This window comes from Mauremys reevesii, linkage group 24, assembly GCF_016161935.1.
Source record: "Mauremys reevesii isolate NIE-2019 linkage group 24, ASM1616193v1, whole genome shotgun sequence".
Classification (NCBI taxonomy): Eukaryota; Metazoa; Chordata; order Testudines; family Geoemydidae; genus Mauremys; species Mauremys reevesii.
In genome coordinates this window covers 8,312,172-8,453,598 of record NC_052646.1, presented here as the reverse complement: position 1 = coordinate 8,453,598, position 141,427 = coordinate 8,312,172, and the positions used below count along the sequence as shown (strand labels likewise).

The 141,427-nt window shown below is 51.5% G+C and overlaps 3 protein-coding genes across 9 annotated transcripts in view; 1 reads left to right on the top strand and 2 right to left on the bottom strand.

Moving 5' to 3' along the window:
• The window catches only part of ZNF687 (zinc finger protein 687), a 48,851-nt gene extending 15,779 nt beyond the window's left edge, over positions 1-33,072 (top strand). Inside the window, exons 1-9 of one of the 2 annotated variants that reach the window (XM_039512555.1) lie at positions 8,190-8,300; positions 10,674-12,937; positions 21,603-21,781; positions 23,672-23,848; positions 26,342-26,504; positions 27,300-27,599; positions 27,995-28,107; positions 28,594-28,735; positions 29,437-33,072. In XM_039512555.1, the coding sequence (XP_039368489.1) occupies positions 10,694-12,937; positions 21,603-21,781; positions 23,672-23,848; positions 26,342-26,504; positions 27,300-27,599; positions 27,995-28,107; positions 28,594-28,735; positions 29,437-29,910 (3,792 nt within the window). In that variant the 5' untranslated portion in view covers positions 8,190-8,300; positions 10,674-10,693 and the 3' untranslated portion in view covers positions 29,911-33,072. Of the gene's footprint in view, positions 1-8,189; positions 8,301-10,673; positions 12,938-21,602; positions 21,782-23,671; positions 23,849-26,341; positions 26,505-27,299; positions 27,600-27,994; positions 28,108-28,593; positions 28,736-29,436 lie in introns of those variants that run through there. The other variant, XM_039512554.1, reaches the window with a different exon arrangement.
• A 70-nt stretch (positions 33,073-33,142) lies between these two features.
• Positions 33,143-68,293, bottom strand: LOC120390172 (unconventional myosin-Ie-like). 3 transcript variants are annotated; one of them, XM_039512557.1, is made up of 28 exons: positions 67,995-68,293; positions 57,203-57,340; positions 55,490-55,579; positions 51,941-52,035; positions 51,066-51,153; positions 50,839-50,928; positions 49,850-49,981; positions 49,621-49,755; positions 49,104-49,236; positions 48,157-48,353; positions 47,856-47,936; positions 47,359-47,445; positions 46,713-46,799; positions 46,027-46,194; positions 45,110-45,195; positions 44,503-44,584; positions 43,037-43,143; positions 42,630-42,728; positions 41,926-42,070; positions 41,565-41,679; positions 40,025-40,194; positions 39,468-39,613; positions 39,033-39,179; positions 38,125-38,282; positions 37,795-37,875; positions 37,103-37,298; positions 36,320-36,501; positions 33,143-35,146 (listed from the first exon to the last, which is right to left on the bottom strand). In XM_039512557.1, the coding sequence occupies exons 1-28, from the start codon at positions 67,995-67,997 to the stop codon at positions 35,070-35,072; spliced, it is 3,315 nt and encodes a 1,104-aa protein (XP_039368491.1). In that variant the 5' UTR covers positions 67,998-68,293; the 3' UTR covers positions 33,143-35,069. The 3 variants fall into 3 exon arrangements, with proteins under 3 accessions (XP_039368491.1, XP_039368492.1, XP_039368493.1); XM_039512558.1 differs by lacking the exon at positions 67,995-68,293 and adding an exon at positions 67,623-67,730; XM_039512559.1 differs by lacking the exon at positions 67,995-68,293 and adding an exon at positions 58,935-58,953.
• A 6,480-nt stretch (positions 68,294-74,773) lies between these two features.
• On the bottom strand, positions 74,774-131,199 carry PI4KB (phosphatidylinositol 4-kinase beta). Of its 4 annotated transcripts, XM_039512653.1 has the most exons (14): positions 131,047-131,199; positions 128,090-128,212; positions 116,070-117,040; positions 95,114-95,158; positions 89,077-89,304; positions 87,236-87,463; positions 86,126-86,235; positions 85,008-85,112; positions 84,133-84,256; positions 83,772-84,037; positions 82,892-83,024; positions 82,219-82,339; positions 81,212-81,286; positions 74,774-78,406 (listed from the first exon to the last, which is right to left on the bottom strand). In XM_039512653.1, exons 3-14 carry the CDS (start codon positions 117,009-117,011, stop codon positions 78,225-78,227), a joined length of 2,559 nt encoding a protein of 852 aa, XP_039368587.1. In that variant the 5' UTR covers positions 117,012-117,040; positions 128,090-128,212; positions 131,047-131,199; the 3' UTR covers positions 74,774-78,224. The 4 variants fall into 4 exon arrangements, with proteins under 4 accessions (XP_039368587.1, XP_039368589.1, XP_039368588.1 ...); XM_039512655.1 differs by lacking the exon at positions 81,212-81,286 and having other exon boundaries at positions 131,047-131,196; XM_039512654.1 differs by lacking the exon at positions 95,114-95,158 and having other exon boundaries at positions 131,047-131,196.
• Positions 131,200-141,427: the final 10,228 nt, after the last annotated feature.

Genomic DNA, 141,427 nt, shown 5'->3' with positions numbered 1-141,427 from the left:
GGGGGGGGGCTGTCTCCTGGAATGGAGTGACACTGAAAAGCACTTGGGGGTTGGGGTAGATCACCCCTGAACCTGAGCTCAGAGTGCAGTACTGGAGCTAAGTGGGCAGATCTGATTCTTTGCTGTATAAACTGGGGAATATCAAGTGGAAGTAGGGAAGTGGTGTTATTGCGGGGGTGGGCAAACAGCTCGCCCACTGTTTTAAGCTGGTCCTCGAGCTCCCGCTGGGGAGCAGAGTCAGGGGCCGCTCCACCCGGAAGTCGCGGCATGGCCCTGCTCCAGCTGGGGAGCAGGGTCGGGGCCGCTCCACGCTGTTTCTGGAAGCAGCGGCATGACCCTGTTCTGGCTCCTATGTGTAGGGGGCAGCCAGGGGGCTCTGCTCTGCACGCTGCCCCCCTAGCTCCCATTGGCCGGGAACTGTGGCAAATGAGAGCTGCAGGGGCGGTGCCTGCGGACGGGGCAGTGCGCAGAGTCGCCTGATTGTGGCTCCGCGTAGGAGCTCGGGGGGGGGACAACGGGGATATGGCTGCTGCTTCCGGGAGCTGTTTGAGGTAAGTGCTGCCTGGAGCCTGCACCCCTGAGCCCCAACCTCCTCCCCCAGCCTTGATCCCCCTCCCGCCCTCCAAACCCCTTGGTCCCAGCCCGGAGAACCGTCCTACACCTCAAACTCCTCATCCCCAGAGCCTGCACCCCACCCCTCTGCTCCAGCCCTGATCCCCCTCCCACCCTCTGAACCCTTCAGTCCCAGCACCTACACCCCAAAATGTTTGCCCGCCCCTGCATTAGTAAGACTGTGTCCAGTTCTAGTGTGCACTTAAGCACTTAAATAAGGATGTTAACAAGTTGGGAAGGGTTCAGAAAAGAGCTACAAGAAGATTCATGGCCTGGAAAACCTGCCTCATAGAGGAAGACTAAAGAAGCTCAGGGCTTGTTTACGCTTAAAATGCTAAAGCAGACAGCTGTCGGGCTGTAGCACTTCAGTGTAGAATTCAGAATTCTTCCCGTCAGCATAGGTCACCCGCCTCCCCACGAGGTGGTACTTAGGTCAACAGAAGAATCCTTCCATGTAGGCAGTGCTGGGTCAATGGGAGAATTCTTCCCTTGACCAAGCACTGTCTACACGGGGACTTAGGTTGGTTTAACTGCACTGCTCAAGGGTGTGGATTTTTCACACCCCAACCAACATGGTTAAACAGATTTTGTTTTCTTGTGTAGACCAGGCCTCAGCCTGTTTAGTTTAGTTTATCCAAGAGGAGTTGTAGACCGCGAACAAGTCACTCCTTCAAGTACCTACATGGGAAGATTTCCGAGAGAGAGCTCTTTAATCTAGTAGAAAAAAGGAAAGCAAGATCCAGTGGCTAGAAGCTGAGTTGAGACACATTCAACAGTTTCAACAGGGAGGATAATTAACCATTGGAACAATTTACTTCGGGAAGTGGTGGATTTTTCATTGCTTTGGGAGTCTTTAAATTGAAGAGATCTGCTGTAGCTCAAGCAAAGGTTAGCAGCTTGATGCGGTAATTTTGGGGAGACAGTCTCTGGCCTTCAAATCTCTGAAGCTCTACTTAGCCTGTGGGGGAGTTGGGTTTACACCACTGTGCAGAGACACAGGGACTTTTGTCTCTTAATGACATAGAAGACTCAGGATCCCAGGACATCCCTGAGGCAGGCATGCAGCTTTCACTTCCCCAACCACCCCAATCCCCTCCCCACCCCACCCATTTTGGGCTGTGGTGGTTACACCCCACCCGTGCCTGAAGAGAGATGTCCCAGAGCTTGGCGTTAGGAGGTGCTGCAAGGTAGGAAGCGCTGTTTGATCTCAAACTCTATATAGTCTGGGTTTGAGAACTGAAGCTACAGCTTCTCTAGAAACACTGCAGCCGATCAATGTAGACGCTCGCTAAAGCAACCGGAGAGGTTCTCCCATCGCTGTAGTTAATCCCTCTCCCCGAGAGGCAGTAACTAGGTCACGGGAAGAATTCTTCAGTTGACCTAGCGCCATCTACACCAGGGTTCAGGTCAGCTTCACTACATCGCTCAGCAGTGTGGGTTTTTCACCTCATCCCTGAGCGACGTCGCTGGGTCCACCTCACTTTTTTGTGTGGACCTGGCTGTAGTTTCTCTACCTTTTTGCCCCTCTGCCATTGGGTTGGCCTCTAATCGGACAAACTTTTCCAGCTCTGCAATTAGCAGAGAGCAGCAGCCCATGATCTGGTTTGTCTCCCTGTTGCACTGTGCCCTTTGCACACAGGCCATCCTTAGACAAGTCATGGGTTTCTGTGAACAGGCTTGGGGGAGGGGGAAGGGTATTCGGGTGGGGGGTGAGGATAAAACTTGATTCTCCTTACAGAGCAACTTACAGAAGCTGCTTCCTCCTTCTGCAAGGAGGCCCCTTGCAGCACGGCCTTTGCATTTCAGCCAGTGACTATTCTACTCACCGACAGTCTGGTCTGCCTTTAATAAGCCTGTTGGGCTGATTACTGCAGTTGTTACATAATCCTGTATCCCGTTGAGTGCCCCCTGTAGGACTGAACAGTAGTTACATGGTCGAGTTGCAATGAAAACGCCCCTGTAACGGCAATACTGTGCGTGCTGCGTATCCAGCCAGAAATGGACGTGACGGGCTCACGGTTAATGTGTGTGTGGACTAACCAGAAACCATATCCTTTGGCTTAAAATTGAAAGCACAAATGTTCCCTTAGATTATCAGCATGGCTCACCATTGAGGGTTCCTCATTTTTGCGAGACCCTGACGACAGTTGCCCACGGCTGTGTTGCTTTTGAGTTCCAGACTATCCAAACCAAGAAACCGGCACTGGGGACAGAGGCTACGTATTCACTGGAAGAAGAGGTGCATCTTTACACTGAGCTCATCTCCATTTAAAAACCCATCATCTTGTCCCAGACGTAGCCAGAACGAACTGGTCTCTGGTGGTTCTGTATCCTGTGCTCTTTGGTGGATGGGTGGTGGTTTGATAACAGAACCGTGAGCTTTTAGATTTGAAATCTTACATTGATCTCAAAGGCAGGGTTGGGGTGGCCTTGATCTGGGTTCTAATCCTGGTTCGGCCTCTAGGTCACTCCACAACTTCCCTACTCTGTGTCTGTTTTCCAGTCTGTCAAATGAGAGTGACTCTATACCAGGGGTAGTCGATAGGTGGACGCCGGCCAAATCGGGACCGCCAGACTCTTTTGAACGGACCGCAAAAATCTTCTTGCCTCGTCATTCTAAACTTATCACCCTCATTGTTATAATGTTTGTATGATTTTCCCTGCAGTCTGGACCTTGACTATACCTTGACCAAGAAATGTGGATCTTAATTGATTAACCCCCCTTATCTGCAGATATCTAAGTGCTCGATTAAATGGTACAGTAAGGAACGGTTCCTGAGTCACGCTGTAGCCTGGGTAGAATGTCTTTCAGGACCATCAGTAACCAAACTGTGTGGCAGTGCAGTGCCCTCCGAACAATCAGCCTTGTACAGGTGTATTTTTTTAGGCTCATGTTTAGCTAACTCTGCTAGAGTCCTGGAGAAGACCAGGCAGTTTGTCGTGTTCCCATGAGTTAGCAGGTCACAGTAAGCTGTAGGCTGTCCCATGGCAGTTTGAGATAAAGACGGGGAGAGCCTACAGCTCGCCGTGATCTGCTAACTCATGTGGAAACGACAAACTGCCCTGTCTTCGCCGGGATTTTACCATGCATGTGTGAGCTCGAGTTAAGAACACTGCCTGTTTTCCTAGTGAAGACACAGGCACAGTTGCTGTGGTGCAGATGGGATCTCCGTGGAATAGTGACTTCTAAGAACACACAAAACCCCCCTGTGGGGGTGGAGGGGAATTTGCCATTGACACTAAACCACGAGGAAACGCTAATGTAATCAGCCCTGTGCAGAGTCAACGATCTTCCCTCAAGAGCAATTTTTTCAGGGAGCGATCGGCTGACGAGTGTCTCTGGGAGCATGGAAGCTACGAACGGTTTGTAAATGCCTCTTACTTTCTGTTTTTAAACCGGTGAGGTTTTCAAAGACAACGGGGGGTCTGGTCTCCTACCGTGGTGGGCTGGGTGTATTTAAAAAAAAAAAAAAAGTGGGGGGGTGGACTTAATCAGAAGGGGTGCAGGAGAAACTAATCTATGGAAACACCGGGATGACAAGGGGCAGGATTTGACTTACCCCTGTATTTGAGAAATGAAATGTCTGGGTTGTTTTTTCCCTAGTGGAGGTCACGTGTCTCTGCTTGTACAAAGACATAAATGCAAATTGTTTATAGTAGAATAAGTGGAAGTAAACTGCAACAACGGATGTTAGGGCAGATGTTGAATAATTAGTCTGATGCATAAATAAAAAGCAGCACGCAGGTTGCGTGTGACACCAGGCCACATAATAACGGTGCTTGTCTCAGCAGCGTAAAAGCCTACGTTCAGTGTTTCATGAGCATTCTTTAAAATATTCCTTTTGGATTGAGAATTCACTGCGGGTGAGAAGTGACAGCCCTGGAGACTGGTGTGTCTAGTATACCAGAACCGGTGTTTCATGGGCAGTGCTCGTTCCCAAGCTAGTTTCAGTCTCTGGTTCCGCCAGGTCTTGGGCATTTCTACGGAGGTGAACGATTCTGTTCTGTCGGGGCTCTTATCCTGTCTTCGTCACCGGAGTGTCGGAGTGCCTTCCAGTTGTGGATTGTGATGTGCCCATCAGCTCGTTCCCGCTCTCCTCTCAAGGGCGAATGTTATGTGCAGTGGAGTGTTTTGTTTTGGTAGGGTTTTGTTTTCAAATGTTACACGCTGCGTTGTGTTTATGTCAGGGAAGACGGGTTGAAGAAGTGCACCTGGCACTTGTAGCTGGAGGTGGGGAGGTCTGGGATGGGCCGTAGTTCCCATGGGAGATTGGTCCACAGCTGAAGGAAGCTCTGTCTGATGCCAGCCGAGCTGTACCCTGGGGGTGGAAAGTTCCTCTGGGCCTGAGGAACAGAGCTGCCAACTGAACTTCCTTAGGAACGTGCTTCCCGCTGTCGGCAGCGACACGCTCGCTCTGCTTGAGCTACCAGCACCCTGACAGGAGCGGCGTAGCTGGCGTAACGCAGACGGTGGCTCAGGTTAGCTGCCCGAGTACGTATCCTGGGTGTGTTTGCACTCAGCTAGTCCAAACTGCCGCCCATGTGATCCTGGCGACTCTAGCTCAAGCACAGCTGCTGCCTGTCTGCCCGGGCTGGGAAGCATGCTCCCAGCTGCAGTGTAGACGTCTTCTTCAATCTGCTGGGCCTGGGCCATTGAGCACTTTGAAGATCTGGACAAAGTCGAGTTTTACTGCTCGAAAGTGAGGTTATTTTGGTTACTGAAGCCGTGTCCAATGCTGCTTCTCAAAATTGTGGTTGAGCTGCTTAAGAGGACGTCTTTCTCCTTCCCCGATGTCCAAGTTGGCATTCAGAAAATCCCTCTTGGTTGTCTCTTCTCCATGCCCACGTGCGGATGAACCTATTCCTAGTAAGAGGGAAGCTGTGCGTAGAGGGGAGAATCCTTTGCACTGGCCATAACCTCCATGGTAGTATTGGAGGCAGTGTGCACAGGTAAACTAGAAATCCAGGGAGCATGTTCAATCTGTTCTAAAGGGGAGAATTTCCCTAAACAAATCCTTGCTTTGCTGGCGTAGGCCAACTGTTGGCTTTTTCCGGGACGTCTTTGTGTGCAGCAACCTGCTTGTCTCCTCTCTTGTCTGTAAATGGTCGTACTCTGCCAAACCGGGATGAGAAAAATCATTATTTGAAAAACAAACTTCCCTGCAGAATCGTGTGTGAGGCTAAGCGGGCCAATGTGCTGGGAAAACAGATGGCAAATGATGGAGCTGAGCGTAACATACAGAGATCCTCTGTCCCGGCTCTTTGAAATCCCACTTCTTTTCAACATATCCCTTCTGCTGAGAGGTCTAATGGAGCCTCTCCTCCCACATCACTTATGACATCTCTGCATTGTCCCTAGTCATGGCTGGAGGAACATCATGTGGTCTCTTTGAAACTTGTTTGCGTAGGATGGGGTTTAATCATAGAGGAGGTCTCTGCTAATAAAATCCCCTCTGTTCCTACTCGGGTGTCCAGCACAGGATCAATCCCTCCAGTATCTTCTAGTGGCTCTTCTATCAAATCTGCCTTTAAATGTCTCAGCAGACAGGGTTCCTCTTCCCCGGGGAGATGACGCCAGAGCCTTAATAGGTCTCAGTGTCGCTTAAATTTTCCCTTTTGTAATTTCAGCCCATTCTCGGTATCACTTATCCTCTTGTGCCTCCCAGCCGTTTCCTTTCCTCCTATCGAACCCCTTCCCAATCTGGTAGACAATGTTTTGCGCACTCTCCCGTTTCAAATGTAGCGAGGACTCTGGACAAATTCTGTTTGCCACACTAGCCTCCCTTCTAGCGGATGTCTGCAGTGCAATTATATACACATGGCTGACCCGTGCCAGCTGGCTTGGGCGAAGGAACTGTTTAAATGCTTCATTGTAGCCATTTGGGCTTGGGCTGTGGGATGGTGAGAGGGTCCCAGAGCTCACGTCTACACCTACATCACCACCCCTTAGCCCGGGGTGGACAAACATTTTTGGCCCGAGGGCCACATTGGGGTTGCAAAACTGTATGGAGGGCCAGGTAGGGAAGTCTGTGCCTCTCCAAACAGCCTGGTCCCTGCCCCTGACTGTCCCCCCTCAGAACCCTCGACCCATCCAACCCCCCCCCCGCGCTCCTTGTCCCCTGACCGCCCTCTCCCAGGACCCACCCCCCCAATTGTCCTTGGGATCCCCACCTGTATCCAACCGCCCCCCCCGCTCCCAGTCCCCTGACTGCTCTGACCCCTATCCACACCCCTGCCCCCTGACAGCCTCCCCCCCCCGGGACTCCCACACTTATCCAACACCCCCAGCCGCCCCCCCAGAACCTCTGCCCCATACAACCACCCCTGTCCCCTGACTGCCCCCCGGGACCCTCCGCCCCTTATCCAACCCCCCAGCCCCCTTACCATGCCACTCAGAGCAGCATGTCTGGCAGCCGTGCCGCCCGGCCAGAGCCAGCCATGCTGCTTGGCAGGAGCGCGCAACCCCGCCGCCCAGAGCGCTGCCCGCCCGGCGGCATGGCTTCAGGGGAGGGGCCAGGAGCTAGCCTCCCTGGCCAGGAGCTCAAGGGCCAGGCAGGACGGTCCCGCGGGCCGTCGTTTGCCCACCTCTGCCATAGCCTGATCCCCGTGAGCCCGTGTGGGCTGGCACAGACCCTCCAGGGGCGTCTAATTGCAGTGTCGACACACTTAGTGTCTGTTTTGCAGGGCAGAGCTATTTGGCTGGGCGTTGGAAGAGTCCCACTGAGAAGTTCACCCGCATGGTCCGATAGATGACATTGGTGCAGCGGGGGATGTCTCTGGTGGTCAATCGACTGAACAGAGATCCCCTTGGAATGACCTATGGTGAGGGGTAAAAATATAACTAGACTAAACCTACCTACTAAGCTGTCTACAGTGACTTTCCTAGTGGTCTTTAAACCCCTGCTTAAGCTCAGTCATAGTGAAACAGGTTTCTAATGAGGTCTCGAGGACACGAATGAGACCAAACCATGTATAAAAACAGCTTTAGCCAAGACTCAGAACCAGGTTTCTTAGCCCGGTTTGTCCCCATATGTGCTGGCCGCCTGAACCATGTGAAAACATTTACTTCTACGTCGTTCTTAATCGTGGTCTTAGAGCACTGCAGGTCAATGTGGCTGCAGCTATGGAAAGGCCCGTGGAAATGCCTTATGCTAGTGCCGAGACAGTGACCTGCTACAGTTAGCCACGTGCCTTCACCATAAAGACCATGTCTTTGGTTTGGTGCCATCACACTGGACCGTTTGCGGTGCCTTTCTACATCAGTGGCTCTCAACCTTCCCAGGTGACTGTACCCCTTTGAGGAGTCTGATTTGTCTCGTCTAGCCCCAAGTTTCACCTCACTTAAAAACGACTTGCTTACAAAATCAGACTGAAAAATATAAGTGTCACAGCCGCACTGTTACTGAACAATCACTGACTTTCTCATTGTTACCACAGAATTATAAAATCGATCGGAACATAAATATCGTACTTACATGTCAGCGTATGGTGTATAGAGCAGTATAAACGAGTCATTGTCTGTATGAAATTGTAGTTTGTACTGACTTCGCTGGTGCTTTTTAGGTAGCCTGGTGGAAAACTAGGCAAATATTGAGATGAGTTAATGTACCCTCTGGAAGACCTCTGAGTAACCCCGGTTGAGAACCACTGTTCTACAAAAGTTTGGAACGGCTGCAGCCTTAATCTAGGTTAGTATCATTCCACAATCTGTTTTGTGCAGAGCCACAATAACAGAACCAGACCAGGCTAGGGGGTGTGCGCGCTGTAGCTCCGTTCTTTGCATGATGTGACTTTGCTATCTGTGAAAACATGCTGTCATTTCTTATTTTGGACGCTTTTCCTTGGTGTGCTTTGAGAGCCCGCTCCCTCACTGATCCCCTCTGCCACAGAGGAGCTGTTGCTTCTCACCGGTCGTGCAGACCACATGCACGTGTGCGCCAATTTTTAAAACAGAACATCAGTATTCAGCCCAACAAGGGCTCTTCTGAGAAACTTGTCCTGGCCTTCCCCAAATAAACCTAGCGAGACAGAATGGTTTTGCTCACGTATGTGTTTGTGGGGACTCAGAACAACGTGCTGCTTACAGATAGTCAGAGGGCTTGTCTGCACTTGGAAACGCTGTAGCAGCACAGTTGTAGCGCTGCAGTGTAGACATTTTCTGTGTTGATGGGAGCATCCCATCAGTATAGGCAATCCACCTCTCCGAGAGGCCAGTCGCTCAGTCAGTGGTCTTCCATTGACCTAGTGCTGCTACAGGAGGATTTAGGTCGGCTTAACACCCCTCGGGGTGTGGATTTGTCACGCCCCTGAGTGAGGTAGCTGTGTTAACCTGACACTTCCATGTCGCTAAAGAAGCCTGCGAGTTAAAGTACCAACTCCTGGAAGCGTCACAGTTAAGCTGAGGGGTGAAAAGCCCAGTTACTCTTACAAGGTTGTGAACAAGCATTAATGAGGCAGGGGAAATACAGCTGCTGAAATATTGGCCAAATCATGGAAGATCTTTCATATGTCATCTTAGAATTGGGGTTTTTAAGTGTTTTGAGATTTGCCAGATATTTTGCCAGTTATTCATACAAGTCGATAACATCAAAGGGGCAGTTCTTCTAGTAAACTTAATCATGTATGTTTCTGAAGCTTAGAGTGACCAGACAGCAAGTGTGAAAAATCGGGTAATAGGAGCCTATATAAGAAAAAGACCCAAAAATCAGGACTGTCCCTATAAAATCGGGACATCTGGTCGCCCTGCTGAAGCTCCTGATGGAGCGAAGGGGTTAGATGTGGTTTATAGCACAATATTCCAGTGGGTTATCTGAAGGTTACTGCTAGAAGTTGGCCTATGTATGTGTTTCGGATAATCCACTCTTTGGGGCGTAAATTGGATCCTTTCCTACTGTCAGGCTTTCTGCAGGTTTCAGAATCCTAAGTCGCATTCAGATCTGGTGTAAGCAGTGCAATGCCATTCACGTCCATGGAACTCCACCCACAGAGCCGGGATGGCCCCTTTTTGATGGAGAGAGATGGGCAGATTTTGTTTTATTCTGATCTTTTGGGCAGGTTGAAAATTTTACATCAAAATTGTTTTTTCAATAGAAAAATTGGGGTTTTGACTGAACAAAGTTTTCCCCGGCTGGCCACAGAGAACTTTGGCTGTGTTCCAAGAGTCAGTGAAGAATTTTTTAGATCCCTTGGGCATTCCGACGGGCACGTCTTAGTAGGATCCAAGCGCCCGACGTGACCCTAGACTGGTGAAGAGTGGGATAATGGTGTTTTTGGAGACGTATCCTTGGTGCCACCGTGTGCATTTTGAGCTCTATGAATCCTGTTCTCACAGCAAACAAACCCTTGTGACTCCCGTGTGAGGTGCTTATTCCCATTTTACAGAAAAAGATGCAGTAAACAGCAGCAGGGAGGGGCAAAGTGATGTATGCCCAAGGGGGCCAGAGCTGGGACTAGACAGCAAGGATGGCCTAGGGGTTAGAGCGCTGGCCTGGGACTTGGGAGAACCCGGTTCAATTCCCCACCTTGCCACAGGCCTCCTGTATCACCTCGGCTGAGTCAAAAAGCTTACGTCTCTATGGCAGCCCTAGGGTGTGACTGCAGCTCGTGCAGACGTACCCAAGCTGGTTAGATTGAAGCTAGCTCGGGTCCCGGAGTAGCGAAGCCCTGGCGGCGTGGGCTTTGGCGAGGAATGTACTCGCCTGGAACCCTGGGTAATTACTCACAATTACACAGCTTCACTGCTGCGTGACCCAAGTTAGCTAGGTTAAGGCTGGCGTGTGTGTGTATGTGAGCTGCAGTGGAGACGTGCCCTAAGTGTGTCTGTGCCTCAGTTTCCCCTTCTGTACAGTGTAACAGCCCTGCTGCCCAGGGGTCGTGAGGATAAATACGCTAAGGCCCGTATGGTGACGGACCAGAACCTGAGATAGACACAGCTGGGGTTACAATGTCCTAGCTTCTGGTCCTGTGTGTGGCCTGCTGCTCTGTGATGCCAGCATGGTCTGTGTCGGTCCAGGAAGGTTCCCTGCCCTGTGATATTAAATCCTCTGTCTTCCTTTTCTTAGACTCTGCCAGATTCTTCACCATGGGTGACATGAAGACCCCGGATTTTGATGACCTCTTGGCAGCTTTCGATATTCCGGACATCGACACCAACGAGGCCATCCATTCTGGCCACGAGGAGGCTGAGGCTCACATCAAGCAGGTCCCCGGGGAGCCCGTGGCCCCTGAACACGTCCTCCCCCACGCGGACATCACTGCCGTCAGCGTGATAGTGAAGAACACCGTCTGCCCCGAGCAGCTCGACCCCTTGGACGGCCGCGGCAAAGAAGGGCACGGCCTTGGGCCCCGCCTGCTGCAGAATGGCTTTGGTGCCCCAGAGATGCCCAGGTCCCCCACCTCCAGGCCAGGGGAAGTGGTGGCGTCGTCCAACGGAGAGTGCTGGGCATCCAAGGAGAAAGGGGCAAAACCCATGGACATCTTTTCCCACTTCAGCCCCGATCCCCACGAGGAGAACTCTGCCGATCTGATTGACAGGCCCCGGGAGGGCAAACAGAAAGAGAGAGCCCTCTCTGTGCCCTCTCTCTCCCCGTCCCCCACCCCGTCCCCTGCCCCATCGCCAGACTGCAAAGAGCCAGCTGGAGAGAGCACCGACAGCCTCCCGCCGGCTTTCCCGCAGCCCTTTGAAACCAGCCAAGCGGGGGGCGTGAACGGCTCCCCTGCCATCATCCCCATGATCAAGAAAGAGGAGTCCGACTCGGAGGAGCTGGACCATGGGGCCAGCCCCAAGGGTTTGGCTGCAGCCCTGCATGACAGCCCCTTGGGGCACCTGAAATCGGTCACCGTCCGCTACTCCACGGATGATTCCCCCGTCACGTCCTGGCCCAGCTCAGATCCAAACCTTGACAGCAGCACCAGCAACCTCCCCGAAGTGAAACACTCGCCCACCAGCCCTCAGGAGCCGGTCTTCAAACCTTCCCCACTGCCGGAGGGGAGCCCCGGACCCCTTGGCTCCCCCAAGCCGCTGGGGAGCATCCCTCTCAAGGAAGAGCAGGAGGCTCTAGAGAAACCCCCACGGAGCATGTCAAGCGGTGAGGAGGAAGAGGAGGAGGATGAAGACGGCAGCAATGACTCCCCCTCTTCCAGTTCCTCGCGGCCTCTCAAAGTGCGGATTAAAACCATCAAGACGTCTTCCGGCAGCATCACCCGGACGGTGACCAGAGTCTCCTCCGATTCGGAGCCGGGAGCTGCCAAGCTGCCTTCGGAGCCAGGTTCTCAGGAGGCCGCCACAGAGGACTCCGTGCTCCCGGCTGCAGTGGTGAAAGAGGAGAGCGTGCTGGAGGTGCCCAAAAAGAAAATGGAGCTCTCCAGTCCCCTCAAAGTCATAGAAGGACCCAAAATTGTCAGTGTCCAGCTGGGCAATGGCACCAAAATCAAAGGGACTGTTCTGCCGGTCACCACCATCCAGAACGCCAGCAGCGCCATGCTGATCGCCGCCAGCGTAGCCCAGCAGAAATCCGTGGTGCTGCCGGGCAAGGCCGTGACGAAGAACATTATCAACCTGGTGCCGCAGACCCTCCCCAAAGCCGACACCAGGACCAACGTCAGCACGGTGACCCAGACCACCACCGTCACCACCACGGCCAACCAGAAGGTCAACGGCACTACGGTGGTGATGGTGCAGCCGCAGAAGCCTTCGCCCACCATTGCCGGGACGGTCATTTCCAGGAGCCAGTCCAGCCTGGTGGAGGCTTTCAACAAGATCCTGAACAGTAAAAACCTCTTGCCAACCTACAAACCCAACCTGAATCCTCCGGCGGACTCCAGCCTGACTCTCCCGCCCTTCGGGTATCGCTGCTTGGAGTGTGGGGACTCCTTCGCCCTGGAGAAGAGCCTGGCTCGGCACTACGACCGGCGCAGCATGCGCATCGAAGTGACCTGCAACCACTGCACCAAGCGCCTGGTCTTCTTCAACAAGTGCAGCTTGCTCCTGCACGCCCGGGAGCACAAGGACAAAGGCCTGGTGATGCAGTGCTCCCACTTGGTCATGAGACCTATTGCTCTGGATCAAATGATTGGCCAGCCGGACATCACCCCCATCGTGTCAGTGACCTCCCTCGCGGCTGGCAAAGTGGCTGGGGTGCCTCCGGATGCCATGGCGACCGCTAACGGGGCTCAGGACCAACCCATCCTGCCCCTGAGCGGCAGCTCGGAGCAAACGAGCTATAACTGCTTCCGGTGTCTGGAGTGCAAGGAGCAGTGCAAGGACAAAGCCGGGCTCGCTGCGCACTTCCAGCAGGCTGTGACCGCGGGAACAATCACCAGCACGGTAGGTAGAACAGCTTCGACCCCCTCTTATTGCAGAGCTACCGGGTGTCCTAGCGCTTTCCTGAGGGAGGCAGCGTGTCTAATGGCGAGACAGGGAGCAGAGCGGGCAGGAGACCTGGCTTCTACTCCCAGCTTTGCTATGGGTTCACTGTGTGACCTCAGGCAAGTCCTTTCCCCTCTGTTTCAGATTCTCCCTCTGCAGAATGAGGCTATTTACCCACAGGTACAGGCATTCAAGAGCCTGAGATGAAAGGCCTTGGGTATATGCACTGTTATGTTAGCAGCTCTCTATACTGCCTTGTACCTGATTTATTTCCTGTATCATGCGGCTGCTATTTGCAAAATTTCTATTCACAGAGGCAGCGTCTGTTGCAGGAAACCAGTCCCTTGTAGAGCAGCGGCTCAGGACCTGTTTGTGAACCTTGGTGGCCTGTTGTGACCCAGTAAATAGCTTCAGTGCAAAAAAATCTAGTTCATGAAATATCTTACCCACAATATTGAATAGACACGTCAATGTAGTAAGCACACCGTGCATACCGTAGCGGCAGCTACTGCAGCTCCCGTACTACGCGTCTGGCTGGGCTCGGCTTCCCGCCACCTCTGGTGTCGCATCACCACTCTGGTTTGGCCTGCCTCCCCTGGCGGGTCGGCCAGGCCAAATTTGTGGCAGTGGTGTGGCAACCTGTTGTCATGGAGTCACAGTGCTCCTGTTGCCCCTGTTGTCATGGAGCCGAGCCTGGCCAGCCGCATGGGACTGGAGCCAAGGGTGCTGACTCCCGTATGACTCGTTGACACATTCTGGTAGCCCAATTTTGGGTTGAATAAACTTATGGTAAAGGAGAAGGAATTGACCTGGGAGACGAAATGTGCTGCACGTAGTGAAATATGGGATGTAAGCATGTGCAAAGCTTGAAGACTGCAAGGAGCAGAGGGTGAGGAAGATTGCCGAGAGCGGTGCAGGAAAGGTAATCTCAGACACCCGGATCTGTTAGCCTGGGGGAGAGTCTCCAAGGAAAGCAGGGAAGCCTACAACTGAACTGGAGAAACCTTGAAATGGAATGATCTTAAATTGACTGGGAGTCTCTCTACCCTGTCACTACAGTTCAGGGTCTGCTGACTCTGTACATAGATAGGCAGTTTCCAAAAGAGTTAGTGCTCCCAGTATCCGTCTTGTTAGAGAAGAGCATAAAATCGCACATTCAGTTCTATGTAACCCGCTTACACCTGGTCTCTTTCAATCCATGTGTATATTTCAGAGATACAGGACAATTTCCCCAGGGTCTGTCACTTTCATGGATTGTTAGCAATTAGCAAATAATTAATCCTCTGTTGCACTTTTAAAAAACACGTTTCTTTGTATTATCACTTGGAAAGTGGGGAATTTCTTGGAAGCACCAGACCTAAGGTTTGATTCTGTGGTGTTCCAAGTGGGGTGGATTCTCCGTCGCTGGCAATTTTTAAATCATGGTTGGATGGTTAATCAAAAAGATCTCTAGTTCAAAGAGGATTGAATTCAGGGAAGTTCTGTAGCCTGCATTATACAGGAGGGCTGAAGTGCTGTGGCCTGCGTTGTGCAGCAGGTCAGACTAGATGATCATAATAGTCCCTTCTGACCTTAAAGTCCGAGTCTGAGATGATCAGAGTGGTCTCTTCTGGCCTTAGGCCTATGAATGGCTCTGTGGCATTCCCCTGTAGCATTAATTATGTGCTAAGGCACCCAGGGCCTTGTAATAGGCATCTGTGTATTATTGAAGTCTGAGGGGCGGGGCAGAATTAAATAAAGATGCTAATAAAAGATTAGGATTCTTGCTAGAGTCTTGATCCGGTTGCTGCTTCCTGGTTTGTTGGCGCTAATCATCAAGTTAAGTCGGTGGAGAAGCCTGGATGTATTAGCTCCCTGCTGGAGAGCTAGGCCGGAGATCCCGTCTACTTCCTGTTTGCTGCGAACACATCCTGGTTCGCTCGGCATGATGACATCCAGCCTCTCTCAGTATTAAAGCGGAGTACGGATTGATCTTTAAAAGGCGGAATGAGCCCGAATACAGTCTATTCCTACCTTGGTATCCAGAGTCCCATAGGGAACCTACAAATTCTGTCCCCCTTAACATTGTCCTTTTAAATTATTAAGCTCATTGGCTTCTTTCCTGTGAACGGAATTTACTGTTCCACCTTCACTGTTTTGTTTACTTCCGAGCACTGTTACAGCCAAACGATGGTTTAAATTCACATATCGCCGTGCTGTAGTTAAGGATGAGCATTACTCTCTGTTTAAAGGTTGGCTGTTGGCTCTAAAATCCTCCTGCTCACTGAAATTGGCTTGGAACTCGCCGTGTTTCATGAGGATGCAGAGTGGGGATAGTGGTCCAAATTTCGGGCTATTTGAATAAGGGGTTCCTGAGATACAGCCTTCTTACAAACAGCCTGGTACTAATCCAGCTGGTTCTTGTAACACTTGTTTGCACATGTCTGGGTATCTTAGTGTGTCTGTCACTCGGCATTTACTTTACCCATCACCCTATTGGGACACAATATTGAGAAAGTTATTGACCTGAGAATTTGGACTTGGAGAACAGATCCAAACTGATGTGTGCATATGTGGGGATTAGGGGGAGGATGTGGAAATGTGCGTGAGGGTGAATAAGCATGGGGGGAGGGATAGCTCAGTGGTTTGAGCACTGGCCTGCTAAACGCAGGGTTGTGAGTTCAATCCTTGAGGGGGCTGTTTAGGGATCTGGGGTAAAAAAAAAAAAAAAAGGGATGGTACTTGGTCCTGCTGTGAAGGCAGGGGACTGGATCTGATGACCTTTCAAGGTCCCTTCCAGTTCTGTGAGATAAGTATATCTCCATATTAGCTGATGGCAGAGTCCCAGAGTAGCTCAGGGGGGTGTGCTGTAGTCAGTGACCCCCCTCATCAACCAGGGGTTTGAGCTAATTCTGCCTGTTAGAATGGGATTCTTTTACACTGCTTGGAAAGTAGCCTCTAGTATCCCAGCGAAGTTAGAAGGCTCTGTTAGGCCTGGGCTACACTAGCGGGGGGGGTTCGAACTAAGATACGCAACTTCAGCTACGCTATTGTATCTTAGTTCGACTTACCTGTCCGTCCTCACGGCGGCGAGTCGACTGCCGCAGCTCCCCCGTCTACTCCGCTTACTCCTCCTGCCGAGGTGGAGTATGGGCATCAATTTGGGGATCGATTTATCGATCCCCGATACATCGAATGCTACCTGCCAATCCGGCGGGTAGTATAGATGTACCCTTAATGTCTTGAACGTACTGCTGCTCTGCATATTGCAATGCTGTGAAAGATGCCCATGCACAGCTCACGCAAAGTGTACTGCAGGGAATCCCGCAAGCCAGGGTCGACCCACACGGACTCGCCTCCGGAGGGACCCAGACAGGCGCTGGGGAGGCATGTGTGAAAGTGTATCTGACGTCAGTCACGGAGTGGCTCCGGGCGACGTGCTCCAGTGCTTCAACCCCAGTTGTACTCCCAGACCGCGAGGTCGAGTCTTGCCCTCAGCAGGCCTTTGAGAACGAATGCTGGGCTAGGTCTGGCTTGGGTGGCACCGCTTTCTCAGCTGATACAATTTCCCGCACGGTGCCTCAATGTGACTCGTGCAGAGTGTTCTGCGGGGAGGCGATCGCGGACCTGGAGAACAGGTTCTGCGCTGAAGTGCTGATGCAGCACGCGCTCGCACAGCTGGAGTTACGGATAGCGTGCGGAACGTGGGTAAGGCTGGGCTTTCGGGGCCTCGCTACGTTACAAAGGCTGACGGAGAGATTCCCAAAGGGTCTGGAAAGCTCCTTGGAGCACAGTGGGTGTTAGCGAGGAGTAGCTGGATGCGGCGCCTTTGGAGAACAGGTGGTGGCTCTTGGGGGATGTGGATACTGCAACCGGAGGTGGAATTGCCAGCTTGGGTCGAGCTGTGATTAAGCTAACGTTAAATAGCAGCGGGAGGGGCTTGTCGTGCAAGGACTTGGTGTCCATCTGCCCCAGGAGGGAGCGAGGTCTTTTCAAGGCTAAACTCAGCTAGAGTAGCAGTGTGCAAACTCCCCCCCCTTACCATTAACAGCATCTGTCTGTGCCCCCCCCCATTATGCACAACCAAGGCAGTGCCGGCACTAGACATAAGCAGAGTAAGCAATTGTGTAGGGTCTGAGAAGCCCAAGGGGGCCCCCTAGTTGCTTTTTGTTGTTGTTATGGCTCCAGTTGGTCACTGATCCCATGATTTTATGTGATCTCTGCACCTTCACCAGCTTGGGCTGGTGGGGGGCTCAAGCTGTCAGCCCCAGCTGGTGGGGGGCTTGGGCTGTCAGTGTGGGGGGTGGGAGGAGACGTGTGCTTGCTTAGGACCCCCAATGTTGTAGCACTGCCTCTGGGTTGGGGTGGAGGTGGCACTCCTTCCCTGCCCTCTGTAGAGGCCCTGGCACGGGCCGCCTGGTGTCGCCGCTTGCCTCTCCCCCCAAAAAACAATCCGCCAGAGCGCGCCCCCCCGGTTTGGCATCGGTGTCTGCCAAGATGTGGGGCCCTATTCTTGGGGCGTCTGTCGGGGCTGCGGCGAGCAGATTCCTCTTCCAGGCTGTTGGGCTGAGGTGCCCTTTGAAAGCCTCTGCGAAGAGGCGAATGGGCGAGTGCCGCTAGCAGCCATGGGAGGGATGGCGCGTGCCCCCGGCTTCTAGAGCTGCTGAGTGGACGCTGGGCATGTCACCGATTGGATGGTCACGCTCCTTAGCCAGCTAGGGCACCGCCTACGACCAGATCTGCTTTAAGCTGAAGGTGGAGGGGTAGATAAAGGAGCAAAGGGGAGAGGGAAAATATGCTCTGGGGAGGGAGGGGCCGAGACAGGGAGCTGCACACCAGCCTCCCCACAAACGCTTAGTTACGGTAACCCACGTGGAATGAAACTTTCAACCCCTTGTGAAATAACCCATCCCTGTGCTTTCTCTCCCTGCCCTGTCAGCAACCGCACCCTCCAGACACTTCCCTGCAGGGCCGTGCTCACCACTGCGCTACAACAAAATGCACAGGAGGGGGAAGGACCCTTTTGAGAATCACACAGTAGCCTTTGCCTAGCACGGCAGCACCTTACCTTCAAACCACCCGATAATCACGCCTCCCTCCACTAACCCGTCTCCTGCACAGAACAGCTCTTTCTGGTTCAGAAAAAGAATTCACTGCCGAGAAGCGTCGGTCCCACAGAGTTAAGGGTGCCTGGTGGCACCTTGTGCCTTTCCAGGACATCGAGTTCAGCTCAACTCAAATTTCTGAAAAGCAGGAACTAGAGTTAAGGGAGATGCCAACTGCACCACGCAATCGTAATTCTGTCCTCTTTGCGTGATGGCCAACACGCATCCTAGCCCTGTGCCTTGCAGAGTGTACACAACACTTGGAGCATGGGAGCAGCATCTAACACCTGCGGGCATATCTGGACTCTGGCCTAGCCCCATCAGCCTGCACCGATAGAAGGGTTTTTCTGACAGCCTGGGAACCCCACCACCCCGCTGCGGTGACAGAAGTGCTCTTCTGCATCTACATGGGTGGGAGGTTGTTTGCCAGCGTAGTGGCGTTGGGCAGAACCGTTGGCTTTCTCACACCCCTGGCTGGCACAGCTGTGACTATATCATGCTTCAGTGTAAACCAGGCCTAAAGCAAAACATGTTCCGATCTGGTGTGCACCAAGTCCACTCCAGAGGTGCAAGGCACAATGGTTGAACTGTATAAGGCCGTAACCCCCTCTTACGCCCTCTTCAGCTTTACCCTCCTTAACCCCACAGACCACGTCTGCCAGTCACCATGGCAGGAAAGCGCCATGTATTGCTGCTGACACGACCTACAAAACTTCCTCGTGTCCCCTTATTACTGTGTCACCCTTACCGAAGGATTTCCAGAGGCAATTGCCAGCCCCCAGGGGGCAGAGTTAAGGTGATGTTGCGGGGATGGCATGTACCTTACCTTTTTATTTCCTGGCTTTCGGAAGTTTAGCTGAATTCAAATGTTCTGGAAGGGCACAAGATAGCATCAGGCAACCTTAACTCTGCACTGACAAAGTGAATTAACAAGAGGCCATTAGAATTACAAGGCTACTATATTGTCCTTCTTTGCCTGTGTTATGTCCTTGATGTCTGATCTCAGATGCCCAGATCTGGTTATGACTGGCGCTGTCTCCCACCCCACCCCCTCCTGTTTGCTTTTCCTTTGTTGTTTAAATCTCTTGTGCTGCCTGAATTTGTCAGCAGAGTTTTCTCTGCTTCAGTAACTCCTAGGATTGGACAGAGCTGGCGTGAATACACACATGGCTCTGGAAGCTTGATCTAATTGCAGCCTTGGTTGCCAAATCTAAATAAGGGCACTCCTCAGACACGCGTGCCTCCCCACCCCTTCTCTTTTAGGAAAAGCCAGGGCTGGTGTGTCCTGCAAAGTGCTCTCCCAAGCATGCGAGCCTGGACTCGGCGATGGAGTGCTGATCTGGGCCCCCTGAGTTCTGAGCGTCTGTCCTAGCTACGGGGTATTCAATCCCTATCCTCCATTGTTGAGAGACTCGCCAGCCAGCCTACAACAAACAGCTCCGCACCCATAACTCCTAGGCTGCTTGGAACGAGCCTTGGCTGCTTTCTCTTGTCCAGTCCATTGCTCCCTGGTAATTTCTCGCTGCTAAGCTGTACTCGAAGGACTCCTCCTGGTCCGTTGGCCCCAAGCCTGAGTAATTATAGGGCGAGGTACCTGGGGGAAGCCATGCCAGGAGCCCAGAGAGGAGAGAAAGGAGGTATATGGCAGCCGGCTCTAGGCTGTGCATTTATGCAGCACCCTTTAAATTCCAGATGCGTCCAAAGCGCTTTACAGAGTCACGGGGAGCCGTTAGCGTTGAAAGGGTTAATTGAAGCTTTTTCTGTCCTTCTCAGACTTCTGCACGCGCCCCTCACTCCTCCTTTCTTCTTCCATCCACTGGCTCCAGCTGGCGACCTTGGCTTCTCCTCCCACGGCTCCTTCCTGTGGCCCCCTCGGCCTCCTGAAATCCTCATCCAGGCTTCTGCTTCCCTCTTAACGACTGCAGCCCCCCTAAGCTTGGCCTTCTGCACATGCCGACCAACCGCGGCTCTTGCACGTACAAAGACCTGCAGCTCTGCCGCCAGGATCCAGTTCCAAGCTGCCCTCTGGTTTTATGGATTCACACAGACCTGGGGTGGGGGTGTCTCGCTCTCACCTTTGGCTTCTCTGGCCGCCTGCTGTGGCTTCCTGAATCCGTTTCCCCTCAGCTCCTGCCTTTCGGTATCTCACTGCCTCCTTGAACCTCTTCTAAGCTCAGCTGGAAATAGCCCCTTCCCCTCCCTTGTCTGTACCTCTTAATGTCTCTCTCCCCCTCTAATTGACTCTAGTACAATGGCAGAAGGGGATGGGGGAATCTGGAACCAGTTTGGATGGAAGATGCGCGGCAGAGCGAAATTCCTAACGGACGCTCTGGCTTGCGTCGAACCGGCATCTTCCACCTGTTTGTGTTTATTTAGACCTTTGAGAAGCAGAAAAAGGCGCTTTTCTTCCACGCTTTGTGTTCTCCTGGCAGCCATCGGGAAGCGAGTCAGTACAAGCAGCCGCCGCCCACGGGATACAAGTCACTGAACCAGTGCTGCAGCAATCGACATACCCAGCCCTCGCTAAGCGTTTCCCTCCAAGCAGCCTGGCCGGGGGGGCTGGCTTTGGGCTGTTCTGCTTCGCACTGACTGTGGCGTATTAATGTATATTGCACACAAGGGTTCTTCTCCTGGCTCTGTTGAGCAACCATGGACAAGTCTCCGTGCCTCGGTTTCCCCTCCTGCCCTGTGTCTCTTTTCCGTTTAGCTCAGACGCGCTTTGGGGCATGGACTCTGTTACCATGGCTTGGGTACAAAGCTGTAGAGGCACCGAGTGGCAGTAACACGCAGGGCCTTTTCTCAGTCCGACCGTATGAGTTTAGACGGCACCTTGTGCCATGGGGCCCTGATCTCAGCTGGCCTCTAGGCCAGGGGTGGCCAACCTGTGGCTCCGGAGCCACGTGCGGCTCTTCAGAAGTTAATATGCGGCTTCTTGTACAGGCACCGACTCCGGGGCTGGAGCTACAGGCGCCAACTTTCCAGTGGGTCAGGGGGGTGCTCACTGCTCAACCCCCTCCTCTGCCACAGGCCCTGCCCCCATTCCCATGCCCTCCCCCTCCCCCCAGCCTCCTGCACACCACGAAACAGCTGGGGAGGGAGAGGGAAGCGCTGATCAGGTGGGTGGGAGGCGCTGGGAAGGGGGGGGGGCTGCTGACATATTACTGTGGCTCTTTAGCAATGTACATTGGTAAATTTTAGCTGCTTCTCAGAGCAGGGGTGGCCACCCCTGCTCTAGGCGCTACCATGATACTAACCCTTGCCTGCCTGCCTGGGCTGGGTTGGAAAACAGTTTAAAAACAGCCCCCCACTTTGCAAAATCAAAACTTGCGTCAGGCCAAGTTCAGCCACGCACCCACCACTTTATACCGTCCGCTGGGCTTGGCGAGACATTCCCAGGCTTTCCCGGGGCTCCGAATAGAGCCGGGAGGGAAGGGGACGCGTGGCCAGTCCGTTGCTCTTGCACGACCTAGTGAAGTCGGTGGCGGCCGGAGGTGCCGCGCGATGGATGTTCACGTTACCTGTGCTTGCTTCCCCCCCAGGTGTGCACGACCTGCCCCATGATGATGCCCAATCCCTGCAGCTTTAACGCTCATCAACGGATGCACAAAAACCGACCTCCCCACGTGTGCCCCGAGTGTGGCGGGAACTTCCTCTTGGCGAACTTCGAGGCCCACCTGAAGGAGGCCTGCCTGCATTTCTCCAGGAGGGTGGGATACAGGTACGACGCTGCAGCTCTGCGGTGCTTCGGGGGCTTGTGACCCCCCTGGCCTTCCCACAGGACTCGGGGTGGGTCCTGGGTCCGTCCCAGCTAGAGAGGAGTAGCCTGGAGGGGTCCCAGTCAGGTGAAGTTGAGAAGCACTGGGCTAGCCCTGTGGCACAGGCTTTGGGTTGCAGATGCCGCAGGGAAAGGTTTCCGGGCAAATTCTTCCTGCTTAGCTCAGTCACTGGTGCAAAGTGGAGGATGAACTGTCAGCTTTGCTTCCTCCTTCTGGCTGTCGTCATTTCAACTGCTGACAGAGAATTTTCCTGTTGCTATAAGAAGAGGCAGGAGCCCCTAGGTCAGCAGTTCAAATCCAACACGGGTTGGTTGTGACTGAGCCGTGGGATGGCTGGTGGCCGTATGAAATAGGGGGCGAGGTTCATTCCAGTTCCTTCTGGGCAGATGTCCCCACCGTCACAACTGGGATTGTCAGTCTCAGCAGAGGCCAAGAAGTGAATGGTGGCGGAGCCTGGCCCTTCTGGTAGGAATCTGACTCTCCCCGTGGTGCACCTGGCTTGTTAATAAAGAGGCCACCTGGATCCAGGATTGCCAGCCGGTCTCCTGTTGCCAGCAGCTAGGAGAGGAAGGATGCTCCAGCTGTTAGGACTCTAGCCCTAGACATGGGAGACCCAGTTTCAGTTCCCTGTTCTGCCACAAAACTCCTTGTGTGACCTTGGCCAAGTCACTTTGCCTCTGTGGCCCATCTGTACAGTATGGTGAATAGCCCTGCCCTGCCCTGCCTCACAGGGGTGTTGTGAGCGTAGACAGCATGTTTAAAACAAACCTAAGGAAGAACATCTTCACACAATGCACGGTTAACCTGTGGAACTCATTGCAGGGGGATGTTGTGAAGGCAAAAATATGACTGGGTTCAAAAAAGAACTAGACAAGTTCCTGGAGGATAGGTCCATCAATGGCTGTTAGCCAAGATGGTCAGGGCTGCAACCCCCTGCCCTGGGTGTCCCTAAACCTTCAAGTGCCAGAAGCTGGGACTGGATGACGGGATGGATCACTTGATAATTGCCCTGTTCTGTTCATTGCCTTTGAAGCATCTGGCACTGGCCACTGTTGGAGACAGGATACTGGGCTAGATGGACCTTTGGTCTGACCCAGTATGGATGTTCTTAAAAACACATTACAGATTGTGAAGTGGTTTGACGTAAGCGCTGTCTGAGAAATAGGTGGTGGTATTCCAGTCACATGAATTATCTTCAGCAGAACTCAGGACTGGTGCTGTTCCCTGCTCTCTCCCTCTTTGAACAGCTTCCTGTACCGTGTAGGAAGGATCCAAAACATCTATAGTGAGTCAGCCCGTTCCTGGGCAATAATGCAGGCTCTGTGGGGCAGAGATCTCCCAGCGGAGAAGTGCAGCTGACTACGGACAAGCAGCTTGTGGGAACGTCCCTGTATTCATCCCATCGTTTCCAAGTAGAAATCTGTTTGACTGCTTTGACTTTAAAGTCTCTCTAGGCCTGTAGGGCCACGTTTGTCATTCCTGGCAGGGCTGATTTTGATCCCCGGCGTTACCTCTCGAAAGCACGGTGATCAGATGGGAGTGCATTAGCTGACTGTACTGCAGTAGCTGTCTCCCATGCTCAGCAATTGATCTTACTCTGTTAACCATTAGACAGTGACCCTCACCAAAGGGCTAAAATCCCAGGTGGGAGATCCAAAGAGCAGCAGATGCGCTTGCCTCTCGAAAGGGGCAGAGGAATTCCAGCGGGGCACAGGTCACTAAGCCTGCTTTGAACTCTGCATTTGCTCACTGGTTACCGGCACTGGGGGAAATCCCCCGACCTAACCCTGCCCCTCTGAAATAGCCACCTTACCATGTGTTCTTGCTTCCAGGTGCCCCAGTTGCGCCGTGGTGTTCGGAGGGGTGAATTCCATAAAGTCCCACATCCAGACCTCGCACTGCGAGGTTTTCCACAAGTGCCCCATCTGCCCCATGGCGTTCAAGTCGGCCCCCAGCGCCCACGCTCATATCTACACGCAGCACCCGGGGTTCAGCAATCAGCAGTCCAAGTAAGTAACCTCAGCCGGGTACCACCGCGGGCTGGGACCTGGGGAGCAGACCCAGGGCCCCACCCGGTCACTAGCTGGAGGGGGAGACCTCTGAGGAAAGCTCTCTGGTGCTCCGGGAGGGGGAGGAGGAAAGACCATGCCTCAGTAAGCATAGTAGTTAGGGAGCGCTGTGCCGTTCAGGCGGCTGTCTGGGAGGGAAAACCAGAGGCCCTGACAACTTGTCGTTAAAGAGCCCACGATGTGTTTTGCAAGACTAGACTGTGCTCAGCCTGATCTGGAGAGCGGTGGCGGCTCTTGAGAACCTCCTGGGTTCTGATTCTACCCCTGAGATCAGGTCACACTCAACAGTTAGGTCAAGCCAGCTACAGTGCTCAGGGGTGTGAAAAAATCCACATTACTGAGCTCTGTAGTTAAGCTGACCTGACCCCCGTGTAGACAGCGGGAGGGTGATGGAAGAATTCTTCCGTTCACCCAGCTACCACCTCTCCGGGATGCAGATTAACTACAGCGACAGAAGGACCCCTCCTATTGCCGTAGGGAGGGTCTACACTGAAGCACAGCGACTCCTCACTTAACGTTGTAGCTATGTTCCTGAAAAATGCGACTTTAAGCGAAACGATGTTAAGCGAATCCAATTTTCCCATAAGAATTAATGTAAATAGAGGGGGTTAGGTTCCAGGGAAATGTTTTTCACCAGACAAAAAACTTATATACACACACTCTGTGTGTGTGTGTGTATGTATATATATGTATGTGTATATATAATATATACATACATACGCGGGCGCGCACACACACAGTATACATTTTAAACAATTAATTTAATACTGTTCACAGCTATGATGATTGTGAAGCTCGGTTGAGGTGGTGAAGTTAGAGGGTGGGATATTTCCCTGGGAAAGCCTTGCTGCTAAATCAGTGGTTCTCAAACTTTTGTACTGGTGACCCCTTTCACATAGCAAGCCTCTGAGTGTGACCCCCCCCCCCCCCCCATAAATCAAAAATACTTTTAAATATATTTAACACCATTATAAATGCTGGAGGCAAAGCAGGATTTGGGGTGGAGGCTGACACCTCGCGACCCCCCGCCCATGTAATAACCTCATGACCCCCCGAGGGGTCTCGACCCCCAGTTTGAGAACCCCTGGGCTAAATGGGTTGAGCCCTCAAGGGTTAATACATTGTTGTTAATTTAGCCTCACACTCTACAAGGCAGCAGGAATGGAGGGGAGGGGAGAGAGCATAGCAGACAGAGACAGACACCTTGTGGGCGGGGGAGAAATGCACACTGCCCCTTTAAGGAAGCTGACCCACTCTTAAGTGCATTGTCTCTTTAAGTGGATCAGGAAGTTGAGAGAGCAGCTGCTGCCCCCAGGCGCTGTGTGTGTCTGTGTCCCCACCCTGCTCTATATGGAGAAAAAAGGGTAAGCGGGGTGTAGGAGCAGGGGGGAGGGGGACACCCTGACATTAGCAAGCAGGAGGCTCGGGGAGCAGCTCCAAGGCAGAGGGCAGGAGCAGCACATGGCAGTGGGGGGAGGGACAGCTGCAATTGGGAGCCTGCTGGGCAGCTGCTGCGCAGGGCACTTAAGGGAGCTGATAGAGGGCCTGCCGGTACACTCCGGTTCCAAGCCCCCACCAGCCAGCTCCAACCGGCTGCTCTTCCCGCAAGCTGTGGACAAAGCAGGCGGCTGCCAAACGAGTTAGAAGGGAGCATGGCGCAACTTTAAACCAGCGTGTTCCCTGATCGATCATGTTCCCTAAAACTGATCAGCAACAAAACAACTTTAACCGGGACGACTTTAAGTGAGGAGTTACTGTGCTGCTTCCAGTGTAGACAAGCCCCAAGTCACTTGCGGGTGGCCCAAGGCAGCCACTCGACTTTCTTTTTTTGTGGCTCTGTCTGTAAAATGGGTCTAAATATGCCTGGGCTTGGGGGTTGAGTGGTAACGAGAGGAAAGTGCTTTGAGATCCTTGGATGAAAGGTTCTGGATAAGAGCTCTTAGAGAGTCTCTCTCCCTACCCAGCACTCTGCTGCCCCCCATTGGAGAAGCTAAAAATAATGGAACACTTTTCTCATGGTAGCTCAGTTGAATCTATGCTTCCCTTTGGAAGCACACGGTGTCCTCCCGTGTGCCCCTCCGATGAGGGAAGAAACTCAAGAGATTGAATTATGCTGAATCAGCAGCGTTGCCTAGTGGGCAGGACGTTGGCCCCGAACGTGGAGACCTGAGTTCTATTCCCAGCTCTGCCGCTGAGCAGCTGGGTGATCTTGGGCAAGTCACTTCCCCTCTGACTCTGTCTTCAATTGTCAGCTCTTTGGGACAGGCACTGTCTGTCCAGCACAGAGCGTTACGGGGCCCTGATCTCAGCTGGCCCCGGTGTATAAATATTCCTTGGGGGCTTTTCCATGTTTGAACCAAATCCGGGGAAACATTGATTATTTCTAACCTGCCCCTCCTCTTCTCTCTCCCCTCCTCCGCTCCCAATGTTCAGGATGATTTACAAATGTGCAATGTGTGACACAGTCTTTACCCACAAGCCCCTGCTCTCCTCTCATTTTGACCAACACCTGCTCAACCAGAGGGTCAGCGTTTTTAAGTGTCCCGACTGCCCGCTGCTCTTCGCCCAGAAACGCACCATGCTGGAGCATCTAAAGGTAAGTCGGGCACCAGCCCCCCATTTACTAGAGGTGGGTGAGATCTAAGTAGGAACCCCCTGAGTGCTAATCCCTGCCTCCCCGTGTCCTTGAGCAAGTCACGCCCTTCCCTGTGCCTCAGTTTCCCCACCTGTAACATGGGGATGATCCTAACTATGTTGCGGAGCTGTCACAGTGCTGCTCTTCACTAAAGCCCCAGCTTTCCACAGGCCTCGCCTGGACGTTCTCCGGCAGCGGTCTGGCAGGGCAGCGTATCAGTGCCCAGATGTGTTCAGCTCTCTTCTGTGTGACGCTACCTGCGCTGGGATTGGCCTGTGAACCAACCAGGCCTGTGTGCCGGTCCCTAGAAGCCTGTGTAACTGATTTTAGTATTTGTCGGGCCAGCCCCTTCCAGTATATCCATAGATGATTAGTTCTTTGGGACAAGGACTTTCCCTTCACTGTCTGTACAGCACCTAGCACATGGGTGCCCTGATCAGGGCCACTGAGTGCCACTGCCATTTCCTGCGGTGCTAGGAACACACACACACACACTCTCTCTCTCTCCTGCCTTTCCCCGGTCCGGAGCATAGCGACACCTTTGCCGGCTGTGCGGGGCGAATGGGAGCTCAGGTTTCCGGATGCAAGCTGATGACCTCAGAGGGGACAGACAGGTTTTTCCCCCTTCTCCTCCAGCATGGCAGGGTTGGGGGAACACTGGCGAGCCTTCCCCCCGGGATCGCTGCCTGGCGTGGGCTGCCGCTGGAACCCGGATCCGAGCCTTGGCAGGCTGACACCCCCGTCTGTGTTTTTCAGAACACTCACCAGCCGCAGAAACCCAAGGAGGACGTCACCAAGAAGCCAGTCGCTCTGCTCACCCCCAAGGAGGAGCCCGTGGAGGCCCCCGTCTCCAAGATATCCTCGTCGTCCTCCTCCTCCTCCTCGGAAGACGAGCCGCCCAGCTCCCCAGAGCCGCGCAAGGCAAAGCGGACCCGCTTTCAGCGCAAGACGGATGCGAGCAAGTCGAAAAGTAGTGGCTGGACGTGCGGGATGTGTCACTCCTGGTTCCCGGAGAGGGACGAGTACGTGTCCCACATGAAGAAGGATCACGGGAAGGTGAGAGGGAATCCCCGGGCGGTTGCTGGCCCAATGGGAGGAGAGCTGGTGGCATTTATCCACTGGGAACCTGGCCCTGCTGAAACACCGAGGGGGTGGGGAAGGCAGCGTTTTGTTTATTGCACAGAGCAGGGGCCTGTGGATCGGGATTCCTGGGATCCATTCCCAGCTGGGGCAGGGTGTGTGCTCTAATGGTTACACCAGGAGAGTTGGGTCTCCTGGTTCTGTTCCTGACTCGCTGTGTCACCCTGACAAGTGACCCCTTCTCTGTGCCTCAGTTTCCCCATCCAATAAAAGCCCCGTGCAACGGGAGAAGGGGCTTTCCGGTACACCTTGAGAATGGGCTGATGCAGTGGCAGGGCGTGTGGTATGACCTGTTCTCTTGCTTCTTCCAGTCGGTGAAGAAGTTCCCGTGCCGTCTGTGCGAGCGTTCGTTTTGCTCCGCCCCCAGCCTCCGGAGACACGTGCGAGTGAACCACGAGGGGATCAAGCGAGTCTATCCCTGCCGGTACCGAGCAGCCACCTCCTCCTTCTGGTTTCGGGGGGCAAAAGGGATCTAGCTCACCCCTCCCTTCCATCCGAAGCTCGGGGTGGGACGTGTCCATGCAGTCCGCAAGGCTGTCAGAGCCGAGGGAGGCTGGGAGCTTGGACTCCTGGGATGTAAATCTAGTGGTCAGACCAGGGCCACTGGGTGGGTCAGACTCCTGAGTTCCCTGCCCTGCTGTTGGGGAGAGTGTGCTGTAGTGGTTAGAACAGGGGACTAGGAGTTGGGACTCCTGGGTTCTCGCCCTGGTTCTGCCACTGCCTTACTGTGTGACCTCTGGGTAGGTAACATCCCCTCTCCAAGCCAGTTTCCCCAGGGGAGGTGGGCTTGACGCCTGCCGAGCGCTTTGAGATGGAAGCAGTAGACCAGGTCTAGGGGTCATCTGTTCACCTCCAGTGGGCGAGGTGTCCAAGGGAGCCTCATTACGTGCCTGGCTCTGGTCCCTCCCAGGTATTGCACCGAAGGCAAACGCACCTTCAGCAGCCGGCTGATCCTGGAGAAGCACATTCAGGTGCGGCACGGGATAAAGGTGACCGACCAGACCAAGAGCCAAGAGGTCGTCATTGCCCGGATGGCACCCGGAAGTTTGCAGGTAGGGGGCCGATGGCTGCAAGGATGGACGCTCGGAACTATGAGAGAATGGGGGCAGAGGGGTTAAAATAACTTCCAAACAATGCAGCCACCTCTTGGGGGGAACATGGCTGCCGTTAGAACAACCCACAGTAACATAGTGTAATAGGTCCGGGCAGGAAGCAAAGAATCTCGTTTGCAGGGGGGTTTATGGAGGTAGAGCATCACTGAGCTGGGACGTGCAGTGAGCACTAGCAGGATAGCTATGGGGCTCCTCCCTCAGCACCGTTCCCACTAGTGCGTTCATCCTGGCCGGGCCCCATCTGAATCGCTTCGTGCGGCTCCCTGGCTTTTGGCTGGTGGTCTCCTGTCTGACTAGTTGGCTTGAGAGGCTGGCTGCGGCAGGGAATACAGAGCAGCGGAGGCTGTGGAGTGAGTGTATTGAGGCCAAGGAGCAGATGAGGGCGGGGCTGAGTCTGCTGCCAGGGCTGGCTGATCATGTGTTGGGATGTTCATCCAGCCAGAGATCTTACGGCTGGAAGGGAGCCAAAGGATCATCTTGTCTGTGCTCCTTGGAGCTGCGCCTGTCCCACGCCGCGAGGCACGGGAGGGACGTGCTCATTGCGTGGGGCAGGCCTTTGTCTGGCACAGCCAGTTTAAGCACACAGGGCCCAAGCCCTGCCCGGCATTCGGGGTCAAGCCTCTCCAAACTCCTCCCCACAGGTGTCCAGCAGGAAGCGGAAACTCTCCTCGGACGAGGGCGATTCGTGTAGCGAGGAGCCGGACAGCACCACGCCGCCCTCCAAGAACCCCAAGGCGGACCGCAAAGCCCCCTTCCGCTGCCGCAAGTGCGGCTACGTGGCCTGCAGCGCGGCCGAGTTCCAGGAGCACATCCCCCAGCACAGGACAGACGAGAGCTCCCACCAGTGCCGGGAGTGCGGCCTTTGCTTCACCTCCCAGGTCTCCCTCAACCGCCACCGCTTCATCACCCACAAGAAGAAGAAGGGGGCGGGGGAGGTGGAGGAGCCCAGCCCCCGCAGCGGCCACGAGGGAGGGGCCCAGCGCTCGGCCGACGGGAAGCTCGCGTGCAAGGTGTGCGGGAAGGGCTTCGACACCCAGCTCAACCTGAAGACGCACTTCCGCACCCATGGCATGGCCTTCATCAGAGCCAGGCAGAACGTGAGCCCCGAGAACTAGGGGCGAGGGAGAGGGCAGCGCGTGTACATAATCTCTGCACAGAGCTCGTTGGCCGGCTCCCAGCTGGGCCCCCCCGCTCTGTGCACCGTTTCAGTACGTAGGTTGGATATGTAAAGCTGTGAAGAGAAACAAGATCCTTATTTATAAACCTGGAGGAACGTCGGAAGGATCCGCTCTCTGGCTTCTCTCGGTCGGTGGCCCGGCTGAGGCCGACGCGGGGCGGGGAATTGGGCTGGTTTACAGTGTAGGAAGCAGGAGCTCAGCGAGGGCAGGAGTCGGAGGTAGCCTAGCTCTGAGACTACACGGGCAAGCAAACGGTTCGTACGCTGCTCTGAATGATAACGAGGGACGCGGCCCGCTCTGTTTGCGAGCGCGGGTTCGGATTGTCGTGGGCGGTGGCTTCCCTTCATTGGAATAGGGCAGTTAGTCGTCCCTCCCCAGCGTTGTCTGTAGCCCAGGGAGCTGTCTCCCAGCTCGAGGGCAGCGCTCCGGTGCCAGGATGTCGTTTGCAGGCTCAGCTGCTTAACGGTCCCCTTGCCTGAGCCCTATTTCTGCTCTTTCTGATGGGCACTTCCCCTGCTTACTGGGAGTCTGCCTCTCCCACGTTCAGACTTGTCCGAAGGGAGTCCTTTCTCTCCGTGAGCGCTGATGTGAGGACAGGTGGGGGAAGCCCCCAGCTGCTTCCTGGGACAGGGAGCCAGCTGGGAATTTAAGTTACTGTGTTGATAAGATGTTCACAGCAGGATCCAACTTTTTATTTTTTTTGGTAATGTTGCTTATTTTGTATTTTCATCTGGAGCTCCGGGAAGCAATGTTAGCCTGACTCTGTTAGTTGCCTGGTATCTTAACTGACAGCGTCGATCCAAGTTTTCATGGTTTGTTCACTAACTATATTCACCCACTGAATGCATGTGTTATGAATCCTCTTCACAGGTTCACCTGCACTAACTTAACGCGATTCTGGGTTTTGTACTAACTGAAATCTATGTAGAGGGTTGATGGCTGCACATGGCCTGGATTTAAAAGGAAACATTTGGCTACTAAGCTGCAGGTGACAAGCAGGGGTGTGTGTGTGTGTCTTGAAAATGAAAGCAATAACCTCGGGAAGTGAGGTCTGGCAGGGAAATGGACTGCGAGCCAGGGCAGTGCAGTTAACCCTGCATGTACTATATAAAGGGTGTCTGAAAAGCCAGAAACAGCTTAGTTTGATCCTTGCCTACCTCCCAAGGCAATCCCTCGAAATCACCGAGGGGTGATTAGTCCTGATTAAGTTTTCCTCCACCCCCTTGCTAGCGTTTGTAACAGTCTCTGCTTGTGAGCTCTTCTCTTTACCAAAAAATGAGCCAAGTTATTAGCAAATACTAAATCTCTTTACAGCCGCGAGGGTCAAAGATCAGCTGATCAAAAACAGATATTTTGTTGCGGGTGGGGATTTTATTTTTGGGTGTGGGGTGGGGAAAGAGGGGGATCAGCACCCAAAAGGATGCACCCGAAGCCCCCTTCCCCCAGATGTTATTGGTTGAGGGCTGGGCTTATCTGTGGGACGAGGTGGGCCCTGATCTGTGCTGCTGCTGCTTGGAAATGCTGGTTACCCTGGCTGAGTAGTGAGGTAACAGAAGAGGGTAGCGACCCCATATCCTTGCTTGGGGCTGCCGAGAGAACTTGGATCTTGAATCCAAGGGAGTTGAGACTAGTCTGTTCAAAGCACCTGCCACGGTTTTCCAACCTACCACGTCCTTAAAGTCCCAGCTGGTTGTAAATAACCGGGGTAATTTAGAGCGTAAGAGAACGTGCTTTGTTAGAAGCAGAAAGGGAAACTAAACCCTCTTTAAAAAAAAAATTATGCAGAATTCAGTTCTTAGACTGACGTAGATGCTTTCATTCCCCACCCAGACACACCTACAGGCCCATTGGACCGACACACACTTACATCATGGCAGCTGGCCTTGCAAACTCTGCAGGGTCTCGATCCAAGACCCGCAGGAAAAACCCCACCCCAGGCCACGTCCATTGATCACTGCCCTGAAACTCCCCCCTTTGGTTCAGCTTTCATCTCCCCCTCCGCTTCGGGTTCTGAGTCCCTCATTTGCCACTGCAGCACTTGCCACCTCACTGACAGCGCATTCCTATGCCACGTGACCCAGCTCACCGCCAAGTTATGGACTCGGAAGCATTTTAATAGCAGTTTTGGACCGTCAGTATTGCAGCAGCATCCACAAGAATTTTCAAACCTGTGCAAATGGCTGCGTCCCTAAATCACGTTTGGAAAAACGATTTCGACTTGTTTCGTTTGTTGCTTTGGCTTGTGTGCTCCAGTTAGGCTGTTGTGTGAGTCATTCTTATTTTGGTAACTTAACTTTGGGTTTTGTTTTTTTTTAATGGTGAATAACTCTTAAACTGTGTGTAAAAAGTTCTGTAACATACACTAAAAAAAAAAAAAGCTACTGTTGTGATTTATTTTTTCTTGTTTTAGAAAAAGGATTTGCTGTTTTTAAGTTCAACGGGATAACTCTCTTCCCCCTCCGAAGATGGTTTGGTTGAAAGGAACAAATGCGGTGGTTGGTTTTTTTTAATTCATAGTAAACCATTTTTTTTGATCCAATTGAATGTTTATGCAGCAGCATTTGAGGTTTAAAAAAAAAAAAAAAACCCAGACCTTTTCTTGTATAAAACTGCAATCAAATATTCCCAATGCTTGTTGTTACAACCTGCCTTCCCACAGGGTCAGCAGCTGCAGTGGAGTGGTAACTATATTTTTAAGCCATGTAGTCCCACTAGCAAGAGTAACCAAGCTGAAATGAAGGTAACTACGTATTTTAAATTTCCTCCCGGTTTTTTTCCTTTGTCTTAACTGTCTCTTCTCCCACCCCAAAAAACCTACACTTTTAAAAAATGTATTCGCTTGGAGCTGTGGAAGTGTAAATGCTGTTCAATAATATAGACGAACCTAAAGTTTCTACTGTTTTAGAGAGGAAGAAAAACAAATTGCTTTGTAATCTTTGGTGATCTTATTTCCCATGCACTTCAGTGCCTTTAGATTGACTTCTGTTTAAAAAAAAAAAAAAAGTGACTCTGCATTTTGTTTTTAGAGGGGGTTTGTGAACTGATGATTATGCTACATTAAAAATATGGGCACTGCAAAAGGCTCTCAGGTATTCTTTATTCTTGTAGTAATAATGCAATTAAAACTTTTAGTGGTTTAACTTCTGCTGTACATTGTGTTAATTAAAATGGTTGCCACGGTTTTAACTAGTCCCGTTCAATGCAGTTGGTTTTGGGGCCTGGTTCTGAAGCCGGTTCCAAATGTGGTTCTACCCCTGTCAGTCTGGCGTGTGTCACTTGGCCTGGGTACCAACTGGTTCACTGCCAAAGTGGCTTGGTTTGTGTTGTATTAAGGCATAGAGTGGGGGGCAGTCTTACCTCTTAACTCGCTCTGTAAGAACCTGGAGGGATGGTACCTGATGGGAACACGGTAATCCTGCAAAGACCAGATTTGCCTGGCAATAAGGGTTTAAAAATTGCATCTTTTTTGCATAGGCTGCAGGATCTTCCGGGAAGCAGCAGTACAATAAAAGGAGGGATGAACTTTGGCTACAGGAAAGTAGAAGTGTGTTGTTTTTTTTAAGGGCTAGCAAAGAGCTCACTACACAGGCCAGCATTCTGCTACTACTGTTGATCTAGTTAAAATTGGATTTGAACTACTGGTGCGTAGCCAGCTGCGGAGCAATTAGGCTGACTTTCGTCACCAGGGCAGGGCTCAGCTGAGCTGTTAAAGACTCTCTACTTACAGGGTTTTTTGGAAACTTTCCCCCTTTAACCCAGGTATGTGGCATTTGCACTGTCTACATGTGAGTTTTGTGAGAATATCCAAAACTAGAGGATTTATGCTGTCTGGGACTGAGCTAAGGAAGAGGCTCGTTAAAATCTCTCTGACAAGCAACGGGGTAGGAAACGAACTGTTCTTTTAAGACAATGGATTTTCATTCTGGATTGCAGTCCGGTGCCTAGACACGTCAAAGCAGACACTTAGAATGAAAGCTCCCTGCAGTCTCAATGCAGAGGAAATAATGTGATAATGCTGCCTTTTAAAAATGAATGAAATCTGCCGCAGCTGGAGCAGTGTCCATCTCCCCTGACACGGGCTTCAGCGCAGGCACTTTTAGCGTTGGGGACTCATGTAGCTTTTCTGTTACTGAACCGGCCCAGTTCTGCCATCCACTTGCAGTTGCCTTTTGTTTGAAGGGAAAACTCACTCCACTATTTACCTAGGGTTTTAGGAGCATCTGAGTCTTCCAACTATTCCATAGCTACCTGGGACTGGAGGAGACACCTCCCTGCAGGGTCAGGTAAAAAAGCACAACACATCAGCTGAACTTAACCCCAGGAAACCTGCTCTTCGGTCATTCCACTGATGAGTTTCCTGTGTCCTGCTCTGCCTGCCAAAATGGCGCATTTGATTATGTGGCAGTTTTGATTACATGGTGCAATTGATTAGATGGCAGTTTTCCTTTAGTAGTAACTATTACCGAAGAGGAATTGGAGGCTTTCAAGGAAATCTCTCTAAGGTAGCCGGGCAGCCTTCTACTGCCCGCTGGCCTTGTCCAATAACACCTGAGAAGGTCCGGCTCCCCAGTTCCAAATGGGAGCTGATGGAAACACGGACTCAGCTTCCACCAGGCTGGAGGTGTGCTCGCTTTGTCGGTACAGAGTTGAGTTAAAAAGCTACAGCTGTTTTTGAAAGCGGAGCAGAGGTTAGTGTAGAAAATAAACCATCAATTTATTCTTTTTATACAGTTGTGGAGGAAGGAGACTTTTTTTTTTTTTTTTTTTACCCTGCACAACAAGACCGAGCAGCTGGTCTTGTCCCGGTGAGTCCAAGCAGTAGGTGCTGGTTCCTGAGAAGGGAGACCCAATGCCTGCTGAGTTGCTCCTCGGTGAGGAGGACAGACAAGCTAACCTGCATCCTCCCCAGAGCAGAAGACCTCAGAGGAAGAAGACTCTCAACATGATCCTCCTGCTCAATTGCCTTAAATTAGTGGCCTTAATCAAGCCCTGCAGCAATGTATAATCCAGGAGCAAGGCTGAGTGGATCCTGCAGACACGTCTCTTCCCTCCTAGATTCCAGGGTCAGCATCGGAGCAATGAAGCTGGCACGTCCATCAGAGTTTTTCCACGTAGTTCCCGGGGAACAGCCCTTCTTTCCCTCGTATCCTGCCCTGCCACCAGCCTGAGGGGTCTGAAAAGGGAAAGCGGGCAGGCAGCAGTCACCACCGGCTGAACCGAGAGCTTGATCAACCCTGACAAGAGCTGGTCTCAAGTGTGATGGGGCAGCAGCCACCTCCAGGTCATACCAAGAACTGGTGCTTCCCCGGTGCTTGGTGCAGTGCAAAGTACGGATAAAGTGCTACCCAGCCAGCCTGGGAGTGATTTACACTCAGGGCCAGTGGTCAGGCTGCAGGTCCAGACTGGGGAGAGATTTCTGATACTAGGCACCTCTAACCCTGCAGCAAAAGGCAGGAGGGGAGAGCCAGCAGCTGGAAGCTGGGTAAAATCCGACTGGAACTAAGCTGCCCACTTTGAACCGTGAGTGAACTAGAGCGTCGTTTTTAGTTCCAAGAGGAATTTGGGCCTAGCATGACGTGAGTTGTGTTGCACAGGAGCTCAGCCTAGATTATCCTAATCCCGTGCAGCTTTAAGAGCTGCACCCCGCACTGAGTGCGGGAGGGCAGGCCCCCAAGGATGAGTTGATAGCCCAGATCGTTAGTGGCTCTGATGTTTTTCAAAGCTGCAGCGTAACACCATAGGCACAGGCGTATCCACCAGCCACTACTCCGCGCCCTAAGAAGCTGGAGCAGGGGAGGCCTCTCTCATCAGCAGGGCCTGAGCCCATAGCCATGCCAGGGCACAGCAGAGCACCTGTCAGCTGCAGGAGAAGGTTTGCAGCTGAAGTTCCTGAGTGCCCAAGTTGGGGCCGTCAGCCAGGAGCACCAGGCCAGCTGCTTGGGCATGCAAACCCCTCTCCTCAGCACGGCATTGCTGGGGGGCTGGCGTCTGCCCGTCCCTTCCTCAGCTTGCCCCATGCAGCGGAGGGGGAGCGGGTTCAGAGGTTGCGGTGCCCAGGGCGCTAAGCGACACGTGCTCTGTGATGGGCAAAGTTCTCACTGGGGTGGTTTTTAACCTCATGGGGCAGCATCTCTTTGCACTGACAAGTGGAGGGGGCCCAACGCCCTAAGCCGGGTGGGGGAGTTGGAGGTCTGCTCCCAAGCTCCAGTGAAGCGGGAGCAAAGCTGGGAATGGAAGCCAGGAGTCCTGGCTCCCAATCCCCTTTGTGCCTCCTCACCCCCCCCTCCCTTGGAGGAGTACAGCCCAGTGCTGGAGGAGGAGGGGCAGGCGGGGGGAGTCCACTTACCTTCTCTAATGAGTTCAATGTATTCGTCGGCGTTGAAGCTGAGCTCGTCTGTGTCCTGGGCATCGTAGGCGTAGAGGGCGCGGCACTGGGGCAGGCGCGGCTGGGGCTTGGGCTTCGGCTTGGGTTTGGCTCGGCCGCCTCCAGGGACGGGCTTGGCTTCTTTCGAGAGCCTCCGCTGCCAGCTAAGGAGAAGGGAGGAGGAGGTCAGCCTGCTGCATTCCTCCAGCTGCGGGGGCTTTCGGCAGCCTGCAGGGGCAGGCCTGGGCTATCAGTCCTAGAGCGCTGGTACTTTAAACCCCCAGGTGCTCCGGCCGAGCAATCCTGCAGCAGAGCCCTTAGGAACCAGGGCTCGCTCCTGGGGCAGGATCGGGACCTCCCAGGCAGAGACAGGGCTGCCCCATGCTGAGCACCCCTGCCTGGCACCAGCCAGGGGAACGGCAGCGCCTCTCCTGTCCCTGCTGGACTAGCCAGGCTCTGTGGGGCTGCCATCTAGCGGGTGCTGGGGGAAGCCAAACGCAGCAGCTCAGGAAAAGGCAGCTGGGGAGGGCAGCAGAGACACCCAGGCCACAGCTGGGCCAGGCAGGGCTACTGCTCCCTGCTGCTGAGCTGAGGCGGCTGGCTTGGCCGGAGGAAGGGGGAGCAGGAGGCATTTGGTGCTGGAATCTCCCTATATCGCTGGTTTCTGCTGCCAGGGTGGGGCCTGGGGCCGGCTCCTGCTGGGCCAGGGTTAACCCTCAGCCAGCCAGAGCCCCACGACCCGACCCAGCAGCCTGGGGCACTTACCCGGCCGCGCCCTGGTCCGGCACGTTCATGAAGTCCAGGTTGAGCTGGGCAGGGAAGGCCTTGGCCCTGGTGCTGGCTCCATGCCTGGGCAGGGTGGGCTGCTCCATGCTGCCCTGCCGGGCGAGGGAGAGACGGTGCTGGAGAGAGGCGCGGGACCCAGGGCCGCCGCGCCGGCTGGCGTCGCTCCGCTCTCTGCCTGGAACAGAAGGGGGGAGAGTCACTTGGAGCTGGAGGAACCCAGGCATCCTGCACTGGGAACACAGGAGCCAGCCTGGAACCCTGCCTGGTCCATGGGGTGTGTGAGAGCAAGAGAGAATTAACCCTTTCATTGCCAGGCACATCCTGGGGCCTCCTCTGCACACCTGCTACTGACCCCAAAGGCAAGAGGGTAGCCCCGACCTGCGACCTCCCAACCTCTATTAACCCTTTCTGTGCTGTACAACCAGGCAGCGCTGACCAAGGGGCGGATGTTCCCTGCTAGCCTTGAATGCATGGCCCTGGCCAGAGTCCAGCTGCTGGGGGTTGGGGCTTGGGTGGGGTGTCTGTAGGCCCCCTTGGTGAGGAAGGCACCCGGTGGCCATATCGCCTCCCCCCCCCCCCCGGGGGGGTGACAGGCTGCTTTGGACTCATCTGCCCCAGCGATCCCCCACTGCCCCCCAGCCCGCCCCCTCGCTGCAAGAGGAGCCTTGTACCTGCCGCAGGGGGGTGGTTCCGGCCGGGGATGCTGCTGCTGTTCAGGTACCTGCTCTTCCTGGTGTCCCGCCGCGTGGGCCCTGCAGCAGGAACGACCACGATTAGCCCTCCTGTGTGCTCTTCCCCTTAGCCCTCCCTCAGCTCCCTCCCCCCACCCCCAGGGCAGGGCTGTCCCCTGAGGCGGTGTGTCCAGGGCTCTGCCCGCTGGAGATCAGGTCCCATCCGCAGCAGGACTCTGCCCCCTCCAGGGCCGCTGGAGAAAGCCAGCAGCTAGGGCTTGCTCCTTGCAGCCTGTTCCCTGCCGCTCGCTCGCAGATGCAGACACTCACGGGCGTTCCTGGGCAGCCCGGGCCCGATGCTGACGATCAGCACCTTCCCGTTGTTCCGGAGCAGCGCCACGTCGCCCTGGCAGATCTGGAACTGGATCTGGCGGGAGCCCGCTGCCCCCCAGGGGCCCCAGCCGTCCTTCTTGACCTTGAACTCCAGCCTGGGGGAGGAGGGGGAGAGAACAGGAGTGAAATCAGGCTGAGAGAAGCAGGCGGGAAAGCACTGGGCTCAGCAGGAGCCTGAGCACGGGGAGGGGCACATGGAGCCAGGCACCAGCTCGAGGAAGTTTTGGAGCAGCACGTTGCAAAGGTGAGTTGGGAGATCATGTGAGACCCAGCCCCCACCTCAAACCAGGGGCCCGCACACAGGGGCAGGAATAGAACCCCAGAGTCCTGACTCCAACCCCCTGCTTTAACCATAACACCCCCACTCCCCTCCCAGAGGTGGGGATAGAACCCAGGACTCCTGGCTCCCAGCCCTCCCTGCTCTAACCCTTAGTCCCCACTCCCCTGCTAGAGCTGGGGATAGAACCCAGGAGTCCTGAAACTCCTCCACTATCTCCCCCACTTTAATTAGACCCCATTTTTAGACGGTAAGCTCCTTGGGGTAGAGGCTGTCTCTTTGCTCTGTTTGTACAGCACCTAGCGCCGTAGTCCATGGCTGGGGCTGCAAGGCGCTATGGGTAGATAGTTAATAGGAATAGTTCCCCTCCTAGGGCTGAGAATGTAACCCAGGAGGCTGGACTCGCAGCCACCCCTGCTCTAAGCACCCCTTGTTCCAGGGCAGGGAGAAGAACCCAGGAGTCCGGGTTCTCCCGGCCCCTTCCCCCCTCAACTGGTTAGTAACCAAACGCTGCTGCTGGGCCAGCTCTGCCCAGCGGGGCCCCCTGCTGGCGGCAGCGTGGACTCACTGGTTGCTGAACTTCACGGACAGCTGCTGGCGGGTCCTCTCCTCGTAGCGTTTACACAGCAGGCTCAGCAGCTCCGTCTTGAAGACGGACTCCAGGACGCTGTCGTACTGTTGCTCGTGGACGATGAGGAAGTCGTCCTGCAAGGTGCTGCCGAGGGTGGGGGAAGCAGAGGCTGCATCAGCCGTGGGCACCCTCCCCACGTGCTCTCCGAGGCCGGAGCCAGCTGGGGGCGGTGCCCCCGGGATGCTCAGGGCACCGGCCCTGCCCGGGGCAGAGGAGATGCACAAAGCCGCTTGAGCGGTGGCTCTGGCTGAGCCTGGCTCGGGAAGCAGCCTGGTGCTTGGCCCCCCCAGCCCCCACTGCAGCTGGGACAGGGCTGCGCTAAACCAGACCCTGGGGGCACCGGGCCGGCCAGGGCGGCCAACAGGCTCCTACCTCAGAGACACCGACTGGATCCTCTCCAGCTCCACCTGCCGCTTCAGCACCTCCTTGATCGTCCCCTTCTCAGGGCCCTGCTTCACCTTCTCCCGCCCGATGAGGTACAGGAACCGGGGCGTCAGGATCAGGTCCCGCTTCACCCTCTGCGTGGGGGGGAGAGGGGCTGAGCGGGGGGCCCATGGAGGGAGGCAGGAGCATGGGGGGAGCCGAGGGGGGCAGGGTGTAAGCACGGGGGGGAGGGAGGTGGGGCAGGGAACCAGAGCCTGGGGGGAGCCAGGGGAGCAGAGCCTGTCTCTGAGGCGGGGGGGGGGGAAGGGAGAAGGGGGGAGAGCAGAGCCCGGCCCTGGGGCAGGAGGAGGAGGAGGAGGGAGCCAGGGGAGCAGAGCCCGGCCCTGAGGCGGGGGGAGAGCAGAGCCCGGCCCTGGGGCAGGAGGAGGACAGATCTGGGGGGAGCAGAGCCGGACCCTGGCGCCGAGGGAGCGGGAGAAGAGCAGAGCCCAGTCCTGCCGTGGGCGAAGGCAGCAGAGGGGGCAGCCGGGGGGCCCCGCGCTCACCTTGAAGCGCCGGTCGTACTTGGTGACGGTGTCGGCGAAGTCCACGCGGTCACGCCGGCCCACGAAGCGCCGCAGCTCGGGCCGGCTCTCCAGCCCAATGTAGTCGCCCACGAAGTTGCGGTTGAGGCTGTTGCGCCGGCGCTCCTTCTTGTTCAGCAGGATGTTGGAGGCTTTGGGAGGGGGAGACACGGGGGGGACTCAGACCTTCTTAAACCTTGGCGAGCGGGGTGGGTGCGTATCCCCTCCCCCCACCCCGACTCTGACTCAGGCCTCGTCCACACGGGGACGGATTCTGGAGCAAGCCTGGGCCTGGGTTCCAAGTGCTGGACTCGGGTCCCAGATGGGACCATTGTGACCAGCCAATCCGACCCCCTGGGCACCACCGACCAGAGCCCTGCCCCCAGCTAACTGCCAGAGCAGAGCAACGGCCGATCTGGACTGAAAAATTGTCAGCGAGACCGAATCCCCTGGACGCTGGGGAAACTGAGCCCAGGGGTCATTCCTCTCACTGCTAAAAACCTCCGTGTCCTTTCCTGTGTCTCGCTCCCGCTTCCAGCCCCTGGAGCGTGTTTGACGTTTCTCTGCTAGGCTGAAGAGCCCATTATTAAAGACTTGTTCCCCACGTAGGTAATTAGCAACTGGGCTCCAGTCGCCCCATATCCCTCTGGGTTAAGCTAAATCGATCTTGCTCCGTGAGTCTCTCACTCTAATCCTTTAATCCTCCTCGCGGCTCTTCTCTGGCCCCTCTCCAATTTACTAACCTCCTTCTCGAGGGGTGGGCACCAGAACTGGACTCTGGAGTCCTGCCTGGTCCAGCTGCTGTCCCGAGGGGGCAAATTTTAGTCCACAATCACTGATCGAGGCAGCAATAGCGTGGGGGGGGGGTGATGGGGTATTACGGGAGCCACTTTCAATTTACACCCACTGCCACACATACACCTAAAGGTTACCAGGGGGGCGCAGTTTCCCAGGGTGGACAAGCCCTCAGGCCTTTGTCCCATGCATGGGCACTCTCACTTCACCTGGAGTCCATCCCTTACCAACAGGAGTCACCTCTGGCCGAGCCTCAGAGCATGAGGGTCATGCCGGCTTACCCGGGCCGGTGTACGTGTGTGCACCCCCCCCATGCACAGCGATCAATGGAGGGGATGGCTGCATCGCTCAATGGGGAAACCTCAGGATCGCTGCCACCCCCAGGAGCCGAAGGAAGGAGGGACGAGTTTGGGGGACGACCCTGGGCAGGTCACTGCAGCTCCAGGCCTCAGTTTCCCCAACCGAAAAGTGAGGGCAATTCTCCGTCCTTTCTCTCAGCCTGGGTCTATTCGGTGCGTGAGTGCCAAGCTGCAGGAACCGTCTCCTGCCCTGTGTCCGTGCAGCACCTGGCACATCCGGGTCCTGCTCTCCATGCAGGCCTGTAAGCACTACCGTAATGCACCTGATATCTGAGCAGCGGCTGGAGGTGGCCAGGCCCAATTCTGCTTTCCCCAGGGCTGGGCAATCGGAGGGTGTGGGGGGGGAGGGGGTGGTGCACGGGACCCACCTTCCTCCCTCATGCGGATGTACTTGCGCACGGCCACGTGCTTGCGCCAGGCCTTCTGGATGACCCGGGCGTATCCGTCGTAACGCCGCTCCCGCATCTCCTCCAGCAGGAACAGCTGTGGGGGCAGGGAGCACCGGCTTAGGGGGGCTGCCAGGTGATTTCCCCCCCCACCCCCAAAAATGCACGCCAGGCCCAGCCTCCCTAATCCCCAACTGGGAGCCAGCCCCCTGCTCTGCAGGGTGACAGTCCCGCTCCCCCACTCAGCAACTTCAGGGCCTGGTCCCTCCAGGGACTGCCTCCCGCCCGCATTGGCCTCTCCCTGCCCGCCCCGGAGGTCAGCCCCCCCTCCCCACCCACTCACAGACTCTGGGGCCTTGATGAAGACCTTGCCCTGGCCCAGCTGGTACTGGTCTGGGTCCATGTTGACGGAGCGCAGCAGGTGCACCACACCCTGCTTCTCGTCCCCGCGCCAGGCCGGCCATGTCTCGGGGGTGAGGATGGCGTACCTGGGGAGGGAGAGGGGGGGTGGCAGGTTGTCCTAGGGGCTCAGTAAGAGAGTGGGGCTGGGGGGGGGGGGGGCGCTGCAGAGGGACGTCTCCCAGAGGCAGCCCCCGGCACTCTGCCCTCCAGGGGCAGCCCCCGGGTATCCAGCGAGCCGGGGTGCGATGCAGGGAAACCCTGGCCTTGCCCCCAGCACGTTCCCTGGACCAGAGCCTCCCTGCTGAGCCCACGTGGCATCACACGAGCCATGAGAGCAGCCACCACCCTCACGGGCTGGCCCCCGGCGCTGGGATCGAACCGGGGGCCTCCGGAGCCCACAGCACAAGCCTCTGCGCTGAGGGGCTCCAGACTCAGCCGCCTCTGACACGGAGCAGCCACAGGGGGCAGAGGTGACCCCCATGGAGAGGACCCCTGCGTCAGCATGGCTCATACTTGCCTCCCTCCCAGTTCCCTATTGGGGGGACCCCGTCTCCTCTGCCCGGTGCCCCTTCCTATAGCGCCAGCGGCAACAGGCCGAGGCTTGTGCCCCGTCTCCTCCCCTGCCCATGGGACGGCAGCTCCTACCTCTGCAGGAACTTCTGGAAGACCCGCCGGTAGGCGTAGCCAGCCCGGCGCACCCGGATGTTCTCCCGCAGGCCCAGGTATTCCACCTGGTGCTTCACCCTGGAGGAAGCCAGCGACAGGGCTGAGCAAGGGACGGGTAACCAGACACCCTGCTCCCCAACCCGTCTCCCCCTGGCTGGGCAGCAGAGCCCCTCCATGTAGGGAGATGGGGGCCCAGCCGCCCCCAGAGCCGGGAGCTGGAGGCACTCGGAGACGCCGACCGGCCCTGCAGAGCAGGGAACAGTCTGGAAAGGAATGAAGGGGAAACGCCCCAGGGGCCGAAGGCTGGGAGTGAGGGGATTGGGGGGGCAGGGACAACAGCTGCCCAAGGGGGAAGGGCGGAGCAGCCCCCAGCTCGTGGCCCCCACCTGCTCTCCTCCCAGTCGCGGGGTCTCTTGGTCTCGTTGGGTTTGATGCAGCGGATGTAGTGGGGGGTGCACTTCGTCAGGGTGCCCACCAGGTCGTTCGCTTGTTTCTTCAAAGGAACAAACCAACTTAAGCCCCAAAAGATGGAGAGTTTCTATGGTAACCAGCCCCCCCCACACACCCGCACTTCCCACCTCCATCCACCCCATTCCCCCCTTCATCCTTTAAATGGGGTCGCAGCTAATATGGCTGCCGAGCTAGGCACTCAGATACCAGGGTGATGGGCGGCCGTATTACCCCTATGATGACAGAGACATCCCACTGCTACAGGGGAGTCGCGTCTTACGCGGGGGTTAGGGTCTAAAGTCAGCGCGTAAGGCGAAAATCGCGTATAGTCAAAATGACCATCGAGGGGAATGGCGGGTGGAATCGCCTGCACTACAGGTATGGTATTTACATTGTCATTTTTCTCTTTTTTTTTTTTTGCCGAGCTCGTAGAGTTAAAATAGTGTAAGTTGAATTCACGTATGACACGACTCCTCTGTACTATAATCAGGGCCAGTGCAGGGATGTTTCATGCCCTAGGCGAAACTGCCACCTTGCGCCCTCCCCCCTGCGCCCCCGCCCTGAGCCCCCCTGCAGCAGCTCCCCACCCTCTGCCCCCCTGCCCCAGCTCACCCCTGCCCCGCCTCCTCCCTGAGCACGCCGTGGCTGCTTCACTTCTCCCGCCTCCCAGGCTTGCGGCATCAATCAGCTTAGGTGCGGCAGGCCTGGAAGGCAGGAGAAGTGAAGCAGCCACGGCGTGCTCAGGGAGGAGGTGGGGCAGGGGTGAGCTGGGGCGGGGAGTTCCCCTGCGTGCCGCCCCCCCCACTTACTTGCAGCAGGCGGCCCTCCCCGCACCCCCCTGCCCCAGCTCCCTCCACCTAAATGCCGGCAGCGACCAGGGCGGCTGAAGATCCGGCCACCGCGGTCGCTGCCGAAGAAAATGGCGCCCCCCAAATCCTAGCACCCTAGGCGACCACCTAGGTCGCCGAAATGGTTGCACCAGCCCTGACTATAATAAAGCTCAGATCTACTGTCCCGTGTTTCGATAGCACCTCCCCCAATCTCTCAAACCCCGCCCCCTTACTAAAAGGCCCAGCCAGGGATCACTGAAATGCAGCTAGCTCTGGGGTGGGGCGCGGCCGCTGTCTGGCAGCGCTAGGCATCCTGTGTCCAATGGAAACTGTAGCAGGGTTGCGGGGGGCAGTGGGGGATAAGACAGCTGAGCATCATTAGCCAAAAACCAGCCGAGTGGTGAGTGGGGGAATCTGCTGAGTGGTGCTCCCGGAGCTGCCCCAGCCCGAGCATAGGAGCCAGAATAATCCCCCGACGGCTCCAACTGGCCTGGGGGAGGCCCAGAGATGCAGCAGGGAGATCTCCGTGCTGGGCAGAGATGGGGCTGCTCCCCTCAGCCTCCCTCAGGTACCTTGATCTTGCTCCCAGCTGTGGTGGGGCGCCCTTTCTTCTCCGCGTTGATGTTCTCGGGAAAGAGGTCTCGGATGAAGGGGCTAAGGTGGGGAGGGAGGGAAATGATGTCAGTGCCTTGTGGGGCAGGGAGGTTTGGGGAGGGACTGGCTGGGATACGGAGCCTTTTGCCCTCTCCATCACCAGCTGGAGGCCAGCCCAGGAGCAACCCAGCATGGGACGAGTTTGTTGGGCCTCAGCTCAGGTCCCAGGGGTCAGGCGTCCACAGCACAAAACCCACTCTGCCGTTCAGCCGTCTCCTCAGCAGCGGGGCCAGGGACTGCCCTACCACCCCCCACCCCCAAAGGCCGCCCCCAGGGCAGGGTTATTGTACTGGATACATAAGCCCGAGCAATGAAAATATTCAGCTCTTATCGGCGTTACGTCCTAAAGCAGCAGAGCTGGGGATAGAACCCAGGCGTCCTGGCTCCCGACCCCGACACTCGAACCACTAGACCCCACTGCCCTCCCAGAGCTGGGAACGGAACCCAGGAGTCCTGACTCCCAGGCCCCCCCTGCTCTAACCACTGGCCGGCACTGCCCTCCTGGCCCGGGGCAGTGGCACTCACAGCTCACTGCTCTGCATCAGCTCGATGAGGTCGATGAAGAGCACGTCGCGGTTTCGCTCACAGAATCCCTCCACGTCGTAGGAGACCTAAGGGACGGAGAGCCGGGGTCTCAGCCGGGGAACGGCCTGGAGCCGGCGTGCTGGGGGGGCTCCCTCACACAGCCTCCCCAAGGGGAATGAGCCCCTCCCCATCACAGAGCCCAGGTCCGCCATCCCCCCAGGGGGGCCCAGCCTGGAGCCAGCCCAGCCACGGCCAGGGAGCGCCAGACTGGGGCACGCGCAGGGGGACGGGACACACCAAAGGCCTAGAATACGCAGCTACTGAGGCAAAGCACCAGGTGCCCCCCCAGTCCAAGCCCTCTCCCTAACTATGACAGCCCCCCCCAACCCTGACCCCCTTTGCCCTCCAACCCAGCCTCCCCTTCCACCGGAATCAACCTCTCCCCCAGCTTCCCCCTCCACCCTAACTTACCCCCCAGCACCCCCACATCCATCTCCCCCAGCCTCCCCTTCCCCCAGCCCCCCCACATACCCCTCCCCCTCCACCCTAACTTACCCCTCCAGCACCCCCACATCCATCTCCCCCAGCCTCCCCTTCCCCCAGCCCCCCCACATACCCCTCCCCCTCCACCCTAACTTACCCCTCCAGCACCCCACATCCATCTCCCCAGCCTCCCTTCCCCAGCCCCACATACCCCACCCTCCACCCTAACTTACCCTCCAGCACCCCACATCCATCTCCCCAGCACCCCATCTACCCCTCCTCAGCCACCCTCACCCCTAATCTACCCTCTCCCTCACCCCCTCTATAGTAATTGTACCATGTCCCCAGCACCCCCCCACCGTTTCCCCTCTACCCTCATTTATCCCGTCCCGCCCACGCCCCTTTACCCAGCCCCCAGCCCTCCCCACGCTGACCTTGCCGGCGTAGTGGTGGATGATGAAGCCCTTGTTCCAGCTGTTGAAGTGCTGGTGGGTGCCCACGGCCATCTGCAGCTTCTGCAGCAGGCTCTGGTCGGCGCCCTCGCCCTTGGCGTGCATGGTGGCGCACACGTCGTCCAGGATGCTCATGAGCCCCGGCGGGTTCTGGGCGGGGGGGAGACACCGGACCGCTCAGCCAGGAGGGGGCGCCACTCCCCAGCCCCTGCGCTCCCAGCGCTGGCCAGCAGGAGAGCCAGCGCCCCCTCCTGGGCAGCTCTGGCGCTGCAATGAGGCAGGGTTTGGGGTTCCCCCTCAGCACTGAACAGACCCCGATTAAGGGAGAGGAACTGGGGGTACCCTTGGCTCCGGGGAGATCCCAATTAAGGGGAAGCTGGGGGGTCCCCCACATTGCGAGGAGACCCTGATTAAGAAGGGGACTAGGAAAGGTCGGCAGGGAGACCCCAGGTCACAAGGGAGACCCCGATTAAAGGGGAGACTGGGGGGCAGAGCCCCCCACCAAGCTCAGACGGATGTAGGAGGGGGGCAGTTATGGGGATCCAGGTTCCGTGGAGACCAGAGACTCAAGGCGGCAGCGGTCCCAGGCTTGGGGGAGGGGTCACACAGGTTGTCTTCCCCCAAGGCCTGAGGTATTTGGAAGGGGGGGGGCCCGGCCGCTCGCTCACCACTTTGCTCTCGATCAGATCGCAGACGATCTTGTTGTTGAAATAATCGATGGGGCTCCAGCGAATCCCTTCCTGGACGTACTCCTCCTGGGGGGGGGGAGGGACGATTGTGAGGGGGTGCTGGGATCGGGGCAGCCCCAGATCTTGTGGGAGAGTGGGGGTTGGGCTCTGCCCATGTCCGAACTCCGGGGGGCACCCCCAGCGGCGAGTCAGTCTCAGGTGGTGGCAGTTGCAGGTGCCGGCCACCAGAGGCAGACACGAGTGCTTAGACTGCACAGCCCACAGAGACTCCAGCTGGGCCGAGGGCTGCACTGTGCCAGGCGCTGTACAAACACCAAAAGGCCCACTAGGCAACAGGCAGGAAGGGAAACTGAGGCACAAAGAGGGGCAGGATCTTGCCCAGGGTCAATGGCAGACCTGGGAACAGCACCCAGGGTCCTGGGCCCCAGCTCACTGCCTTGTCCACTGGTCCACGCTGCCTCGCAAACCCATTGGCTGACCCCACCCACCCATTCCCACCCCACACCAGCCCCTCCCCCACCCCCTCCTCCCCCTCATCTGCCCCTCCCCACCTGTCCCCTCCCACCCCACCACCTGCTCCTCCCCCTGTCCCCTCCCTTTACCCACCTCACCCCCTGCCCCTCACCTGCTCTGCCTTCAGGGTGAGCTCAATGAAAATCTGCTGCAGCTTCTCGTTCACAAAGTTGATGCAGAATTGCTCAAAGCCGTTTTTCTGCGGCGGGGGAGACAGACAGACCCATCAGGCACCCGGGGTCTACGCTGGGCAGGGCCATGCTGGCATGGAGGTCTCCCCCCGCCCCTCGTGGGAGGCAGAGCGCGACCAAAGGGGGCTCTGGCTCGCTCAGAGCAGCAGAAGGGGATGTCACAGACAGCTGAGACGAGCCAAGGGCCTGGGCGGCAACGGGGCATCCTTGGCACCCAGCTCACGCGCTGTCTGTCGCCCCCCCACAGCCCCCAGGGGAGAAGGGGGTTGCAAATGGTTGGAGGAGGGGGAATCCCAGATCTTCTCAACGTGCTTCTCCTCTTCTGCTAGCCCAAGCCCCCGAAAGCCGGGGAGCCAGGAGGGGACCTAGGAACCCAAAAGCCCAGGACGGTCGCTCTCGCGCCCCTGCCCCGCGGTACCTGGAAGATCTCGAAGCCGTAAATGTCCAGCACCCCGACGTTATATTCCTCGTAGTCCTTCTGCATCGCTTTGTTGACAGCCTGGGGGCAGAGCAGAGAATGGGGGGTGGAGGTGGGAATTCAGGGTTTTGCCTGGAAAATTACAGTGTGTGTGTGTACGGGGGGCGACAGAGCCCTGGAAGGGTCACTGGTGGGGGGGATGAAGTGGGGTTGAGGGGGATCGGACACCAAGTCCCCACAGAGAGAGCAGGTGGGGGCCCGGCGGCAGCTCGACACGGGGCCCCCGGGGTGGGTGACTCACGTCCACCAGGTAGTCGAAGAGCCGGGAGTAGAGCGCCTTGGCGAGGGCGTCGCGGGTGAAGCTGGCCTGCTCGGCGTTGAGCGTCACGTCGATCACCTCCGACTTGCCGCCCCACCGGCTGTCCATCTTCCGGCTGGTCAGCTTCTCCTTCAGCCGGCCCTGGTCGATGCCCAGGAGGTAGGTGGGGAAAGCCAGGACTGGGGAGGGCGAGGATAAGGGGGGAGGGTGTCAGGGGCAGCACCCCAACCCCATCTGCTTCTCAGCACAGCTCCCCCCCCTTCACCCCAACCCCGGCTGCTGGATTCGCCTCCCTCCCGCCTGCCTTCAAGGTGGGTGGGGAATCACCGTCCTCAGCCCCCGCACATCCAGAGGGGCCGGTGGAGCCCCATCCCCAGGGGACCCTCCTCCCCAGAGGGAGAGGATGGGAGGGGGGAAGGAAACAGGAGAAGGTGGGGCCCCCCAATGGATGGAGGCAGATCCCTGGGCCACACAAGTCAGGTTCCCCGCATCAGGTGCCTGACAGACCCCCATCCCCGAGGCCCCTTCCAACCCTGATATTCTACGATTCTGTGATTCCAGATCCACTCTGAGCCAGACCCTGACAGGGCCGCCCCAACCCCAAGCCAGATCCCAAGCCAGGCTGTGACACCCCCACAGGCCCCAAGCCAGGCCCTGACACCCCCAGTCCCCAAGCCAGGCCCTGACACCCCCAGGCCCCGAGCCGGGCCCTGACACCCCAGGCCCCGAGCCGGGCCCTGACACCCCCCCCAGGCCCCAAAGCCAGGTTGTGACACCCCCCCCCCAGGCCCCAAGCCGCGCCCTGATGGGGATCCCCCTACACCGTCCCCACCCCCGAGCCAGGCCTGACAGACCCCCCCACACCATATCCACACCGAGCCAGCCCCCGAGAGGGCCCCCACCCCAGTGCCCTCTGGCCCCCCACTCACAGTCCTCGCTCTCCACGGCGGCGTAGTTCCCCTCCTCCCGGAAGCTGATGTTGCCCAGGTGAAGGATCCCGGCCACGATCTGCAGCACCAGGGCCTGCTCCTCCCCAGAGAGCCCCACCACCTCCATGGCCGCCTGGGGACAGGGAGCAGGGGGAGGCGTCAGGCTGGGGGCGCTGACGCCAGGCTGGGAACAGGGGTGGGGCGGGGGGATGGGAGCTCAGAGGCCCAGGATGGGAAGTTGGGGGGGGCACAAGGATGGGGGGAGCACTGGGGGGGATGGGGAGCGCCATAGCAGGGGGGCACCAGGATGAGGGTTGGGGGATGGGGAGCAGTAGGGGGGGGGGCTCTATGGTGGCAGAAGACGTGGGTTGGGGGATGGGGGCACCAGGAAGTGGTTGGAGGCACTGTGATGAGCGTGGGGGGGGCAGCAGGCAGGGGGTTGGGGACACCATGGGGGACCGTGAGCTCCTTGCACCGATCTGGCTGTGTAAACGCCCCCCCACCCCTCCTCCCGTACCAGCGTCTCCTGGAACTCCTGCCGGTCGTTCATGTCGTCCACCTTGTAGGACGCCGACTGGTTGAGGTAGTAATAATAATCCGGGCTGGTGACGCCCAGGTTCTCCCGCTGCTCCGGGGAGGCGCCCTCCAGCAGCTGGGCAGGGAGAGAGGACAGAGCGGGGGGGTCACGCGCTGGCGGGGGGGAGGGGGTACTGGGCTCAGCGCAGACCCTGCCCCCACCCACGCACCTGGTAGTAGACGTGGAAGCTCCTCTCGCCGGGGTTCTGGCTCACCACCCGTGACTTCTCCAGCAGGAAGTTGGAGATCTTGCCCCCGTCGGGCTCCCCGCCTCGGCTGAACTGGATCTCGAAGTACTTGCCCTGGGGCGGGAGGGGAGGCCAGGTGAGCCGGACCCCCAGGCTAGGTCCCCGCAGCAGAGACGCCACCCCCAGAGCATCCCCCGCCCGGGACGTGCTCGAGACCCCAGAGCCTAACGGGCAAAGGGTTCAGCTGGCCTCCTCGCTCGCTGAGCAGGGTCTGGTGATCAAGCCAACTCCTGGGAGGCAGGACTCCTGGGTTCTGTCCCCAGCTCTGGGAGGAGAGTGGGAGCTAGTGGGTTGGGGAGGCTGGGAGCCAGGAATCCTGGGTTCTGTTCCGGAGGAGGAGTGGGGGCTGGTGGGTTGGGGAGGCTGGGAGCCAGGACTCCTGGGTTCTGTTCCGGAGGAGGAGTGGGGGCTAGTGATCTAGAGCGGGGGGCGGACTGGGAGTCAGGATGCCTGGGTTCTGTTCCCAGCTCTGGGAGGGGAGTGGGTAGAACAGAGACCTGGGAGTCCGGACTCCTGGGTTCAATTCGCCAGCTGTGGTAGCAGAGCAGCATCTAGCAGCTATTGCAGGAGGAGACTGGGAGCCCGACATCTGGGCTCTAACTCCCAGCTCTGCCACTGACGCATTGCAACAGGTCCCGTTCCCTCTCCATGCCTCAGTTTCCCCATCAGTAAAATGCAGCTAATGGCACTAAGCTGCAGGGAGGGGTTGTGAGGCTGAGTTGGTGCGTGGCTGTGAAGCACTCCGCGACGGCCAGCTGGCAGGGGGCAGAGGGCAGGCTGCCTGCCAGGCCCCGGCAGGCGCTGCCGAGCGCCCCGATCAGGAGGGATGGGCAAAGCCCCTGGGAGCCCAGGCGCTGCCGAGCGCCCCGATCAGGGGGACTGGCAAAGCCTCTGGGAGCCCGGGCACTCACGAAGCGGCTGGAGTTATTGTTGCGAACGGTCTTGGCGTTTCCAAAGGCCTCCAGGAGCGGGTTGGATTTCAGGATGATGTCCTTGACGTGCTGGGGGGAAGCAGGATGCTCGTTAGAGGAGGCCATCAGCTCCGGCCCTGCAGGAACCCCCAGCCCAACTGCTCCCAGCCAGCCCGGGCTCCCGGACCCCCACTGCTTCCCCCCTGCCCTGTCACGCCCTGCGGTACCTGCACTTTGGGGCCCCCGCCGGACACCTTGGAGATGTAGCTCATGATGTATTTGGCCGCCACCGTCTTGCCAGCGCCGCTCTCCCCACTGCAAGAGAGACGGGCGAACGCTGGCTTCTCCACCCCACCAGGGAGGACGCCCCACCCTAGCCCAGTGCCTTCTGGAGGTCAGGGAGCCTGGGAGGAGAACCTGGTTCGTTGCATCTACGTTTTTCCTGCCCTGCTTGAAGCCAGACAGAGACTCTCCTTTAAAGGAGGCAGAATGGCCCAGTGGTCAGGGCACCAGCCTTGAACTTGGGAGCCCCGGGCTCAGCTCTCTGCTCCATCAGTCCCTTAGCCTGAGTTCCCCGTCTACAGCCTGGGGGGAACAGCCCTGCCTCATGGGGTGGGTTACTAGGATAAATATGGTAACGACTGGGACTTGCTCAAGTACTCTGGTAACTAGCCAGAGACAGAGTCTCCTCCCCGAATGTGGGCGAGGAGGGTGGGTGTCGGGACCTGCGCAGCGTCCAACCCCACCCTGCCAGGGCTGCCAGCAGGGACTGCAGGACCACGCCTCAATCTCCCCATCAGTAAAACGTAGAGACGGACACCAGGTTGTCATGGGGGGATGGGAGAGGGAGGGGCTCTCCCAGCAGTCTCTGCCAACTTGCCGGAGGGCTACGGCCAGCCTGGCAGAGCTACGCTGCTCTGGTACCCCCGGTGTGTGACCCGGGCACCAGGAAAGGTCTTAGAGCTAGAACTTGGCACATGCCCAGATGTGGACCCTACGTCCGTCCGTCCCCCTCCCCTTCCGGGCTCCAGATGTGGACCCTGCTTCTGCCCCCACCCTCTTGCCCCAGTGGCTTCTGCCCCTGTTCCCGGCCCCGCCCTACCTGATGATGACGCACTGGTTCTCCCCGTCGATCAGCATGTTGCGGTACATGTTATCGGCCAGGGCATAGATGTGGGGCGGGTTCTCGTACTGGGCCTGCAACCAACGCACCGGTAGGGGACTCGGTTATTCCACTGTGCAGGAGTCGGGACGTTTGTTCACAGGGAGGGGGCAGGCGAGGAGACCCCAGCTCTCTAGTTATTTGTTTCAGGTGGCACTGGGGGGGCTCCATTCCGGGATCCCCATTGCAGTGCGGGGTTTGTACAAACACAGTGAACACAGTTCCTGCCCCAAAGAACTTACAGCCCATGTCAGCGCTCCAGGGACCTTCGTTCCACGCACTCTGGTGAGCGCTTGGCAAACAAAACACACTGGAGACTTGTAAGGACTTGGGGGACACAGTGAGCTCAAAATGACATAGGGCTTTGGGGGGCAGAGGACGAGGTCTCCCAAATCATGTTATCCCTTTGCCTTCCTCCCAGGGATCTCAAAGACCTTAATTACACAGGAATTCTTCACAGACCTTAATTAACCCTCGCAGGGAGGGTAAATCAGTGCCACCCCTATTTCACAGATGGGGAAACTGAGGCCCGGAGCAGGGAAATGACTTGCGCAAGGTCAGCGGCTGAGCTGGGAAGAGAACCCAGGAGTCCTGTGTCAGCCTCCCTGCACGTCCTTAGGCCAGCCTAGACCCCTGCGTCCCTGGAAACAGCCTTGATGGGAACTAGTGGGCTGATCTAGCCAGATCGCCCCGGGCCTCCTGCAAACCCGTCTCAGCACCCCCACCGCTACACCGGGAGATAGCTCCTGCCACGAATCCGCCCGCGGATCTCGAGCCCCGAGTTGCACCCCTGGAGAGGAGACGCCAGCAGATCTCAAGCCCCGAGCTGCACCCCTGGAGAGGAGACGCCAGCGGATCAGGAGCGTGGCAGGCGCACGGTCCCCTTGCAGGGGCTCAGCGCGCTCCCTCTATCAGCGCCCCCGTTCCCTAGGACAGTGACAAGGCTGCTGGGTTTTCAGGAGGGGAGTCGGGAACTGCACTGAACGGAGCACCCAGATGTCTCTTTGGGATCTAGGATACTGAGCAGGGAATGTCTCTGCACCTGCCACTAGGGGGCAGGCTGGGAGCAAGGCAGCTCCCATGGGGAGAGGCGATGGGGTGCTGCAGGCAGGGGCCTTGCTGGAGCTGGGTGTGGATCGCACACGCCCCCTCGGTGTCCTGGCAGCAAGGCGGGGCTCCCAGCTGAGAATTCCTGCCAGGATGACTCACCAGCTTCAGGAATTATCTTCCCCTCCCAGGGGCAGAAGGGGACTTTCCCAGCTGGGATTCACTCCCGGGGCTCCTTGTGGGTCACCCCGCCAGATGCACCCCCTCGCAGGCCAGGCACTGATGGGGAAACCCTTCTTCAAACTACAGCCAACCCCTACCCCGTTTAGCCAAGCCAGGCTTAACCAACGTTTTCGCTCAGCCTACGCCTGGGGATCTGCCTGGAGCCTGCTCTGGGAGACACCAGAGCTGGGCGGCCTTGGGCTCCCTCCCATTTGGGGAGCAGGCCCCACTCTGCTACATAGAATCATAGAAAATTAGGGTTGGAAGAGACCTCAGGAGGTATCTAGTCCAACCCCCTGCTCAAAGCAGGACCAACCCCAACTAAATCATCCCAGCCAGGGCTTTGTCAAGCCTGACCTTAAAAACCTCTAAGGAAGGAGATTCCACCACCTCCCTAGGGAACCCATTCCAGTGCTTCACCACCCTCCTAGTGAAATAGCGTTTCCTAATATCCAACCTAAACCTCCCCCACTGCAACTTGAGACCGTTGCTCCTTGTTCTGTCATCTGCTACCACTGAGAACAGCCAAGCTGCATCCTCTTTGGAACCCCCCTTCAGGTAGTTGAAGGCTGCTATCAAATCTTCTCACTCTTCTCTTCTGCAGACTAAACAATCCCAGTTCCCTCAGCCTCTCCTCGTAACTCATGTGTCCCAGCCCCCTAATCATTTCTGTTGCCCTTCGCTGGACTCTCTTCAATTTGTCCACATCCCTTCTGTCGTGGGGGGGCCAAAACTGGATGCAACACTCCAGGTGTGGCCTCACCAGTGCCGAATAAAGGGGACTAATCACTTCCCTCGATCTCCTGGCAGTGCTCCTACTAATGCAGCCCAATATGCCCTTGGCCTTCTTGGCAACCAGGGCACACTGCTGACTCATATCCAGCTTCTTGTCCACTGTAATACTCAGGTCCTTTTCTGCAGAACTGCTGCTTAGCCAGTCGGTCCCCAGGCTGAAGCGGTGCCTGGGATACTTCCGTCCTAAGTGCAGGACTCTGTTGGACCTCATCAGATTTCTTTTGGCCCAATCCTCCAATTTGTCTAGGTCACTCTGGACCCTATTCCTACCCTCCAGTGTATCTACCTCTCTGGACTGAGGAGGAGCCAGAGAGGAGCAACCAAAAGGCCCATCTAGTCCAGGATCCATCCAGCCCATCACTGGATGCGCCAGAAGAAGGGGGAACTTCCCCCACAGTCTCCGCTCCGCGTGCATGAGCAGGTCCCCTCTCCTCTCTGCCAGCTAGAACATGGGGCTAACAATACCAACCCACCTCTGCAAAGCACAGAAAGATCCATGGATTGAAGTTGCTACTTGTTACTGGCTCAGGGGAGAGGTGCAAGGGATTGAGGGTCCAACCTCCTCTATAGCCCAGGCCAGAGAACCTCACCCAGCGGTTCCTACATCCAGCCCATATCTGGTGGTTGAGCTAGAGCACAGCTTTTAGAAAAAAAATCCCATCTTGATTCCCAGAGAGCAAGTTATGGAAAATCCACCACGATCCTTGGTAAATTGTCCCAAGGGTAAATTACCCTCCGCTGCTAAAAACCTTATTCCTCATCAAAATTTGTCTGGCTTCAGCACTTTCCAACTACTGGATTTGGCTCTGCCTTTGTCTGCTGGAGAGTGGTGTCCTACCAGAAATCTTGTCCCCCTGGACGGTGATCATATCACCCCTTAGCCCTCTCTTTGGTAAACTAAATAGATTAAATCCCGCCCGAGAAGGCAGGTTTTCTCGATACCGAATCATTCTTCTAGCTGTTTTTCTGAATTTTCTCCTATTTGCCAACAGCCCGTTGGAAGTGTGGGCCCCAAAACCGGACCCAGTAATAGTCTCCCGAATGCTGCATAAGCTATATGCCCGTTTACCCCAACTGCCACATTACCCCACCCCCTTGTCCCCCAGAATGAGACACTCACGCTGGGGGACGAGGGCGGGATCTGGATCATGCGAAGGTTTGGATAACAGGGCAGAGACTGCGAGGAGGACAAGCCCCCAGCTGGGGGGAGGCCAGCCTGCTTCTGAATGGCTCCTGCCCTCTCCGTGATCTGAATCAAATCCATGTCCCCACACCCTGCTATTTGATAATTACCCTGCATAGAGGTACCCCTGCTCCCACTCCATGGCCTCTGCTATGGGGAGGGGGTCACAGTGGAATTGGAACCCCCGGTGGGATGTTTTGGGGGCAGTTTCCCCATTTCCTCCCCCCTCCCCCATTACTTACAGCTCCCTGGTACATGTCAATCTCGCGATCGGTGAAGTAGGGCAGCTGTTTGAAAGGGTTGACGGAGATGAGGACCGGCCCGATGTACGTCTGGGGTTTCCGAGATAAGGATCGACCAGCGACGATAGGAAGTGAAGAAGCAATGGAAAAGAACCCAGGGTTCCTCAGAGCCCGATCCAGAGCCACCTGTCCCACACAGCCCACCCCACATTTAAAGGGCCGCACACGGTTACTACATACAATCACATTCACACACCCCCGCCCACCGAATCCGCACAGCAGCAGACACACGGACACTGCTACCTGCTGATAAAATGTGTGCCTTGTCCCTTTCTAGGGTAATAGCCTACTACCTCTTTCCAGCTAACAGAATTCCCCCTTTCACTCAAGTGGTGGAGGGACACGCTGTGGTGGGTTCAGTCCCATGCAAGGGGTCATTACAACCTCTCAGCAACCCATGCATTATAAACACCCATCAGACAGATGTACCTGACGAGCAAGAGCCCCTGCATTTACAATTAAACTCCCTACCTGGCCATTAAGAAAAGCACCCAGGATTATTCAACACACAGAAGAAATTTGCAGCATCTCTGTTATTTGTCCCCATCAATGCGGGTTGATCACCCCCCACTCCACTCCCAAGTTGCTTTTGCTCCTAGTCAGTTTCATTATCCAGGCCCCAGGCTGGGGTGTGTGTTTATGGCACAGCCGTAACTAACGTGCCTCCCAGGTCCAGCAGGAAGAGGGCTAAGGAGAGACCTGGATCCAGGCAGAGATTAGGGGTAGAGATGGATGGAAAGTTTTCGACCAGTTTTCATCAGAAAACACCATCTACTCAAAATTGAAGGTTTTTTTGCACAGTCGTCTCCATTTCGATTAAGTTTCATGAAAAAAAAAGGAAAATGTTTCAAAGCTCTCAAACCCATCCCATCGGGACATTTTCGGAAAAGTTCCGATTTTTTGTTTCAGAATGACAGTCGATTTTGAAATTTTCTCTATTTTATCTTTAAAAAGTAAAAGGATCAAAACCGACATGAAACGTTTTCACTGACCCCAAATGATATTTTTTTCCTTCAGAATTTTGTTTTGCAATTTTTTTTTAAATTTTGGCTTTTCATCGTGATTCGGGATGAAACAAAACTCTGAAATCTCCAAATTTTTCGTGAGACAGAAAATCTGTTTTCCAACTGGCTCTAATTAGGGGATTCTCTGAGTAAAATACTGAATTTGGTCCCATCCATCCATGCCTGAGTTCTGTTCCTGTCTCTAAAGCCCTACTGGGTGATTTTGGGAATTCACATTCCTGCTCTGTGCCTCGGTTTCCCCTCCCCACCTTTTGTCCATCATGCCTATTCAGACTATGAGCTCTCCCAGGCAGCAACTGTCTCTCACTCTGCATCTCTGCCTGGGCCCAGCCCAACACACTGGGGCCGCTACCAAGATACAAATTATACTAATAATCCATCACGGTACCGATATGATCGTTAAAAGCATCTCACTGATGCCTGAGATGCCTCGATTGCTCCATGAGTTACCCTGGCAATGGGCCGATCCAGAACCAGCCAACCCTGGGGAAGCTGGGGCTTGACCCCCGCACCCCTTTGCAAACTGCTGTCTCTTTGGGCCAGGGAGCAATCAGCATTTCCCTCCTCCCCTGCCACATCCTCCAAGTTCCCGGCGTCGCCCAGCCTGCTCCCAGCCCGACAAGGATACGAAGATGTAGTCATCCAGGAAGCGTTTCTTGAGGTTCTCCACGATGGCGTCCTCGCTGATCTTGGCCAGCAGCACCATGTCGTCCACCCCGCTGTGCTTGACATTCTGCGCCTGCCAGTGGTAGCGCTCCTTGCTGCCCTGCGCGGGGAGGGGAACACAACGGGACAGGTCACAGCTCTGGCTAAGCTCAGGGCGGGGGAGCCCGGGCGACGCCGGTGCTCAGCAAACACGTCAGGTTCTGCTCCAGACAGGGAGGGGATGGCTTAGGGCTGCAAAACTGGCGGCTTGGGCTGTGAGAGTCCGGCACCGGGCTGGCAACCAGGAGATCTAGGCTCAGCTCCCTGCCATGGACACCCCATGTGACCCTGGGGAGTCATGTGATCTCTCTGGGCCCATCCGTGAAACAGGGATCTCCTTCCCCAGCTTTCTCTGTCTCAATCATGGGCTCTGTGCCTGTGCAGCGCCTGGCCCAGTGGAGCCCCAATCTCATCTGGGTCTCCTATTATTTGTATTACGGTAGCGCCAGGGCACCCCAGTCACAGACCAGAAACCCATTGTGCTAGGCACAGTACGTTACTTATTAGGTGTATTACGGTAGCACCTAGAAGCCCCAATCATGGACCAGGACCCCAGGGGGGTAGGCACTGCACATTATTTATTAGGTGTATTACGGTAACACTTAGGCGACCAGGCACAGACCAGGAGTACCTGGTGCCAGGTGCTGTACAAACACAGACCAGACTGTCCCTGCCCCAAAGGGCGTGGAGTGTAGCTGCGACCATGAAAGCAGAAGCCTTGTCTGGGCTGCACGAGTACTTGAGACCCGTGGCCTCTTGCTCAGTGCCCTTAGGCCAAACTCCTCTGCCTTGTCCTGTGTAACTGGCTGCCGTGCTCCACCCTAGAAGAGGCTGCATGATGCCCGGGTGTCTGTAGCTTATAAACTGAAATGCAGGACAATGATGCTACAAAGACCAAGAGGATGTAAATCTATGATCAGCCTCTGCCCCAGCACCAAGGCACCACATGCGTCTCTCTCTCTCACACACACAAATTTATCTCGTTTTAGCGCAGAGACGTGCAATGGCTTTGGGGTCTTGTGCTCCATTCAGCATCAACAAAGAGCTACGCTCTCTCTTTTTCTTCATCTGGCCAGGAATTCCCACCGTCTTGCCAGCCCCAGGGGTTCAAAAACCAGGAGTCAAGTCCACAAAAATCATGAGATTGGGGTAAAAATAATGAGATTTAATAAACAAAGAAATGCTGGGACCCTATTTGCCATGTTTTTTGCGCCTTTAGAGAGTTGTGCTTCCAAGTGTTTCGGCATAAGCACTGGGGCCAGAAACCTGCCTTTAAAAAAACTTAATTACTTAAAGCTAAAGATTTTCAAGCACTCGTATGACTCTGGGAGCCGGGACTTGAAGAAAAAACTAATCATATATTGCAAGACTCGTGGTAAAATGGTAAAAGTTGGCAACATTGCAAGTGCTGTATCCTGAACTCGGTGCACGGCTCTGGGGTAAGTCACACCCCTCCCCCTCCACGAGTGTGCCTCAGTTTCCCCATCTATACAAGGGTGCAACTGACCCTCCCTTGCAGAGGCTGCTGCAACCCTGCCAGGTGTTGTTACCATCCCGGGTGCATCATGAGGGTTTGACTTTCCCCTCTCTGCCAATCTCCATGATTAATTGACAGAGACGCTTTGCCCTTGATTTCAGCCGGGAGAGAAACTGACCCACACGGATGGAAACAGAATCCTCCCAGGAGCGCAAACTGCTCACGATCTAGTGGTCTTGCCCAGCGGGCGGGGAGGGCTGGGACGGACGCTACTGGCAAAGGGAACCGCGATTCTTGCCCCCGCTGGGTTAACAGCTGGAAGGATCTGGAGCACCCCAGGGTGAGATGGGAGAGAGAGAGAGAGAGAGAGAGAGCACGAATGTGTGTGTTGTTTGGGCTGCGTGTGTGCACACGACTGCCCCCTGCCTCCCTGCAAAAACAGACAAACCACAATTCACTTCTCCCCCCCACCCCCACTGCATCAGCACAGAAGATGGGTGGCTCTGCCCTGCCCCCTCCCCAGGCCGGGTGACTGCGATCACCCCCCACCCCCAAATCCTGGCTCTGAGCCAGCGAGAAAACTTCAGACAGGCTCCTGGCTGTTGCCAAGCGCTCCGTCCTCCGGCCCACACAGACAATGCGAGCGGTCAGTTGCTACGCGACCGACGCTGGTGGCACTCGCGGAGGGAAGGGATGGCAGCGGGAGGAGGGGCAGCGCGGAGGGAACGCTGCAGAGGCTCCGGCCAAGGCTAGGACGACGTTCTCCTTGCGGGTGCTAGACCAGGCCACCCCGGCCTGCGTGGAGCAGGGTCAGAGAGCCAGGCCTGACCGCTGGTCATAGCCATGAAGCTGCCGACTCTTCCGCAGTATTTGGGGACTTAATTCAATCCCCAGCTCCTGGAGTCACGGGAGATTCTGTTTCCTTTAAGAAAACCCAAGTTTCTAACCCTTGTAAATTATCTGTCCTCCATCTCCATAGTATCTAAACACCTGACACAGTTCAGCGTGTCTACCTTCACAGCCCCCCAGGAGGCAGGGCAGCGTGATTATCCCCATTGTACAGAGGGGAAAACTGTGGCACAAAATGACTGGTTCAAGGTTCCACAGGGAAGTCAGTGACAGAGCAAAGAATTGAACCCAGGAATCAAGTCTGAAGCTGGCACCCTAACCCCTGAGCTCTCCCACCTCTCCGTGGAAAGCTTGGCACGAGCCCTGAAGGTTCAAACAGCGGTTTTGTTTGGGTTTTTTTGGTTTGTTTTAAATCTGCGGATTTTTACAGCCAAGCTGGTGATTTCTGGGGACTGACTCCTGGTGTTTGAGCACTTGGGGCTGGCGCCTGCGTGCAGTGACACCTGCCTCATTCGCCCCTCCTGCTGGCCCAGCTCTAGAGGATGCAGAGTAAATACGAAAAAAACCATATGATGTATTTGGATGGTGGCAGAGCCCATGGGGCCCGTGGCACTAGGCCAGGGACGGGCAAACTTTTTGGCCTGAGGGCCACATCGGGTTTCGGAAACTGTATGGAGGGCCAGTTAGGGGAGGCTGTGCCTCCCCCAAACAGCCAGGCGTGGCCCGGCCCCCACCCCCATCCAACCTCCCCTGCTTCTTGCCCCAACGGCCCCCCCGGGACTCCTGCTCCCTGTCCCCTGACCGCCCCAGGAACCCCCACCCCAAACTGCCCCTCGCCGCCCCATCCAACCCCTCCTCTCATTCCTGACTGCCCCCACCCAGACCCCTGCCCCATCCAACCCCGCCTTCTCCCTGACCGCCCCTGGAACTTCTGCCCCTGACTGCCCCCCGCGGCCCCATCCCCCCCCCCCGTTCCGGCCTGCCCCCCGGGACCCCTGCACCCAATCAACACCACCCCTGTTCCTCGCCCTCTGACCACCCCAACCCTATTCACACCCCATGACCACCACCCCAAACTCCCCTGCCCCCTACCGCGCTGCCTGGAGCATGAGTGGCTGCCCGGCTGGAGCCAGCCAGGCGACCGTGCAGCACAGAGCACCGGGTCAGTCACCGGGTCGGCTGCGCTGCTCGGCCGCAGAGCATTGCGCCGGCAGCATGCTGCAGCTGTGGGGGACGGGACGGGGGCGAGCCTCCCGGCCAGGAGCTCAGGGGCCGAGCAGGAGGGTCCCGTGGGCCGGATGTGGCCCATAGTTTGCCCACCTCTGCGCTCGGTGCTGGCTAAACAGGGAGCAAACAGACAGGCCCTGCCACAGAGCTCTCAGCATCTCTGCAGATAACAACAAGTAAGAGCGGGGGAGATAAACTAGCCGAGCACTAGCTCCGCTCTGCCCCCAAGGCCGGGACCGGCCTCAAGGACAAGCCAGACCGGGGCACAGGAAGCATCTAACGCGGCTGAGACTTGAACGCACAGCAGGGCCGGGCGGGGAGGCGATTCGCTTCGCACTCCCACGGGGAGGAGGGCGTTCGGCATTCCAGAGTTGGGGGATCCCTGCCCTCGTTAAAGGGGGGGTTGGAAACGTCACCCCGGGGCGGGCTAGCCCATCGCCACGGGGTTCCTCGGAGCCCGCTGGTGCCAGCCGCTGCCAGGGGCAGGAGACTGGGCTGGGGGCTTTGCTTTGCTCTTGTCCTAAATGTAGGCGGTCAGCTCATTGGAGCAGCCCCGTTCCGATCCCAGCCCGGACGGGGCCTGGGCAGGCAGGGCCTCCCAGCCTGGTCTGAGCTCAGAGAGCTGCTCAGAACTCACGGTGCCCCAGGCCGGGTTCTGCTCCTCAATCCAGAGCGCTTCCCCAAGCGGCAGCATCTGCCTGGCACGTGGGCAGGGCTAGGGGCAGGGCCTTCGTGCCACCACGGAGCGGGGCAGGCAGCCGGCAAGACCCCAGGGCCAGCGACTGCACCTAGTGACATCAGCCCTGCCACCCCTTTGCCACGTAACGAGCCCGTGGCCTGGCCGCTGGTGGGTCGGACACTTAGGTGACAGCGTCTGAGCCCCCTCCCCACTGAGGACGACGTCTCAGGCCGGGCCCACCCTCTGGGGCACTCTGGAGCTCTGGCCATCTTAAGCCTCAGCAGGCCTGTGAGAAGGGAAATGCTATTGCCAGGCTGCTGAGGGGGAAACTGAGGCACGCAGGAAGGAAGTGACTCACTTGCCCGAGGTTCTAATGTGAGTCAGCGGCAGAGCCAGGAATAGAATGATAGGCCCTTTCTCTCGGCTCTGCGTTCTAACCACTCAACCACACTTGGAAATGAACCCAGGAGTCCTGATTTCCAGCCCCCAGCCTTCACCACCAGCCCCCCCCGCCCTCAAAGCAGGGACTAGACATCAAGGAGTCCTGCCTCCCCGTCCCTCCCTGCTCTAACCACTAAACAACGCTGCATTCCTACTGCCTCACCCATTTTGGCGTCTCTACTCCCTCAGCCAAGGGCTGGCCCCAGTATCATATGGTTGTGAAACTGCCTTCTCTGGCAGTTATTCATTAACCTGAGCTGGACGTGTGGGCAAGATCCCAGCCCGGCTCAGGAAAACTCCCAGGAGAACTTCACTGCAGTACAAGAAATGCGCCACCCTGAATGTCACACAGCGTCCCTGAAATGCAGAGCGGCTCCAAGCCTCACGTCCACACAGCCGCGAGTGCAAACCTGCCTGCCCAGGGAAGCAATGCCGAGGAGGGCTGAGCCCAAATCGCACCTCGCTTCAGCCTCTGCAGGTTCCTAACACCGGCAAAACCCCACGCCTTGGGGAGATCCTTCAACAAGGCCAATCCTGCGACAAGGATTAACGAAAGGCAGCACGGTCCAGTGAGTAGAGCGCAGGGCTGGGCCTTGGGACACCTGGGTTCTGTGCCTGGCTCTGGCCCGCTGGGTGATTTTGGGAAAGTCTCACCCATGCTCTGTGCCTCAGTTTCCCCTCCCACCCTGTGCCTGCCTGGAACGATTTGTTATCTTGCAGCTGTAGCACCTTGGAGCCGCGGTGCCAGGGGCTGTACAGACTTCCCCTGTGCCAAAGAGTTTAGAACCTAAATGCATCAGTGCGATCTGGGTTGGGAGTGGGGCGTGCAGCACCTGGCACGATGTGGGGGACCAGACTTTGGTCAGGGTTGCTGTGTGAGCAGCGCCCAGCACTATGGCGGGGGGAGGGGTCTGTGCAGGGTCCCACACGATGGGGGCCCTGATCTTGGCTGGGGAAGGGAAGGCTGTGCAGACAGTGGCCTGACAGGAAACCGATCTCAGTTGGGGTCTACACAGGGTCCAGGCCAATATCCACCCCCGGATCTCAGTTGGGGTCTGCACAGGGCCCGGTCCAACGGGGGGGGGGGGGGCCGATCTCAGTTGGGGCATCCACATACTACCAGAATCCACGTAACAAGCCACGTGGGCGACTGTGAAAATCCCGTCCCGCTCCCTTTCCGAACCTGACGCGTTCAGACATCACCAGGCGGGTTCGCCCCGCTGCAGGCAGTGGGACCCGCCGGCAGGGGCGTGCAGAGGGTACCCCGGTGGCGGGGCTGTGGGAGCGGGAACCAGGCAGGCTTTGGAAGAGCAGAGAGATTGCGCTGGCACAGGACTAGCCGTGACAATTCACGCCCGGCTCACGGAGACCAGCAAGGGCAGCGCGAGGAACCGGGGGCCGGGACAAACGCGTCCATTGTTTAAGGCACTGGGTTTGCTAGGGGCAGCGTTATCCCCGCATGGCCGGGCACTGCCCGAGCCGGGATCCTGGCAGCTCTGGGGTGCAGCACGTCATCTCAGCGACGGGTGGGGGAGGGGGGTGAAAGCCAGGCCTCTGCTACCAGGCCAAGGTTTGCCCCAGCTAGTGTATGTAGTAATGGCCCCCCAAGGCCCGTCAGTTCGCTGTGCACGGGGCGGGGGGGGGGGAGTTTAGGGCAAGATCCGACCCGCTGCGTGTCCCCCCCAGGGCACCCACCCGCATGCCCACCCCCCGATCCACATGCACACACCCACCTCCAGCAGGCATGGCCCCCCCGGGCCCCTCCCAGCAAGCACATGCTCCTGCCCCTCCCAACGCACAGGCGTGCCCACACACGCCCGCCCCACCCCCACACGCTGCCCCCGGCTCCTCCAGCACACAGGGCGGGGCCCCCACAAACAGCTCCAGACCCAGCCGGCACTGCCTGCTCCGCCACAACAGGGGGCTGGGGCTGCCAGGAGGAAGGGGGGATCCCCTGACCAGGGTCCGGGAGGCTGGTGCTAAGAATAGCCCCGGCAGGAGGAACTGAGCTGAATCACCACCCCGGGCCAGGCATTTCAGCATGGGAGGCTGCTGGCACGTGGCTGCGCAGGCCGGATCCTGCCCCAGGGGCCCCGCCCGGGGCCAGGGCTGCAGGGCTCCCTGGGGCTGTACAAACACCGGGGAAGGGAGTAGGGTTAAGGATTAACCAGCCAGGGGGTGTTGCTGCAAAGCGAGGGCCTGGTCAGGCTGGAGGCGAGAAGCCTGTCCGTCATGCTGTGAAACACACCCCTCACCGATCATAGCAGAGATCCCTCTTCCCCACGGCACCCCTCCCCCTTCTCAAATTGCCTCACCAGGCCGTTCCCACTCACGGGCAGAGAAACCGAGGCACAGGGACTGCCCACCCCTCAGGGCACAGTGACAGATTTGGGAATAGAACCCAGGAGTCCTGGCTCCCAGCCCCCTGCTCTAGCCACTAGACCCCACTCCCCTTCCACAGCTGGTTTCCAGCCCCACTGCGGGCTCTAAGCAGCAGCGATGACTGTTGCACACACGCATTAATCACACTCTATTAATAGATTCCCAGTGACCCGCTGGGCGCAGCCGCCTACCGGAGCGGAGCCGCTCCACGGACGGGTTGGAGAGGAAGCCTGTTCCGCACACAGGATAGAAGCCAGCAGGGTCCATGCTCACCCTCCACCCCGATGGGTCTCAGCTGTGAACCAGGATCCAGCCGGGACCCCCACCACCACCACCTGGGAACAGCAGGGTGGTTGTGCACCTCCCAGTCACAGGCTGCAGATGGAGACCCCCTGCCAACCCCAGCCAGTGACCCCTGCACCCGACCGGTGCTTGCTGGCCTGAAAGGTGGGGTGGGGCTGGCACCAGGCACCCCATCTTCAGCACCATAAACCCACAGCTTCCCCCGCCGAGGGGGGAGTCTCTACAGGTGGGGGGCAGGGAGGGAAGTTACGGGCACAGAGACTGCAGCCACGGCAGGATTTGGGGGATGGGAAGTGGGGGCAGCAGAGAGGAACTGCCAGGATTTAAAGCCCCATCACAGAGGAGGCCGACCGTGCTGGGCTGGGCATTGTGCCCACGGTGCCCCTCCCTCAGGGCCTCAGCAGGTCGGACGAACCCCACCACTCCCCCTGCCCCAAGACAGAGGGGCGGCTGTGCCCCTCCCTCCCCCCGGGAAGCAGGGATGCTCTCTCCAGAACGGTTTTAAACATCACCAAAAATTCAAAGGCCCAGCTTTGCTGCCCCCCCCTGAATTTTGCCAGACTTGTGAATGGGACTATAAGCACATCCAAAAACCTCCTCCCACACCAACCACACGAGAGCCGCTGTTTACACAGGCTCTGCAATAAGTCCAAGCACGTTAGGGGAAGGTTTGAAAACCATGCAGCTCCGAGAGATCTGGCGCCTGGAGCCAGGGCTATGAGCAGCAGGCCAGTGCAGGAATGGGCTTGCTTGACCAAAACCTCATTACACAGGAGTGCAGGCAGGGCCTGTCGTGATAGTGTCCTGTGGGAACAGGGCACTCCTGGATCCAAGCTGGGACACTTCAGTGTTGCCACCTCTCACTAGCTGGTACTCTTCGCCAAGCCCCAGCTGCTGGAGTCACGTGAATACAGGAGACTCTCTGCTCATAATTAAAAGGAAAGAACATGTTTCCCGCCCTCATGGTCATGGAGAAAAGCTTAAAAACCCAGCCTGAGTGTAACCCTAAAACCTCAAAAACTTCATAACCACCACTACCCACATGTGGTCAGTCGGTTTGTTTTATTCCGGATTTTCGTCCACTTGTGGTTGATGTGGAGCAGAATTAGCTCCTCCTGTGTTTTAGATCCTCCTGTTTGCTACAAAATCACCCAGGTGAGAAACAGTAAAACATCATTTAATGGGGAGGGTAATTAACCAGTCAAACAGATTCCCAAGGGACAGGATGGATTCTCCAGCACTTCATAGAATCATAGAATCATAGAACTTAAGATCAGAAGGGACCATTATGATCATCTAGTCTGACCTCCCGCAAGATGCAGGCCACAAAAGCTGACCCACCCACTCCTGAAATAATTCTCTCCCTTGACTCAGCTGTTGAAGTCCCCAAATCCTGATTTAAAGACTTCAAGTAGCAGATAATCCTCCAGCAAGCGACCCCTGCCCCATGCTGCGGAGGAAGGCGAAAAACCTCCAGGGCCTCTGCCAGTCTACCCTGGAGGAAAATTCCTTCCCAACCCCAAATATGGCGATCAGCTGAACCCCGAGCATGCGGGCAAGACTTTCCAGCCAGACACTCAGGAAAAAGACTTTCAATATCCCAACATTGACCCTCGGTACTAATTACCAGTGGCAGCATGTTATTGACCTATTGACTAAATCACGTTATCCTATCAAACCATTCCCTCCATAAACTTATCAAGCTTGAAATCATTGATATTGAGACTTTCCAAAAGATGGACTGTAGCTCAACTACCAGATATGGGCTGAATGCAGGGATCATTGGGGTTTTTTGTCTACGTGGGGGAACTTGACTGGCATAGCCATTCCAGAGTAACTGCCCCATGTAGACAAACTATTTCAGAATAAGAGAGATTGTACCCAGGAATAATTATTCCACTTTGTGAGTGGAGTAATTATTCTGGAATAGAGCATTCACACTGAACGTGTTGTGGAATCGTTACACCCCTCAATTTCCTCCAGGAAACACAGACTAAGGGAGAGTCCCTGGCTTGTGTTATGCAGGAGCCCAGATCAGATGATCGGAAGGGCCCCTTTTGGTGTTTTAAAAACAAAATAAATCTATTCAACATTGACAATGCAGCCCTGAGCCTGCAATTCAGGTCGGTGCCCTGTGCAACGGGGCCCAATTTGACACAAATTGCTCCCCCAAATCCCTTGGCAAACACATCCATAACTCACACTCTCACCCCGCTGCTCACAGAAACCAAAGCAGCCATGAAAACAAAGCCCAGCCCATGTTGGGGGAGGGAATGGCTGAGCCATCTAAGCATCACGTTTGAAACAACCAGTTTTCCTAGCACAGTCCTGTTAAGGGAACCCTGAGCTGGCATCTGAACACCTTCCTCCTTCCCAGGAGCCCTGGGACTCACTACGCCAGGAGCTGTACTAACATTTCTAAAGTGCCTCTCACCAGTCGTTTCCACACTAAAGCTCCCAGGTGTTTTTTATGGGGTCCAGTAAAGTCAGTGGCATTCAGAGCACCTCCTCCCATCCTCTGCTCTGGCAGAAATTCTAGCTACACCATCAGGCAGCAGGGGAAACAGGCACCTTTCAGAGGTTCCCGGGGTGACCTGGCCAGGAATCTTCCAAGCCCTTTAACATACACACACCCCTTAAAAATGTCACCGTCTCCTGTCTAAACCCCTCCGGGACACCTAGCACCATTGTAAGGCCCCAATCCTGCAAAGGGATCTGCAGAGGCTGCGGGGGGGGGGGGGGTCAGGGGTCCCGCAGTGCAGAGATCCAAGGGCAGGATCAAGGGCCCAAACCTTCACAAAGGGAAGGGAGCAAATATTCAGGGCAGAACTCAGACAGGGCCATAAGCACCCCGATGAGCCAGACAACATGCGGGGCCCACGCAGGCAGCTGGCTGGGGGCTGGCAATGTTCTGCCTGCACCCTAGAGCCATGCAACAAGGATCTGGCCCTTTGGAGAAGTTTGGCTCGGAAAAGCAAAACCAACCCCCGCAGAAGTTCCCGCAGAGAAGCCAGAGCCCCAGTCCGGGGGAATAAGCCAGAGGAAGGAGAGAGAGACGAGAAGGAAGGTTTCTTGGGAATCCCAATCAGGCCAAGGAGGATCCTTCTCAGCCCCAGAGGCTATTTCTGACCCAGCTTCTCTCTATCCCATTTGCAAGGTGATTCATGGCAGCTGCTGCTCCTGGGGGCGGGAGGGGGGAGGGAAATGGGGATTTAAGACGCAAAAAAAACCTGTTCAAACGTCCCATTAGCTAATAATTAAACTGGGGAACGGGGACTTTTATGGGATTTGCTGCGGGGGGGGCGGGCTTGGGTCTTAAAGGGACTGAAGCGTCTCCAGAGGGGGCAGGAAACTCACCATGGCTGGATCGTGGTGACTTTTCCCCACTTCCTACCTCCACCCCGAGTGGCTCAGCAGGGACCCATGGCCGGCGCCGGGTCTGGGTGGGGGGGTGGCTGGTCCTGTCCTGGGTCGCTTCGGAGCAGAACCTCTCTCCGGGGAAGGCAGCAGGAGAGGAGCCGGGCTGGGCCAAGATGGAAGGCAGGGGCTGGGCGTGCGGAGGGGCAGGTACAGGCAGGTGAACGCCGGGAGCCGGGCTGGCTGCACCGAGCGCTCCCGGGCTGGGAAAGGCGTGGGGAGGGGAAGGGAGGAGCGCGCACAGGCGCCCCCTGGTGGAGCGGAAAGGCAGCAGCGCGCTGCTGAGGGCTCCCTCCTAGTCGCTCCTGGCCCCTGCTGGGAGAAAGGGGAACTGCAGCGGTGGGAAACGGGACTTGGGACGTGTCAGAGGAGGAGCCGTGTTAGTTCGGATCCGTAAAAAGCAACAAAGGCCTGGTCTACACTGGGGGAGGTCAATGTAAGAGACGCAACTTCATCTACGAGAATAGCGTAGCCGAAGTCAACATCTCTTATTTCGACTGACCTCTCGACCTCACAGCGCGGGATCGACGGCCGCGGCTCGCCCTGTCGACTCCGCTACCACCGTTCGTGCTGGTGGAGTTCCAGAGTCGACAGGAGCACTTTCGGGGATCGATATATCGCATCTAGATGAGACGCGATATATCGATCCCCGAGAAGTCGATCGCTACCTGCCGATACGGCGGGTAGTCTAGACGCACCCTAACAGATGGATCGGAGCATAAGCTTTCGAGGGAGCATAAGCTTTTTCGCATGTGTCTGACGAAGTGGGTATTCACCCATGAAAGCTCATGCTCCAATATGTCTGTTAGTCTATAAGGTGCCACGGGACTCTGTCGCTTTGGACTTGGGAGATAGACCAGAGGTGGTGGGTGTCTGTGTGTGTGTGTGTGTGTGGTGAGCGGAGCGTTGTCTACACAGCAACTTGAGTCCAAGCTGCCAACTCAGGCATGAGCCTAACTCCCCTTCCATTGTCACACTGACCCCTCGAGGTGGGAGGATGCGAGCTGGAGTCAATCTGGGACCCAGAGTTCAAGCCCCAGTGCTTTACAATGTAGCCATAGGGTATGTCGGTGCTGCAGTAAAACGCCCGCAGCTGGCCCATGTCAGCTGACTCAGGGTCCTGGGTTGCAGGGCTATAAAACTGCAGAGTAGATGTGAGGGGATCCCTGTGAAGGTCTCAGCCCCGGGTTCGTAGAACTTGAGTTAACGGACCCTGGGTTTGTTAATCTAGGGCTTGAGGGGCTACACTCATTTGTAACCCCAGCTTCGGAACTGCTGAACCCTGGGGTCCCAAGAGGGGGCTCCATCATCTACACTGTGTTATAGGGGCCTGAGTCCAACCCCCATATCCCAGACCTCCTAGCGCCTTCCCAAAATGTGGGGACTCTAGTGCATTGTTCATGGTGCACCATGGGAAAACCTGACTATCCGCCAACCCTGACTGTCCAGAGGACAAAGAAAGTCGGCCCATGGGATTGTGGGATACTTTTGGCAGACTCCCAGAGCACGAGTCCAGGGGGGCTGTGTCTCCACTGCAAAACAATAGAGCTTGAACCCTGGGTCCTGGCTTGACTCAGGCTGGGAACCTTCACCCCTGTGGGGTCCTGGGACCATGTGTCTGAGTCCCGGCTTAGCGTGATTTGTGTGTAGACAAAATGGGAGTTAGGCTTGAACCTGAGAGCAAATTCTGGACTCACACTGCAGTGTAGACATACATACCCTTAGTTCAGTGCTACAAGGGGCCTTTTTTCCCTCCTTGTGTGTGCTGGTGTTCACAGGTCCAGTGCTGCGGGATCAGCTAGTTCAGAACTTCAGCAGCCTCAGGGATGGGGGGCGGGGGCGTCTTCTTTTCCAGTCTAGATTTTTCAATGTCTAAATTAAACATCTAAAGTCAGCGAGCATTCCCTCTTCTCGCAGGCATGTGCTTTTAAAGTTGCAGCTTTTAGCGCAGCGGCGAGCACTGAGGAAATCTCCCTGCCAACTGGGGAATCTTTAAGGCAGTTTCAAACCTAGGGCTTGGGAGACATCCCTGCTCTGCTACAGACTTACCAGGTGACCTTGGGTTAATCACAGCCTCTCAGTGCCTCAGTTCCCCATCTGTACAATGGGCACAACAGCCCCATCCTACCTCACAGGGATGTCACAAGGATAAATACATTCAAAGATTGAAGTGCTTCGAAATGTACTTATGAACCATACCTAAGAGTTAGGTATTCTTATTTTGCTTTGCTAGCCAATGGAAGTCACTGGCTGAGCCACTGGCAAAGTTAAATTGAGGGCCAGGCCTCAGAGTTAAACTTGAAAGTTTTCAATTTTCAGTGGTAAATATCCACACTCCTCAGTTTCTCCCTCACCACAGCCAGGGATGGGGCGGGAAATTCCAATTTTAGTAAGTGACATTTTTCAGAGAAGAAATATTTTAAAATGTTTCACCTGGTGTCTCTGCTGTCCATTTTACCTGAAAATCAAAGATTATGATCAAAGATCTGTAGGTAGCTGAATCTTGCATTCTACAGTCAATTTGTATATTAATAATTGTATTGATTTATAACTCCATGAATTGCAAATGGACTATGATTATGCTTGTATCATTATAATTCTAGCACATATAGTATATACAATGTATTGTATATACTAGAATCATTTATAATTGCATTACAACATTGCACTATTAAATTTATATTAGAATTTGCCTATTAATAGATGATCAAATGTTTACTAGCTGAATCTTGATTTTCACAGCCATTATAATTTGCATAAACATGGTATTGGAGTTAAAGCAGGTTAACCAAAACAGGAGAATTTGTTTAAATTTAACTCATCCACCCCCTATTTTAACTCAACATTTCAAAACATTCTGTCTCTAGTTGGTCAAAAAATAGGGGAGGGGTGAATTTCATCAACATTTTTTCCTTGTCTCTCTATCTCTCTAATTTCAAAATATCAAAATCTGAATGATATTCACCACCCTGCAGTCGATCTAACCGCCGGCATAGCCGCGGGTAGGCTGACAGAAGAATTCTTCTGTCAATTTAGCTCCCAGAGAGATGGATTAAATTACAGAGATGAAAAATCCTATTCCGTCGATAGAGGGAACAAAATTCTACACAGAAGGGCCAGGCTGAGGAATACGGAAATAGTATCTCCTGCCACAGTCCAGAAAACCAGCAGGGGCAGGGATGCCTGAACTTGGAGTTCAATGGAGAACAACAGACTTGGTGAGACAAACCCACTTGTTTAGAGGTTAGCTATAGAATTGTTACCGGGAGGAGAAAAGGGGCTGCAGCGAGGCCACTGCTGATATGACACAGGTAACCTAATTTAGCAAAGTACGTTGCTAGCGGACTAGGGCTCAGGAGACCTCGGTTCTATCCCTTGCTCCACTGGGTGACCTTGGGCAAGTCACTGCATTGCTCTGTGCCTCAGTTTCCCCTTCTGTAAACTGGGGAGAATGTTACTGACCTCCTTGGTAAGGTGCTTTGAGGTCTACTGATGGTAAGAGCTAAGGAGTACAGTAACGTAAGAATGGCCGTATTGGGTCAGACCAAAGGTCCATCCAGCCCAGTATCTGTCTACCGACAGTGGCCAATGCCAGGTGCCCCAGAGGGAGTGAACCTAACAGATAATGATCAAGTGATCTCTCTCCTGCCATCCATCTCCACCCTCTGACAAACAGAGGCTAGGGACACCATTCCTTACCCATCCTGGCTAATAGCTATTAATGGACTTAACCTCCATGAATTTATCCAGGTCTCTTTTAAACGCTGTTATAGTCCTAGCCTTCACAACTTCCTCAGGCAAGGAGTTCCACAAGTTAACAGTGTGCTGTGTGAAGAACTTCCTTTTATTTGTTTTAAACCTGCTGCCCATTAATTTCATTTGGTGGCCCCAAGTTCTTATATTATGGGAACAAGTAAATAACTTTTCCTTATTCATTTTCTCCACATCACTCACAATTTTATATACCTCTATCATATCCCCCCTTAGTCTTCTCTTTTCCAGTATCACCATTAACTTTAAATCACGTTGAAGTCCCTGGGAGTTAGGCACATGCTTATGGGCTCTGCTAAATTGAGGCCAGGCCTCTTTTCCCGCAAGGAAGGTGACCAAGCCCAGCAGAGGTGAGGCGTGGGACCATACAGGGTTTAAGAGAAGAGCAAACAGGAAAAAAAAAAAAAAAAAAAGAGAGAGCGAGCGACTCAGTCAGATTTAGGATATTTACAGCCCCCAGAGGGGTTACTACTCACCTCTCACAGGATCTGCCTATTCGAACAGCAGAAGCCATCACTAGGTCCCATCTATGCTCGAGAAATTACGCATGTAAGCCACTTGCACTGTCCAGCAGCTCCCAGAAGCCAGCTCTGGCCAGCAGCAGTTGTCACAGATTGTCCAGCTGGGGTACGGTCCCATCTCCACTAACCCAGCAAGGGAGCTGCTCCCATCAATGCTAGGCCGATGGCAAACATTGCTTCCCAACAGGGCTAACAGCTTGGACCGCTCAGGTTGTGGGTCTGGCACTAGCCGCGGGGTGGATAGGGCCATAGCTAGCACCATCAGGAAGTTGGAGCGAGAACACACGAACGAGAGGGAGAAATGCTGGTTTCTGCAGGGGCGGGGGGGGGGGGGGGAAGGAGGAGCAGGCAGGTGGGAGAGAGAGAGGCTCTTATCCTCCATCCCAAAATGTCTCCTTGATGCAGTTTATGGATTAAATTACCCTAATGACCCTGACCCTTTCATGGGGTCAGGCACCCAACCTACCCATGGCAGGTTCTGCTCAGGACAAAGACCCAACCTAGAGTTACCTGGGAGTAGCCAATTACCTAAGTGGCTGGGCAGAAGTTAATTAGTAAGAAGCGCCTGACTGGCCTTATAAAGGGCTATGGGGCCTCAGGCAGGGCGCCCTAGAACACAGAGGTTTCTCAGAGGAGCGGTTTAGAGGGCTCACCAGAAACGGGGACCTAGGAAAGCAGCTAAGCCCTAGGGAGATCTGGTCCCAGTGACAGGACCAGGTTGCTGGGGAACAACGCCCCACTCCAGAGAGGAGCTGCAGTGATTTGATCTCTCTGGAGAGGGACCCTTCCCCAGGTGATAGCAAGAGGCCTGACTGCAGAGAAGGATCCCAGGTTGATGGGGCCTTTCTGGCCATGAGCCGGGACAGAGGGACTTGGGTGGGGCTGAGAGACTAAGATTAGTTTGCCCCTCCCCAGACACTGGGGGTGAAGACTTGCTGCACAGCTGATTGGCCTTTGTTTAAATAAACCAGACTCCTGAAAGGGCTTTGTTTGCTGCAAAAGAACTTCACTGAACTTACTGAAAATCCATTGGGGAAACTGAGGCAGGGACACAAACTCAGCACCAGGCCACCAGGGGGTGTGCAGGGCAATAGGGAGCGCTCCCATACTATTACAGGTCCCTTCTGGCCTCCATCTCAGACTCTGGTGTGCTTGTCCAGTGCACTGAGTGCGCTGCCTGGCTTTCCAGAACACTTCCCCTTTCTTACGAGGGTTCTCCACTCCCCACATACAATTCTGCACAGACTCAGCCGAAGACGCTCAGCCACTGGAGAGCCGGGCTTCCTGCCCATTTAAAAACTGCAGAGTTTGCCACTGCCAGGGCAGAGATCCCAGTCCGAGGTAGAAGGAAAATGGGCACTCGGCCCCATACACTTCTAATCAAACCCTCGTTTCACAGCTCTCTGCCTGGGGGCCAGGCAGCCGGGGCACATGGGAATGGGATACAGAGCCTTCTCCATCTCCAGGGTGCTGAGTCTAATGCAATCCAGCCTGGGGAGACAGAGGATGGGAGTCGAGATCCCCAGCTCTGCTACTGGCTCGCATGACTTCCCGGCTCAATGCCTCCGACTCTGTCACCCACCTACTCAGCTCAACAATCCGCCTGAGATCCCAGTGGGAAGCAGGGCTCATTCCTTCGCCTGCATCACCCCCGGTAACGATAGTTCTGCAGGCAGATCTCAGGGGCACACGTGCATCCTCATGACTGTTAGAAGCTCCTTCAGTGAGACCTGCCTCACCCTGTGACTGATTAGATCTCAGTCAACCATTCCGTTAGCGATGCACAAGGGGGAACAGAACCCAGCTCCCGCTCTGCCGTAGCTGAGCTGCCTCGGTAGAGCTGCTAACGAGTCAAATCTCATCCCCATCGCTAGCTGATCTGACTCCAATACCCACCAGGAGAAGATCTACCAGGTAAGGTTGGGCCACTATTTAGACCTTTCCATTCCCCGAGTCTAATTCCAGCACCTTAAGCACAAGACCATCTTTCTGCTCTGCCACTGACTCACTGCATGGCCTTCGTCAAGTCCTATCAAAGTGCCTCAGTTTCCCCAAGCGTAAAATGAGGATAATGCTTACTCACCTGTGTGTAGTGCTTGGAAATTCTCTGATGAGGATTAGTATTCAAAGGAGGTTAAAAAAAAACTAGATCTGTCCTGAAAGCCACGGTTAAGTTTAATATCTGCCCCCAGGGCTCCTTCGGGGTCAAACTCTACGACATGCATTTAATCTGTTTTACGCAAGCCTAGGGGTGTGATAGAAAGAGGCAGGCTTGGAATACATAGGAAACGCAAAGCAATCTTTCCCACCAGAGCTTTCCTCTTGAAGCTTTTTGTTAAGCCCTCAGCAATTAACGAGACGCAATCAACAATTTCTGCACCAGCTTTTTTTTTTTTTTTTTTTTTAAAAAGGACATTTTATTAGAAATCAAGTTCTGGTTGTATATTTTATTTCTGAGTTTGGCCCATCCTTACTGAATAGGAAAATAAAAAATCCCCCCACATTGAAAGGTTCACATACAGTCCATGTTGCCAGCAGCAGCTGTCAGAAAGGGTGTTTGCTTCTGCTCAAGGAGAGGCCATTCCTATGGCCTATTAGGATCTTATTTTTGTCCCTCTCCTCTTGCCGTCAAGCAGCCCATCCCCTTTTAGCTGTTCAAACCTACTCTCCATGAGGATGTTAAATGAAAACTACATTCCAAAGGATCCCATTCAGATTATGTAGCAACAATCTGCAGAAGTCACCCAACTGGCTGGGTAACTTGTATACAGGGACACCATTTCCCTTGCCACTTGCAGCAATGCTGATACTATGGGCTCAGTACATCCGATCACTGGGTATCCATATGCCATTTGCTACATTAAAGGGGAACCTGGTTGCCGTTCATCTCCAGGTCAGTATAAACGCAGAGGGGAAAGCTAAAAAGCAATATGGAGTCATTTGAAGTGTCCACTTGGGGCTTTTTACAGCCAAACAAGCTTGAGTAGTGGCAGGAGCTGAAACATGAAGTTAGCAACTAAAGCAGTTTCCTGACAATTCAACAGGCTGCTAAGTGACATACAAATGAGTAAACGAAGCCTAAATTTGACCCAAAAGTTAAATTCCAGTGATCCCCACCAAAAAAACCAAGCCAATTGCAAAGTTTTAAAATGATCCTTTTTTTGCTCCGAAACCCAACACGTCATGGCTGCGCCTGCAAACTGCTACCCTCAGAATTACCACTGCCAGGTTGATTACAGAAGTGCAACCCCATTCAACCCAGCAGCCTGCAAATCTGCTTCTGTGCTACAAAATGTGACAAGTATCACTAATTTTTCCAACATTCATAGTTACTTTTTGTCCTTATATTCGAGCAATCCCAACCCCACGCACTGATCATCCCAACAATTCTATCATTTCTAGCTCCACCCCTCTGGGGCTGCCATGCTGGGTCTTTTCCCACAGAAATTCAGATTGTTCCTTAAAATCTACGGCCCCTTTTCCGAGCCATTGCTGGCTGCTCCGGGAACAGCTGGGTCACGACAGCAGTTACAACGAGGAACTGAAAGGGAAAAATTAAAAAACCGAACGGACAAACAGACAAAAGCAACTAGGTCAGTGTTTTAGGGTTTTTTTTGTAATGAAACTAGTGCTAGGTCCTTTTCTATTTCCACCTGCAAGGATGAGAATATTGCTACCCAAGCGTTCCCCATTCCTCGCAAAGTCAATGTTTCAGGAAATGAAGCAGACTCTGTAACACAAATGAAGGGTTCAGTCTCAAAGGATCGGTGGAAATTAAAGCGGGGGGGGGTGCAAACAGAGGAGGAGAAGAGTTTCAGACCTTTCATCATTCCTTCGGTGGACAGTAAAAAGCCATACCTTTCGTTTTGCCAATCCATTTCCAAACTGGTAACAATAACCGGTTTTGAGAACAGGGAGTGATGGAAGATTATGCCCCCCCACCACCTGTGTCTTTTAACTGCAATTGGGAGACGGTTACGCCTAGCTTGCTGCTCATCTGTTAGGCTGCAGGAGGGTACACATTGGTTTGAACTGCTGGTTGCAAAACGTGGAAATATTGCCTCTTCCTGCCAGAAACCACTATCCCATAATGTTAAAATACAGTTAAAAAATGCTAAATAATCAACATGGCAAAGTAGCACTGAACAAACACCTATTAACATGAGAGTCCACAACAGGAGTCAATGAGGGGGTGGAGGAGAACAAGGACTGAGGTAACAAATCACACACACTCAGGTAGTTGGGGATTCCACCATCTGATCAGCAGCTGCAGGAAGTCTGAAAACACTGAGGGGAGACAGGACAAGGGAGGGGGCTTGTGTCTGAATAGAGTTATATTAATACAGAGAAATGGAGAAGCTGCAACAAATCAAACCTTGTTGCTCTTTATAAAGTACAGATGCTCTCAGCTGGACAGTAGCTCAAAGGGAGTTCTAAAAACGAAATCAACCCAGCAGAGAGTTATGTCCGTGCCCTGGATCTATATGCCAAACAGCCTGGACTTACGACTTCACAGCTGCGTTCTACTGGTTCTTTGCAATAACTTTGTGCTTGTCAGCATCTGCTTTTGACCTGTTTCTGGGGATGAAAAATTAGCACGATCACTTCTTTACTTAAAACTGAAAAAAAGGCACTAGCTATGCCCTGCTTGCCGCAAATCTAAAGAGCAAGCTGTCTCCTGAACTCTAGCTGGGTATGCTAGCAAGGTAAGATGGATAATAAGCCTATACTGGCCTTCAGTTACCCTAGGGAGAGAACTAGCAACATTCTGCCTCACTCCCTAGGAGCCATGAAACTTGGCTCAAAGCAAAGTACCCCACCGAGGAGGGGAACATTCTGCATTTAGAGGTCCGATCCAGGTAGATGTAAAAACTCATCATCCACGGAAATGTAACCCCTGTGCGGATACCACACACAAAGCCCCGCTGCTGAGTTCAAGGCAGTGCGAGTTCAGGGGTCGTCAGCCAAGGACAAGACATTCAGTGTGGCACAAATCCATGAAGCAGTCGGTCTGATATTATTGCAGGGGAAAGCTTCACAGCCCCAGATTTGTGGAACAAAGTCAAAAAGGTGCCCAAAAAAAGACAGATGGGCATGCGGTTGCATGGCCAGACTATGAGAGATGTGGATGAAAGGAAACAAAAATATCAAAGTCCTAATAACCCCTATGCTCCAGAAGGTTAAGACTGTGCTACATGGGTGTGTCTAGTGACCTATGATCTCAAGACACGTTTGTTGTTTAACTTGCAACTTAAACTTACATTAAAATGTGCAAAGGGTGAAAAAAACCAAACCAACATCAGGAGACTCAAATAATGCTGACAATGCTGTACAGGAACATGCAGGGTTGGGGGCTGATGGGGATTCACCTCAACTGCATTCAAGTGGTGCTAGCAGAAGGCTCAAAATATCAGCAAATACCAGACTCAGGGAGAAAGATGGTTTTGGCCCCCTCCACCCCAGGCCCTAAACAAGAGTTCACAGGACATCAACCGGCATAATACTGAAATAAAGACGGGCGGAACTGATGTACACATGGTTCTGGTGTCTAGCAGATGCTCTGTTGTCCACAGAGCGCTGATGGCTTTGTCTCACCAACGCCTGGGCCCTGCGGTCACATTAAACGTGATCGCAATGGTTGCCACATGATCCTTTTTATTTTAGTCAATTTTCACGCGTAGATTTCGCTTCTCTGAACACTGTTTTTTGTCGGTGGTGGATTGAGAGTCCAGTAAACCCAGCACACAGGAGGTGCTACTGCTCGGCTCCCTTCACCACAGGGGGCAAGACCTTTTCCCTCGACCAGGTGGTAGGTCTCCAGCTGGGCACTGTAGCTGTGACAAAAGCCATCCTCAAGTTGGTGGCAGGGGCGCAGCCGTCACATGATGCCATTGGTGAGGTATTGGAAGCCATCATAGAGTTTGGTGGTGATTGACCGCATGCTGCCGTCCACCATCTGTTCAATGAGCATCTGCAGCTGCTCCTCCGTCATGTTCATGTGGAAACGCTCCTTCAGGTTGCGGATGGTACTGGAGCCATGGAAACAGGGCAGCTGAGAACCTAACACATCGGGGGAGGACATGAGGAGCAGAGTTAACAACGTATCCCAAAGCAGCGGGAAGAACTTACACAGAATAGTTGAGAGTCGGAGCAGCCTGGTTTGGGAGGCATGTTTTGCAACTGCTGTCTAGTAATGACAGTGAAACCTGCACAGAGGGTCCCTTTAAGGTCTTGTCTGCACTAGGAAGCGATAAGAACATGTGTTCACAACCACAGCATTGAGCCACATTGTCAGCTGGTGTAAAACAGAGTAGCACCATCAACTCCAGTGGAGTTGCACAGACAGATCTGGCCCCACTAGTTCCAACGGAGCTGCAGCCATTCACAGCAGCTGGAGAGCTGGTCCTCAGTATAAGCAAGGACATACATTTCGCCCATCAGTTGGGGGTGGCTAACTCGTCCAGGCTCGGGTTAACAGACCGGCTGACACAATGTTCTGGTTGTGTGCCGAGTGGTGCTTAAGGCAGTCTAGTTAAGGAGCTAATACAGAAAAGTAGGCAAAGCCCGAACGAACTGACAACCCCTATTTCTTAAGCCACCACTTTAAAGTCCCCTGAGGATTCCAATAGAATACTGTTCAATGTGTAGCTGAAAGCCAGTCTCTGCCAGGTGAGGAATACCTCGGTGGATGCTTGAAACAGGGGCCAGTGGAGGAATGTGACTGATTCCCCATTTCCTCCCCCCACTGCACCACACAGACTTTGAACTGCGATACCCTCACTCTGCCGTGAAACTTCAGCCAAATGCAGCGGGAGAGGGGAGGGAGGGAGGGAGGGAGAGTTGCTGATTCAGCGTGAGGGTTACCAACTAGTTATTCTGTATGTGTGCAGCATCCTTGCTTGGTGCTGGAGGGTTTTACAGTCTGGGCTATAGAACTGCAAAGGAAGTGTTGAACCACACTAGCAACAAGTCATTTGGAAAGAGTCCAGCAAGGCTGCTGCTAGCTGGGCTCTAGCCGGAGCAGCCCGACAGGCGTGCAGAGCTCAGTGTGCAAGCAGAACTGATGAATGAGGTTGTAACTCTCTCTGTAACTGTGTGTATATGTGTGTGGGGGGGGGTAAATGGTGTTTTTAATGTACTGGGGTGGTAACTATGCTTGAGGACTGCAAGGGGTCACACTACATGGTCATAACGGTCCTTTCTGGCCTTAACCTCTATGAATTTATGAACTGCTTCAAGCCTGGTTCCTTGCCGCAGGGAGAGCTGCAAACTAGCTGGGAGTAAGAGACTGCAACACAATGCAGAGAGAGGGCACTGTGCAGACATCATCAAAAGACTGATGTGAATGTCCAGCAAAACAATGAAATAGATTAAGACTGGTGATTGCCCTCTGTGTAATTTTAAAGGGGGACAGACCCAATTCACTTAAAGCTAGGTGGGACCTTACACTGGGCAATGGTATAAAATTGGATGGTTATTTCCACTCCTCTAATGTAGGTAGCTAAGTGTGTTACAGTAGGGAAATAAAATTACAATATCTACAATGTTTTGATTTCCTTTTTCCTCTGCTCTTATGACCAGGCTGGAAACAGAACCCAGATTTCCAATACTCTCTGCTCTAACCATTAGATGACCTGATCATAGGATCCTACCTGCAAAGCTGTAGCTTGGTGATGCATCGCCTGAATGCTTGCGTTAGGGCAGGGGTGGGCAAACTACGGCCCGCGGGATTGCCTCCCGTGGTGCCGCAGGCCGCACGCCGCTCTGCAGAAGTGGCCAACACCACTTCTCTGTGGCCCCCGGGCAGGGGGGGGAGAGGGACGACGACAGAGGGCTCCGTGCGTTGCCCTTGCCTCCAGGCACTGCCCCCCACAGCTCCAATTGACTGGGAACGGGGAACCGCGGCCAACGGGAGCTTCAAGGGAGGTACCTGGAGGCGTGGCAAGGGCAGCATATGCAGAGTCCTCCGCCCCCTCAGGGGCTGCAGCGCTTCCCGGAGCAGTGCGGGGCCGGGGACAGGGCAGGCATGCAGGGAGCCGCTGCCACCCCGGAGCCGCTTTAGGTAAGTGGCGCCAGGCCGGAGCCCGAACTTCTCCTGCACCCCACCCCCCAACTCCCTGCCCTAAGCCCCCTGCCTGCACCCCAACTCCCTGCCCTCAGCCCCTTTGTACATCCTGCACCTCAACCCCCTGCCCTGAGCTCCCTGCACCCCTGTGCACCCCAATGCCCTGCCCTGAGCCCTGTCCCACAGCCCTGCCCTGAGCCCCCTCATACAGCCCACACCCCTCCTCTGCCCGAATCCCTTGCCCTGAGCCCCTTCCTGCACACTGCACCCCCTCCCACACCCTGCACTCCCTCACGCATCCCAACCCCCTGCCCTGCATACAATTTCCCCTCCCAGACGTGGCCCTTGGCCCAAAAAGTTTGCCTACCCCTGCCTTAGGGACAGTTTCCCTGGTCCTGTAAGGGGAACGTAGTGAATATAATTCTGCTGCAGTGAGGTTGATAGAGTGGAACATTTATCAGACTAAGATCTCAGCTGTCCCAGCCAATCCCTCCCCCCTCCCACTCAACTGGGGCTGCTCTAACCTGCCACTGTGCTTGGACATTGCCTGGAGCCTGCAAGAGAAAGCAAACCTCCATGGCAGGTTTGAACATGCACAGCTAGATGGAGGGCAGGCAGCAGTGGCACCCCCGTCCTTGCACAGAGGTTCCCCACATGAGGATGTGGGCGGGGGTGTGCTCAGAGTGCCAGTCCCAGTGCATACACTACTAGCTGGGGAGCACTGGGCTGCTGGCCCCTTTAAGATCTCATACAATAGCAAACTTATCTGTGAATAGTCTATTCTGCTTCCTGACACTCACAGATGACCTGCGCTACCGTATGGACCTGGCTCTGCTGACTTTCTCCGTAACATCTCTGGCAATCTAGAGGACAAACTGACACACACTCAGTTATTGGCTTGCTTCTCTCCACACTTTGATTGGCAAACAATTTTCCCCATGGCAGGCCACATTGCAAATTACATTTTAAATAAAGGAGTCAAGATCAGCAAGCAAGGTGCCTGCTGTTCAGAACCTCGGGTCCTGCCAAACCTATTTATCTTGCCACAGAACCCACACACACAGTAGTTAAATAGTAGGTTAGACAACATACACACAATGAGACAGGATCAAAGCATGCTGCAGTTTCCCCAGCATCAGCAATTTGAGTGAATGCTTCATTCTATGCAATGCTTTCAGGAGTGTCATGATAATTCTCCTCTAGTTCTTTTCCCCAGAGGAGCTTAAAAAGCTTTTTATACACTAATCCTCACAACGCCTTCAGATAGGCAGGGACCCTACTTACGGGAAAATTTAAGTCAGCGCACTTGCTGCTCCCATTGACGAAAGCTGGACTTACGGGTGCTGCTCAGCACTTCTGAAAAAATCAGGCCCTAAATGACTCTTCCAAAGTCACACAGAGTGAGTGGGAGAGCTGAGAACAGAACCCAGGTGACCTGAGTCCCAATCCCCTGCTCTCACCACTACACAAGACCTCCTCCACGCATCCGCTTTATTCAAATCACTACAATTCAAATGGTCTTATGTGGATGCATCATGCAGCCGACATGGGTCTCGCACAAAGATCTAATATTGTCTGAACTGCCAGATTTTCTTGTGGCGTTGAATGTCCGTTTTCCATGTGGGAACACTTGCCCAATGCTGCGCAATGAAAAGAAAGACCATTTGGAGGGCAGAGACAGGGAGCAAATTTTGCACCTAGCCTTAGCTGTCTCCCCTTTCACAGCACAGGTGTGTGAAGTGCCCATCGGTGTCCTGTAGTGTGTAAGAGCAGGTTGGAACCAGGAGGTCGGAAAGCACTGCCATACCTTGCTGCATTATCTCCACAATCTGCACGACTTTATCCATGTGCTTTCGGGCAGCGATGAGGCCTTGCAGCATCAGCATCTTGTAGTAGTTAAACATATCACCATCCAGACCACCCATGACCTGGAAAGCAGATCAGACAGTGAGCACGGGTTCTAGTGACGTGCCAAAAGCGTTCCTTAGAGAAGAAATTCCAGCAGCAGTCCTGCCAGCAAAGGCAGCTGGGAAAGCACATCAGGAATTATTTTAAAAGGCACCTTTATTTGAAGGATTTAACTTTATGGTAAGACTTTGCACTTCTATATCAACTTCCTTCCTAGGATCTGAGAGTTCTTTAGGAATAAAAATTGACTCTTCTATAGTGCTGTTCATTTGAATACTTTGCAGAAATCAATTACACTCCTTGTAACTACTCTTCACAAGAAGTAGGAATCACCCCTCTTGTACAGATGGGGAAACTGATGCATAGAGGAGACGGGATTTGCCCAAGATCACAGAGAAGGTGTGTATGGAAGAGAACCCAAGAGTCTGGGGTTCCAGTCCCCTGCTCTAACCACTAGACCACACACCCTCCCAAATCTGGGAACAGAACTTAGGTTTCCGGGCTCCTGATCCTGTGCCTCAAACCACAAGACCCTTTTCCTTCCTGGCAGAATTTAGCTATAGCTCTCTTACATCAACAAACTCCGTTGTAAGCTTGAAGGCAGATGTCTCGAAGCCAAGGTTCCTGGGGGAGCTGGAGAGAATGAACCCAAAATCTATATGGATGATGTGTCCATCTGCATCCAGCAATATATTGCCATTGTGCCTTGAAGGGGAAAGAGAACGAAAGACAAAATTATCAATGAGCTCATATTTCAGACACCACCTCCCTGCCAGTCACTCGGAGCTGGAGAACCACGCACCCACACACAGTGAAGAGCTGTGCGTTCCTCACCCAATGCGGAGAAGCAACTGCTTGAGCACTGACAAAGCAAATAGGAACTGGCTTCAGCTTAAGCCAGCAGCATCACCTGTTAATGTCAAGTACACGCAGGGCCGTCCATTTTCTCTGCCTCTTGTACAACACTACCAAAAAATAGCGTTTTAACTAGGTACATATGTGGGGGCTTATTGCTTACAAAACAGCCCTGCAGTTACACAGCGAACACTCCGGGGAGCCCGGCTTCAACCCAAACCAACTCCCACTACTCAAATTTCAGGTTCCCCTATGGTCACACACCAGCCACTTCCCACTGTTCTGATTCCCCAGCAAGCACCATGAGAGGATGCCACTGCTCTCAGGGATTCCCTGCTGCATACAACGGGGAGGGGGAGAAGACATGGAATGAGGTAAGTGGCATCATGAGTAATGGATGCCGTTTTGGAGAGTCCTTCAAACCTTACTACCCACTTTGTGGGGGTTTAATACACTTCTCTAAGGGTCAATACTCAAGACAGCAATTCCCTGATTGCCGCCCCACAGTGGTTGGTTCCAAGGCCCGGTGGGCAACGATGGCATGGAAATTCTGTGTGCTCGGACTGCAGCCTCTTCACTCCAACACACAGGGCCCACCTGTCTTTGACCTGTAGCAGGTAGCACACCAGGCAGTAGCCAGCACAGCTCTGAACAAAGTTCCTCTGGGCCGTCAGAAATGCTTCGGTAGTGTAGTTGCCATGCTCCTGGAGGAAGTAGTCCAGCAGCGAGAGCTGGGATTGTTTCTTGACTTGGTGGATGGACACTGCGTTGACAACCGGCTCGATCATGCCGCTGTCTGCGGAGATGACGAGGATCTTGTATGGCTTGATCCACAAGGGCACGCGCTCCTGCTCCCAAATAGACTGAAAGAGAGAGAGTGAGTTGTGAGTCAAACGCACCAATGGGCTGCGTTTACAGACCCACAGCACTAGTGGGCGGTGTCTTGCTCTTTTCCTACCTGCAGTTGTTTAAGGACCTGGAACGCTAGCAACTCTTGCCTGAGGTCATCTCCGCATTTGACAATCACTGAGAGGAGGCGCCAGTTTGGAAGATGGCCATAAGGGGAGCCTTCCCTGATCCGCCTGTGGGGAAATCGCGAAGGGTTAAAGAGAGAAGAGAGCCTCTGCCGGCTCCATGGTATCTCTGGAAAGAGCCTAACACAACAACATAGTAACAAGACAGCAGCTGTAAGTCAGTACCAAGAGGTGGATTTCGAGTTAAGAATTTCTAGGCTAGGGATGTTTCTCTTTCACTGCTAGCATGTGCTTAAATGCTTTGCTGAACAGGGATCGTCTTCAGTGCTTTGCTGACCTGGGGCTTTAGGACTGTCGGTTCTTGGAACCGGGACAGTCATTTATGGTGTTTGTACAGCACGGACACAATGGGGACCTGACCAAGTGCCATAGATCAATGTTAAACAAGCAGAGAAGATGCCAAACTGTACAGCAGCAGGAATTAAGCAGCACTGGAAGGAAATATGGCCCTTTTCTATCACTTCCCCTCCCACCCACAATCACACCCCCTCCAAAAGAATAAGCCAAGCACCAAGCTTGCAGGACTCAGAGCACCCTGGAACACAGAGCCTAAATCAATCACTGCTGTGGATGGAGGGCCTTTTATTTTGAAAATACTGAATCTGAGTCAACATTTGCTCCCTTTAGGCTGCTAAAGCCCAAAGCTGAGGCCCCACATTTACTTTCAGAGCAAATCAGCACAGGCAGCCACAAGGGAAATTATTCTATAGAGACGTAGCTGGGGTTTCAACACGGGCCTATTACGGGAATGAGGCAATTCAGCTTTCCCATGTACCCCACCCACCTCCTTCACTCATACCTGACTTTCTCCTGCCAGGGCTCCTTCAGGGCAACAGCAGAAGGATCCTCAGGGTCCCTCCTGAAAGCTGTTGGGGTGTGTGCAAGCTGCTCTGAGAGGCGCCGTCTAGAAAGTAAAGTAATTTAAAATGCACGTCTGCTTTCCACAAGAGAAATTTCAGTGACAATCCAATACCATCATACACATGTTAGCCCAAAGCACCTTACAAAGCTTGTATTGTCAGGGATCACATCACCCATCACTGACATGCAGACCCCGTTTTGGAGTGGAACATAACAGCTGTTTAACAGTGCAACAACCCTACACAACAGTTTCAGGTAGGGGATGAAAATGAATGTTGTATCTAACGGAAACAGCAGGGGTTGATTTTCCATGGGCTGAATTTACTCCTTCAAATTAGGAAAACGGGGTTTCACCCCTATGTCTTTGGGACACACATGGGCAGAACCACAGTCTTCAGTCTCATTCAAGTGAGTCAATTTTCAGCAACACTGCACCCCCTAAAGCTAGCTAAGCGGCTGCATCATGTACCATCTCAAAAGAAGAACTTCACCGACTGAACCATCAACTCCAGCTCTAGTAACTCATGTTTCCCTTGGAGATCGTGCCTTCAAGTACTGACCTGGCCTAAGCCTATTTAGCTTCTGAGGTCTCAAATCTGTTGTAACGTACCACATATATCACCAAAAGGCTACTAATTGGTCAGCTGACTCACCTGATGAAGAATTTACCTTTTGACTTTGGTCTTGCTCCTAGTTTTCAAAGATTCTCAGATCTGACACTGAACTTTGCTTAGGTGAAAGAGAACCCCCTACCCAGCTAATATGTGCATCTGTTTAGAGGAGGCTTTGAAATTAATTCATACTGCACATCCCATGACACATAGCCACTATTCAGTCCTCACCTGCCTCCAGTCCAGGAACATACAGGGCATTTGATGCTCAGGCCTAGTGAGAAAGATGAGGAGTACTGACTAACGGGCTTTTTCTCCAGAGATTTAATGGAGAGACCCTGTGTAACTCCTCCCCACCTGACACCAAGGCTTGTTTTAAATAAAGACAGTGAAACCCATCTCCAGGTCTTGAAATCTCCCACCCACGACACAAGCTCACTCCTACCTAATATCGCCAGCTGCTATGAACACAGGCTCTTTGCTCTCTTGGCTGGTGATGCTGTCCACAGAGAACTGGGAAATATTATCACAGCTGTTGGTGTGCATCTCTGGAAGCTGGAAAGAGAGACGCGAGACTGAGTTACAGACCAGCAAGTCGCAGCGTTCTCCTTAGTGAAAAATGATAAAATGTTACCTTTATAAACCTTTCAGTCCAAAGGATCCATTAATCACGTTCAGAGCCACTGAAATGCAGCCACTTCTAGGGTGAAGGAGGTGAGCTTACACACTGTCCAACAGCAGGGCAAACCCTGGCTATGAGAAGTGTCCCATGGGACCTTTAATAGCCATGCAGAGCAGACGGGCCCAATTTTTAAGGTCTCATCCAAAAAAGAAGAACGGGCACAGAGTGAACTGCACAGCACTCGATTATCTACCTTGGCGGGATGAATGACTGAGTCTCTCCTGACAAGATCTGAATCTGGGGCGCCAGGCAGGCTTGCTATTTCGATCTCCGAGCCACGGCATTTTAATGTGTTAGGATGAAGATTTCACGTTGCTGTTTGCACTCAGTGCCTGGGATGTGCTGCACTGTACAAAAGCTTTCAGTGCATACGAGGCTGCTCACAAGAGAAATTCTCTTGCACACATCTTTCCTTTACAAGCCAGGCAGCTACTCCTACCACGATCACGGTCGGGAAGTCCCTTGTTCACCAACTAGTTCTAGAATGCAGCCGTGCTACAGCTAGTTCAGAGCTCTCACTGCGGGACATACCGAAAGGGAAGGAGTAAGACATTACAGACAAAGCTGTAGAGGCATCATGCTGAGCATGGCAAAGAGGCAAACCCTTGTGTATTCCACTCAAGCGACGGCTCTGGCTGCTCTTAATGCTGGTAGCATATCCCACAGAGAACAGCATCCAGACCTCCTTGGCTGCAAGGAGTCACCAAAACAGGAGCCGTCTGAGTAGGGAAGGTCCCTCTGAGAACAGACTGCACTATATGTCCCCTCTCCCTTACAACAGGGACACAGTTCTATGGCTGGGACTCATTTTCCCCATTGGGTTTCTAGTCTTAGCAACAGGGAGTTTGGCTCCAGCGCCATTGGCTGCCTCACCTCCACCTGCAGTTCCCCAATATCGTCCACAGACCAGGCTTCATCATCGTTGTCATAGTTGGGAACGGTGGTGAAGCTGCTGGCCCTCTGCTCATGAGTGATCCCACATTCTGGCAGGTTCTCCACAGACCTCGTGCTCCGAATGCGGTTCTCCGGGATCCGGGCCGGCACATTAGTGGTGTCAAAATTTTCACATTCAAGTACTTCAACGTAGATTAAATAGGGAGCCTGAGGGAAGCAAAAACAAATGTCACTGACACAGGGCGACACAACTTACACTGGCCAGGGTCTGAGTCCTTCATTTCTCTCTTGCTTTGCAGTTCACTTTTAACACTGGCCAGTATCTAGCTGTTCCATCATCAAACCACCCTGAACATCAATCAACCTACCTGCTGTCTCATCTTATCCTTAGATTGGTCCCTTCTCCTCGGTCTTGGTCCAGGACTAGGGCTCATACTTGCTACCATAATCCTGTGACTAATAATATCACCATCTTCCAAATACTCTGGGGATCAGCTAAGTCTTTTTACCAATGGGAAAACAGAGGTTTGTGTATCACAGACCAAGTTAGTGCCACATTTGAGAGTTCCTGACTCTGAGTTCTAGATCCTGCTGCTCTCTCTACAATTTTCAGTGGTACCATCACTGGTAGGTGATTAAAGTATGTAACTAATAAATATACCTTTAATTTACATGCCAGATGAAGGTAGGAAGGGGATTATAGTCATTTGTATTGATACTGAAAATCAGAGGATCTAATAAAATAATATTGCAATATCTTGAAACTAGAAGTATCTCAGCTTGTTTAGTGCACAAGCACAGGTGCACAGAGTAAGGTAAATGGAACAAGATCTGCTGAGTGTCAGATGCTAATTACCTTGAGTAGCACCAAAGTGCGCATTTTACTCTGATGTTTCAGAGACATCAGTAACATTCACATCAATGCAAAACTAACTTACAACCACCGGAAGAAAAAACGTTGAGCTTGGAGGGCGCAATCCTGCAAGGTACCGGGCATTTTGGCACCGACCTCGCAAAGCACATCAGAACATGCTTAACTTGAAGCATGTGAGTAGTGTCACTGGAGTCAATGGGAGCGCTCACGTGCTTAAGAGCTTTGCCAGAGCGCTCAAAGCCATGCAGAAACAACCCTTTAAAAGAGTGGCCTTATATTCTGCCCCAGATGCCAGTAGCTTAGATATAACCCAGCTCTGAATGTTACCCTAATATCTTTGGTCGATTTTTCTGACATTATTGGGCTGGATTCTCAGATGCTGAATGCCTGCAGGTCCCATTTGTTTCCATGGGAGATATGCTGCTCAGTACCCCTAAAATCCAGTCCTTATCACACAGCACTGAAACCACGCCACCATTAAACTTGGCTCTTTTTCTGAAGGGCTGTTGCTAGGGTTTGAAGGTGGCTCAGAGGGACATGAATCCAGGAACATTTCAAACCTAACATTAGAAAACTTCCTCTCGCTCAAGCCTACTCTGGACTCTCCCCTCCCAGCTACCCTTTCATGGACTCCTCTTCCTACCTCTCGAGTCCTTGACCTTCTCAAGTGATGCAGCCCAGACAATGATAGCAGGGAAGCAACAGGGCTGCTATGTGCTGCTCTACCTGCTACATCTCTGTACCATATGGTGACGACAGACCCTGCCAGGTGAATCTTATTTATGCCTGGTTAAGAGAAGGTGAATGATTATTTATTTAGCTTAATATCCAGAAGATGCAGTGAGCTACACTCTTCACGTTGGGTTCTCTGAAGTCAGCTTTTAAGGGAAGTGCTAATTTTACAATGCTTCAAGAGAATTAACCTTCCTTGCCTGGCCACTCTTACCTTGTCCTTGGAGTTGAGCACCACCGCCTGGGTGTGGGGCACCCGCACCACATGATGGTCAAAGCCAGCTGTGGGAAGCCAGATGCGTGCTGGAAGCTTATGGTTAAGTAAAGACAGCTCCGAGATAAGACGCTGAGTCTTCTGCTCTTTGGTGGGCAAAGTGGCTAGTCTCTTCCCGATGGCCATCAGGGATTTGATGAATTCTCTCTCTGGGGCAAGTCTGACAGGCTAAAATGTTTTAAGGAAGCGGGAGAAAAGAGTTAAGGCAACAGTTGTGCGTGTAAGATAGCCACAGTTCTACAATTAGGAGTCAGTCTAAAATTGTTGAGATAAATTGCACATGGAAGAAAAGCTTCTACTACCTGTCTGATGCTCTTGTGAATATAAGGAGCAGGTGATCATCTGTAAAACAGGACACTACAAAAAATATGTATATTGAACACAAGAACCTCCCTAGAGCATTTCACTCACCTTGAAACTGGCCATTTCCACTGGGATAAAAATCTTCGTATCACAATCCCACTGTGGTGCCAATTTACCATGGTTATTTTTGTTCACTTATTCATCTATCTGTGCAACAGCACAGATCTAGCACCAGTGTAAAGTCTCTACTCCTTGAGAGCCATTAGAGGGAGCCCAGATCTTTTTCTCTAATTCTACCAGCCTCACACAGTTACTTTGTCAGGGTTGGATTGTTTAAGTCAAAATCTGGGGAATATTTCTCAGAATTCTGACTATTTTATGGTGGGATTAAACTTCAAGCTTAAAGTGCAGGTTAAAGCTTTTAACCATCAACACGTTTGTGACTGTGTCTGCTGTATTTTGCAGGTTAAACAGGGTTCTACTCCTTCTGAGCGGCAGAACTGTAACTTGAAATGGTAGAAGTTGACGGTTGAATTTTGCCATTAAAGACACAGAATTAAAAGCTGTGAAGTGCCCCCATCACCAATCATGCTAGAAATGCACATGCAAAAGCTATGTAGCGGGGAAAAGAGAGCAAAGGAAAAGGTATTTATAACAGAGCACCTTTTAGAACTATGAAAGACTACGTGAAGTTGGTAAAAAGGAAAAATAGTCATCTAGTTAACATGAATGTCCTTTTCTATCCTCTGTAAGGGCAGAGGGGTTTAGTTTTTGTCTGTAGTCCACATCAAAAAGCTTTCATGCTTCAATGTAAGTGTAGCACCTCACTCTATAAAGCAGTCAATCGTCACCCTCCTGAAGACAGCAGCTTTCCCTCACTAAGCTACGCTGGCTAACAAAGTATAGGTGTCCTTGCGATAGGAGGAAATGTTTGCATAGCATCCAAGGCAGCAGGATCAACTGCAATCACCAGGCATAGAATGAATATTTAAAAACTCTGCACCATCCGATGTTAGGTCCTTTAGCATACACACATCAGAACTACATCATGTAGGTCCACTCTTCTATTTTAACAATCCCCAACCAAAGTAGAATGACCCTGTCTGTATGCTACCTTTCAGACTGGCATCCTGACTCCACTATCCAGAAACTACCTCTCCGCACTTCTGGTAACTTTGTTCTTTCTTGTTCCTGACCACCACACTGATGCTAACATACTCACTGCAGGGCTACGTGCAAACTGGTCAAAACAAATATTCTAACCCTCCAGAAGTATCCATGACACTGAAGCCATCCACTTTTCCCCCAGGATCTTTTGGGCTGTTTCAACCAAAACCCCAAAATGCTGCAATAGCTTATTATGATTATTGATACTATTTTAAAGTTTGTTGTGCCTCATGGCTCAAGTCAATTTTCATCTTTGACGTGTGTGCAGCTAATAATTTCACATACAAAAATCGAGCAGCATAGTTTATGCATATTGAAACTTTCATGCATTGCACACACTAATGAGGTATTCAGTAAAACCTAGTTACTGCAGTAGTGATTTATGATTGCGTCCAATAGGAGAATTAGTGAATGGAACTCTGAGCTGCATAAACATAACAGCATGCTAAGAGTGAAACCCTGCTTTCCTCAAGAGGACTGTTCAGGTCTTGATCTGCTAAGAAGAGAGCACTGGTACATCTATGGCAACGCACAATTCAACTCATCACTTCAACGTCTTATATTCTCCCGGTTTTTAAACTGTTTATTACTTAGCATTCATACGATGTTTCTCCTTGACAAAGTACTTCGCAACCATTAACCAATTAAGCTTCACAGCCCTTCAAGTGAGCTAACGCTTGGCACTTAAATCACTTTTTATCTATAGCTCAAAGCATTTACAAAGTTACATATCATCCCTGTTTTCGGAAGAGGGAAGCAGAGAGAGAAGGGAAGTGACTTGCACAAAGCTACTGTCAGACAGGAATAGAACTCAGAAGTTCTAGGCTCTCAGTAGAAGGGCTCCACATAAGCCTGAAAGCTTGTCTCTCTCGCCACCAGAAGTAGGTCCCATAAAAGATATTACCTCCCCCTCCTTGTCTCTCTAATATCCTGGGTCCAACATGGCTACAACACTGCATAGACATTTCCTGGCAGTTTGTCTGGATTATGGACCTTCAGAGCAACCTCAGGCCCTCAACTCCTCCAGGCAGTCGTGAACTGCCAGGAAATGGCCTCCCTATTGGTTGTTATTGCTAAGTTCCTGAGCACCAAGCAGCTCATTAATTTTCCATACTGTGTATATCTCAATCATAACCTTGTGTCCTGTTAGAGGCCATTTTGGAAAATTTAAACACCCAGCTGGATTCCACACTGTCACTGACCTTGAATGGTACCAGCAACCCAAGCTCCATCTCTATATAACAGACACTGGACCGCAGAAAGGTCTGTCAGATTGAATTAAGCCCATGCAGACCTGCATTCCAGCATCAGAAAGTAAACAGTAAGCTTACCTTACACTGGATCATGACATTAAACTAACTTCTGAGGCCAAGCAGAGAGAGGTGGAGGTGAAACCTTACTCCTTCATTCAGGTTCTCAGCATAGTTAAGTATCACTCTAGCACTCTCTTGGCCAATATAAATGCTTACTTGATATTACAGCACCACATTTAACTGATGACGTTTTAAAATCACTCCATCCCCTGAAAAAAAATCTATCTAAATTAAACCATGACATTTTAGGTCTGGATACTGCTGAATAACCACGATGGGCCTTATTCCATTATAAAAACAGCCCAGATAACTGGCATCCTAAGGTCGCTCAGTACAATACCTTGCAGGGATCAGAATCAGGCGTTTGCTATGCTCAGGTTGGGGTGGGGGGGGGAATAATTTTGGTCTGATCTGGAGCAAGCCCTGTGGTCTGCTCAGGAGTTAGGATGAAAATGAAAATGGTTTGGAAAGCAGTGCTTGGGTCGCCTATTCTAGCAACTGTCCTCTCATAAGCATGTTCCTTCCGTAAGGAATCGTAGGTCATTTTCATCTTTAATTTCACATGAGTACCATCTACTCCAGCCTCTCAGCCTGCACAGAAGGTTGTCCCTTCCCCAGGGCTTTTGCCCAGTTTAGTTTTAGTGTCCCAAGCAGTGGAGGTCTCCCCACTTCCCTTTGGGGCACCTGGCATTGGCCACTGTTAGAAGTCAGGATACTGGGCTAGATGGAGCTTTGGTGTGACCCAGTATGGCCGTTCTTATGTTCTGCAAATTCTAAGAGATCTTATTGTCAAAGAGCATTTCCTGATGTTCCATCTATACTTTCCTTGTCTCCAATATCATCCCCATATCCCCATCCTAGCCCTATCCCATTCGGTCCACTCTAAGCAATTCCTCTCTCTTGCTCCTTGGCGTATGTATTCAAACATTTGTAGATTGCTATGATCCCACTTAGTCAGGCTATACGGACCTCACACTTAGTCTTTCCTCAGTTCAACCCCCTTCCTGTCTCCCTCACCACATTTCTTTGCTTTTTTTTCTGAGCTCCCTCCACTTTATATCTTTCTGGTGCCAGAAAAGAGCAACACCACAGGTGCTGTCTCACAGCTATACCCGGCAGAATCTCAGTTATATCCAGTTTCTCATCATATCTTACATGTTCTTTCACTTCCACTACTAAACTGGTAGAGACTCCTACTAGATGCACTGAAAGCCAGACAATAGTTACAGATGGTGTGTAGCACAAGCAGCAGGCCATGGGCCTTTACAGAAATAGAGCAATGGTGCATAGACTAGAACGGATGTTCTACAGGGCATCTGGACTCTTCCAGATAGCTGTACGCTGCCACTAGATTTCAAGATTAAAAATGTTAATTATGAGGAATACCACATATCTCATACATGTGCATGTGTATAAAATCCTAGGAAATTTAGCTAGGCACAGGTGTTTGCAGCTGGTTTATAACTAGGACATAAATGTTTGCAAAGAATCTGATTGGCTACAATAAAGGTCTGCCATGTTCAAGCATGACATGAATAACCATGGTTAGTGAAGCCTGAAGAATAGATTTCTCTCCTGAGGGAGAAAGGCAAAAGCCAACACCACACTGAGTCCCTTCCGGTTACAGAACAGGCATTTAAACTGTAAGTGGATCTCACAAGCTTCAGGCAACATTGATGTGAGAACTATAAAACTGAAATCACTGATATGAAGGTAACATAACTATCGCTATAAAATATAGAAAACATTTCGCTTTTCTACAGCCCCTTCTATCCAAGGATCTGAAGGATTTTACAAACATTAAGCCTTCTAACAACCCTGTGGAGGTATTTAAGTATTATCCTCTTTTTCAGACAAAATAAGGAACAGAAAAATTTAGTGACCCAAGGTCATGCAGCAAGACAGTGGCAGAGCTAGGAACCGAACCCAGGAGTCCTGGCTCCCAGTCACCACTTCTCTCAGCACTGGCTCTTGAGAACACCCCATCATCCTTGGCATATATTTTAAGGTCGGCTGAGTATATCAATAAATGCCAACCCAGTTCAGTGTGTTGCTTCTAAATTGGGGTTGTACGAGAACAGCATTGAGTCACTTCATGAGCTCACTGTAAGGTTTCGTTTACCATCCTTTTCTTACCGTTTCACACACAGCAACTGTGGAACTAATCCTAGAACACGATAAGACTTCAAATCTACTCATTAAGAGGAGCAAGATACAGTCAGGTACATTTCAAAGACCTCATTTACACAGGAGGAATTCAACATTATTCAAATTATTTGACTAACACAATGGTATGTAAGATACTGTAAATAATTATATTAAAAAGACAAACCCCACAGCTCTCGATAAGTGATTTTTGATCATGGACTACATATTCAATACATGGGAAGCCAATTAGGAATCCCAAAGTGAGAATGTGCACTGTTAGGAAAATGGTACAAATTAGAGAGAGAGAGGCCCTTGATTAAAAATGAAAAATGTTTCATAATAAGAAGAATTATTAGGGAACATCAGTTTTGATCTAAAGTAATTTCAACAGACAGAAAACCGATTTTTGTGGAAAAAGCAAATTAAATTCCATCTGGCAGACAACTTGTAAGAAAATTTAAGGAAACAGCATTTCCTCTAACTAGGGGGAAGAACACACACAGACAGGTTTGAATGAGTATTCAAAATTCAGTATCATCAACCAGGTTATTCACCTGCATTGAAGCTTTAAATTTTTTATATCTCCATAGCTGGGTATTTATTGACGAATTACAATATCTAACTTACAGGCCCCCTCATGACTTCTTGTTTGCTTTAGTCAAAATTGTACAAGCAAAAATTCCCAAAGCTCTGTATAACTTGTATTTCACTGCAGCCTACTGAAAAGCATAAACTGGACAAATATTCTAATTTTCAGATCAAAATGTTATCAACTTCTCTGTTTTGCTTCTGCGTAAGACAGGATAGCAGAACTTTGCTACAGCTCAAGATGACTCAGCCAATAGAATGCATGCACTGGGCATAAAATGCTGGCATCGAAATGCTCTTGCAATGCAGTGTTCTACATGGAGTGGCTTAATATCAGAGCTGTTTAAAGGCCATTGCCAGGTGACCAGAGATTAGTAATCCAGGACACAGAGGAAATGCTGCTGTAAAATAAGGAAGCCAGGCAACCCAGCCACTAGAACAAAACTGGCCAAACTTACGGAACAGAATGATTTATCAAGACTTTCCGTACTCGATGAGAATTCCTGGGAAAAGGATGAAAGGATTTTTTTTTTTTTTTTTTTTTTAGAAAAATAAAGAAAGAAAGAAGGGGGAGAAAAGGCAATAGTTTAGCTCCAATTGTATAAGACCATTTTTCATTTATTTAAAAAAAGTCATGCTTGCTAACCTTTAATCAGAAATTGCAAAATTTGATAAAACAGAATCTTATTTTACTATGGTCATTGGATAATACTAGAGTGATTGGGGTTAAGGGATCCTGCAATAACTTTATGAATCTAGATTTATTACTAGTATAATGCCATATATGTCCATGAAGTTTTCAAACGCAGCCAGAGTTCCCTGCTCCAAAGATCTTACAATCTAAGTTAGAGCTATTAGATTAGGTCTGTTATTGCTGAAATCTTGTAAACAGTGTCAAATGGCTATTTTCACTGGTCAAAATCTTTCCAAAATACTTCATCACACAAAAATGAAGGTCAAAAGTACTCCAGATTCTCCAAAACATATTAGTGCTATCAAATAGCTGTTGCAGCGTCCAAATAAGTTTGTATTATTTAAACTGCAGTAGTGCCTAGAGGCCCAAATCAAGGATCATGGTTCTTCTATGCTAGGTGCTGCACGCAAAACAAGCATGCCCAAAACAGTTCACAATCGAAACTACAAAACATTTCCTCCACCACTGCATCCATCTATAATTTTCCACTGAGTACTTTAATTTGGACAGTTTTTTCACTAGAAAATTATCTTCATGGTAATTTATCCTAGAACCAGACTAAAACCCAACAATTAAGCCATTTGCTCAGTCAAGTTGGCAAGGCAGAATTATAATCAGGAGACAAGTATACTGAAGAAGTAGATTCACCATATTATCAGAAACCTTTGTATCAGCAGAGCCACTAAACACAAACTATTAATCAGACTTCTCTACAGTGGACAAAGACAAATTTTGTGTAGCTGCTGTAATGGTTATTTTAGGTTTCATCACAAATCACTCCTGAGTAGATAGATGACCTCAATTTAACGTCGGTTGTTTGATTCCTTATATTCATAACACAGTCTGCGCATAATCTTGTAGTTTACATTGCCATGGTCTCTAGTCGTTTTATGGTCCCCATAACTTTCCAATATCCAAAAGTGAAAAACAAGAGGCAGCAGAAGGGTACAGAAGTGTTAATATAAATGAACAACTCTTCTACCCCACATGGCTAAGTGCAAATACAGCCTAGATTACACATTCTTGCAGAGCAAGGGTGCTCAAGGCAACTGGGGCACTGGCAGCGACAGATCACCAAGCAGTTCTGGTAACTGAACAGAACTCCTAGTCATTTTTCTCCCCACCTCACACCGCAGGAAGAAATTCCAATGCAATTTCATGCTTGGAACCCAACCCAGCAGATGGTCACAGCACTCCAGAGTTTACCCCATTCACTGGAGAGACTGCCCCACGCTTGACAAAAATCCAGACAGCTTCCAAACCATCTCTGACAGCTGCAATAGGAGCTTGTTAAAAACCTGGCTAAGATATGCAGTGTCCAGACCATGTGTCTATACTTGACATATGGTCTGGACACTGCATATCTTAGCTGCAATTGGCTCCATTTCATACAAAATCAGTGCAGCCCATGGTCTCCTGGAAGGTTGCCAACATGGGCCTCATGAGGCCAAAACCAGAGCAACCTCTCTTTTACTCCGATTCCTGTAGAATAGAAGTGATTTACACGAAGATGTGCTGACACCATAACCCAATCCAGAAATTTAAGATGGTGCAGAATGTGGTGACCGGTTTATAAGCAGTGCTTCTCGGCAGCACTGTGTGACACCACCGCTCTGTGGTCTGCGCTGACTGCCTAATGGTTTCCGGACTGAGTTTAAGGTGTTTGCTTTGGCCTGTAAATCCGCCAATGGCCTGAGATCTTTCTAATTGAGACACAACATCTTTCCTCATGCCATACTGCCAACGTGGAGAGGGAACTTGAAGAGCACTTTCCATGAGGGGCCTTCAGCTCTGAGACAAGCGCCATACCCTCCCCCACCAACCAAACCTGGGTCCGTTGACCTTCAGTGCACACAACAAGAAGTAATTTGCATGGACTGCTGCAGAGGATGAGGTGTAGATTTGTAGGGGGGGAAGGGGAGTTCTGTGTTTGTTAGGGATTCGGGTCTGACAGCAGTAATTTAATTTTATGTCTAATTTGTGGCAGAGGTGCCAAGAGTTTTGGCTAGGACCCTCTTATTTATGGTATAAATCTGAATAAACAATGATAAATGTTTATGTTTCAGCAAAACTCTCCCCCTTTGATTTTCATCTGGCTCAAAGGCAGCAATATTCTTGAATAAAATATGGTTAAGAACAAAACCAGTATTTCTGTAGTGCCTCATTTAAAAACCTTCACTCTGTTATTTTCATACAAAAAGATAATAATGGAGCCTCACACCCTTGAGACTGGTGTGTAATTGATTTTTAATTCATTTCCCAAAGAGAAACAAACAGACCTGTTTTTAGCATGTTAATTACAGAGACATGCTAATTCCACAAGGCTTAATCTTACTCAAGAAATAATCGTATTTAAATTAATAACTTCCTCATGAGCACATATTAAAAAAAACCCTACCGAGTCTTAGGCCACAATGGTGGGTGGGCATGTGTGCGCACGCATATTTTAAGCAACAGCCTTGGAAGACTCATCAGGAAGCAACTATTTGCTTTCAGACTCAGGAAACAAAGCACAAAATAGGTATACAATCCAAGTATGAATATGAATGAGGGATTTTCACACAAACAAACCTGTGCACAAGAACCAGAGCTCAACCAACTTCATAAGGCTGTGTTTTGCACTTGCTGATTACTGAAGCTCTGTATTTGAAGAGCCGCCTTTCCTTTCATCACGCAGTTTTCCCTGCCCTGGATCCCACAGAGGAGTCGGAACCCTGAGCTTGTGGCTTGTAAATTAATTTTGAGGTCCTGCATTCAACATGACAACTTCACTGCAGGATTAAGTTAAATGAACAGGTGAGTTGGGAGGTAGAGATCATTTAAACAGATTACTGTTTTGCAGCAGACAACTGACAAGAAAGAACTGGATACAAATTGGTGATGGAAAGTTTCAATGGTACGTTTCACCTCTACCTCAAAAATTCAGGTGCAGACTAAAAGTTGTTACCATCTGAGGATGTTTCTGGTGCCATGTGTCTCTGTCCAGTTCCCAAGAGATGAATATCCACATTAAAAAAAACCAGAAGTGGCCCTCTTAGTCTCAGAGGCTGTGTCCTCATTGCAAGATTAGCTCAGGCTTGCGAGCATCCCTCCTACAAAGCACTACCTGTGTGGCTGCATCCACAACGGTGCAGTAGTAGCCCATGTGCCGGGATGGATTTCTAGGCTATTTCATGGTTCTTAGCAGTGCATTTTACTGGGCCACTCTAAGTTATTCACAGTGTACTGTAGGAAAATGTCTGTCCTTCACTGGCTCCTGTGCAGAAATGCTCTCATGGCTCTTACTGATAGCTCACCACAGCTTTACCAGAAGGTGGTGGCCAACTTCGAAAAGGATTTCTTGGGTAGCATCTCTGTTCAAATGCTGCAGAAGGGCAGCAGAAATGAAGCAGGCAAATGTGAGGTTAAAGTGCAGTGCAGAAGAAGGGAGGACTTAGACAAGAAAGTGCAGTCCAGGTGGAATGGTAGGATAGATTGGAGGACTAACAGCACTCACAGCAAAGCAGGTGGAATACCAGCCTGGGGTTAAAGGAAACCTGAGCTCAAGCATCTCCCCTCAGCTGTGCCTGCTAGCACCGAAAAGCATCCTGGAGCCCATGTGAGAGGTGTTTCTGTGTGGGTGGAAGGGTGGTTAGAGGCAACACCCGAGCTATAGCCCAGGCTAAGTTTGCAGTGAAGACATACCCAGAGAGATCAAGGACCAAACGGACCATGCAGAATGAATTCCTTCCTCTCTCAAAGTTGGCCCTCCTGTCCTAGAAGAGAAGTTGACACTTCCATGCTGTACCTGCTCTGTAATGAGATTTCAATCTCTAGGGCTGACAATATGAGATCTTCCATGAGCCCTGAAGTCACAAATGAAAATTTAAAAAGTTGGCAAGAGAAACTATTAAACCAGGTGAATTGCATTTGTTTGAAATGAAGCACTCCTCAACACCAAGCCCCCCCCAGTAGGAAAACTGCATAGAAAATCCTTCCATACACCTCCCTCTTTCTTGCACTTTATTTGCAATTCCAGGCAGGTTTTACAACAGTTTTTGCATCTCTCTACAATTATTTTTGGCTCAATACTTCTACCACTGATTTCCTAATTGCATAAAGAAGTAGAGAAAATACTGTTTCTTGATACAGACCTTGGGTTAGTTACCACAGAAGGTTTGAGCTTGTCTACACACCAAAAACTGCTCTGGTTTAAACAAACTAGTTTAAAAATCTATTTAGTCAAACCAGAATAGACACACTCATATCTGTGGAAAGTTGTTCTCTCTATTTAGCACGCACTGGTAAATTTACTGACAAGCTAAAACTGGTATCAGCCAGGACTAAATCAATTTAAAAGCATCACACAAAGTTGCACCAATTTAACTAAAATCAGCATAAAGTCAGACCTAGTTAACTACGGCAACAGAGCATGTCGACCCACTTTGAGATACTGGGCTGACCTAATCCCTGCTGTGCGTCACTGGAGACTTTGGAAAACATGCTATAGAGGCCTTATCACACATTCTATCTGTACGCAAGCAGTCTCACTAGCTTCGATTACACTCCTTACACAGCCAATTTTTGCACAATAAGGCCTCCAACTGGAATATGTCCTTGGGCTCCACTCTAACATGGCACTTGTGTCCTGTCTTTTCAGATTAATGAACAAGGAGCCTGCGATTGTCTCAAATGGATTGCTGCCAAACTCCTCTCCCAGCCCAGAGCAGAGGGAGGGGTTTGTTTTTTTTTTGGGGGGGGGGAAGGATACAGCGACCAGGTATGAGGGAGTGGGGACAGCAGCCAGCGATGGGGAGGGGAGGAGCAAGTGGGAAGGGGGGTCCAGTTTTCAGCAATTAGAAAGCTGGTAACCCTACCAACTCAGTGCAACTAGTACTTGTGGGGAGGGGGTTGTCTGGGCTAGGAGAGGTTAAAGAAGGGATTCTTGTCCTGCACCTCCCAAAACAGGAGAAATCCTAAAGCCAATACATCACTTTCCCCCTATGAATGCTCTGTTGTGCCACAACATCTAGAAGCTACAATCCATCTAGTAAATTATTAAGTTGGGCTTTGTTCCTATAACTGTTCAGATACCAGGTGCAGGAAACATTCATTATTTCAGGAATTCGATGTCAGAGATGCCAGCATCTCTTTACCTTACCAGCTAAATACTGTAATGGGTAGATTCCTTCCTAATACCATACATTGGTGCCTGACACCACTGTGAGATGCTAGCTTGACTATCCATGGTTTTTTAAATCAAAATGAGCACAGCAGGATATGCCTATGTACTGTTCACTTCATTAAGTGTTTAACAGAAGAACTAGCCTGGTGGTGACTTGCTTAATGCAGCTCTTAGCGCAAGTACCACCAAGCTACTGCAAACTAACAACCTGCGCTGCACAGAGCCAAATCATTTTTGATCTTTCTAGAGTTAAATAAAACCTTCGTCCAGTAAGAATAATATACTCTCTCACAAGCAGTCAGGATGGAATTATGGCCATGCAGAGGTCCTGAGCAGGACAAGAGTAGTGCTTTAGCGTTTGCACTGGCTTTCTGCAGAGGGTCTATTTCACCTTTAGAGATTTGTAATGCAGGATTGAGAGATTTCCCTGAAATGATGTAATGTGTGTGATTTAATTTATTTAGAAAAGCCTTTTCAAAAGTAAAGTGATTGAAACTGAAATTAAGACTTAGAAAATCAGACTGGAATGACCAGTATATAAATTAATAAGCTCCCGTGTTAAAGCGAAAATCCGACTGCGAAGAAAAGGAGTTTAAATAGTGTTTTATGCGGAAACAGAAGTGCTTTAGACTGAACGCATCCAGGATTACAAAGCAAGATACCTCGCCTCCTACTGAAAAAATGTCTCCAATAACCATTTATAAGCAGAAAACCAGGAATTGCTAGACTGGGTATTCAGGGGGTGGGGGGAAGGAGAGCGTACACTACACTTGGCTTTCAGGCTTTTGAGCAGAAGGATGGGATCTCTACCTCTAAAGCAAAGCTGCAGAATGTGCTTTGCCCAATTCTGCAAGGCACTGAACATCCTTTGACCCCATTAGGCCCAACGGGAGTTGAGATGCACCCGTACCTCATAGGATTAGGTCCATAGTTCCTTTGCAGTAAAGCAGCCCTAATGTTTGTTCCCCACAATTTAAATACATTACCAATTTGAAAACCAATATTGACTGAACTGCACAATGACTTGAATTATATATGAATGAGATATTTCTGCTGTACTAAGCAGGCTGGAGTATGAATAACTGACTGTTCACGGGCTGTGGCCATAAAGTGCATTTCTTCCACATTACAGTGATAACCTTTGTTGCAGGGTTTAACACTGGACTCCTTCTAGTCACACAATGGGCCAGCTCCAGCAACTGTGACCCAGGCTGAGACACACAGACAGAGTCTGGATGAGTCAACAAAGAGAATGAAAATTATAATATGGTTGAGTCAGTGGAATTTTTCTCGTCCAAGGCAAAAAGGCGATACTGGCTTAATCCCAGCAAAAATGAAATAGAAGTGATTTTTTTAAACCAAATATAAACTGAAGCAAATATGCCAACTACAGACACACTCAGAGGGTGAATCGTGGAGTTTCAGAAACATCTGGGTAAAAGAGAGGAAAGAAAAAGCCGGCCGGCACTCCAGAGATCCAAACTCAATTCCCATTCAGCCTCTTCAGTCCCATGCCAACAGCAGCTGGGATTGTATTACAGGGCTTACAAGTTACCCCATTTCCTCACTCAAAGAATGAAAACTTCAGTGTAATCTACAAGATGTTAGTAACTACTCCTGCTTACAAACTGCGAGTCCCACTGACTTTCAGAGTGACTGACTCATTTTGGAAAATGGGTTAGGCTGCTAAATCATTTAGACGCTTTTGAAAATGTTACCTTAAGTCATTAAAAGCAATGAACCTGATTCCCCATCCATCCTAAAGCCTTTTTAACGCCACTGTGACAGTGTAAAGGCGCTTTAGGGTATATGAGCATCAGTCCCATTGTTTTTAAAGTACATTTGAAATGTAATAAAAAGCCAACAGGAATCCTCCTCTTGACAGCCTCACACAACATTCTAGGACCAGACGTTTAGATCTCATTGGAAACCATTTAAAATGAGCACTTTTCAAAGCTGTTTTAAAGAAAGACAGCTTTGGAAACCTCAACCTCTGAATAGGATTTAAACACACAACTCCCACTAATTTCAAAGGGGTGTTACGTGAGTAAATCCCACAGCTGGCTTTTTAAAGCTCAAACAAAATCTATACTTTGACTAAAACATTTTAATATAACTTAACAGGTGTTTTTATACAAACTGTTAAATTAAAAAGTTAACCTTAAAGCAACTTGGAAAAAAAAATCTGATAATTGGATAATTACAAACCACATCTGACTCTTATTTAGTAACTATCTAGCATTAACAGCAATTCTAACAAATTCCGGCAGCTTCCTTTTGCTGGACAGACATAATTTAGGGCTCATCTACACAGAAAAGTTTTACCAGTTATACCGGTTTAATTGTACTGGTATAACTAAACTGCTATAGCTCTTATTCCAGAATAAGAGTAGCTTGTTTGGTTTATGTTAAACCCCTTCCAAAAAGAGGCATAAAATAAACAAACAAACAAAAAAAGACACTCTTATTCTGGAGTAAGAATATGGGCAGTTACAGCAGTATTCTGTTTAAACTGACACCTTGGTTTATACAAGTATAACTTTCTCAATTAGATATCTCCTAACTCTGAAGGGAAACTCAACCAGTCTGACTGGAAAAAAAAAGGATGCCCAAGATTGCATAAGGAGGAAAGAAACTCAATTCTCTTGGTACTCAGGATTAGAAACCTGTGGATTCCTCCAGGATTCCAGCACACACTAAACTAAGCACACCTATTCAGACAGGCACATTCACGGAGAATCTGATCCAACTCATTTAATTTAATGAACTTCGGAGAGGATGTAAGAATTTGATAGAAATAAAGGGCAATTCCATTTAATGCTTATCTAGGAAAGCAATTAAGAGTCGATTCACGTGAAGAAATGAGCAAATTCCTGTGCTCTACAAATCAGCAGGTTCTATTAGCTTAGACTGAACTATGATACTAATAAAAGTATTACCTCACACCGGCAGAATTCAATAAGTCAGTTACTACCTGCTGCCTTGATTAAACTATCCAGGCAAATCGGTGCTTCTAAAAAGCAACCTAGATAGACATTTCTCCCTTTGGTTTTGTGGCAAAGCCAGTTTACAAGGTGTACTGACAGCAAGGTGTCTAGATTATCTATCAGCCAATTTCCTGCTTCTATTAAACATACGTGCATAGACAGAAAGAAACTCAAATCAATGTGGGCTCTGTTTATATAAATCTGTGGGTCATGGAGTCTTTACAAATCTTATGTATAGGTGCCCTTAGTGTGGGCTTCATTTTTCTTACAAATAACAGAGCAAGTTTCCTGCTTCAAAGAGCTTATAGTCTACATAGCCAAAACAAAGCAGAAAGGGAATGGATACTACATATAAGCAGAGTGGCTGCACCTTACTTGGCTTGTGTTCTGTTAGCTGCAAGATTTTTAAAAAATATTTGAAAGTGTAATGAGAGCTTAATGAATGGATAAATGATATGAGGTTGAACTGTTAGATATGGAAAGGTTACCAGAAGAGATGAAGATTTAGGAGAGGCTTGAAGGAGAAGAACAAGTCTTGCTTGGAGTACTAGAATGGGCTCTCTTCCAAACACAGGGGAGCAGCATGACAAAAGGCGGCACAGCGTCACAAGTGGGAGGGGACAGGTTTGGTAAGGCAGAGTTGGCAGAGCATAGTCCATGAGTGGGAAGTTAGTAAGAGCCAACACTTAGGCAGGGTAATAAAAAGGGAGTGATGGTAAGATACAACTGAACCTTATTTCTTGGCCACAGTTATTTGACCCAAGTCAGGGTTACAAAGGTCATACAATCCACTGACTTCAATCACTGCTCTTACAAGGCCATGCCACGGTGCAGAATGGAGCAGCAAGTCAGTCTCTTCACTCCTGGACTGTGGCGTAATTTGACTTATTTACTGATGCAACAGATGTTTGCAACATCTTACAGAAACCTGAGCCAATGCTAGTTCAGGGAAGGAACAGCTACTGCACAGTCCAAGTCAACTTCCTCAAAGGCTCAGTTTCCATTTTATTTTTAATTAAGCCATTGCCCTTCACTGAACATCTCTGCAGCTCATGTTGGTATGACAAGCAGACTACATAAACCACAGGACTGCCTGAGTCAAATATGCAAACGCACAAACCAACAGATTCATCCTCCCCTCCAGAGGAGGGGTTAGTAAATATGTTTACAAGGCCACCAGTAAGATCTGGTTCTGCTCCCCAAACTAGCGTGGAGGCTGAAAACCCCAAGGCACGATGTTATGGTAGCCACGGAAATGAGAGCAGTATGGGATTCCTGTAGCATGAATTATCTATGGAGCTGGACAAGTATCAGTTGATGGTGTCACACATGGCAAAAATTTATCATGATGTTGCATTAATATGTAACAATCAAATGGAAAGTCAAGGAGGAAGTGACTACACTGATGAACAAAAGGCATAGAAGGGTATGGCTGATGGGTCATTTGGCTGGCTAAAGATCATGGAAGGGTTAGCTTGTGTCATTAGAAATGAGACAAAGCTGTGACCTTATTCAAAGCACCACAGGTATAGGGAGGGGATCTAGTGCATCTGGACAGAAACAGCAGATAACCAAACCTGCTGTGGAATTCAGTGCATAGCTTTTTGCTAACCTTACAAGCTTTAGGCATGACCCTGAGAAGCTCAGAACATCTTAGCACCTATCCTCATTCAATTTTAATGTTCTCAGCTGTGTTTAACAGGAAGGAAATGGTAGAATTTGCTTCTCCAGTTCTAGAGGGCTCTGAACATGAGATGGAAGGAAGTAAAAGCAGGGTACTGGCCTAAACCCTCTTAGTAACCCCAAACCAACAATAAAATGGTGTGAACATTGCCACAAAGCCTGAACGCACACAAACCAAATCAACATGTATGGAGGAGATCAGCAGCACTTCCTCTACCACAGTCACTGGGAACCTTGGGAGATGAGAGGAGGAATCCAGGAACAACCTTCAATGATGTATCTCAGTGATTTCACTTTCACCTCTCTGGTTTATCACACAGGTGAAACAAGCTCACAAGAGGCACCTACAGCTCAGCAGCACCTTAGCAGGAAAATATCCCATCCTCACAACATTCTCAGCTCTACCTGGGTGCATCCTCCGGACACAAAGGGGCCGGTACCGAGACTGCAAGCACCCAAACCAGAACTGACAGTTGTATCTGATGTCCCAGTTGTGTGTTCATTCCCGGATGGTGGGTTCTAGCAGGGCAGACACATTTGGGGCATCACAGAAAGGCAGGGGAAATTCTCTGCCCTTCACGGATCGCCAGGCTCAGCCACCAGTGAAAGCGTTACTACTCGGTGCTTCAGTTCGGTATCAGTCAGTTTCCCTTTGTTTGTGCTAATGTGCTGCCAGCCTACCTTCAGGTAGCCTGCCAAGTAATTGCTTTACAAAACAAAACAGCGGGAAAATGAGTGTGCTCAAAGCAGGCCAAAAGCCAACTCCTCTCCCTAGCAACTCAGAGGTATAGATGTGACACCTGTGAACCATTGGTAAATATCCACATTTGTCACCAGGGCAACAAGAACCCTTGAACATTGAATTCTCTGGACTTTCTCATAAAAATCTGAAGTTTCATAGCACATTCATGGACACTTGCAGCCTTTGACCATTCATTACAAGTGCCTTTTGCCTGTTTATTTTCACCAGGTATTTCTCTCTGCACCAAGGAGAGACTCAAAATCAAATTCTAGGTTTATTTTTAATGAACTGCTTATGATTTTATAGCATCAGGCTCTCACCTGTAGAGCATTGCAACATTTAAGAATAATGCTCAGCACAAGTTTTCTACCCACTGAACGCAGCTCATCATGATAGTGAAAAATAATTTAAGGGATCTTTGTAAAATTTACAAAGCTTGACATGCCTGGTTTCATTTAAAAGTCACTTTCACTTCAAGAATCCTTGCTGCAAGGATCTCAACATTTATAACTGTGCACTACGTAATCAAGGTATCCAAGTCATCTTACTTGATACCCCTAGAGGTACTTCTAGCACAAGTGGCCATCTGACCATTATTATTTGTATTATGGTAGTGCCCAGAGGCTCCAACCAAGTGCATGGCATGGCCCCAAGTGCGTCCCCAATTTACAGATGGGGAACTGAGGCACAGAGCAGCTGAGTGACCTGTCCAGGGTCACATGGACACTAGCAGAACAGAACTGAGTTCTGTTGCCCATGCCTGTCTCCTGGACCATAACACCAAGGCACACTTCCTCCCTTTCCTTACTGTTCATATAACCTTTATTATTGTACTAGCTCCGTGTTACTTTTATAATGCATTGCAAAACTAATGTGCTTTTGTTTTAAAAGGGGATGGGGAACCAGATCCTGGATGCTAGGACAGCAAGGTGGGAGGAAAGGGAGAGAATGTTTACAACTAATAAAAAGCAGGTTTTAGATTCAGAATACTTCTAGAGGATTAATTTTTGTATGAAGTGCAGAGAGATTTGTATTTACACAACGCTCTAGCACCACTTAAAATATTGCTTAAGACACCGATATCAATGCCTTCACATTTAGTTTCAAACTGGTATTATTCCAAAGCTCTGAGCTACTTTGCCATACCAAGCTGAAATGTTTCTAACCAGCTGCAGAGAAGCTGGCATTTAAAAGATCTGGTTTTCAATACTTTTCCTTGGCAGCCAGCCTAGATTCTCAACTATTATTCAATTAGCAGTTTTCTACTTAAAATTTTTACCTTACTAGTTGAACCAGCTCCAATAAACATTCTGTTTTATGTGCAGCAAACTAAATTAGGAGCAGATTCTGTGAGGACCCAGGAACTATCAACTCCTAATTCATAATAAGAGCTTGGGCAGGTCTATAGTTAACAACAAAATTTCCATTTAGATTAGATGGTTTTAATTTACTGAATTAGAATGAAAAAATCAGAATCCTTTTCCTCTCTAGTTTTTAGAATCGTGTGGGTGGCAGGAGGAGGAGGGACAGGCACGAGGGAGTGAATGAGCCATACAGAAAGATTACTTTGCTGCTATTCTCCATGACAAAGATTCTAGGAGGAATTTCAGTTGGATCTCTTTTTTGCATAGCCTAACAAAGTGCAGCACTGTCCTTCATCACAAGCGCTCTCTCATTATGTCACATGATACTGAAGACAAAATACTGCTTAGTAACTTTAGACAAGGCCCAAGTTATTTTTTTATTAAAACATACTGTTGTTCCAAAAAAAGACCCTGTATGAACTCATCTTTGAAAGAAGTAACTAGGTTCTTAGTGACTTATGTCCACATCTCTCCCCTCCAAAAAAACACTGCTCAGTTTGAAGTATCACAGTTCAGTGGTGTGATATATACAGATTTTTTACTTGTATTGCAGTGGGGCCCAGGATTCAACTGTACTAGCCGTTGTACAAACTCAGAACAAAAAGAAATGTCCATCTCTCAAAGAGCTTAGCGAAAATCAGGAGTGAAGTGCACTGGAAGGGCTGGGAGCTTAGAGAGAAGACTGGAATGGAAGAGGGTTGCAGAGGGTCAGGATTGTGGGACACCAGAAGAGCTAACGTGGAAGATCAGAACTTTAATCCCAGTGGATGCTGCAAACTCAAAACTGAAGAGCATTGGCGGAGCTGTGTTGGGACCCTCGACTGGCAAAATCAAGAGAACTTGCACAGTTGTTGAGAGATGGAGTCCATTTACTACCTACCTGTATGGCTTAATGTATGTACGGCGTTTTCGAAGTACAAAGATGATATATAAATGATAAGTAGAAATATTAGGAGGTGCTGAAAACGAGGACTGTCTGCACAGCATTGTCAGCCCCCGCTCTTCGAGCACAGAGTACAGATCCCCAAAAGTTGAGCCCTACCATTGCCTCCTATACCAAAATATTGTAGAGTAGCAGGCTGGACCTGCAGGACATCAGCTATGGAACTGGTTAATGTAGCACTACCACGGATACTATTCACAAAGTATTCGCCAGCTCTAGCTACACAGAAGTTCACGAGGAAACTGATGCAGACATGTTTACATACTGTAAGGGAAGCATTTTTTACTTTTGCAACAAACCCCATTTCTAAGGACACTCAGGAAAATGGTCTCCATCTTTACAGTAAATCCTATTAGACTTATGGTGGGGATTTGAGAAAACAAAACTTATTTTCTTTATTTAAACAAAGCCAAGAAATGAAACTCATCAGCAGATGAGACGACTTCCTTCACTTTAAATTTAACCTTCCCACCTCCCAAAAAAATAAAAAGCCGTAACTGGGGTCAATATTATTGAAATTTAATCAACTGACATGAGACGTGCTGGTTTCCACTTGCAAACCGTAATAGCTGTTTGCAACACAACACTAAACCCTTGTACAAAAGGCTAGAAATTCCTAAGAAACAGAGTCATAACTTTCACTCCAGTCAGCTCTGGCCAGAACTCTTTGTGCAGACTAGTTTTACCAACAGAATTGCCAAATCCACCTTGAAACTCTGCTTGGTGACATGATCTTGCTCCCCCCGTTAATTTGACACATTCACTGAGTCAGCAAGCAATGGCCTCTCTTTACCCTGCCCCACCATGGTGACATCATTCCCAGAGTTGTCACCACAGCAACTCTTCTCCCAGAAATGGAGCACGCAGATCTCCCTGTACAAAGGTTGCAGAGCCAGAAAAGACTGCAAGACACTGATCCCTTATGTTTCAACTGAGAAAAAAGGGGGGGGAGAGGGTCCTTAAAAATATTAGACCTAAATTGTGACTTGGAGTTTCTGAGAACCATTGCCATGGCTGAAAAAGCAAGCATGGTTTCCAAATGGTGTTCGATATAGACTGAAATTATCTTGTCAGCAAATAAGGTGATGCAAAAGAAACAGATTTCTTTCCACTATCAACAGTGTGCTCCAGTGCTAACAAAACTCCCAGTGACCATTTTCCATCCCAGGCACAAAATTTACTTCCAACTCTTTATGACGACAATATATAATTTTTCCGTCAAAGACAGTTATTCATCCTCAGCAAGTAGAATTTTACAAGGCTGATTTATAGGTGCTGTAGACCGTGGACAATTTGCCCATCAATAAATCATCATTTGGCACCGAGAACTGGTTAGTAGGTTCACAGTTTGTGGAGAGCGCATCACATTGCTTCCTGGCCCCACCTTGGCACCTCCGATTTCCAGCAGGGATAAAGGGGAAGGGAGGAATTCTGGACATGACGTAAAGGAAGAAAAAGACATCACGGCTGCAAACTCAAGTGACAGGAAGGACAGTGATGACCATGACAAAGGAGAGGAGTGAGGAAAGAAGAGTCCCATGAAGCAAAAGGAGCAGAGAATCCATCTCTGGTGCATGAATGCTGTTCAAGCAGAATTTTTGTAGCCAATGCTCAATGGAAAACTTTAACAGAGACCTACATTGTGAAGAGATAGATAACAGCAACATCTCTGAAATTGTAGGGCATCTGTATCGTATGGCTTCTTCACTGGGAAGATTGTAGGAATCCTGTCATGTTACAGGATGTTCTCAGACATTTCGTAGATGGCATGTGCCCAACAATGGCATTTCAGACTATTTTCTATGAATGGAGCACTGGACAGTAGTCCACTGTCTTCTGTTTCTGCTTCTGAATCAAGTTACAGCAAGTTCTCATGTGTCCAGGTCTCAATTTCTTCAGGTGGAAAATTAAGGTCACTAAGTAACTGTAACCAGTGTCCAAATACAGACAGTGCTGGATGCTCATTTGAGCTGGTGAACAGACAAACCCAGAGCAGGGTGACCAGACGTTCCAATAAAATCAGGACTGTCCCAATATTTAGTTGTTTGTCCTGTGTCCTGAGCAATGTATGGTTGGGAGGCCATTTGTCCCGATATTTTGCACTCCGGCTTTTTTTTTTTTTTTGGCATGCTTCAGCTCCTCCCCCCTCCAATGTGTCCTGATATTTTGTTCTTGTTATCTGGTCACCCTAACCTAGCGTCCCCATGGTGGTGGTGAAAGCATCAGAAATACCTTGATAGGGAAAGTCGAGGAAAAGATTCCAGGAACGGAGAAGACAACAGCAACCCAGTCTGTTCCCTGAGCCAGAAGGATTCAAAGTGACAATGCTACTCATTTCAGCCTTGCAGCTTTTTGCTACAAAAGTCCACACACATGTTGAAGGAAAACAAATACAGGATAAAACATGTACCATTAAAACTTGTCATGAGGTTCAGTTTTGACTGTTCAACCTGGCAAGAATTAAAAAGAAACACAAGCAAGAGCACTTGAAATGATGCACCTCATGTATGGTTATTACTGAGGTTATGCAGCATGACGTGACATCTGGAACAAGAAGATCTTAACTGAAAGAGCTGTATGCAGTAATAAAATGCTACAGTTTCAGGTAGCAACACATGAAAGGCCAAATTCATCCCTGGCATAATTCCACGGACTTCAACGGGAGTTGCATGTACTACACCAGAGCTCAAACTGGCCCAAAGTGAAACAAGCACGTATATTTAAATGAACGCCTGAAAGCAGATCTTTCCCACAAGGAAGAGACAGTTCTGGTTAAACAGCAAAGAGGCATGAAGAAGTCACAGTGCTGGAAAATTCCCAACCTTCTAGTTTAGAAGGCACCTCAAAACCATTTCATGATTGTTCAACATTAGTGGAAAGAATATTTTAATAAAATCTAATATTTTCAAGAACCTAAAATCTTTTTTTTAGAACCTAAAATCTTTTTTGGGGGGATGGGGTGCAAGGGAAGAGAGAGGGAATAAAGATCTAGTTACAGGATTTCTTGATGACTGACAATTAACAGGATATGTGGTTTATATTCCAGGGAGCAAAAGAACCCATCTGCTTTCCATCATGACCTCCTAGCCCAATTTGACATGCTCACAAGATACTATGGCATTCATCTGTAAGGAAGCCATTAGGGGGCAGAGACTTGCACTTAAGATGAGAAACAGGAAGTGCTTTTGTATCCCAAAGATGGCCAGAAATGGTGATTTATTACAGCGATGTAAAGAAACCCAATTCTCTCACCATAAAAATCAAGGTAACTTATCTCTAGTGTTACTGTGCTAACTCCTACATACTTGTTTACCAATTGGGTTGTAGCACCATGCCTCTGAGCTCCAGAAGTGCTCTCTACCCCAGTCTCTCATTCAACCTGCACTAGCCAGACCTGTGAGGCATGCTGGCACCAGACTGCTTGGCAACTGATCGGATTGTACTAACATCCCGGCTGATTATGTTCTAAAAGGAATGCATTTAAAATAAAAAAGTATTAACACCTGCTTTAAACTGGACTAGCTTAATCCAGAACTGAAGGTACCGACAGAGGCCTGAGTAAACCGGAAGCAGTATGAACGTGTGTCTCATTTAAGGGTCCATAAACAAGGATGGCGGGGCAATAATAATCTTTGAATTATAGATTCATCCTTATTCAAACCTTATTCATTAATTATCCCACTGTTTCAGTTCTTCCTGATTCCTACAGGCTTTTTGCTAGTGCTGAAGTTAGTCTATTCCCATTGGTTTTAGTTTAAACATTCTCTTAGACCAGATTAGAGCGAATGGAATGATTTACTTTTCTCGAAAATCTGGTGCTCGGTTCCATCCCCCACACCTGTTCTCTCCTGAACTGCTGTCCTGAATTTGTCTTTTTATATACATGACATGCTTGCATTTAAGTTTGTAAAGCCAGGTGTAGGTTTATAGTGCTACAGAAGGATTTTGAGAATAGTATAGGCCAATTGATGGAAGTTTAAATCTTTATCCCTGGCCTGGTCACATCTGAGGTTTTTACAGGTTTAAAAATGAGGCAAATCTGAATATTTAATGAATGTCCCCGGCAGGATGATGCCAGTGTAGGACCAGAAATTTGGATGAGGGCATCGCCAATAAGATCAGAGTTGAAGGAAAGCTCAGTCATGATCTTTGCCAGTAACCACTTTCTTAATCTGAATCCCAAAACCAGTTTTCATTTTATAATCACGTTCTGCAATCTCTAAAAGAAAGAATTTTGAGGAGTCAGAAAAAAGGCAGAGAAACTCGCTCGTGGGGGGTGATTAAAGTATATTTCTTACGGTTCATGACCAAGTTAAATGAGGTCAGCAAGGGCTGAAGTGACATGTTATTGGTGGAGACTTTGCTGCCTCTGCTGCTCATCCACCTGGTCAGTGCTTGCAGGCACTCAGTACTGGTCAAATTCTCCAAACAGAATCTTAAGAACAGCAGCAATTCACTGGGGCAGTTAGAGCCTCTGGGCCCCGATACTCATTTATGCTAATGCCCTATGCTGTTCTAACACACCCCGAGATCCCCCTGCACAGGGCTCTGGAAGGACCATGCCCCTAGTGTATGTTGAGGAGCTAGTTGGAGTGCACTGCGCTACAGCTATTCTCATCCTCCCAGGAGCCATGGAAAACACAGCATAAGTTAGAGCATACTTGCACCCATGGGGCAGGGCTCTGCACAGTCCCAGAATATGGCAGGGGAGTAGGGGGCGTTTAGAGACACCTTAGGCCCATACGCGGACACTGCTCCAAGTGCAAAGATGGAGTGACTGAGAATTACTTAACATTAAATAGCTGCCTCTTAAAACCATCTGACAGTCTGCAGGAGAGTTTGTTCTCATAGGAGTTTAGCTGTTTTAACACAAGACAACAATGTTTCTAGGAATTTAAACAGAAAACGGAGGATCTTAACCAGCCTCTTGAACGTTCTGAAGCTGGGAAAGGTTTTAAAGAGCCTGGATAGCTGAGGCCTCCTCCGTGGCCATACACCATTTAAAAGGCTTGCGTGGCCTCTGGACCGAAATAGGTTTTAAACGTTGCCAAGAGAAACTCTTCTCAGTGCAGCTTTACATAAATTATAGATGAAAGCTTCAGTTTCCATTATGTGAGCAGCTGCAGCCAGTATGCGCTAAGGAGACCTCCACGTGTCCTGCTTTCTGTCAGCCAGCTGTTTTCTACCAAACAGTGAACTGTCAGGGACATGAAACATTCACTTACCCTACCCACATGGTGCCTTCCCCTTGGCTCATGACATGCGAATTCGGAAAACAGGACATTTTTAACCACTAATCGGCCAGGCTGTGTTCAGCTGATATCCTTATTAATTCATGTTTCTGTAGAGTCTCTTTCTTGAAGGCTCACAAAAAAAACTTTCACAAGTTCTATACATACAAGAATTACAAGGCCCCCTCTGGCATTCACAAAACAGACTGCATAACAGAGGGGATGGGGATCATTAGCCAAGGATGTCAGCTAAACTCCCTGCTGTTACAGAAACAATCACAAGATCTTTAGTGTCTAGACAGAGTAGAGAGGAACTTGGTTGTCTATTATTCAGAGGAGCCTTTGAAAAACAGACCTACATCCAGAGAAAGCACGGAATTAAATTTTATCTGTCTTGGAAAGACCAAGGGCTGAGTCAGCCCTGCTGTGATTTGAACCTGTGGAGTAATGTATAGGTGTAACAAGCCTAATTCTCTGCCAGCTGTTTAATTATCCCTTCTGGTTAGATGATTCACTACCCCAAGAGAATATTTCAACTGCTTGAGTTAAGACAGAGGAAGTGATGCACTGCTTCTCTCCAATTTGTTGCGCACACCTCACAGATCAGCACTCTACACCTCAACTCCCTGGTCTCTCGCCCACTAACACCGTAGCACTGGAAAGACGACTTGCACTCCTCATTACCTTGGTTTCCAAAAGAACATGTGGAGAAAACATCAAGGTCATTTGAAAGCAATGTAATAAAGCTCAGATTACCAGATTTTTCCTCTCCTTTCCCTCCCTCAAAAACCAAGGACACAGCTTTATCCTTTTGTTATGAAAGACTATCTGCCAGACCTGTGAAATGGATGGTGGGGGGCCTAGATTCCTTTTGTAAGAAATGTAGCTCAAAATAAAGCATCAGAAATAAACACAGTACCTGGCAAACAGATAAAGCACTCAGTAGAGGCAACAATATGGTTGCAAAGGCTATATGAAATCCATGTCTACATGCATAATTTTCTATACTTAAAAATAACCAGCATCACCCAGCCAGTCACAAGGCCTGTGAGAACCATTCAGGTCTGGAAGTATAACATGGAAATGTACATGCAAGTTTGATTTAGTCTTTATTCAATACTGCTTAGCATTAAGCTGCATTAACACTAGACACTGCAAATTGGCATAGCCTCACACACAGCCTAACTCTTGTGACATAACACAGTTTGGGTTTCCTCTGCTTTATGGCTGGGAGGAAAAGGAGGACCAATTACAACAGGCAATTTGTGGAACAAGAAAGTCAGCCAATATAAAAATGCCACGGCTCTCTTCTCAAAAGCAAAGGCTTTTGCTTCAGACATTCATTTTGGACAGTGACTGAGACTAGACCTGGTGGAGTTGTCTGGGCTTATCTGCACGGAGGCAGTTTTGTTTTGCAAAGGATTATTTTTGAACACCTCGATGGAATCCTCCTCAGAGGTGACTATGAAGGGCAGCCACTCTGTGCTGAAATTGGGGGCCTTCCCTTCCCCTGCCAGATGCATTCAGCTACAGATGCATTCCCACCGACCTTGGATATTAACAACCCTCTGTTCTGAATCTCTCTGCAACTCCTTCCTTGATGCAAATGACAGAGACAGGGAATGAAAGTTCAGCAGAGGCTTGAAATATTCATTCTGTGCTTTGCATCAAGCCTGCAATTTCATACCAATGTTCCTCCCAAGATGAGCTCTCAAGGTCACCAACAGCAAGCCCTAATGCACCAATTCAAAACAAAAACTTCAGGGAATGAGGAACCCAGGGTTAGTCTCCAGCTGTATTTTACAGATGTGCTGATCATATTTATTAACCAATTTATCAGAGAAAAGACTGATCGTTGAGAGACCCATTCATATGAACAATGGTCATGAGGCCAGCTACCATAGCTATAACTAACAAGCACAAAGCATTCCTGTATATATCTGCTAAATGTACAGGGGACCTCCCTGTAATAGGAGCCAGCTAGGGCTCAGAGTTGGGGAATAGGAGCCTGGGTTCTATTCTTAACTCTAGCACTAAATCACCATGCCCTTAACTATCTACTTATATGGGCCCATTCTTGTTGAATTGGAACACCTCATAAACAATAAGTTTACCTTTCCAAGAACCTTGTAAGGTAGGAAACAGTTGTCTCCCTTTGTACAGACAACAAAATTAAGATGACGATTAAATGACTTGCCCAAGGTCATACAATCTGTGGCTTAGAAACTGAGCTCCTGAATCCCAGCCCACTACCTTACCCATAAGGTCATCCTTCCTTTTCTAGCTTCCCCATCAGTAAAGCAGGGGAACGATACTCACCTATCTTTGTAAAGGCACCTGTAGCACTCTCAGAGAAAAGGCATTAGAGAAGAGCAAAGTATTTTCTTTTATTACAGAAGAGATTTCCTGCATGAACAGGCTCTACGTTTTCCAGCCATGGCTACAGCACATAATGCCGCTTTGCTTGGGGAAAAAAAGTAAATGAAATTTACGCCATTTGCACTGGTTAATATAAAAATCTCTAGCAGAGGAAGAGTTATGAGATGAGGCTCAAATGCACCTATACTGTTGCGGACACACCCTTCACAGAGAGACTCCAACATTACCTCATCCTCGCTCTCGACTTTGGGATTGCTGGCGGTCCGTTTCAAATTGCTGCTCAGGCTGATGCTAGCTGTGGCGTCTGACTTGGACCTCTGGTGAGTCCTTTTGGAAGGTGACAATCCCATGTCGGGCGCCGGGCTCAGAGACGGCAGCTCCCTCTTTTTGTGAGCTGGCTTCAACTCATCAGAAAGGATGAGCTTCCGCAGCTTGGTCCCACGGGAGTGTCGCTGAGTTGAGATGTGCATGTCCGAGGAGTAGGCACCCAGGAGCAGGGCACACTGGAGGGAAAAGTTGATGCTTTGCCGACAGCGGTGCACAATGTAGGGTTTGATAGCATCGCCAACATCTTCATCCATATGGATGTACATGTTTAGAAGCTGTGGCAGGTAGAAGTCCACCTCCTCGTTCCTAAAGCAAAACAACCTATTTCCAATATAAGCTTGTACCCCCGGCTCTTTTGAATTGTACAAGTATGAAATGGCCATGGAGATATCAAAGAGTTTGGATTCAAAGAGCCTGAGCAGCCAGGACTGCTTAGCCGAGTTGTTCTTCTGCCGCCTCCGGGCGCTTTTCACTGTGTTGGCCATGGTCTCATCCTCCTCCCGGATCCTGGAAGGCGTGCCAGGTGGGTCGTCCAAGCATTTGATTTCACAGCCATCTCCAACGTCTCCATTGACTAGTTCCAGGTTGGTCCGTGGAGCACTCTCCGTTTCGTTGACATCATCTGATTTAGCCACACTGTCTGAGGAGACCCCATGCATCAGCTTGACCTTCTCCAGGACCTCTTCACAGGCTTTCTTCGCCACCTCAGGGTCGATAACCGCCAACTCCCCAACGCCTTCTCTGATGACACTGAGAGGAGTCCCTCCATTTCCTTGCAGCACTGGGCCGGATGACTGATCCACCGCTGTCCCAGGGGCTGCGTCTACAATAGCGTCACCCATAGCAGTTGGCAGGTCTGCACACTTCAAAGCTGAAATGAAAGCAATGGGAAAGATAGTCAATGGCACCATTCTGGGAAGGGGAGAGAGAGCATCTGCCCATTAACCTGCTGCTGAGCCTGCTAGGTGCATTTTGGTGCACTCTTTTTGAGATGTACCTCAGAAGATATTTAGAGTTGAGACAATCTGGAGTGAACATTTTTTGGCTAGGGTCTTGTCTGCAGAGGGATGGCACGCCCATTGGTGCAACTACAATAGGGAAAACCTCTAGTATATGCACAATTTATAGCAATGAGGCTTATCTTGAAGTAGATCACATTTGGCCTTTAGACTACTTCTCAAGGCCCTTTCTGCCAAGCCTTGATTTGCAAAAAGCAAAAGAAAATAACCAGGAAACTCTTTTAACCTCACACTAAAGGAATTTTGCAAGGTTACGTAGCCATTAATGGGATTATGGCTTTATACGCCCAGCTGGGTGTATCCAATGCGCTTTGTTCATAACTAGAATGTAATAAATCCCTCCCCGCTCAGCTTTTATCATTTTAATTCCCCCTTGTGACAGATTAATACTTAGCGCTTACCTAGCACTTTGAACGTTAGTCGCCTGACACTCCTGGGAGGTAGGTAAGTGTTATCCCTGTATTATGCTGAGAAATTGAGACTAAGTGACTTGCAAGAACAACAATTAGAAGAATTCCTGCTCCAAGCCCCACATTCAGATGCCTGGCCTATGCCCCACCTCCTACAATTCACACGTTTTTAATATTACTTTTTTTAAAAAATAAAGCTAAAACCAAGAGTTGGAAACACTTCCTACTTTTGTCATCTCAATCATAACTGCAACAAAAATCCTACTACAGTCAACCAGAAACAAGGAAACCCAGGGCCAAGTGGAAGTATCTTTTTTTAACCAGACATTCCTTTCAATAAATGTTTGTTATTGCAGTTCTGACCACTTTCCTTTCCTTGCTATACGGTACAAGAAGATAGCTATCAATCACCATATAGTAACACCATCTTTTTCAAATGTATAAGTATTTTGGTAGGATACCTATTTCCTGCCCCCTCACAGTCACATCCAAACTCAGTAGAATTATTTGCTGTGGAAAGAGTTCACTGAACAGTTTTCAGCCTCTCTATTCCCAATCTGACTCCAGACTCCATATTTACAGCCTACAAAATCCTTACTGGCAGGGCACAGGGCCTAGGACAAGAGACTTCCCTGCTAATTTAATTACTTGGTTTATTTATTTCTAAGAGTGAATACCATGTTTATCTGCTAATCTATGACATAAACCACTTGAGGGCAACCAATCACATGGTTACTTCCGCATACTGCCAGAAAATCCATTCTTCTTCTTCTTCCCCACCCACCTTTAAGAAAAAAGCCATTTCTCTTTGTAGATTCAGAAGATAATCCTGAAACAAATTAATGAGAGGGCCTTAAGTTAGTTTTCCTAAGACTGATTGTTTACTGTAACTGTCCAACCAAAGCTTAACATCTAAAGCAGAGGTAGTCTGTTTTTTGTCAAGGCCCAAATTTCTTGGTCAAGATATAGTCAAGGTCCAAACTCCAGAGAAAATAATGAAGAAGAAAAAAAAAAAAAGAAAAAACCTATAATGATAATAGTAAGTAAATAAAAAGATTTTGGGGTCTGTTCAAAAGGGTATAGCGGTCTGGATTTTCCCCAGTCTAAGGAATTAAAGATAGATCCAGTGCTGTGCCATTAGCATCGGGAGAATCCTTTCAACTTTCTGTACCTCCATTTCCCCATCTGTGTAATGGGAATATCTCCTCACATCCCACAGCTGTTGGGAAGATTTTCTATCTAAGGTACTTATTAGGTCCCCTTGTATCTGAGTTCAGACTCACAGTCTGCATTTATCCTCAACATGCACAAGGTAGGAAAGAACCAGTCTTCTCATTTTACAGATAAGGAACTGAGGTACAGAGAAGCTAAGTGACCCCTCAAAGTCACAGAGGAAGTTTGGGGCAGAGCAGAGACTTGAATGCAGGTCTCCAAGTCCTAGGCTAGTACCCTAACCACTAGATCATCCTCTCTCTCACTTAGGTAAAGTTCTAATAATTACATTCCTATCTTATTGTCCTTGGCTTGCCATGACGAGAGAGGAGGAATGAATTCATTGGCAAAAATATCCAAGAGTTTCTTTTCAAATACTGGAATTGAATACAAGTAATATAGGGATGCTTAGCCATTAACTTATCTATTTCTGTAAAATGAAGATTTTCTCCTCTTCTTCTAACAAAAGAACTGCTTTAGTTCTAACTTCTGGGTAAATGAAGTTTGATCAAATCTCAGCAAGGTCCTATCAATCTTTCTAGCCATTTGAAGTGATGTAACTACATCTTTCACCCCTTCTGCACAGAAGTAACATACACAGCATTTGTAAGTTACTTTTCCTGTGTGCGCACCATTTCCTTTGGTGCCTACCCTACATGCCTAGAATGTTTGTGGTAATTAGCTCCTAATCATCCGGAAAACACAAAGTTATTTTCCCTCCTTAATTAGCTCTGCTTTGCCCCATGAAAACTCAACACTATCAATACATGGACAAGGGAGAGCTCTTCCTCTATATTTCAACAAAGGACTAGGACTGTGGCACAAAAGCAGGTATTGTCGTTTGCCTATGACAGGGGGAAGCCATTCCAAGGGATCTCTGCAAGCTGGAATCCTTAAAATGTTAACATCAAGCCAACTGGGATGACAAACACCGACTAATAAAAAATCAGCTGTGGCATCTGTTAAAGACCAACCCTAGATCATCAGCCACATGCCAAGTGCAAAAGTACCTTTTATACCATGCTAACCAGTCATCCCTGACTAATATAACAATCTAACATACAATCACAGAGGGCTTTTATAGTCCCAGACTCTCTGGGGGGAGGAGGGGGGGTTGGGGTTTTTTGGATGCAGAGAAATGCTTTGGACAAGTTTCTTGATAGGCTGCAGAGGAAAAATACTATAGGGATCCAATTAAACAACTGTTTCCCCACAAGCTTATTTTTAAACTTAAGTATACGAAAGCTAGGAAGGAAGCATGGCCATGCGGTTAAGACACTGGACTGAGACTCAGGAGATCTAAGCTCAGTTCCCATCTCTGCGTGACCCTGAGCAAATCACTTCATCTCCCTGTGTTTCAGTCCCCCTCCATCTCCCTCCCCCTAATGCCCAAAAATCAGTCTTGTCTATTCTGCACTCCAGAACGGGTATGGTCCCTTACTACACGTACATACAGTATCTAGCGCAACGGAGGGGCGCTGTACTACAAATAAAATAACAAGGGCCAGTATTAGGCCTAGCAGAGTAATAAGTATTATTCTGTACCAGCTTTGCAACACATCAGCCAAAAGAAGACCTGGAAGGGAGTAAAATACACCAGCTAGCAACAGGTCCAGATAAGGAAGCAACTCCATGGTCTAATTTCTACACCCTTTCAGCAGCACCTTCTTCCCTAAACCATAAGATGGTCCCTGGTTAAAGGGTCATAAAAGTTGGAGGTGTGCATGCTCAGTGGACCCTATTAGAAATAGAAATGTTTAAGATTTTATCTTTAATTTATTTAAACGCCCCAGAACACCTATGTCATGTTCCAGAATCATTAGAGACAAGAAAACGATCACACTGAAATGCTGAGCTGTAAAACCTCCGTAAAGCTTCCATGACTTGGGCTACTGCACCCCGTGTGTCATCTAGAACAGCTTTATACATGTCATCTAGATTCCCATCAAGGCACATGGTGGCTTCCACCACTGTGTAAACCTCGAAATGCAGCAGCTGCAAAGCCCAGAACAATTCCCCAAATCCTTTATCACCCCCACACAGCCCAAAAGGCTTCTCTTTGGGAAGCAATGCTTGCTCAGGAACACCACAACAAAAGGCACTGCTTATAAGCGGTGCTAAATCAGCAACAAAAGGAGAAACATGGCGAGAGACTTGCAACCACTCAGTGGGTTCAGTAGGGTGACTAGATGTCCTCATTTTATAGGGACAGTCCCAATTTTGGGGTCTTTTTCTTATATGGGCTCCTATTACCCCCCACCCCCGTCCTGATTTTCAACACTTGCTGTCTGGTCACCCTAGGGTTCAGCTTGGATTAGAGAACCGCGAGAGCCAAATTAAACATACAGGCCTACTGGGTCCCCTCCCCATGGCAGTTCTAGCACTGGAACCAGTGCAGGGCATTTCTTTAGTCCTTAGAACTAAAGTTTAAAGCCAGGATTGTCTGACTTATTTCTGTATCTCCTGGACACAATCTATTCTAGATCAACCATCTCGCACCTGGTTTAGTCAGTGATATGTCTGTAATTGGGACAGTTTGGAGAAAGCCAAAGAAATATCTCCCTCTCTAAATGCTCCATAACATCCCAACTAGGGAATGCATGCATTGTTTGCCTTCATCCTCCTCTATATTTTTCTGTGATTCTCAACAGTTGGTTAAACATATTACAGTGTGCTATTTACCTCAGTTTGCAGCTTTGAGACCTCAGCTTAGCTCCCCCATTCTAAATCGCTGTGCTCATTAGGATAACAAACCCAGCAGCTAGCTACACACAATGAAGCAATATAATCTAGAAAGCAACCTGAACTGAATTCTTGTGGTTCCTACTTCACCCACAATTTCCACCCGGTGGAACTCCACAGAAGTCAGCGATTTAACACAAAAGAAAGGAAAGTGCCCAATTAATATAGAATTTCACACACGAAGCAGTGAAATGTTAACAAAGCCCTTGAAGTGCATTGTTTTTTGTCAAGTATCAGGGTGGTAGCCGTGTTAGTCTGGATCTGTAAAAGCAGCAAAGAGTTCTGTGGCACATTCTCATGCTCCAATACGTTTGTTAGTCTATAAGGTGCCACAGAACTCTTTACCATTGTTTTTTGTGACTCCTTGTAAGAGTTTAGGGAGACCTGGGACAGATTGATGGCATTTAAAAAAAAATACCCCAGTCCTGCTTGCCTTGAATAAAGACTGTTAGCACTGTAGCATTACAACTGGCAAGGAAACAGGAATACTGGATGGAGAGTCAATAAGACATCTGGTCTCTATTACACAGTGTTGCTTTTTGTTTTCCTCAGTGTTCATGATTTACTGCATCTCATTCCAGCTCCAGATATTTTTCAGAACACACTAATCGGGACGGGGAAGGAGGAGGGGGAATAAAGCAATTTCAATATACACTGAATCAAGACTTCATTTTCAATTCTGCCTTCACTATATCGACTCTCTGCATTGTCACTCCTCTTTTCAGTGGATCGCAAAGTGCTTTACAAATAATAATCCTTGCAACTTCCCCCTGAAGGTGCTATTCTTACTTTAAAAGGTGGGAAACTGAGGCACAGAGGGAAGCAACTAGCCCAAGAACACGTAGGAAGGCTGTAGCAGAATGCTATAAGCAGCATTTAAACAAAGACCATTATAAATTATTCCTATCTGAGAATGTGTCTCTCTCTTTCGAGTATGAAATTCCTTAAGTAGGAGAAAAATTCTTCTCTCGGCATCAACACAGATGGATTTCCATCCATTTTCACACCTAGCTGAACTGGATTAAACCTGAACACGATATACACGTCTCATCCATTCAAAAGCCAGACATGCTCAAGGGACAGACTCTGCCCTTAAGGCTGCACCCTGTTCTACAACGAAACATCTTCTGTGCTGTTTTTCTCACAAACTGTACTCTCAAAAAAATGTAGATTTGGCAGAAGTCAATTTTTATCCTTTCATAATTTCAAAGGATAATACTGAGATTTATTTTTAAGAATTTTTTCCTACTTTTATCAATTTAAATTTTCAAAATTTCACAAAACAATTTTAAGCATTTTTTCCCAATTTTCATTCATTTAAATGTTCACAGTTGTGGGTGGTCAGACAATTACTTAGATGCTGAGATTCAAAAAGTCTCAGCTTTATAATTGTTAAAACACAAAATCACACATCAAATAATACAAAGTGAATAGCCTTAAATCAAACTCTCACAGTTCTCAAGCAGCATTTTACCTATTCTGCCTAGCTGTCAATAATCTCTATCATCATGGATGGAAATATTTTTCCATCAGTTTCCGTGCGTACGATGAAATCAACACGTACCAATAAAACTCTAACCCTTCCAAGCCTAAGAATAAACTTTAATAATAAACAGCAGAGGAAGAGCAAGATTAAGATGTTTTTCAGTTGAGATTTTATGTGAGATGGGAAGTCAGCAAGGAGGAGAGATGAAGGGAAGCTATTCTGGGGGCCAGGAGACGCACAGACGAAAGGGTTTCCACACCAACGGTGATACTGTGAATGGGCAGAGGAGGCTAGTATTAGAGTCTTGATCCTGCCTCTGGCCCTGATCCAGCGAAGCACTTAAGTACAGGCTTAATTTATCAACTCTTTGGCCAGTAGGTTCCAGGCAGTCACCTCCTCATTTCTGTATCTGACCTGCATCTAAATTGGTGTTACAATATGGGGTCCTATCCAGAGTGTGACCCATGCTATGACACTTGTAAGGTCCAGGCTAGATGCTGAAATGAGGAGCATGGCTACCTGGAACTAGCTGCATTGTGTGAATTCCCAGGTTTGTTCCTTTCCTCTATAAATCCCCAGAAAAGAAGGACAGATTCTCCCACAATACCCAACAAGAGCATTCACAGTGCAGCACAGTTTTCCGTGGTACTAAGAATCACGGAATGTGCCCATGACAGACAGGTGGAGCCAGTAATGGCCAGTCCTGAGTCCCAGTCTCCTGCTCTAACCACTAGCCTGCACTCCAGGGTGTACGATGTAAAAACAGGAAAAGTAAAAGATGGACTGTCAATGAGTACTCAGAGACTCCTTAACATAGGAATCATAGTCGATGTGTCTTTCTGAGCCTTTGTGGTCTGCCACGTCAAGGTCAAAGGAAACCTGTAGTTGATAGATCTGTGGACACCATGTAAAATTAATCCATCTTTTTCCCCACTGAATCAATAGGGTCACCCCACACATGCATCAAAGCAGTACACCAAAACTCTAATGCACCTGCCCAGTAGCTGCTTTTCTCAATCAATAATTGTGTGTGTGTGTGTGTGGGGGGGGGGGTTATGCTCTATTGTAGGAGCCAGACAGAGTATCAGCTAAAGAGATTGTTCACCAGTGGCTTGATCCCACTTAGATACTCAGCACTAAGTACCTCATCAAAACCATTTCAGCACAAGCACAGCAGCTGGTTTTGCAAGTTTGCACTAATAATGCACTACGTGGACCTCAGATCAGGACAGAGCTCCAAATAGTTTGACAAGTGGGCTGAAGTTTCTGCTACAGTCTGACTCATAAAAAATGCTCGGGTTATAAGCGCTTGACATCTCTTCACGGTTTCGCAAGGTTTCATTTTATGCTGGATTTGATTCAGCCAACTCTGCATTACTTAAATAGTAACAAGTCTGGGGCTCATGCAACCAGGACGAGGCGCTACTCCTAAATCTGGATTAAAACAGATCTACTCTGCAGGATACGCAGCATGGAACAAAGACAAATGATATCAAAGACATGATAGAAATGACTTCTAATAAATCACTGCTCCACAATCACATGAGGGATAAAGACTAGCAGCAAACTCCTTGCACAAAAAACTCTGCATCCAAAATCTCTGTTAATAGCAAACTACTACTGTTTGTCCTTCTGTAGCACTTGTCAGAGGATTGGGGCCCTTTATTCATTTAGCTTCCCTACCCCCCTCGGAAGAAAGGATCTCATGCTGGAGTGGAGAAACGGAGGCAACCTGCCCAAAATCACAAAGGAAGCCACATCTCCCGACTCACAGATCTGTACCATAAAACCATCCTTCCTTCATTCCCTTTCCATCAGTTATAACTTGCGATGGAAAATAATTAAATCCAGTGACTTTTTTAAACTTAATTTTTCCATAATAAAAAATGTTGTGGTCCGATTTTCAGAGGTACTGTGCTACCCCAGCTCCAGCTACCCCAGTGGTCAATGAGAGCTGCAGGGGCTCAACTCCTTTGGAAATGGGATCTTAATATCCAGACTAAGCAAAATTATGAACAAGTCAAATCATCTCAGAAGGCAAAGTTTGAGACCCACCATGAACACTTTTAACTGCAGCAGCAACTCAATCAACTTGCTACTTTCAAAAACACTTCAACAATAATTTGCTCTTCTCTAGCTCTTTCATCGCCAAGTACTTTGCAAACATTAATCACCAACCTCTTTTTAATAGGGATAAATCAAAGCCTGCTCTACACAAAGTTAGGTCGACCCAGCTATGTTGCTATGGAGTGAGAAAAATCCACAGCCCTGAGCAACGTCACTAATAACTCTAGTGTACACTGTGCTACGTCAATGGAAGAATAGCACCTCTCAGGGAGGTGGATTACCCATGCTGACTGGAGAACGCCTCCCCTCAGCATAGATAGTGTTTACACTGCAGCTGTGCTTTTCAAGTGTAGACAAGTCCTAAGGTACAGTGGTGTAATCTGGTCTGGCAATTCCTATCTGGAGCAGCAGCCTGTCTCCAACAATGATCAGTACCAAACGCTGCAGAGGAAGAAACCCTGCAGCAGGCAGTTATGGGCTAAGTGCCCTGTGAGTTGCGCAGATGCACGGCAGCCTTCTTAGCGCCACACAGGCGCTCAGGAAACCTGCCTGGGGACTTGCCGCGGCCGGGACATGGCCAGCCCAGCCCTGATCAAGCCGCAACCAGGGCACCCTGGCCCGGCCCTGCCACCACATCCCTCCCCCGGCCCAAACACAGCCCAGCCCAGACCTCCCGGGGGAGGGGCACCTGTCCTGCAACCCCAGCCCCAGAGATGCTGTGGGGAGAGAGCTGGGAGGAGTCATCTCTCCCTGTCGTAGCCCCAGAGCACCCTCCTGCATCCCAAACCCCTCATTCCCAGCCCCACCCCAGAGCTTGCACCTCCAGCCTGAGCCTTCACACACCTGCACCCCAACCCTCTGCCCTAGCCCTAAGCCCCCTCCCACACTCCACACCCTTCATCCCCACCCGAGAGCCCGCACTCCCAGTCGGAGCCCTTGCACCCCAATCCTCTGTCCCGGCCCTGAGGCCCCTCCCACACTCCAAACCCCTCGGCCCTACCCATACCACATGAACTTTGCTATGTGCACCAATACGAAGATGAGGTGTCACACATCACCTCCATATTGGTGCACATAACAAAATTCATTCCGCGCATTGGTGGGAAAAATTAGAGGGAACCCTGGTTACGGGGAAGCCTGCCCCAAGGGAGTTTCCTCCTAGCCCCTGCAACAGTTAGACGATTGTTTATGGCCTGAAGCTTGAGCTTTATATTCCTTCCAAAGCTGGTGTGTGTGTGTGTATTTACTATTTTAACAAGAATATCCTGAGTTATCAATATTGGAATTAAGAGGTGAAGTGACTTGCCCAGAGTTCGTCCAAGAGCTTGGAAGAGAACCCAGTAGACCAAGCTCCCAGGCCCCTGCTCTGACTGTTATAATGCCTCTGACAGGAGTGGCTCATCTTTAGTTGTTCCAAACATGGAGACCCACATTTAGTGCAATCTAAGGACCACAGGACTGGAGTTTCTACTAAAATCACAGTCAGATTTCCAGAGGAGAAATCAGTCTTATTACTGGAGTTTTCTATCTCCATCAAGTGGAAGCTGAAGTCTTAGGCCCTGATCCTGCAGCTGGATCCACACAGGCAGATCCCTTGAACCCACATGAACCACTGACTTCAGTTATTATTACTAGATGTGGAACACAGTTAGCAATATAAAAATAGTACATTGCCCAGCTCATAGAGCCAGAGTAGGTGAAATCTCTCAGCTTTCCTAGACATTAACAAGACCATTAAGACAAAAGAGCAGAATCACCTGAGAAGGGACTGGGAGTAAGGATTCCCAGTCCTGTTCCCAATTCTGCAACTGACTTGCTTTGTGACTTCGGGCAAATTATTTCACCCAGCTGTTCCTTAAGTTTTACTGTGTGTAGAACACTTTGAGATCCTCAGACAGCAAATGCTATGAGAGTGCAAAGTATTACCTGTGTCTAGATACCAGAAGATGAATGAATGGATAGTGCAATACATATTGACCATTTGACTCTAAAGCCTACAGAACTATCAACTTGGAGCATCTTCTGTAGGAACAGATCAGAAGAACATAAGAACGGCCATACTGGGTCAGACCAAAGGTCCATCTAACCCAATATCCTGTCTTCTGACAGAGACCAATGCCAGGTGCCCCAGAGGGAATGAAGAGAGGTAATCAGGTGATATCAGGTCTGCTGGTATATTGTCTACCGTGAAAATATGTTAATAAAAACTGCCTCTCAGAAGGCCACTTGCCTAGTATCATAGAATGTCAGGGTTGGAAGGGACCTCAGGAGTCATCTAGTCCAACCCCCTGCTCAAAGCAGGACCAATCCCCAGACCCCTAAATGACCCCCTCAAGGATTGAATTTACAACCCTCGGTTTAGCAGGCCAATGCTCAAACCACTGAGCTATCCCTCCCCCCATATCAAATAATTTTTAAAACCCCTAAGTAGTTCTTTCCGGCATTTACAAAGCACAGGAAGGACAAGATGGCTCAGTGGAATGGTACTGGGCTACAAAGCCCGCCACATCTAAGCTCTTCAAATTCAGCCCTGGTCATTAACGACTGAGAGATGTTATCTGAGGAGCGATAGAATGAGCTGGGGGTGAGGTCTCAGTCCAGTTCCTAAAAAAACAATCATATCAGAAGACCCAGCACAATAAGGATTTGCAGCAGAGAAGTAAATGACTGACTGGAATACAGGACTGACAAGTCATTATAATGGTTAATGTTGAAATCAGGATTGAAGCAAAGCGTAAGAGATGCTTGTATTGCCACTGTTCATACTGTACCTGGTTAAAGGGATATTCACAGGACTTTGGTCTCTGTGCACCAAATCAATCCAGCATCTTTCACCAGCACCACCATCTGTTTCTTTCTTTCTTTCTTTCACTCTCACTCACACACACACACACTATTTCTCAGAGATTATGAAGCATTTAAAACAGAAGGTCTGATTGCTTGGGGAAACAAATTACGAACGAACCCATCAGTCTGTTGCGTACCTGGTGCAATCGTATCCAACACGGCAGCTTCTCCCTCCTCGAATGCGCACACATAAATACGATCGAGCTATTCATCTTTGGCAATGCAGACTCAAGTGGATTCCCAGAGATGATTCTAATCAGCTGTTTGAAGGAGGAGAGAAAAAAAGATGCTACTCAAGCATAAAGAGATTCCCTTGTAACTGAAATAGACCAAACAAGCCCTGGCTGCTGCTTGGCTGCATTCGATAATAATCCATAGCTATTTGAATAATAAATACCAGCACTTGTAAGTCTGCAACCCAGTTGAAACCATCGCCCCTGGAAAACCTGCTTTGTCCATCCCCCAGTACTCCCAGGACAGAATCCCTCCTCCCCACCTTTACAAGAGGCTCCTTTAAGCCTTTACGTTTTCTCTTTTTCAAAAGAAGGTGAAATTTAGCTGCTGCAGCAAGACGGGTTACAAATCACATCAGAAAAAGGCAGGGCTAACCACATCACAGAGAACAAGCTCTTCTGGAGCTCAGAGGTCTGGGGGCGAGGGGCAGAATTTATTCAAAGCAATAGCTAGAAATGCCAACACAAGGATCACCACAGCCTCCCCCTCCCAGCAACTGGAAGGAAATTAAAGAGACACCAGAACAATTCCTGTCCCCAGTCCCAGCTTTGGGAAATTTCTTTTTGCCCTGGGCTGTTACTGTCAGTGGCTTAGCACCAGCTATGCCACCATAAAGAATTACAAGCCAGTTCACTGAGTGGGAAGAAGGGGGGTAACCACACGAAGTGGGGGCCACCCCAGAAAAGAGGAGGATAAATCCCTGGAAAACGGAGATGGTTACACAAGGGCAGAGAAATTCAATCACTGGAAGAAGAATCCCAGAAAGGCTGCCTAGATAGAGGGAGGCAGTGCAGAAACTGGAGAATACCCCAGGGAGGGGAGTAAATGGGGGGGACACGAGGGGCTAGTTATGGGGAAATCCCAACAAGGGACAGCTAAGCATGAGGGGCCTGGATGGCAGCCCCAGCAATGGCGAGAATAGGAGAGATTTCACTATGGGAGAAGGAGGCAGGGGGACTCTGTTAGGAGCAACCTGGGGAAAAGGTTTCAGGATGTCCTAGTTGGGGAGGGGAGCAGCTAGGGGTGGGACAGCATAGAAACTTCAAGGGTGGCAGCAACCTTGGAGACAAAGATGCATGAGGGGTCCTCAGGGAGACATGGACACAAAGTGTGGGGGGGGGAGGAGGGTGTTTGTGTGACCCCAATGAAATGGGCCCCACTGGGCAGGGGGAAGATGGAGGACCTAGAAGGGGGACTCAAGGAGAGGGAGCCGGGGGATGATAAGGGGCTCTAAGAGGGACGGAGGAGCATGGTTCTTGGGGGGGGGGGAGGCTGAAGAGGGGGCTGGAGGGTGAACTGGAGGGGACATAGAATGGAAGAAGGGGACACTGAGTGAGGGGGTGAGCAGGCTGGAGGGGGTGAGGAGAAGCTGGGGAATTATGGGAGGGGAACCCTGGCAGGGGGGGGCAAGATGAGTCTGGAAAGGGGATGAGGGGAAATTGGAGGGAGAAAGGAGGCAGGGGACCAAGAGGAGGGTGCGGGCAGTCGGGGGTGCAGAGGACTCAGAGATGGGGTTGGGGAAGTGCAGGGCAGGGGACCCAGAGAGAGGGTTGCGGGATGGAGGAGCAGGGGACCCAGCGGGGGGAGGGTTTGCGGGGAGGCAGGGGACTCAGCGGGGGGAGGGGGTTGATAGCAGTCGGGGGTGCCGGGGACCCAGCGGAGGGGGTTGCACGGAGGCAGGGGACCCAGCGGAGGGGGACTTGCGGGCAGTCGGGGTGCAGGGGACCCAGCGGGGGGTGAGGGGATGCAGGGGACCCGGCGGGAGGGCTGCGGGGGCCCGTCGAGGAGGGGGGTGCAGGGGGACCCGGCGGGGGGGCGTTGCGAGGAGGGGAGGACTCAGACAGGGGGTGACGGGACGCGGGGGAGCGGGGACAGGGGACCCAGCGGAGGGGGAGTTGCGGGCAGTCGGGGTGCAGGGGCCGGAGGAGGGGTGCAGAAGGACCCAGCGGGGGGATGCAGGGGACCCAGCGGGAGGGTGCAGGAGGAGGACTCAGACAGGGGCTACGGGAAGCGGGAGGCGGGGGCAGGGGACCCAGCGGAGGGGATGCAGGGGCCCCAGCGGGGAGTTGCAGGAGGAGAGGACTCAGACAGGGGCTATGGGAAGTGGGGAGCGGGGGCAGGGGACCCAGCGGAGGGGTGAGGGGATGCAGGGGACCCAGCGGGGGGGGGTTGCGAGGAGGGAGAGGACTCAGACAGGGGGCTACGGGAAGCGGGGAGCGGGGGCAGGGGACCCAGCGGGGGATGCAGGGGCCCCAGCAGGGGTGCAGGAGGAGGACTCAGACAGGGGCTGCAGGAAGCGGGAAGCGGGGGCAGGGCAGGGGACCCAGCGGGGATGCAGGGGGCCCGGCGGGGGTTGCGAGGAGGAGGACTCAGACAGGGGCTACAGGAAGCGGGGAGCGGGGGCAGGGGACCCAGCGGAGGGGATGCAGGGCAGTCAGGGGTGCAGGGAGGAGGACCCAGACAGGGGCCAGAGGGGAGTGCAGGGGACCCAGCGGGGTTGCGAGGAGGAGGACTCAGACAGGGGTTACGGGAAGCGGGAGCAGGGGCAGGGGACCCAGCGGGGAGTTGCAGGGGCCCCAGCGGGGTTGGGAGGAGGACTCAGACAGGGGTTACGGGAAGCGGGCAGAGGACCCAGGGGATGCAGGGGCCCGGTGGGGGTTGCGAGGAGGAGGACTCAGACAGGGGTTACGGGAAGCGGGGGCAGGGGAACGCTGTGGGGAGCGGGGCCCCTGTGGGGGGTCAGGGGGTGCTGAGGGGGGCAGAGGAGCCCGGGGGGGCGCAGGGGGAGCGAGGGGTCCCCTATGGGGGGCCCCGCGGGGGACTCCCCTCCCCCCGCCGCGGAGCCTGCCCTGTCGCTCACCTGCCGGCGGGGGACGCGGCTCCCTCCCCGGCCGGGACCCGCCGGCAGCAGCCGCCGCAGCCTCCGCACAGCAGCAGGCCCCAGCTCCGGGGCTGCCCAGCGCGCCGCCTGAGGGGCCTTCACACACACCCGCACCGCAGGGACGGAGCGAGGCGCCCCAAAAATCACCCCGCCCCAGAGTCCCCTTCCCGCGCGCTCACGGGGGACCCCCTCCCCTCCTCCTCGCAGGTGGAGGTGCTACGACGCAAGGACCCCGGACACCCATAGAAACCTATGGGCTCTGCAGGGGTGGCTACTTCACTGCCTGACCAGAAAGGGGCCCAGGCGCGTCCATGGCTCAGGCAGGCTGCAGCGGGGGCAGGAGGACTGGTGGTTGGGGGCGTTGCACAAGGGAGACAAACTGCATGTGACATAAACGCAGCACAGATGCGTCTCTGCCTCCCTGGGCTTTGCAGGGACTCCGAGTGGCGTTGTGGGCAAAGAAAGACAATTGTGCAACTTTGGGCACGTTTCACTATTGCACTTCTTTTAAAAAAAATGCATTTCTTCAGTAGCCATAAACTTTGCAATGTTAGTTGGGGGGGTTATCCACAGTTTTTCAGGGGAGTTTGGTCACCGTCCATGGAACAGGTCCCCCTCCCAGCCCTTGTATTTTTTGGTGGTTGTTTGCTCCAGATTTTAATTGAGGGTGGCTGTGGGATTAGACACTGAAGTTTTTAGTGTTTGTAATTTTTTTTCGAGGGGGCAGAATTTTGGTTTGTTTTTCATTACCCATACATCTTGCACTTTTTTGGTTGGGAAGTATTTTTAGTAGCTAAAGCCTGGATCCTGCAAAGACTTGCACAGTGCTTCGCTCTAGGCATTGTGGGTAGTAATAAGAATAATACTTTAGTTGTTATCTAGTACTATTCATCAGCAGACCTAAAGGTGCTGTATCATTTCCCTCACTTTGCAGAGGGGGGAAATGAGGGTAAGTGACTGGCCACCTGGCACGCCCCAGAATAAAATCCAAATTTCCCAACCCTAGTTCAGCACTCTAGCCACTACGCCACAGTGCCTGGTGCTGTAATACTCAAAAGGACAACTCACAGTGTGTAAAGTTAAGCACACTAATAGAGCCCAGAACCTGCAAATACCACGCATGCTTAACTTTACTATGATGAGTATTGGGGCTCAAGGAATTCTTTTACATTCATAAATGATGCAGCAAGCACAGAGATGCAGTGGCTATGAACTGCTGAGCCTAGAGGTAGGGTGACCAGACAGCAAATGTGAAAAATCGGGATGGGGTGGGGGTCATTCATAGGAGCCTATATAAGAAAAAGACCCCAAAATCGGGACTGTCCCCATAAAATCAGGACATCTGGTCACTCTACCTAGATAGAGGTGCCAGGGCTTAGCCAGATTAATCACTGGATGAGTAGCCCTATTGGACTCAGTGAAGCTGCAGATAGGAGTGAACTTAAAGCATGTGTGTAAAGGTTTGTAGGATCAGAGCCTAAGTTGCTGGTTTGACTTGCGGTTGCAGCAATGTTTTGCTGGTCATTATTATTTGTAGTTTCATTATTTTATTATTATTCATCAACTTTGGAGTTATTATTTGAATGGTGGCGGTTGGTATGAATATTGCAGTCTCTGGTGTGCATTTTCATTTGTATTTTGGATCGCAGTATTTTACTTTCTACAGTTTTGCAATTTTGGATTGCTGCTAAATTGGCATTCCTGAGTCCCTAGTTCTTTCTCAGCTCGGGGTGAAAATGTCAAAGGTGACTACGTGATTTAGGTGCCTATGTGCCATTGACTTTCAATGACACTTAGCTGCCTGAGGCCCCGGGGACTTAGGTGCCTTAATGCCCTTGAGGATCTGCGCCTCAGGAATCTGTCTCTTGAAAATGACACCTAGAGCAGTATGCATTAAGTGGCACTAAGTCACTTAGGTGCTTTTTGAAAATGTCACCTTTAACAGGAATTTGCTCCCACATCTAATGTTTGTTGCTACAGTTTTCATTGGGATCTCATGCGTGTCAGAGTTTTGCAAAGTGAATTGGAAATGTGCAGGTGCCAGAATATTATGATTTCATATGTACTTAGCGGTAGTGCCTAAAGATCAACAAGGTTGGACCCCACTGTGCATAGGGGTTGTATTGATATTAAATGACAGCCCATACCCCAAAGAGTTTACAATCTAAAATACAAGACAGCAGAGGCAAATGAGAATATATATTCCCCCTCTTGTTCCTGTGCAAGGCTGGATGTGGCAGCAGATCTATAGTAATATTGAGTTCATATACCAGGTTGATAGGCACGTTGAAAGTAAGTAGAGACTGAGACGTAGATGAGATGGACTGTTCTACTGCTCCTTCTCCAACTCAGGATTTATTTTTGAATAGGAAGATGTATAGCTAAATATAAAGATGCTTGGCTGTGTTGGGTCTCCGGGGTCTTTGGGTTGCTTTATTATATGGTATTTCAATATAGTTGTTGTTAAATGCTGGATGCTGAAGAATACAGAGCTAAGGCCTTGATTCTGCAAAGACTTGAGCACAGACTTAACTTCATGGGCCGAGTCTAGTCCCAATGGGACTTAAGCACATGTTTAAATGCTTTGCCGAATAGGAATAGATTTAAATATGTGTTTAGGTGACATGGGGCCATGGTGACTCAGTCTCCTACCTTGTAGCCTAGGAACACACCAAACCACAGTTGCTTTGTAACATCTCTCGCTGTGTGAAGCTGACCCCTTGTGTGTGTGTTGTTAGGATGGCAACCTGTGAAAAATCCCATAGCCATGGAAATGCAGTCCACTCTGGGGTGAGTGCCAGCGTGACTGCTTGGCTTGGGAAGGAGGGAAGGGAAACTGGCCAAGAGCACAAACCACACACTTTCTGCCCTTATGAAAGGTGCGAGGACAACCGGCAGGCTTGGGTCACAAGTCTAACTCACTCTCAGATGTCTGTGAACCCTCTGAAGCATGAATAATGCAATCACACTCCGCAAGAGCCTGATAGTAACAATAAAGTTTCCTAATAATATTTAGCTTCCATCTAAGTGCTTGACATCAGTAGATCTCACAGTACTTTAAAGGAGGTCACGGTCATGATCTCCATCCCTTTGTTACCTATGGGGAAACTGAGGCACAGAGGGGAGACTTGCCTAAAGTCATTAGATTCCCCAGGACTCCTGGGTCCCAGTCCAGTATTCTAGCTGCTAGGCCAGACGGAACCGTGTCTCCCCTGCCACGGAGTGCACAAATGTGTGAGTCTGTTTCTTTCTGTGGGAGAAGATTCCCATCCTGGATCCCCTCTAGTGGGGAGACGGGAGCTCAGTCTGTCCTCGGCCCCTTTGCTGAAGCGGCCAGTGAGTGGGGGAGCAGGTAGAGCCCTTAGTGCTGGTGATCTGGATGGCGTAGATGCTGATTGCTACCAACCCGGCAGGACTCGAATCTGTGTCCGTTTGGCCTGTGGGCGAGATGAGTTCCGTGGGTCTCAGCCCAGTTCATGGTGAAGAGCGGTTCCTGTTGTCGGGGGGCTCTGCAGGGAGTCTCAAGGATTGCACGGGAGGCCAAACTTCCCTCTCCGCCCGAGGAGTTACTCCTGAATGAGCTGGGAAGGGGGGGAAACTGGCGCTCCCACTGCCTGCGCCGGTGCTGTGCAGTGGCACCTCCCAGACCAGCCATCAGCCAGCTGGGCCAATCCAGCCCCATGGGCCAGACTCTGAGCTCAGAACGTCCATCCAGCCATGCTGGGAGCTGCTGCCTGCTAAACCCCTTTGAAAACCTGGCCCTTCCCTGGGTGTCTAAATGGGAGCTGAGCTCTGGGAAATCTTACCTTGATGGTGTGAGCTTGGAAAGGAGATCTGAGATTCCAGCGAACGGAACCTCCCCACTGGGCCCCTTGTTCAGCCGACGTGAGTGCAAAAAACCCCAATTACGCCTGGCCTAAACCTGCCCGGCAGCTCGGGGGTTAAAACCAGCCCAGCTATTTCTGGCTTCCAGAGTGAATTTCCCATGGTAAGTTAAATGGATGAACAGGGCCTGACCCCATAGCATGGGCAGCAGCAGCTGCAGGAATAGCAGAGGCAGCTGCCAGCCATCGCAATGCTTTCCAGTAATGGCCACACCACCTTAGTTACCCTCCCGAGTCACCTACCCCCAGCAGAATGCCAGCAGCTGGCATCGCCCTTGGAGTACGCACGAGCCTCGGGGACTCATTAGCTAATGTTTATGAATGGCTGCAGTGATTCTATTCAGAGTCACTTGGGAGCCGTTCTAATTTTGGTCCGAGGCTGCCGGCTCATCACACAGCATTGGTAAAGGCTGCGGCTTGTGGAAAAAGCCTGTGCGAGGCGGGTAGCAGGTTCCCTGCTTAACAGAGGGGCCTAGAGATGGGAAGTGACTTGCCCAGGGTCATACTGCACATCAGTGGCAGAGCTGAAATTAGAACCCATGAATCCTGGTGATCCACCCCTTGCTCTGGCCATTATGCCACGCTCCCGTCTAGAGGTGGGGGCAGAACCCAGGCATCCAGCTGTCCAGGCCCCAGCTCTAACCACTAGACTCTTCTTCCCTCCCAGAGCAGGGAACAGAACCCACCAGTCCTGACCCCCCAGCTCCCATATTCTAACCACTACCTCCCCACTCCTTTCCCAGAACCCAGATGTCCTGACTCCCAGCTGCTGCTCTAACCACTAGACCCCACTCCCAACCCAGAGTTGGGAACGGAACCCAGGAGTCCTGGCACCCTGTCCTAGCCTGTGCTTTTAGCCACAAGCCCATCTTCCCACTCGAGAGGTCAGGTCTGACCTACATTCAAAACTTGTTCTGCTGGTTCTCGGGCAGGGATCGGAGAGCAGAGGGGAACTCCACGCCACCCAGGAGACCTGCACTAGGCGATTCACTGGAATGTCCCAGGGTTTCCCACGGAAGCGGAGCACCCCCCAAGGAGAAGGGCTGGATCCCTTTGGAGCCAAATACCTGCGGGATCTGCTCCTAACCTGCTCTGTCTCCTTGTCTATGATTCCCTGAAGATTGCACTTCACAGGCTATAGCGAGCTGTGCTCAGACTGGCCCAGTGCTGTTATTAATAAGCATTTGTAATGTTATTAAGTGTATTACGGTAGCACCCAGATGCCCCAACTTTGATCAGGGACCATGATGGCAGGGAGTGGTTAATTTGTGCCAGAGCTTGCAAGGGCTGGGGGCTGGGGCTGAGCCCCGGCACCTCTGGGCCTGGCCGTTCAGAGCCCCGGCACCTCTGGGCCTGGCCGTTCAGAGCCCCGGCACCTCTGGGCTTGGCCGTTCAGAGCCCCGGCACCTCTGGGCTTGGCCGTTCAGAGCCCCGGCATCGCTGGGCCGGGCAGTTCAGAGCCCCGGCACCTCTGGGCCGGGCAGTTCAGAGCCCCGGCACCACTGGGCCTGGCCGTTCAGAGCCCCGGCACCTCTGGGCCTGGCCGTTTAGAGCCCTGGCATCGCTGGGCCTGGCCGTTCAGAGCCCCGGCACCTCTGGGCCTGGCCGTTCAGAGCCCCGGCACCTCTGGGCTTGGCCGTTCAGAGCCCCGGCACCTCTGGGCCTGGCCGTTCAGAGCCCCGGCACCTCTGGGCCTGGCCGTTCAGAGCCCCGGCACCTCTGGGCTTGCAACATCAGTTATGAAAGTAAAAAAATTGCTTGGGGTCTGGCATCTAATTGCTTGAGCCCCGGCAGCTCTTTCATTACAAATTAAGCGCTGGTGCCAGGTGCTGAACAGACACAGAGTGCGAGACACCCCCAGCCCTGAAGCGGTCACCGTGTGAAGGGACAAAGGGTGGGCTGGGACATAGATGTGGAAAGTGACTTGCCTAACGTCACACAGAAGGTCAATGACAAAGCCAAGACCAGAACTGAGGTGTCCTTGGTCGCAAGCCCCTGTTGCAACCACTAGGTCCCACTCTCTCCCAGAGCTGTGAATGAGACTCAGGGTTCCTAGCCATGACTTGCTTGTCACTTCTAAATGGTATAGCAGGTCCCAGGCATACCTAGAACATACAGCAGCACAGCAGGTGGCTTGTACTTGAAGTACCTTCCTAGCCCATCCGTCGGCATGACAGGTGGGTTCTACCTGGCTGTACCTAGAACACTGAGCAGCACAGCAAGTGGGTTCCACCTGGACATACCTGGATCATCCAGCAGTTCAGCGAGTTCTACCTGGACGTACCGGACCATCCAGCAGCTCGACAGGTGGGTTCTACCTGGATGGACCAGCCCATCCAGCAGCACAACAGGTGAGTTCTACCTGGACGTACCGGACCATCCAGCAGCTTGATAGGCAGGTTCTACCTGGACATACCGGACCATCCAGCAGCTCGATAGGCAGGTTCTACCTGGACATACCGGACCATCCAGCAGCTCGACAGGTGGGTTCTACCTGGACGTACCGGACCATCCAGCAGCACAACAGATGGACATACCGGCCCATCCAGCAGCACAACAGGTGGGTTCTACGTGGACGTACCGGCCCATCCAGCAGCACGACAGGTGGGTTCTACGTGGACGTACTGGCCCATGCAGCAGCACGACAGGTGGGTTCTACGTGGACGTACCGGCCCATCCAGCAGCACGACAGGTGGGTTCTACGTGGACGTACCGGCCCATCCAGCAGCTCGACAGGTGGGTTCTACCTGGACTGTCCCGCAGCAACGGTTGATGTGTGCTGGCAGGCGCTGTGTTTAGCCATTCACAGCAGAATTGGGAGCCCAGGGGCAGCATCTCACCCCAGCCCCTCAGGCTCCCTCCATATCCCTGGCCTGATGCAGCAGCAGCTGATTGCCTCTGAGCTGGAGCGTGTCCTCCCGGGCTGACCTCAGGAGGGCTTTCCAGTGTGGGGGAGCCACCCTCCCTGGAGAGTTCCATCAGATAAGGTGGGTCCCTCCCAGGACTTCGCTAATCTACCTGACTCACTGGGGAAACACTGATTCATCTCCTGCGGGGGGATCGCCCCTCGGGGGCGGGGCAGGAGAGTAAAGCACCTACAATTACCAACCTCCCATGCCCTACAGCGCCCCACCCTCCATCCCCTTTACACACCCATCTGCCTGTAAATAACAGCAGGGACGCAAATCAGCCTTCCCCCCACACACACCCAGCTGCTCTGGGGAAGTGTCTCCTTGCCTGGATCTCTGCCCCCGGGCACTCCAGGGCTAAGCTGCAGGCAGGGCACACAGGCTTTTAGGGGCCCAGGGGAAAACCTGAAACTGCCTCACTCGCCCCACACGCACCCTGCAGCGAGGACTCCTGTCCCACAGGGCTGGGCCCTGCTCCCTGGAGAGGGGCGGCCGGGCCAAACCTGAGTGGTGCTGCGTCACTCACTCCGTTTCCGCAGGTTTGGGTCCCTCTCAAACAGGGGGGCTGCCCATGTTGCCCCCCGCCCCACTCCTGGGCAGCCCTGACTGCAGAAAGGGATCAGGCTGGAGAGGGGAGAAAACCAAGGAGGGAGGTGGTTATTTGGGGATGGCCCAGGTTAAAGGGAGCAAGGGGGAATGGGTAGGATGGATCTCGGAGACCCAGCGGGGTCAATCAGCTGATGGGAGATGCAGCGAGGACAGGGGAGTTGGGAGAAGATTCAAAAAAGAACTAGGTAAGTTCATAGCCAGGATGGGCAGGGACGGTGTCCCCAGCCTCTCTTTGCCAGAAGCAGGGAATGGGCGGCAGGGGCTGGATCACTCGACGATTGCCTGTTCTGCTCATTCCCTCTGGGGCACCTGGCGCTGGCCACGGTCAGAAGACAGGACACTGGGCTAGATGGACCCTTGGTCTGACCCAGTCTGGCCGTTCACACGTTCTTATGAGAGGATGAGCGAAAAGAATGGATCACACCTGACCACTCTTGGTCACCTGGCTTAATACACGACTGGACGATACCCAGACAGGACAGTGATGAGGGCAGGGTAAGACACTACATAGAATGGAATGGGCCTTGAACTGGACTTAGGACACCTGGGGTTCTCTTCCTGGCTCTGCTATGAACCTGCTGGGTGACCTGGGGCAAGTTCTTGCCCAACTCTGTGCCTCAGTTTCCCCTCCCATCCTGTGTCTATACAGACTGTGAGCTCGCCAAGGCCAGGACTGTCTCTCACTCTGTGGGTGTGCAGCACCCGGTGCAATAGAGCCCCGATGTCGGCTGGCACTTCCCTGACGTCCCACTCGTGAGCAGGCTGGGGCCTGGAAGCAACGCAGCCTCCAGCAGAGCCGGTTGCCTCTCCACAGCTGCCCAGAAGTGTTCATGCAAAACCTTTTGTGTTGGTGTGGGGCTGTGGGGGCTGAGTGGCCGTGACACGTCTCTGTGGGTGAATATGAACAAGAGCAAAGGTGTGAGCTAGAGAGAGTCTGTGAGTGAAGAGTGAGAATCTGATAAGGAAGCATGTGCACGTGTGTGTGTGTGCATGCATGTGTGTGTGCATGTATATGCATGTGTGCGCATGTCTGCATGTATATGCATGGGTGCGTGTACATGCATAGGTGCAGATATATATGTGCACATGTGCGTGAGCATGTGTGTATATGCATGTGTGTACATGTGTGTTTATGCATGTGAGCATGTACATGCATGTGGGCATATGTGCACTATCGCCAGCACCTCGTTCCTCGCAGCAGAGTCAGAGGAGCCCGCTGTATTGTACCCACTCACCCGTTCAGATCTGCTGTTCTAACACCAGGGAGAGCATGGGGCCTGGCTGCGGTGGTAGATCGACTCCAGAGCTGGTTCAGGGGCTTCTCTGGTCAGTGACCAACATTCCCCTCCTGAACCCAAGAGCTCTCCCTGCACCGGAGCCGAGCAAACGCCTTTGGCCCAACCCAACCCCCAACTGGAAGAACCAGAAGAGCAGGCGATTGAGCTGCGGGTGTGGACATAGCAAAGTCAGGCAGGTTCCCCAAGTCACTCGGCCCACCTGGGCGTGGGCTGGGTTTGGCCAATACAGCTCCGAGCCTCCCTTTGCCCAGCTCAGCAACAAGGCTCCTGACCCTCCTCGTGCGTAATTAGTGTTTGCAAAGTCCAGGGAAAGATCATCCCCATTGGGCCTTTGAGGAAACTGAAGCACAAGGAGGCTGAGTGACTGGAGCCAAGGTCACATGGCAAGTCAGTGTTAGACCTGGGACCACGGCCCCAAAATCCTGACTCCCAGACACCAGCTCTAACCCTAGACCCACTCATACCCTGCGGGGACGGGAGCTCTGGGGCAGGCCTGAGAGGCATCGGTAGGGCTGTGTGTGTGTAGCACAGGCTTAGAATAGCAGGGGGGTGAGTTTGGGATTGAGGGGCATTGCCAGGGCCGTTGATGGGGGGAGTGAATGAAGGGCTGGAATGGTGGGCAAGGGCTGTGGGGCAGGATTGAGGGGAGTGTGTGTTTGTGTAGCCCAAGGCTTGGGTAACAGGGGGCTGCGGGTTGGGATTAAGGAGCACCAGCAAAGCTGTGTGGGGAGAACTGGGCTGGAAGTGCAGGAGATTTGGAGGTCAAGACCAAGCTGCATTAGCCGAGCTGTACAGGAGGGTTTGGGAGAGCGGGGAGGCCGGGGTGTGTGTGTGTGTGGGGGGGCTCCTGTTCCCACACTGGGCCCCCTGTGCCGCAGCCTGGCAGAGGCAGGGGCCCTCTGCAGAGGCCTGGCAGCATTGAGCACTCCCTGTGATTCGGCTCCATTGCAAAGCTCATTCTGCACAGAGAGGAATCGCACTGTTAATGCAAGTCCGGGGGTCAGGGGGTATAAATTTAGAACCACGTGCTCTCCTCAACCCACAGCTGAGCTCTCGGCCCTACGTTGGAATCTGACTGTCACAAAGGACCAGAACTTTGAGCTGTTACAGGCGAGTCTCATCTTACGCGCATTTAACATGCGCAAATTCAGCTTTGCATGGTCAGCAAAAACAACAACAACAAAAGAGAAAAATAACAATGAATACTCTACTTGTGGTGCGGGCTATTCCGCCCGCCATTACACTCAATGTAATTTTGACCATACGCGATTTTCACTTGATGCGCTGACAGCGGAACGTAACCCCAGCATAAGATGAGACTTGCCTGTCGGCATCAGTCAGAAAACGTGCTCCTCTTGACGTCCCACCAACACCTTCCCTTCCCTACATCCATGTCCCAGTCCCCTACCTGTGGGATTCACACCCAGTCCCTTCCTCCTATCACTGCGACAAAACAAAAGGCAATGAAATAGTGAACGCTGACATTTTAAGGGTTAGCATGAGCATCAACAGCCCCAGGGGGATTCACAGCAGGTGGGGAAGTTCACACCTCTCCCAGCTCAGTCTGGCTGCAGCTTCAGGCAGAAGCTGGGGGAATCAGCTACACTTGCTTCAAGTCTGGATGGTTATTGACACAATCTCACCTTTGCTCCTTAAAATC

Coding starts and splice junctions, on each gene's coding strand:
- LOC120390172 (XM_039512557.1), bottom strand. Junction 42,071..42,629: donor TTCCAGAAGTTCCTGCAGAG/GTAGGAGCTGCC, acceptor CTCCCTCCCCAG/GTACGCCATCCTCACCCCCG. Junction 39,614..40,024: donor AGTACGACCGGCGCTTCAAG/GTGAGCGCGGGG, acceptor CCCCCCACGCAG/AGGGTGAAGCGGGACCTGAT.
- PI4KB (XM_039512653.1), bottom strand. CDS start 117,011: ATGGGTGACGCTATTGTAGACGCAGCCCCTGGGACAGCGGTGGATCAG. Junction 95,159..116,069: donor AAGTCGAGAGCGAGGATGAG/GTAATGTTGGAG, acceptor TCCTTTTCCCAG/GAATTCTCATCGAGTACGGA. Junction 78,407..81,211: donor TACGGTAGCGCAGGTCATCT/GTGAGTGTCAGG, acceptor CCGATGTGTTAG/GTTCTCAGCTGCCCTGTTTC.